The sequence below is a fragment of the Daphnia pulicaria genome, chromosome 3 (assembly GCF_021234035.1).
Source record: "Daphnia pulicaria isolate SC F1-1A chromosome 3, SC_F0-13Bv2, whole genome shotgun sequence".
NCBI lineage: Eukaryota > Metazoa > Arthropoda > Branchiopoda > Diplostraca > Daphniidae > Daphnia > Daphnia pulicaria.
This window is the reverse complement of record NC_060915.1, coordinates 7376708-7498695: the sequence shown is the minus strand read 5'-3', so window position 1 is coordinate 7498695 and position 121988 is coordinate 7376708. Positions and strand designations below refer to the sequence as shown.

Here is a 121988-nt window from a genome sequence, read left to right as displayed (position 1 = left end):
ATGAGATCGTTTCGTGCAAGTGCCCAGGGATCCATCCGTCCATCCGCATCTTGATTGCGAGAAGAAGGAAATAGGGTTACGTGCTGGCTGGCTGCTGCTGGAGAGCAAACGAGTTGAGAAGGCGACATCCGGTGACCAAACGCTGCGGCGCCAACTGAATGATGATCGATATCTCAGCCCATCAGAGCTGCAACGAGTGTCGACATGGCATTCACAGACCCACCGGATATGAAGTACTAACTACCATAGTAGTCGGCCCAAACTCATTTGATAGGGCCACCATCCAGATTCCTTTTAGGTCCTCGGGACAGCTGCATCACGCAGCCGCAATAATAATTTTTAATTGCTGCTGCCCTAGAAAAGATGGATGCACCATAAATCTTATCTCTCGCCTTTTTTTTTCAAAAATAAAAATGGGGAAATTCGTGACAGTTCAAATTCTTGGTAGTCATAGCACAGCAAGTCAAGGACAAGAAATATTAAAAAAGGTTCTTCTTTTGGTCGTCCGTAGAACGTTATCATGATTTGACAAGGTCATCCAAATAAATCTCATTCCTATGAGAAAACAAGTTTATAGTTTTTAATACCGAGGAGATATGGGGCGGGTTTTGTTTTTCCCCGAAAATGACACACGATAGACCCAAAGGACCTATGCGCCACCACATGTTATAATACCACTTTTATTTTCGTATTTTTTCGTTTAGCAAAGAGAAAGATGCTTATCAGCTTTGATCGAGCGGCTTCGAAAGTCTCTTTGACAGTCAGGCTATCTTATTTTTTAAAAAAAAGGAGATCTGACCGGCAATTGTGCCACATGGCGGCGGGGGATCTATCGGTTAAAAAAGGTCCTACCTAAAAGGGAGGAGACTCTGTATGCCTCACAGTATTAGTTCGATAGTCCCAACATCTCCCTGAACGATCATCAAAAGTCCGCGTCTGCGCGAGCAGCATACCATACCCCGATCTCTTGGAAGAGGGTCGGCCATTATTTTTGGGTTTCTCTTTTTATGGGGGATTTCCAACCCCCTCCTCCGCCGATCTATACGATATTCCACCCTAGGGTTATTTGATTATTCCCTCCTTTTTCACACACAGAGAACCCCCCCTTTGACAGAAAAGAGGGAGAGAAGGGGGGCGTTTTATAAAACTGCAGAATTTTCTCTAACCAACAGCAGACAACAGACTCTCTCTCTTCATGCGCTTGGCGCGCCCGCTCAGGCGCCCGTTGTGTGTTGTGGCCAACACACAGAGACACAAAAGTCCAGTGTCAGTATTTTTACAGGCTTCACTCAGAGAGGCTGTGCACAGTTTCAGTCGATCGAGATTATTACACACTTTTGATACGCCAATTTAATTTCGGATTTTTGTTGTGTGTCATCCATTTTGGTGAAACTATACTCGTGGTGAATATTCGTTGAAGACGAAAGAATTGGCTTTGTTTGACATTCGACACATTTGGATTATTGGCAGTCGTTTTCGAGCACGTGGTTTTTTTCAGCATCAAACGTGCAACATGATTCAAGTGATTTGCATATAGATCCGGATCGCAGTTGGTGGATTTCAGTGATGCAGTAGAGTCACGTACACTTAAACAACTGGTTTACTCTGCTTAATAAAAGGTAAAGACTTTCCTCCGTTAAACGTTTATTTCGTTAAGTTGATGCGTAGCTGAATTCGACTGTAAATGGTGGGCCGAGTATACTAGGAATATGGCGCGAAGGAAAGTTGAACGGATCGACGATTTTTCTGTTCACGGTATTAAGGCATGGCTAGCCAACGATTTCAAATCGCCGCATTAGTTCAACGGCATGCAAACGCCCGTCACCCAGAGAGGTAGGCACTAGGCAGCCAGGCAGCTGTTGTGTGTTTGAGCGTGTGGGTGCAGTAACAATGTTCATCGGACGGTGAATATACACCGACAGACACCAGGAAAGAAAATAAATAAAATAACCAAAAAATGCAACGTGTCTATCGAACAGTTAAGACAGGGATATATTATGGCTGTTGTTATTTTCTTTCGCTTTTTATACAGACTCCTCCAATAACATTTCTAGTCCCATCTGTCGTGGATAGAGTTTTATTTGTTTTAAGTTTGAAGCAACATCTTGTGGGATTATTCGAAAAACAAAGAACAATCGACTACTACTTTCTAAGTTGATTGTTTTTTATTTTTGTTTGGGTGATGCTAAAAGAAGTTAAACTATTTAGGGGAATTGTTCTTTCAGCACCCGGGACAATTTTAGGGAGGGAAAAAATAAAAAGTTTGTGGGGAGAGCAGCAGCAGCAAGAAAAAAGAAGCCATCTGTTTTTCGGAAAAATATCCCGTGCATGTTTTTGTCTAATTCCGTCCGTACGAGACTGTCGTTCCGGAACAACTGTCTGTCTCTCTTCCAGTTCCTTCCTATTCCCTTTTTCCCCCTTGAACTTTCCACCGATGACACATTTCCGCTTTCAAGTGACTTGTTATGCTGATAAATATCTGACAAGTCTTTGAGCAATCGTTTGAGAAGAGGGTGTGGGGGCGTGATGGACTCGTTTTGTTGTCACGAGAAAAATCTTTGAGACCAAGAAAAAGAGTCTTGTTTTATGGAAATGTGATTCTTTTTCTTCCTGGAAAAAGCGTCACATGTACTACATATATAACCATGCTTGATGCACCAAGTTTCTCCCTAGCTGCTTTTTCCCCCCTTCCCGCTTTAGATTCTGAGTCAGCGCAATGCGATCAATACCGGCCACCTTGTGCTGAATAGCAGCAAGGGCCGCCAACCCTCCGTTATGTAAGTTTGGGGGGGGGGGGGGTACCACTAGTAGAAGAAGAACAAACTTTGAGGTATCGGATGACGTCGGGGCGCCATCATGGAGCCATTGATGATTAACTAAAACAACAAACTTGTTCAAATAGAAATATCGCGTTTTATTTTATTTTGATTTTTTAATGTTTTTAAGGACAGATTCCGAGTGTTGAAAACATTTGACATGTCTGGCGACGTTCGTTAAAGAGTTTTTTACATTTTCGTTTGCACCATGACTTTTTTATTTTTTATTTAAAATGAAAATCGGTGTAATGCCAACAGCGACACCCACCAACGTGCAGAGGAAATAGTAAGGGGAGAAAGAAAAAAGGGCACAGTGTTCTCGGTGATTTCTTGACTTTTGGTCATAAAAGTGGCTCGTAAAAACAGTAAATAAATGAATAAAAGAAATGAAAAAGAACCTGTTCTTTTTTTTTTCGCAAATGAAATAAACCGGTTGCTGAATTAGCATAGGACCAGGCCCTGCTATTTTAGCTTTTTGGGTGGTTTGATGGACCCGCCGCCGTATGTTTACGACTCTAACGACGCCCTGCTTATTTTCTTTCATTTGATCCGGCTCGAGTTGGAAAAAAATAAATAAATAAGAAACACAAATCAAAATCCTATCTACCACCCGAAAAAAAAAAATGAAATCATCATTTGAAAATAAGATGGACCGAAAGATCCGGCTCGCATTTCGTTTTTATAATAAATGAAATAAGTTATTTCGATTTTTTTTTCCTCCTTTTTTTCACTGAAAATTGACTTGATGAGTCTCCAAAAAGGAGGTTGATCCCAATTTTGGGTGAAGCTGGCAACCAGCCTTTTTTCTAAATAACAAAAAGAAAAAAGTCTATTGAGAACATGGTGATGAGAGCCAAAAAGTGTGGGCAGAAAGCGTTGCGCCATTCACGACGCCAATGTGACGTCAGAATTTCGCGTTGGACGACGAGCACGAGCTAACAGCTCCTTCCTCTCCCCCCATAACATCCAGCAGGGAGTCCTTGCAATTATTAATGACTCATTTTTATATTCTCTGTCGAGCGTCTCGGACTTGTTGTTTTGTGTCGTAATAATGAAGAGGGAAAAGAAGAAAAGAACAATAATAATAAATACGTTTCCCCGTTTTTTATTTTATCTTTCAACAAATGTCTTCTCTACAGTCACTTTTTATTTCTTTTTTTTTGTTCGTGAGAATAATTTCACTGCACGCGGAAATGCTCATTACGGAGGTTGTAGAGTTGGCAGCTTGGTCAGTCCAGAGGATATTTTTTGGGGTTTTTACTTTTTTGGTTTTCAAGGGGGCGATTTAGCGGGTTTCTACCGTCACTTGTGAATGATACACCCTACACACAAAGTTGGGGGGATTGTCCAGCGTGAGAGAATTTCATTTTTTATTTCGGGAAGAATAGCGCGTGCGTGTAACCGCTGACGACAGATCGGCCGGAAGAACACTGGAGGAAAAAAGATAGAAACGATCGGCCCTGTTGTTGTGATGAAGTGGAGAATGATATGGGTGTCAAGGTTTTTATTATTTCTTCGGCCTGCATGGGGGTCGACTTTCGAGCGCGATCAAAATAAAATCACGAGGTGTAATTCGTTACGGTCGCGGGATTTTTCTTTTTTAAAAAATTTTGTTCAAATCCTATACGTGCGCAGTTTTCCCTTTGTTTTCTAACGCCTATTGGTGAGATAACGTTACTTGTACCTCTTCACCAGTTCACCTGTCATTTTGGCGAGTCGTGCAATCACGCACGCACTCACAGGGTCGTGATGTTTCCCCACCTCAAACGCTTTTTATGTGTGTGTGTATGTGTGGCGAAGTCTTGTTGCTTTTTTCTCGCTTCTGTTGTTGATGTTACACCACGTTTTCAAAAAATATATATATTTTCATTGTGGCTTTTTGGGTGGAGAGGAAGGAAGAATCGAAAAATGAACCGTTGGTTTCCCCCTTGGGTTAGTAGTAGCGGACGTTCGCCATGTTTCCGACGTTGGTTAGCTATTACACAGTGTTGTCCACTACACGGCCTTTGGGGGCTTAATCACGGACGTCACGACGACTATCGACGACTATCCCCTCATTCCTTTCGGCTTTGACCGAATCATTACCTTTTTTTCTTTCTCTCCTTTGGGGCTAACAGGCTAGTCTTGTTATATCAGTCGTTAATCCCTGTGACAATACTTAAGCCTCTTGGGGCTCTATTGTCTTTCCTATAAGCTAATCGATTGTATCTTTAGGATAGAGAGCAGGTGAAGCACGCGCAGCAATTTCTCCCTCAGAGCTTAACTACAGGATGCTACAGTTGATGGTGCTAAAAAAGAAAAAAACGGAGCTGATGACCCAACTGTTTTGATGGCTATAGGGCGAAAAAGAATTAGATGCACTCGTGGAAGAAACGAGAAAGGAATAGCACGTTCGTTCGTTGTCCTTTTTTTTTTTTTACTATTTTTTATTATTATATTATTTTCGGTAATACGATGGAAAAGGGGAAGAAGCCTTGCCACTGCTCGTTGCCACCGGCAAACTCTCAGGTGGGAAAAAGGCGACTGGAATTATTATTTTTGCTTTTTCTTCTTTTTCTTTTTCTTGTGTCCTGTGTACGGTAGCGAGGGAAAAGGGGAGAGAAGACCGTGTGTCTATTTATCTAGAAAAAAAGGCGAAAATTGTAAATCCGGGGCTTCACGTTCAGTTGGTCCCGAGCTGTCAACGGCATAGGATCATGTCCGCTTACACTACGTGTCGTTGAACGAATTTGTTTTTTCGTATTTTTTTTTTTCATCTGTTGTTGTACTTGTGTGGAATTTCATCCTGCGTCTCTTGTCTACCATCGCCGCCGCCGCCGCCGGTCTAAAGTTAAAAGAAGAAGAAAAATAAAATAATAAAAGGGGGAAAGATGGATTTCCGCTGGATTGACACGGTCCAAGAGGTAAGGTGTCATCATCCATCGATTGAAATAGGCGCACCCGGTGACTCTTTCGAAGAAATCGAAGCTTTATGGTTAGTTAAGTTGAGCCCAGCGTGATGGTGAATTGATTTCGTGCCAATCCAAGTCCCGATTGGGATATGAGCAATGGGAGAGAAGAAGAAACGCAAGTCTTTTTGGGTGTTATGAAACGGCTGTCTTCTTCTCTCTCCCACGGCAGGGAGGCCTCCTCTCATCTTTTGCTCATCTTTGTGGTGGTGTTGTTGTGTGTGTCTGCTCAAGGCGTTTCACCTTGAAGTAAACACAGAGAAGAAGAAGAAAAAAAGCCGTGTTACCTCTCTCTCTCTCTCTCTCTCCACCGTGTGTATATTTGACACGCATGGCGGGACAGCCAACATCGTCGTCTGGCTTAGCAAAGAAACAACAAGCCTAAAACCTACCTATACCTGAAACATTGCGCTGCTTAATGTGTAATCACGACACAACAGCTGCAGCGGCCTTCAACACCAGCGCAGAATCCGCAGGGCAATGTTTCTCATCCCAGAGTCTTTGATCTCTTTTTATGGACTAGCCAAAAGAGAGGAGAAAGAGTATTTTAAACATTCAAAAATGGTTGCCTCGCCTGCGCGCTGAACGTAAGGCTGCTCCAGTGGCTCCGGCATGTGATTTACTGTAATGACACACTACTACAACTACTAAGTTGCAGTCCGAGAATAGTTTTATTTTTTTGAATGCCACCGCCCCAAAAAAGAGATTTTTACCATCTAATTTGTTTTTGTTTTTTTATTGATTATGGCCGCCGTGGCGGAGACCGACCTGTGCAAGTCAGGTAGTATTTATAAATACGTACACGAGTTGCGCACGCGGAATGAATCGATTTGTATCCGATGGGTATAACATGCCGGTGCCAAGGTTTCTAAGACTCCGCGGGACAAGGTTGCATGTATAAATCAGAGCCTGTTTAGCGACATTGCGTCACGTCTTCTTTCGTTGGTCATGATGTGATGGCCCCCAACCGATTGGGTCTCGAGGTCGAATAATTATCGGATATTTTTTCCCCTCAGTCATCAATTCCGACTTGATTTCTTAACCGGAATTTCTCGAGAAATGGAGCTTGCGGTCATTTACGTCTGGTTGTTGTTGTTCTTCTTTCTTCAGGGAGAAAAATGATTAACGACAACCGCGACATTTTTTGAAGTGCGCATTTTTTCTTAGTTTCCAGGATTGCAGACTGTCAGACCTGTCTAGCAACAACCGTAATGAAGGAACAAGTTTCTTCTCTCTCTCTCCTTTGCGACTATTTACTTGGTACTACTCTAATATTATAGTAAAGATTGATAGAGGGATAGAGGAACGAGGTGGAATCTAGAGAGGTGCGGCCTTGCCATTCTCCGCAGGGGGAGAGGCCGAGTTCAAAGAAGAGAAGGATTCATCATCATCTTCCTAGCAATCGTATAAGTAGTGAGGGGAGGAAAAAGTTGGCTTGAAATCTTCTTCGAGTCTCTTTTTCCCAGACCCCTTCTACTTCTTGTTTTTTCTCTCTCTCTCTCTCTCTCTCTCTCTTCCCACCTTTTATTTTTGATTTATTTTTTGAAAATTCGTTTTAATTTATTTGATTTTCATAGACTGAACTGAAGATTCAGTCTCTTATGTCCATTTCTTTTTTTTTTAAATATTTTTTCAAACATTTTTAATAGTTGTGCCTATAATTAATGAGGTAATATCTCGTCCTTGTCGTTTTTGTTACTTCTTTATTTTTATTTTCTGGTTTTGGAAGTTCGTTCCTGTCTCGTCTGTGTGTTTTTCTTCTTTTTTACCTGTTTCTGAATCTCTTGTTTAATGGGCTGCCAACAAGAGGGCCCCCGACTCGTCTTTCGACCGACGATTTGGGTGGGTTTTTCGGGGTCGGGTTTGTACACAATTTTATATTTTTTCGGGAGTCATTGGAAATGCTCAAAACAAAAGGTAAAAGAAGAAGAAGAGAGACGTTGTGTGCTGCTGCCATGTCCAGTCCAAGGTCTGCATTAATTTGTTTCTTTTCCCTTCTCTTCCGACAAAACTCTTACAAAAAGGGAGGGGTGCCACTTTGATTTGAATCCAAAAAGGCAGCCAGCGCAAGGGTAAAAAACATGTCTTGCATTGTAATTCAAAAAGATTAAAAAAGAAAAAGGAAAATCACAACAACATCAAAAAAATCAAGTAAAAAAAGGGTCTTCTTCTTCTTCTTCTTGATTTCTTCCCAGACCGCAATCAAGCGGTTGTGTGCGCGCACGCTCGCTTCCCCTCTTACCGTGTTCGCACGCTCCCGCTGGGCTCGCGCCCAATTTCCATAAGCAAAAAAAAAAAGAGAGAAAAAACCCCGGTCGCTTTGGTTGTGTACCAACAAACTACAAACGCAAAAGAGCGCATCTTATCGATTTGTATCCCTAATCTACATATCTTGTGACCATTCCACCTAGAAAAAAAAAGAAAAAAAGATTTTGATCCGGTGATGGTTATGTATGAGTGGAACTTTCTCTTTCCTATTTTCGTCTCCTCCTGTCGACAACAACAACCTGGTGACACGTTCACAAGTTTTAACATCTTGATTACAAGTAGAGCCAGAAAAAGAAAGATTTTAGGTAAATAGAATATGCCCCTCGGGGCTGAAGAAGAGCTGTTTGGTCGTGTTACCATTTCGTGCGAAAGTAATCCGGTTTCTCCGTTTAAAATAATAATCTGAATATCATAAAAATGTCTTATCTTTAGATGAAATCTGGGTAACGACATGCAGCGATGCGACCGTAAAGTAACACGATTTTCTTTTAACAGTAGTTGGTTTTTTTATCCCTTTGCATAATTGAAACTCGAATATATAACAAAAAAAGATAAAGAAACGAACAATCGGGTGAATATTCTTTGTTTGGGGGGAAGACATTTTATGCAGCCAAACTTCTATTTAGCTTGAAAAAAAATCGGGTCGAGTTCCCGAAGGAACCGGAATCTTTTGGAATTTTGGAACACAAAAGAAAAATACGATTTAAATGTACCGTATTCTTAATGTCAGCCAACAAAACGACGTTCGTGTGATGAGCAAAAGTCATTCAGGTGAAAGATGGGTGGAAACGCGACCCGAAAGTAAAGCTGGGCCACGTATGCCATTGTAATTGAAGATTGGTTGTTGTTGTTGTTGTCGTCGTGTTCACTAAGTGGAACCTGTCGTAGATTCGAGTGCGGTACCGTTACACCACCGGCGTACAGCACATTTTATACCAACATTGGGGAGAAAGAGACATTTGCCAGTAGTGAAAGAGGAAGTGATCGGATGTCGCTGTTTTGTGTTTTGTCCTTGCGTCTTTGGTTTCCCAAGTGATTGCGGCCGGTTCGGGACATTTGACATATGCCAAAGTGTGTGTGTCCCCCTCCACCCAGTGTTTGTTGTTGTTGTCGTCGTCGTCTAACTGTTTTCCAACTTCCTTCACCGACTGTTGCTGCTGGAGCGCGTCAAAAGGAGTGAAGCAGCAGGGACTTTTTGGGTTTCCGTTTCAGAGTCGGAAGACGGCCAGTAGGCGGAGCTAGAGTCTCCGGGGCAAATCGTGAACGAAAAGAAGGAGGAGGTTAAGATAGAAGAAGAAGAAGGTCTTCTTACTCTACTAGGCTACTACTACACGGATGGTACTAAGACTGGGACTCTCTTTCGTCGAGTTGCAGTCACTATCCAGTAGCTCGCACTCAAAACAACACGTGCCATCGACTCCTGTGACTCTGACGAATTTCTCGATCCATCCTCCAGTGTTTCTTTGTGTATATCTCACCAGTGCTACTGTTTGTCTCACTGGTGTACTACTTTGGTTATGTCAACTTCTCCTTTAACACCGACGTGTCAGGTGTTGAACAAAGTCATTTTTTGACAACTCACGATCCCTCCCGCCCCGGATCGGTTGTTCGCTCTGTCAGGAAGACAATTGTGCGTCTTTCAAGTGTTTGGCGGAGGTGGGCGGAATTGTACACCAAACAGAAAAAAAGTAAATCCCCCAAAAATCCTTTCGGGGAATGGATACCACCGCCACCACCACACCCACCGCAAATAGTCAAGCCGAGCCTCGGTTCCGGTTCGCCAATTATTACTTAGCATCCGGCAGTCGGGTAAATGCAATTTTTCGTGAAACTTTTGAGCGACAAAGAGGAATGATTGGCGATTCAATATTTATTCCCGTCGTGTTGTTTGGTTTACTTTTTTTTTTTTTCTTTCGGTTTACTTGCCTTGTGATCCAACAACGGGGTTTGTTTGGTTTGTCTTTTTCCCTTCTAGTTCCACCTTCCCACATCATCAAGATTGTTGTTTTGTTTGGGTTTGGTTTCTTGCTTTTCTGTGTTATACGGCTCATTGGTTTACGAGCCGGTAGTCACGAGTGCACCGACTTTTGTCCCGAATTGTTTCCTATCTCCCCCACCACATCTTCTTCCTCTTTCTTGCAACTTTCACGAAAATTTCGCCGAAATGAGATAGAAAACCGAGTCGTTTACCCCCCCCCCCCCTTTGAAAAAAGAAAAAAAAAAAACCTGCCCTTCCCTCGCTTGTCTCTTTTTATTTTTCAATCGACGAAAGCGTCACACTCGTCACAATCTTCCTTTACGGCGTGCGCAAAAGGTGCTCTCAATAAGCCCCCACGACCCACTTCTCATTCTTCTCTTCAATTGATTTTCTCTCTTTTGTTGTTGTTGTTGTTGTGGTGGTTGTTTGGAGATTGAAAAGATGCGTCTCTAAAAGCATCGACAAGAGTTTTCTGGAGATTTATTTATTTCGACTTTTTTGTTTTTGTCTGGTTGAGGGAAATGTCTGGAGGCGACGTGAAGGTTTTCATATCCTTTCTGATGATCTACATAATGCATAGTCTCTCAATCTTGCATCTCGAACAGGTGGAATGGGCTGGGGGGAGAGCATACACAGACACGAGACCCTGTTTTTCTTTCCATCTGCTCTGTGAGGTCATGCAATGCTCTTGTGTGTGTGTTCAAACGTGTGTCGGTTGTTACCTTGGCCAGGACGGCCCTTGTTCTTCTTCCCTTTTAGCCATTTCGCGCGTTCCGCCGTCGTGACTTGTCGATTGCATTTTCCTTTTAACCCAGCCCTTCACACACATGATTAAAAAAATAAAAATATGTTTCCTGTGAAAGAAGAGAATCATCTCGGAGTCGGGAGTGTTTGAGCGGAAAGAAAACTAGAAAAAAAGATTTGATGAAAATCGTGAAGAAGATAAAAAAAAAAAAAAAAGTCGGTGAACCAAAACCGGAGACCTAACGTGAATTTTGTCATGTCTTTTTTTCTTTTCTTGTTGTGTTCCATTTGATTGGGTCATTTTCTCCGTAGGGGCCAACAACATTCACGAACCCCCCTCCCATCTTCTTGTCAGACACGCGCGACAACTTTTCTATCTCTCCCGATAGAGTCATTTTAGAAAATTGGCTTTTTTCGGGAGAAGAGGTCACAGCCAGTTCGCCACACGTCGCAACGGGTTTTCGTTCTTTCGTTCGAGTTGAAACGAGCTCCTTTTTCTCTTGGTGCATGTGCATAGTCTGCCGGAAACGGAGAGCCCGGCGCGACAAGACGAGACACACGAAAACATGTTTGGAATGATCACGAATGTCATGGGGCGAGTATTCAGCCTTTGTCTCTCGTCGTATGTGCTATGTTTAGCGGTCGGACATTGTTGTTCCAGAAAAGTTCTGAAGAAAATTGCTGGAGAAAAATAAAAACAAAAACAAAAAAACGGCGGGACGGATGTGGAATTTTCGATTTGCGCCGTGTCAGACGTCGTCGAAAGAATAGACGGCGTCAATGACTTGAGTACATGGGCGGAGTTTTACAAGACGAGTGGAAACCGGAAGCAGTTTGACAGTTGTATTCTTCTTCTTGTCTGTTTGCCGTGTCGGGAAAGAAGAAGAAGAAACACACAACAAGAAGAAAAGTAGGAAAATCCAATGTCAAAATGGAAATAGTAAGAGGAATAACAAATAAATATGCGAGAATGAAAAAGAGAAAAGAAAAGTGTGTGTGTGTTGTTTTTCTCTTTTCCGTGATCGGCGCCGCTAGTATGTATAGGAAGATGGGCACTAAGCCTGGGCTCCCTGTTGCGCGGGTCCGTATGGTCAATGTTTCATTTCTTCTTGATGTTCTTTGACTTTTGAAGGGGAGAGAGAGAAAGAGAAGATAATGTTGAATGGTTTTTCTCGTGCGATCACCGCATATTTGCCGCTCCTACCGACACCATTCTTTTCTTCGTGTGTTAGTTAGTTGGTTGGTTTTAACTTTGGCCAGAGAACCAAGCCAAATCCATCCAACGTGTCGTGCTGTACGGTAAAAAAAAAATACCCCCCATTAAAAGCAAACGAGAGCTACGGTGCTGGAACGACGGACCGAGAAAAAAAATCTCGTCGCTCACGTCATTTCCCTCCTCCTTGCGCTCCCCCCTCGTTTCCCCCCTCTAATTTTTTTTTTTTTCTTCCCGAGATCTAATTTTAACAAAATGTTCCAGAACGGTTGGGACTCAGCGACTCGTTCCAGGCACTATTTCTCATCTCAAAAATTTGGAGGAAAAAAAGCAAGATGAAAACAGATTTTCTTTTACCGTTTTTCATTTCCCCCCATTCGCTCGATTTATTTCTGAAAAAAATAATTAATTACAAAAACCGAAAGATTCCCTTTTGCGGCCAGAGTTGTGTGCCGTACAGTTTTTTTGTTGATGGAACTGGCACTCACCCCACCCTAAAAGACATCTGTGTTTTTGGTTTTAGACGTTTTCCGGAAGTCCCGTTTTTTTTTCTCTCTCTCTCTTTTCACTCGGGAGCCCGTCGCTATGTGGAGTATCAGGTATCACGACAGACAACTACGGTTCTCTATGGGGCTGTTGTTCTCTCGCCTCTCCAGACTTTTCTTTTAAAAAAAGAAAAAAAGTAAAACAAAAATAAAAAAGAGCATCTGGGTTTGAAAATTTTGTCCAGACTGGGCGAGACAATGAACCTCTACCGTCCCGAATCCCAATTGGTTCTAACGGTTGACCGTGAATAAATATCGGGACAATGGTGGGGGTCCCAGAGAAGAAACATTTTTTCTTCTCATAAGATGTCGTCTCTTGTCGCAGACATCCCTTCCGTGAGTCCAGTTGTTTTTTCGTTTTTCGTTTCTCTTAATTTTCTATTTCTTGAATCGCGTTTATCCATTAAGACACGATTTGTCTTTGTCCCGTTGCCGCAACTGGAAAGTGGCCGATCCGCAGGCGTTTTGACCAACTACTGGATGGAATGACCCAATCGCTCGTGACTGATTGACGTGAATCTTCCGATAAAGCCGGTGGCATCGGCATGGTTTGGGTTTTTGCGTCATTTTTCCATGTTCTTATCGGACTCTTATCGGAAGACATTTCTCTTGTTTTGGGGTTGGGTCAATCTGGCAGAGAAGTACTATATTACTTCCCTTCTTCTCTGGCCAATTTGATGCAGACAAATCGCGTACATCGATTAGCCATTGTCTGACATGACCGACAAGTTCTCTCTCACAAGAAGCCCTACGCACTCGAACTAAGTCCAGACGCTTAAAGGTCAAAGTCGGTGAAAGAAGAATGCAAGAAACTTATTACTGCCCGTTATTATTATTATTATTATTATTATTGTTACGACTAGTTTGGTTCCTGGGAGGGCAGAGCGTCTTTAATGATAGTAATAATAGATAATAAATGTAAGCCGATTGCACATTGAAAACGTGTTATGGTTTGTTTCGTGAGAAACTTATCCTCTATGCGCGATTATGTTGCTTACGTTTCAAAAGAAAAGCTCTGCCGATGGATGGTGTGTGTGTGCCCATTCTGTCATTGCCCTTGGATTCGTGATCTTCCACCACCCACCCACTCTTGCAACGTGAATCTCGTTCTTTATCTCCCATGCTGGCCGTCGGACGATAAGAAACAAAAGACCGTCCTCCGTGAAATCCATTTTCCGTCTAATGTTCACCACCACACAAGTTCATCTCTCTCGGGTTCTTTGCTGGGCGACGGCAGCAAGTCGTCCAGCCGCCCCAAAAATGTTTGGTTGTTTCTTTGGTTGGAGGTTTTATTTTCTTTCCCCTTTTTCTCATGGAAGGCGGGAGGCGTGGAATGTCGGGTCCATTGCATTCGCTACGGTGTTGGGTTCGTGCGCCGTAGCCCGGATGTTAGCGTCGTCTGCGTTATTTTCAATCACGAAAGAAGTGATGATGATGGCCCTCTTTTCTCGTGATTGAGGAAAATTATTCTTCGTGTGCCGTCCTCCTCACTTTTTTTTTCATTCATTTGATGTGAAATTTGAATATTGTTGTTGTTGATTGTTATTATCTGATTTACGGTTATGTTATTATTATTATCATTGTTTTTTAAATCGATTGGTTGGATTATTCATTTACGTATCTATCTATTAATAGGTGGTGTCGTCAGTGTCTTCTCGACTTCACCTGAACCGCCTGTCGCGACCGGACTTGTCATTGGCTGATTTGAGCGCCAACTGGCGCCGCCGAGTGCGAGTGCCGCGCCTGGCCGCTCCGCGCGTCGACTGGTCCCTAATCGGTTCCCGGCTGCGTCTTGGCCTCTCTCGGGTCAAAGTTGAAGTGCCCGCCATTAAAATGCCTCCCATCCGCAGCCGGCGAGGATGGTGCGGCTGCTTCCAGGTTAGTTGCAACATACTTTACACACGTATAATATAGTACTACCCACCCACCTACCTACCTACTTACCTGCCTACAGTTATTAATAATATATACAACGTGTACAGTGTACACATATATATACACCATTTGCCGGTTCTGCAGATGACACCATCATGCCGATTGCATGCTATCACACCATCGCATTTTCACGTTTAGTTTATTATCCTGACCATTTTCCATATTTTTCTTCCCATCAAACAGTAAAACTTTCTTCTTCTTCTTTCTATTTTTTCCCTGTTGGAAAAAACGAAAATAATGGGCAGACAAAGAGTGATGCCTTTCAATGTGTGTTCTTTGCCAGCGTACACGTTACAAGAGTTGTGTTGTGTGTGGAGCCCAGTAGGCGGGCAACCAGAAAAACTTGTAATGTCTCCTCTATTATTTACTCGTCATTTAACCTTTTGCTGATCCGGCCGTCTCTGTGATGGATGGATCCGGCCGGCATCTTTCCTTACTTGTTCTCACATTAGCGCTTCCTTCCATCGTTTGAATTTCTTTTAAATCTTCTCCATTTCTCTTTTTTCTTTCTTTTTTTTAAAACAAACAGAAAGACGAGCCGCCCGAAATCACTTACTGTGTCGTCAACCAGAACGGCATGATGCACCTACAGACCTTATCGCCAGCTCAACCCATGCCGGAAGAGTCGGAACTGGATGCCAAATTCACCGAATTACTGGTAATGCTTGGTTGCGAAATGTCTTCATTGATTAGATCTAGGAACGGATTCCATCTTAGTTCTCCTCCATTGATGATCGATGGCATTTTCATCATCATTGACTTTCGCCCGTTGCGGATGTGATTTTGTGTATACACCCCAGTCTTATCGCGTATGTTTATATACGAGGATGATGTGATGATGACTTTTGCCCCACCTTCTTTCGGCGTATGTAACGCGGAGCCTTCATTAGCTAATTTCTTCTTCTTCCTCCTCTTTTGTTGTTGAATCTCTTTTCTTCCTCGTATTTCGCCGACCAAAAATTGGTCCCGTTACGTTGCCGCTATCTTTTTTCCTTTACCGAAAAGATACGCTATCTACAGCCGTCTCATTCGCCCGTCATCACGTTATTATTATTATTAAATGTGAAATCTGATTAAGTTTTGTTGTGTTCATTTTTTTTTCTTATCATCTCCTCGTCTGGAATTGAGGCGTCGCAGACCTCCGCAGTTGTTTGAACTGTGCCAGCAGCTCGAATCATTTTGATGTTCCTTTTTCTTTTCATGGCGGTCATGTTGATGGTGCCGGACACTCGGCGCCGCCGGCCCATTCGCGCCGATTCTCGTTGGTTATTCACATGTATTATGTGCTGCGCACATATTATTTACTAGCTCGCCCTTATTATTTGATTTATTATGTCCTGGAATAATTAGGATTGAATAATATCGCATCTTTCGTGACTGGCGTGGCGGCTGGGATGATCCTTATTTAAATTGCGATGAATAAAACAAAGGGTAGAAGAAGAAGAAGAGGGGGAAAAAATACTTTTCACAACATTCTCTACCATTCTAGTTTTAGAGGTGCAGCGCCGAGGAAAATCACGACCGGCGCGGAGCAAACCATTTTTTCTTTCTTTCTTTCTTTCTTTCTTTCTTTCTTCTACGCAGTGAAACAGGAAACCAGTTGTTGTTGTTGTTGTTATTTTGGCTTCTTTGTTCTTTCTCTGATGCATTTTCTTTCTTTCTCTCTTTTTTTATTTGATTTCTTTAGGAAGAATTGGATTTGACTCCACCCAACCGGGCGGCGATGTTGGCTCTACCGGCGGAAAAGAAATGGCAGATCTACTGTAACCGGAAGAAGGTGAGCCGCCAGCTTTTATTGTTAACAGGGCGCATCACCATCTTGATGTCTTAAAAAAATTACTACGATGACGCCCTTCTTCATTTCATTTTCACATTTTCACCTAAGAATTAACCAACGTTCCATTTCCATCCGGTAGTCCCATCTTTTTTTTATTTTTTGTATCGACAGGGTTTTTTTTTTTTTCACGCCCGGTCGTTCAAACAAGGAACTAGGAAATTATTTATTTCCTTGCTTGGATGATTTTTGCGTTCCAGTCACTTCACTCGCCTTCCCATTTATTTTTATCCCATTTATTCGTCATTCTCGATTACTTTAAATTCAAAATAATTATATATGGTCGAAAAGAAAAGAAAAAAAAAAAGGAAATTCTTTCTCATGTTGCCATCGTCCTACTGGAATTTGGTATTGTTTTTTCGTGACTGGAAAAACAATTTAAAAATATTGACAGGCCGAAGATTCATGTGTATCTGTTCGTTTGTTGTTGCACGCAGCATTATTTGACTTTCTTTTTCCTGAGACTCTTTTCATGACACTGGCGATGAGGTCAAAGTTTTCTCTTTCTTTTCTGTCGACTCTCCTTTTTGTTGTCGTTGTTGTTGTTGGTTTGGCCAGCAAGCCAACGAACCCAACGAGGGACTCCCTGCCGCGGCCGAAAGGGCAAACAAGTGAATGATGACACGCGAGCGTACGGGAGTTTCTTCTATTTTAAGAATTTTGAAATCCTTCCCTCGGCTGCTGCTGCTGCTGCTGCTTCTGCCGCCTTCTTATTTATGTTTTTTGTAGGTTTCTAACTTATTCAACATTCCGTTTTCTTTGATAGGATCCTGGTCAGGAGTCTGACGTTTCTAATCCGCCTGAACACTACATCGCCAAAGTCAACACTATAGCCCAGGTATGTATTGACGCAAGGGGACGAGCGCGTTTAAAAATACATTGACGCTGCTAACGGCGACGCTTGACGTCCGACGCTTCCAAGTGACGGAACGTTTCCCCTTTTTCTCTTTCTCTTTTTTTCTCGTTTTATTTAATTTTTTATTTTTTTTATTTTTTTTTCCTATCCCCTTTTCATCACGTCCATTGACACAGTTGGCGTTCTCAGAAGACGATGCCGAAGAGATGAGAATTCGGACCAAGTTGGTGGATAGCCTCAAGACGGCGCTAAGGACGCAACCCCATTCGTTCGTCCAGCGCTTCATCGAGCTGGACGGATTGCCGTCGCTGTTGGGCGCCCTTGGCTCGATGGACGAACTGACGGCCCATTGCGGCCTTCACAATGCATATATTGGATGCGTCAAAGCTCTTATGAATAATTCAGTAAGACCGGCTCTTTGATTTTTCCATCTTCCACTCATCTTTTGTTAGATGGCTGATTTTCATCTCTCTTTCTTTCTTTTTACATTCTTTATTTTATTAACCTTTTTCCTTTTTTTGTTTAATATTAGACGGGTCGGGCTCACGTGCTTGCCCATCCGTCATCCATAAAAATCATCGCGCAAAGTTTGTCGGCTGACAATCCTAAAGTCAAAATGGCCGTTTTGGAGATCCTCGGCGCCGTTTGCTTGGTGCCGGGAGGCCACCGCAAGGTGCTCGAGGCCATGCTCCACTTTCAGGAGTATGCCGGAGAGCGGACACGATTTCAGGTACGGTACGCCGAAAAATTATAAAAGACCTTAACTGGACTATCAACGGTGCATCCAAAAAGTGGTTTTGGATGATGAATTCAACTTGCAAAACTTTTCTCATTTTCACATATATCATCTACACCATCCATACGACGTGTGGCGGGAACAGACGATAGTCAACGATCTCGATCGGAGCATCGGAGCCTATCGGGACGACGTTGGCTTGAAAACGGCTACCATGTCGTTTCTGAACGCGCTGCTCAATTACGGACCGGGCGAGGACAACCTCGAGTTTCGGCTTCACTTGCGCTACGAGTTACTCATGCTCGGCATCCAGCCAGCCATTGATAAATTGAGAGCTCATGAAAACCAAACCCTTGACAGACATTTAGATTTTTTCGATATGGTCCGAGCCGAAGATGAAAGGGAATTGGCTCGCAGATACGAAGAGGTAACTAAACTTTCGACGGACACGCATGAGAGGTCCCATATTTTCACGAGCAACCGACTGAATCCAAACACTTTCTCTTTTCATAATAGGTTCATGTGGACACTAAAAGTGCGACCAGCATGTTTGAGTGTCTGAGAAAGAAACTGACTCACACGCCAGCCTACCCACATTTCCTCTCTCTCCTCCATCATGCCTTACTTCTTCCGCGTAAGTTTCTATCAATTTATTTTCACCCTCGTTTGTCTTTGAAATAAAAATAGATTAAATGAATGTTTGTTTATCGCAGTCGATTACGGATCGCATCCGTATCATTGGCTCATGTTCGACCGCATCGTACAGCAGCTGGTCCTGCAGGGTGAGTCGAGCGAAGATATTGATGGCGCTCCATTGGAGATCAACGTGAAGGAAATTGTGCAATTGTGAGTCACTTGTACCTTTTTCTTATTACGTCAGATATAGTTAGCTAGACGAATCGTTGGATCAATACTTTTTTTTTCGATATTTTCTAGATTGGCCACTGAACAGGAATTGCTGGCTGCCCAAAACAAAGCCGAAGAATTTGAAAAAGAAAATTGTGATTTGGTCAACATGTTGACACTCAAGGAACAGGAACTTGATTTGCGACTCCAAGAGAAGGAGGATTGTGAAGCTGGACTGAATCGATTAAAAGAAAAGTTCGAGCGCGAGACTGTTGCCCACATGGAGGCCAAGCAGAAGATCGCCGACATGGAAACGTATCTTAACGAGCTCGGCCAGCAGTTACAGATGGTTCAAAAGGATAAGATGAAACTGGAGCACATCCTCAATCACTCCGGGACCAGCATTCCTGACGACGCTAAAAACGGGTTCAAAGACTTCAATTTCAGTCCACCGCCCGGCCTTGCTAATTTCATGAACGGGAGCAAGGGTTTCGAGAATTCGAAAATGCCTCCACCTCCGCCGCCACCGCCGCTTGGAGGTCCCCCGCCTCCACCTCCTCCGGGTTTTCCCAGTGCTATACAGCCACCGAAACCCGTCGCTAAGAAGGATGTCCCGCCTTCCTCTGTGCCTCTTAAGTGCTTTAATTGGACCAAAATCCCCGACACCAAAGTCGCCGGCACCATTTGGACAGAATTGGACGAAGCCAAATTGTACAAAGTTATCGATTTGGGAGAATTCGATAAGCTGTTTTCCGCTTATCAGAAGAACGGCCTGAATAACGTAAATAACGATGATTGCTCTTTTTAAATAACGTTGCCAATTAATTTGATTTATCCCTGTCCATTTTATTTAGCATGATGGCTCGACCGAAGATTTGCGCCAGATCACAACTGGTAAATCTAAACAGCGTAACTTATCGGTGGTTGATGGTCGCCGCGCTCAAAATTGCACCATTTTGCTGTCCAAATTGAAAATGTCCAACGAAGATATTATTCGGTAAGTTTGTCTTCCTGTTCTTTTTTAATCCGCCAGACACAATTTAACTTGATGGACTATGTCAGTGCGCTGTTGAGTATGGACAGCAAAGAAGAGTTGCCGATGGACATGGTCGAGCAGTTGTTGAAGTTCATCCCCACCAACGAGGAACGGGCACTACTGGATGAGCGGAGCAGTGATTTGGATTCCCTATCGCGTGCCGATCGCTTCTTATATGATGTCTCCAAGTATGTTGATTCGCCATGGCTTCTTTCTTTAGCTTTAGTTGTCTTTCATGGAAAATTGCATTGTGAATGGATTCAGGATAAGTCACTACGAGCAGCGTTTGAACACACTGTTTTACAAGAAAAAGTTCGCCCAGAGCGTCAGCGAAATGGAGCCCAAGGTTGTTGCCGTCATGGAAGCGTCAAAGGAAGTGGCTCGCAGCAAGAAGCTCAAAAAATTGCTTGAGATTATTCTTGCGCTCGGCAATTACATGAATCGTGGACAAAGGGGCAACGCCGTCGGTTTCCGCATTTCCAGTCTCAACAGGTTGGCCGATACGAAGTCATCGAAGAATACCACTTTGCTGCATTACCTCGTCGACATATTAGAAAGCAAGGTATTTTAGATTTTCATCAAGTTAATGCTAGAAGTAAACGTGTGTGACTTGACTTATGATTGTTACTTTTTCGCTTGCAGTTCAAAGACGTGTTAAAGTTGCACGAAGACTTGCCTCATCTGAAGCAAGCTTCGAAAGTCAGGTAAGAGTCTACAAGGAGTTTGGGTCGCATTGAATTTCCGTGTCTTCACCATTTGGTAATCATCGAAATATTGTGTTTAGTTTGGTTGAATTGGAGAAGGAGATGAATCAACTTCGCAGTGGACTGAAGGCTGTTGAAAAAGAATTGGAATATCACCGTACTCAGAGCCACGCCACAACTGCTGGCGATCGCTTTGTTCCAGCCGTGAAAGAATTTATGGCATCCGCAACTTGTCGCTTTTCTGATTTGGAGGACAAGTTTCAAGACATGAAAAATAGGGTAAGATATTTTAAATTATTGTCTTTAAATGTGTTACTAATCATCATGTCTTATTTCTTGTTACTTATGACTTAGTTTGAGAAAGTGATTGGAACTCTGGGAGATGATCCATCGACCGCACAACCCGATGAGGTCTTTGGTGTTTTTGGTGTGTTCCTCAGCTCGATGGAAGAAGCTCGACAAGAAAATCTGACAACCAAAAAACGCAAAGACGAGGAAGAAAAGCGACTGTTACAGGAAGCAGAGGTATATACTTTATTCATTGTGACAATTGGAGTATGTTTTACTGATTGATTTAATTGTACAGCTTCGTAAACGGACAATTGATCGAAAGTCCAGCAAAGAGGCCATGCTCAATAGAGTGTCGAAAGGTCTGACGATTGGAAACGGTCAGAACGGAGGATCTAACGGTTGCCACGTCAACGGCGATAAAGGAGAATTTGACGACCTGATTTCGGCGTTGAGAGCAGGAGACGTCTTCGGCGAGGACTTGGTTAAAATGCGTCGGAATCGTCGCCGTGCAAATGGTTCTCCTCACCGTATCAGTCAGACGAGCAATTCTTCAGTTAGAGATTCAAGAGAAAACAGCAGAGAAAGGGCTCTGAATAGGAAATGAAATGTGAATTGATCACAACTCGTTGGGGAGTTGAGGGTTGGCTGCCTAAGTCTCTGCTAACATGTACATTTGCGTTGATAAGGACATACTACGTATTCGTGACTTTTTCAGCAAACACATATCGCCCAATGCTAAGAGAAATCGGGAAAATTAATATTTTTGTATGCGGAGCGGAGCGCATCTTGAATGTCGCCTAATGTGTTGCGTTTATTCCCCTGAATATTTCAAATAGCACCGCGGTTTCAGTAGTCAACGAAAGAAAGCGTATCGATTGAGCTCATTATAATTAATGAAGTTAAGTTTGACAGTTTGGCTTTCTTTACTGCGTTTGTAAACGTTCTTCAATTTGACATTTACTTTTTAGAATGGTGTACTTCCCCTCCTAGTCAGTTGCTTTGTTTGTTTTCTTCTTTTGTTAAATCCGCATTAAACGGATTTTACGATTGGATTTTCAGAACCCCTTCTGAATAATTTAAAACCCGAGGACCACATTTTTGTTCAGACTTTTCTGAAAGTTCTGATTCATATCTCGCGTGTCGTGCCAAGACATTTGAGATGTTGTAATTCATCGTGCACATTATAATATTCTTGTTTGTTTTGTTTTCTTGTGAGGAAATGAAGATAAGGATCAACATTACTTTGCGCTTTGAATTTGTATATAATTGTAAAGAAAAATGGGATCGAGTCAATCGTCAATACACGAGTCTAATATTACAGAAATATTTAGTTTTAATGTAGCATTTGATTCATTTGTTAACTACATCGCTGTCTGAATTAACCAGCGAATGGATCGTTTGTTGGTAAAAATAGGAAAAAATTACGAAATATGGGGAGCAATATGTCAACAAATAAAAACACATCTTCGTGGTGTGAAAGCAACGATAGGGAAGTTGGGGGGATTCGATTTTCATATCTTAAAAGTAGTTGGGGTTTGTTATTCATTTTTGCTGACGTATATAAAGATATAAGCTTCATAACTTGTAACCATACCACCTATAAACCCAAAACCGTAATACTTGTATATCCATACGTAGGGAATGGATTTTAAAATTTGAATATTAAAATGGTGTGATGTTAGGGTTTTAAATGGTATATGGTTATAGGTTGTAAAGTACGTGATAAGAATATAAAAATAGTATAATGTTAAGTTTATAAGTAGTATGGTTATATATTAAGAACCATACCCAGACCATACCACCTATAAACCCACATATTACTTGTATATCCACATCTTATATTCCATAACCTGTAACCACAATCGGTTATAGATTATAGAGTATAAAATGTGTATAAACAAGTAATATTATGTTAGGAATATAAATGGTGTGGCTAATATCTTATAACCAAACCACTTATAACCTATTAAAAACACACGATCACGATCTCACTACCACTTCGTTATTTTTCAAATTTCAGTGATTTTAAGATATTTCTCAAGGACATATTAAATCGAATGTAAATTTGATGAGGATTACGAAAAGCAGGTTCATTTTTGCGTCAGATTAAGATTTACCAAGCTGGGAACTAAATTAGAAACCGGATTACCGGAAGTCAAGAAGAAACCTGCCATAAACATAAAATGGATCGGATTTTCGCAATTGTGAAAAATTAGCTGTTTTCCCAACTAATAATTATTCATTTCTAGGACAAACTTATTTTAAGATCTTGGTGTGAAGCTAATTACTAAATAGTAATTCGTAGCATCTTGCAAAGCTGGATGCACTGTGTTCTTGAAAGATTTCCTGAACAAACTGATTGAATGTATTTACTTTATTATTCTAAGTGACTGCAAGGAATCCTAAATAAACTGTTGTCTGTGTATTCACCTGGGTGTTTTGAAGAACTAATGAAGACTTGATGATGACGGCCAGCGCCCGGCAGAGCAGGTTCAGTGAATGCGAGTGTTTCCTTGCTTTTTCAAATTGTATCGTGGATGCAAACAAAAAATTTTGGCTATTTCAGTATTTCTAATGGCGAGGTTCCAATGCGGCATGTACATCCTTCACCGAATTTATCATCTCCAACAACAACCCAATTAACTCCTTTGGATCGAGCCGTTTTGGGTACAGCGCCAAATTTGTCTGTTTTTAACCTGCAACACAAAAACGATAATTTTTTTACCGTGTATTAGAATTATTAACAAGTTTCTTTGTTCATTTCTTCATTTTGAGAATGAATTGCAGTAATCCCACATAGCACACATCATCCGTCGGATGTCCGAGCGCGAGAGCCGCACATCCGACACTCATCATTAATCCCAACGCGGCTGTTATTTGGATGTCCGATGGATGAACTAGACGGACATCCGGTCTAGGACTCTAGCGTAGTAAGCGTACATCCCATTTATGTTTCCCCAACATCCGAATTGGACATCACATAACTCGAACTGAAAATATAAACCGAAGATTGTTGGTGGAAGTTTATTCCCTGCCATGTCAACCTTCATTTTGAATTTTTTTATTAACTCCCAGAAAAATACTTCTAACATCATGCAGAACGTATAGATTCGTGCATAAATCTGAGACTATAGTTCATATGTACGCGATGCGAAAATTAAAAAAATAATTTAATATCGAACTAAAAAATAAAAAAAGTTTGTGTACACTAGCCTCAAATGCGTTTATATCAGACCAAAGCTATCCATTTACACAACATGTCGTACATATCAATCACATGGATAAATCTGTTTACGAGACAAAGTAGCGAGCAAGGTAAGTGGTGAAGAATGAAATAGGATGGACTAAAACGGGGACTAAACAAATAAAGCAAATTATGTAATCATGAAAATCGACGTCAATCAAAGTGAATGAACAAATGTGACTGGGGAAGTTGTCCACCATTTGTAGCTCGTCGAGGCATCCAGACAACTGTCGAATTAATAGTACATCACACATCATCAGCATCATCATCAATTAACTTTATCTTGATTTCATACCGTCGGCGTAATTCGGGGCGAGATCTGCAGTTCACCCAATTCGACGGCTTCCTTCACTGAGATCTCGGTGATTCGGTCAGGATGAGGGTCGGGCTGGAGGCCTTGCGGGCACAAGCTCGGCTTACTGAACGTTGCTAAATGTCGACCTGCAAGAAGAATTGATTAATCAATCTGGAATCAATCATACAAACGAGACGCTGCATTGAACCATTGTAGGGCATGTTGGGACAGCAGCCTTGTCCGTTTTCTAGCGTGCAGGAAGTTCCGGGAATCGTACGAACGATATTGTACCACACGGCGCAATCTTTGGCCGGTCGGCACGCAATATTTGGCCGGTCGGCAATGCGATTCCAATCCGCCAACTTCGGGGCAATAGCTCAACGGGACATGGTAATCCTTGGCTGGGTATTTAGTGCTGTCATTATCACTTCCTCCGGCCGGATTGTTGTATTGGTTGTAGTTTCCTCCGGGAGAATTCGTGCCGTAGACAGGCTCGATGGCAGCCACAGGAAGATAGTCATCGTCTGTCGTCATAATGGGTCGGTCGGAATTGTATCTATTTGCCAGCGGGGCGCGTTCGTTAGGATAACTGGTCGACTTTGGCTGCGGATATTTCTGACTGGTGGTCACCGTAAGCAGTAAGCCCATAACGGACACTTCAATCAGCCAACGTAACTCCATATTTGACGAGCTGTGTCCCATGTTTTTTTTTTTACTATCAAACCTTGATGATGGAGAAGAAGATGATGAAAGTAAGGATGAAAAAGGCAAAACGCATAACAATGGCTCTTGAAGCATGACGATTCTAGGAAACGTGTAACTCAACTGCAAATAAGAGATCAAAAGTATTAGCACTCAAAGTAATTCAATGCAGAAATGGGAAAACCTACGATACGTTGAAAGGTTGAATGTGGTTCTTCACAAGGTTCTTGGCGGCTATTTCCACGACCGAGTGGCCCTTGACATTGAGGTAAATAAAATGCAATGTGTCTGGTAATCCGAGTTTCTGCATACGGAGTTTAGATTTCAATGTTGGATGCTGCTTCAGGAGGAATAATGCGAACAAGTATATTATTCGTTTGTGTTACTTTGATTTTCTTATTCTGATGCTTTTCTTACTTTGAATGATTTAATGCTGGAGACTCCACTATGTTCTCTTTGGTATTCAAATCCGCAAAAAGAGCTTTTGAGCTTGGATCCACCATGATAAACATCGAAAGTCTCTTCAACAGCAATTTTACCCCAATGGATGTGTCTAAGGAGATTGTCAACACTCGAAGACATTGTTCTCAAAATGAATAACATCCTCCTAAATAAACAAAACTATCATTACAAATTATATACATTTTTACTTTAAATTAAACTTGCTTCAGTCAAAGGAGCAATATTTTCATATGGTCCATAGGCAATCATTAAATCACTTTGTGAAGAGGGCTTAACTTTGGTGTAGCTTTCAACAAGTAGAATAATGCACTACCGCTGTACTGGACTTACTGCTTTTCTTTTTCCGTAATATCTGCTAAATGAGGTGTAAGATTGTGAGCGAACACTGTGTCAACAAGAACCTGAAGAAGACACATCATATAAATTATTTGAGAAAATAGGTATTTTGAAACAAAATTTCATTTACATCTTGAAAAATAAAAATAATTATGTATTATTTTTAGATACAACCACAAACATACCATCCATTTTGATGAAGGAGGAGGCGGGAGGCCCGAAGTATTAACTCAATTTACACTTTAGTTTCTTCAAAGCACTTGTTTTGCTTTATTTCAGTCTCGTTAGCGTAATTTAAACATTTGGTTATTTGAAAGAACCTAATACCTACAAGGAATATCGAATATGCGATCAGAATATTCAGTCACAGTCCAAAACAATGGCGTCGATGCCGAGATTAAGTTTCTCAATACAGAGTTGCCAGTAACTTAGCTCACTTTTACAAAATTATTTTAAATATAAATCAGACTTTATATTTGATGTTAAAATTTCAGTAATGTAATGGTATGAATAAATTGCTGTTTTGAATGAATTGAGTTAATTTGTATAAACAAAAACCAATAGTTACATTGAACATGACGGAATGTGTTTACGGACAGAACACATACCTGGTACTTCTCATCCTATTCAAGTATTCATCTTGACATCTTCTTCAGTTTTTCAGTTCTTCTTGTTCAGTCGGGTTGACTTATGCTGGTGTGAGTGGTGCTTGTGTTAGTGTATGGCCTTTGCTTTACGACTTTACTTTACCTTGCCTTTACGTTTACTTCTGTGTGAGCTTTGCTCTGTGCAAGTGGATTATACGCACACATGGAGCCCCAAACCGTAAGTTTTTCATTTACTTATGACTTCGGTGTTCATATCCTCGTTGTCTATCAAGTGTTATACATGTTTTCGTCGTCGTATTTTTCTATTGGCTTGACATTTAATGTGTGATACTCGTATTCATTTAGGTTGCCGTGTGCGACAACTAGTGGTGGCGTTGCGTATACTGGGAATTTTTCTTGTTTAAATTTTGGGATTAATTTAAATCTGCTTTGACATGTTTTTTCTGTACCGCCATAGTCGGCCATTTTGGTTCCAAATTTTAAATTTTAGTGTTACAGATTTGCATTGGGCCTAGTGGTGGCGTTGCGTACTCCTGACTTTTTTCTCGTTTATTTCATTTTTGGTTTAGTCGACGTTCCAGGCCATTGGTGAAGAAGATGACTCTCAAGAGCGGATTCAAGAATTAGAAAAAGAACTTGCTCGGCTTAAAGCTGACTGGGAAGAAAACGAACAGAAGGTATGATGCTACTCCGCGAGAATCACTCAGTGGCTAGTTTGGGTTTTTTCATAAGTTTCTTTTTAATCCATAGTTTTCTACGTTTCTTTTTTACTTAGGTTCGTGATGAATGTTGCAACGAATGGATAGAAATTGTCACTAAGATGGAAAAGTCGTGGAATCAGCGATATGAAGACACAAAGGCGCGCTACGAAGAGTTTTGCGAAAACCGAGTGAAAGCTGACTGGGAAGAAAACGAAAAGAAGGTATGATGCTACTCCGCGAGAATCACTCAGTGGCTAGTTTGGGTTTTTTCATAAGTTTCTTTTTAATCCATAGTTTTCTACGTTTCTTTTTTACTTAGGTTCGTGATGAATGTTGCAACGAATGGATAGAAATTGTCACTAAGATGGAAAAGTCGTGGAATCAGCGATATGAAGACACAAAGGCGCGCTACGAAGAGTTTTGCGAAAACCGAGTGAAAGCTGACTGGGAAGAAAACGAAAAGAAGGTATGATGCTACTCCGCGAGAATCACTCAGTGGCTAGTTTGGGTTTTTTCATAAGTTTCTTTTTAATCCATAGTTTTCTACGTTTCTTTTTTACTTAGGTTCGTGATGAATGTTGCAACGAATGGATAGAAATTGTCACTAAGATGGAAAAGTCGTGGAATCAGCGATATGAAGACACAAAGGCGCGCTACGAAGAGTTTTGCGAAAACCGAGTGGACGGGGAATACCGCAATAAATGTGAGGAGATGGCTATAGTTCAGCAAGAAAATGAACGTTTGTTGAAAGAACTCGAGCAGACTAAGGAAACGTTATCAGATGTCCAGGTATTTAACGTTTGAAATATCAAATTTCGTTTTCTAAATATCTCGTTACTATTTAATAGGCGGAATTGGAACAAAGCAATCTACTTTTGACTGATGCAAATGAGAGACTTGACGTCAAGGAAGAGGAACTCGTGAATCTAGAAGAAAAGTTAATGAAAGGTAATGGCCAGTTCGGGCATCTTAACACAGAATTACGTGAAGTTCAAAGTGGATTTTAAACTAATATCAAATTTATTATATTCACGTTTTGTTTTGGTACGCCTACAATGAAGCTGTCAAATTCCTGACGGAGTGATTTATGGGAACTAAGTGTGACTCTGTGAGATTGTAATTGTGTCAACTGCTGAAGAAATAAACCTTGTGAAAACTATTCCTAATGTCATCTTCTTTAATTTCACATTTTTTGTGTAATAATATTTCTTAATGGAAAGAATCACAGATGACCCAGGCACCCAGCCATTTAGACCATCCAATAATATAACTAATTTTATAATAATAACTTTTTTTATTTTTTAGTTCGATATTAAATTTTGTTGTTAATTTTCGCATCGCGTACATATGAACTATAGTCTCAGATTTATGCACGAATCCATACGTTCTGCATGATGTTAGAAGTATTTTTCTGGGAGTTAATAAAAAAATTTAAAATGAAGGCTGACATGGCAGGGAATAAACTTCCACCAACAATCTTCGGTTTATATTTTCAGTTCGAGTTATGTGATGTCCAATTCGGATGTTGGGGAAACATAAATGGGATGTACGCTAGAGTCCTAGACCGGATGTCCGTCTAGTTCATCCATCGGACATCCAAATAACAGCCGCGTTGGGATTAATGATGAGTGTCGGATGTGCGGCTCTCGCTCGGACATCCGACGGATGATGTGTGCTATGTGGGGTTACATTGCATCAGTCGTCTCATCCAGATCAAGTAATTTGCATATGGGAAGTGGGAAATCTGCATTTATATGAGGCTGCTGGATATTCGTTAAAACTGCTTCTAAAATCTCGAACTTGAACCTGGATAGGGTACGTTACATCACATATTAATCTGTGTTTAGATGACCGCTAAGCGAAACTTGTGATGGAGCATTCCGGTGGAGAGTTCATCGTTGCCTGCCCTGGACCTTGTCCGGCTATCCCGAAACCAATTTTGGCAGCTCCAGTTACTGCTCCCATGACATGTCCAACTTGCAGGCTCTATTTCCTTTGGGCTAAAAATAATCACAAATAATCACTTAACATGACAGTACACACTGTAGACAGTACAATCAGTCACAGCATTGTTGTTTTTAAAAAGTCCCCCTAGCGGTGCAGAAGCAAAAGCAGAGCGAAAGTTTTTTATTAAAAAAATGGGGTACGTGCAATAAATTTTTTCCTTATAGCAATAGCTAGCCTGTTAATTTTTAAATAAAAATTCCAAATAATTATGATTTCTAGAAGACCGAAACTTCACGTTTCATCGTTTGTGTACCGTAGGTATTTGTACTGGAGACATACATTACCCAACTTTCCACTTTACCGTAGACGACTAAACGCTTCAAATAAAAGCGTCTGCTGTCGTCGGTCGTGAAGTGGCCTGAGGAAAAAAGCCTCGCAGGGATGTTGAAAGTTGAATTCCTCAAAAAATAATTGTCGTCTTTCAGTTTATTTTCGTCTACGTAGTGTCTTTTCACTGCTTGCTTTGCAGTAGCTAATGTATCAGTGGCAGTGAAGTTTGGGCTTGTTTTCAATTTTAGCTTAGAAATGTTGTCACCAAGATCTGTCAACGTTAAGTCGTTTCGTTTCATTGTGTTTACCACACTTGTAATATTCTGTGTCATGTTGGGACTAAAACTCATGGGTAATACCAAGCTTACAGTTTTCTTTTTAATATTTAAAAAATAATCAAAATATGTTTGTTGACTATCCTCAATTACAGTTAATCTTCCAGAACCTAGTATTTATACTGTGTCAGATGAGAGCAAAGCTGTGTCCTCACAATCTCGACAACTCAGAGCTCAGGTATTACTACTGCAGATTGCAGAAGAATCAGTGATTGTATTTTGATAATATGGTGTTTATTTTTTTTTAGATTGGTAGACTTAAACTTCTACTGGCAAAAAACGGAATTGCCAATCCATACGAAAACCTTGAGAGTTTGCCGACTATTTACGCAATCACTCCTACCCATACTAGACCATTACAGAAAGCAGAGCTTACTAGGTTGATTGTATCACAGTGAATAATTGTGTTGTGTATATTTAACGAGACTATTTTTGTCTCTCTCTCTTACAGAATATCTCAGACATTTCTACTTGTTCCAAATTTTCACTGGATTGTTGTTGAAGATTCAGAAACAAAAACTCCTTTAGTTACTAATTTGTTGGCTCAATCTGGTCTGATGTATACACATCTTAATGCAGAAACTCCAAAAGAATGGAAATTGCTCTTAGATGTAAGTTGAATCAAGTTTTCATCAGCCAGGATGTGCTGCCACCTATTAGCTATGAATGAGCTATATTTCTTTTTATAGGATCCTCAATGGAAGAAACCCCGCGGAGTCAAGCAACGAAACGCGGCTCTGCAATGGCTTCGAAATCACGCGGATCCACGGAAACCCGCCGTCGTCTTTTTTGCCGATGATGACAATACCTACAGTCTGGAACTTTTTGAGGAGGTTTGTATGATTGACCTCTTGGCCAAGTCATAAGAACAGTTTTTTTTTTTTTTCTTGTCTCTTCAATTCACAGTTATATCATACATGGAAGTAACCATTGTTTTGTTTTTTGTTTTGTTTTACAGATGCGAACAACCAAGAAGGTGTCCGTTTGGCCAGTTGGTCTAGTAGGAAGTGTGCGATTCGAGAGGCCGATACTGGACGAGCATGGTAAAGTAGCTAATTGGTCAACAGGCTGGAGACCCGAACGTCCATTTGCCATTGATATGGCGGGTTTCGCCATCAATTTGAAGTAAGGTTTTACCGTGTATGCTTCTCAGGTTTCGTTATCTAATTTTTTTTTCTTTTAGATTATTGCTGGATAATCCTCAAGCTGAATTTTCATTTGACGCCCCTAGAGGCTACCAAGAATCCACTATCTTGGCCGCAGTTGTTACGAAAGATGAGCTGGAACCTAAAGCGAGCAAGTGCACTAAGGTAACCCTTGAATACGTCCATTTTTTCCCCAATTTACTTGTTTTCTCATTGCGCGACACGTTTTCTCATGCTAATTCTAGGTTTACGTGTGGCACACTCGTACTGAAAACCCAAAACTGGACGACCTTAAAGGAAAAGTTCCAGGCATGATCGTCGATTGGACAGTTGAAGTTTAAAGTCTAATTGATTGTTTGTACTTGTTGATCTTTGCCAATTCTGTATCCGCTTGGATTGCCTTTCCATGTTTTTTAACTCTAAAAATGTATTTTTTTTTAATTCACGAAAGTCTTATGAGAAGATATTCCATTAATAATAAAAACTAAGAAAAAGTGCAAAACTAAAGGTCTGTTAGATAATAAGAGGTGTATTTTTTTTATTCAAGAAATATTTTGGGAGAAATAAGAGAGAAAAGGATTACCATCGTTATATGAGACGACAAGTTGTGCACAGTGCTGTAAGAGTCATGTAATTAATCAGAGAAAAACAGGGTGAGGTACAAAATGAAAAATATGTGTTTTCAAATGCCATACTTGGAATAGGAAGATTCCTAGAATGTTAAGAGAGAAAAAATGTCCAAGTGCAGCAACTCTTATAGACATTCATAAATGAAAATTATATTTTTTTTAACGTGCGATTGATATTTTCGAATTTAAATAGCTTTCCGTTACTTTTTTTGCCATTTTCTTCTACTTAAAAAGGACCAGGTGGGCTATTTGGGATCTATCAACTTAGCTTCTCACTCGAGTGCTCCGATTGGGGGTAGTAGCAGTTAGATGGGGCTAGGGAGGAGCTAGCAACTATAAAAGTGTTGGTGAGATATTTGAGGAGTGTGACTAGGGATGACTCAGAGACAGAAGTGTGAGGTGGTTATGATGGAATATTGTCATTAAAAAGTATTGAAGAAAAGGAAAAACACACACGCACATACATACACAAGTACACGATGGTAACTACTAATTTGATGGATTGGAAACTTAAACAAAGTACGAAACAGACATACGATATATCGGCGAAAAAGGCAACATCATCATCAGATTGGGTGGGGGTGATATAGAATTCGAGTACGTTCGTGGGATATTATATGAATTCACGCAATTTTCTTAGAGTCGATCAAGATTTTAAGAATTTTCAAAGAACATCTGTCTACCATATGCGCCAAAAGAATTCTATAAATCATTGCATAAATAATGGAATGTTTTTTTTTTGTTTCCTTTCTTTTATCAACTTGTCTCTAGTGCTACAGTAAAAGTTTCTTTTTTAAGAGGCGTCTGGCACCTGCAAACAAACGAACGCGAAAGCATCGCAGTAACAGACACTGGAAAGTGTCACATTTTTCCGCCTCTTTCTTCCTACATCCAAGTCTCTCTCTCTCTCTCTCTCTTTTCTCCTATTCTTTCTGAATATTGCAGAGAAGAACTCGCGGGAGAACTGGCTAAAGTGATTCTCTGTGTTTGTTTTGTTTTTGTTTGTTCGTCTCCTTCTCTTAAGAAAGCTCAATAAGGAAATGACGTTGATATGACTCCGTTATATGATAAGAAAAGAAAAAGCAAGAAGGATAATATATGTGGCTTGCAAAAGGCAGCCGGCCAAGGCACAGGATTAGGGTTCTTGTTTGTTTTTGTTGTTTTAAAGTCAAATCTATCCATCGATCGTTCATTAATTAACGAAAGATTTGGGTTAAGGGGAAAAGAGGAGATTAGCCAAAGTTTTGGTTATGGGGATAGAGCCTTGGAACACGTTTTAAATGTGGATAAGGCTTTTTGGGTTGTTATGACAATGAAAGCGAGAAAAAAGTTGATGAAAAGGGCGGTCTTTTTTTTTGTTGTTTTGCTATTTTACTTTGTACAGATGCCAGCTAGTATAATATATGTAGTAGTTGTAAGCTAGTAGTAGTAGTATACGTAGTCAAGCAGAGTAGTTGCATGACTAGGTGTGATATTTTATTCACACAAAGACAGTCAAGAGACGAGCCTTTATCAAGTTTACTCCAAGTGCTCGAGGAAGTTTGGCGTCCGGAAGTATTCTGGAACTTGTTCGTCGAGACGGGCGATGATCTTGTAAATGGCTTTTTTCCAGCTAGGCTCAGAGTCTTTTCCTGCTTGGATAGCCTTGAAGAATTCACGCAATGTCTCCGAAACAACGAAAACAAAAGGCGCCGGAACCTGGAATGGTCAAGAAGAAAAAGAAACAAATGTAATTTTTGTAATAAATCGAACACACCGATTGAAATGTTGTGATAACAGGCTGAAATCCTTACCTCAATGTGGTTGTTGCGATTGTAATGGAGATTGAGGGCGCGGAAGAGTTCCGAGTCGGGCGACACATGGATGTCATCGGCGTTGACTACTCCCTCGCTTAATAATTGGCGGCTGTACTTCTCCATTTGGATGTAATAGAATTCCCTGTGGATATGCAAATGAGTAAAATTGCAATTATAATCGTGCAAATGGTCAAGTTCATAATAGGAAACGACAAATGGAAATTTCTCCCCACCTACTCAACACACACACACACAAAAAACAGGCCTCTAACTCAATTTCCCAAACTCTCAGCCCTGTCACTTAGCAATGCAAAGGAACAACAGAGAATTAGTGATGGAAAATCCGAAGAAGAAGGAGCAAAAAAAAAAGTGGCGCTCAGTAACGTGCCAGCTGTGCTAATTGATGCCACCCCTATACTACTTAGTTCTGTCCGCCTATGCGGAAAGGTAAACCCAATGCCGACGGGCTGTCCGTTGCATAATGCAAATGGCACTCTATTCCCTAGTCATGAGATGTATACACACCAATCCGCAGCTGCAGCACATGCTTCGCCTGGTTTTCCTATCCATTTTGCAAAGATTCGTTCATCCAACCATGGATCAAACAACCTCCAGTCCTCCCAACAAAAAAAAAAAACGACGCCAATGTAATGGCCAAGTTAGAATTGCGCGTCGAATTTCCACCTAACTCGGCCCCTCGTGTCTTTGCACAGCCACGACCATCTGACATTGTCTACACACGCATCTCGCTGATTTTATCAAATATTACAACCATCAATCTTTTCCCACTGCTATCACATTCTAACTAAAATTCATTAGGGACTCGCTTAAGTGCTGCAGTATCGCCGTTCCAAGTTTCTGCGCGTACGTAATGGACGCTCGATTCTTCTTATGTTTTTATGGGTTTTTTTTTTTTAGGAAGGAAGGAAGTAAGAGAGGGATCTATGGTTCTTTCGCATACTCTGCGGCACGGGATAGTCTAATTAGAATGGTTCCTCCTAACCACTCTATCCGTGAAGGCGGGCGTTTCTACAGCGAAGGAGGCATTTTAAGGTGGGCCCGCGCACACGCACTCGACTACTATTTGAAAACAAATGTAAAGAGTGGCCAAAAATTTATATGGTGGGGAGCCAGAATGGATTAATGATAACCCACTCTTTTCAGAATTTACGGTTGAAAGACGGGAGGGGTTACAATTTACAATCCCGAATCATTTTTTTGTTTTTTGTTTCAAATTTCCCATTCACGAATCAGGCGGAAGGAGGAGGAAGTTGCGGAACTCCGCCCTCGACTTGCAGACAGTGTGTGCATGTTTGCGCTTTATCGTCTGTTTATTATATTCTTGCTTGTCGAAAGGAGTTATAGTTTAAAGGAAGACGGAGCCAAAGCCAAAAGTTGGTGTTTTGAAGCTGCTCGATCGAGAAAAAAAGCGCAGAGGGAATATGCAGCAGGAGCGGTGGTGGTGGTGAATTCACGCCGGAGAATTCAGCTTTTCGCGTCTTTATGTGCATATGCAAGTGGCGGAGATGTGGCTGTGTCTGTTTTTGGCTCAGACGCTAGGTTAGACGCTCATGGCTTCGTCAAGTAGTGGTCCGAGATATTTGGCTGGTTGGATTGCTTTAAAGCTCAATTATGAAGTTGGGGATTCGCGACTTCTGGCAGTTTGTGCAGAGGGATCGAATAGAGAGAGAGCAAGAAGGGCTTGTCCATTAGCTCTAGGGGAAAATAAGAGAAGGGAGCAGCTTTCAACGGGGGTAGAGAGAGAGAGAGGAGAGAAAAGGAGCCACGAGACACGCTGCTTGACAGTGCATAATGTTCTAATGAACGTGCTGATTCCCCCCGAGATGTTGGCCAAGCACAGGGCAAGAGCCAAGAGGGATCCAGATCATATAGAGCAGCAGCGCTGCTGCAACTGTTGTACATATATGCTGCTGCTGCATACGTACAACATGTTGTAGCTATACATTCGTGCGAATTGGATCAATCTGCGCTGGTTGGCGAATGGGTTACGCGGTACGCTGTTTAACATGGACCACAACCATAGAGCGACCAAAAGGAGCCGCTGTCCCGGTCAAGCCAACAGCTTTGGCTGAACTCTGCTCTTTGTACCCGACGACGACTCCTTTCTGTTGCTTTTCATTAATTCTAGAAATGAATCGACTCTTGGCCAGCACCACGACGCTCTCTCACCCTTCGTCTCCTCCCCTTCCGTAATCATTTGCCTTCCTTGCCCTGCTGCACCCACCACCATCCATCCATCCTTGTCTTCCAATTCTCCTATTATATACACTTCTGCCCATCAAAGGCAAACAGAAGCAGCTGGCTCCGGTTACCCAATGCGATTCTTATCGCGACGCCCGCATGGACGCAACATCCGCTCAAGATTTTTACCGAACATCGTGCGAAAAAGAATAAAATTGTGAAAACTTCCAGCACAGAGAAAGAAAAAAATCGAAGGCTTTTTTCGACAGGAAATTTCATCGTAGACGGAAACCCCCCGAAACAGAAAAGAGAACAACAAAAAAAAAGAAGGAGGAGGAGAATAAGAAGAAACAGGGTGGAAAAAAGTTATATAATCGTCAAAAGGGAGGCGAGACTAACCGGAAGTTGGAGAACCACTTGACGAGCTGTGCGGTATTGTTCTTGTTGAAGTTGACATCGGGGAAGAACGTCTTGAGGACGGACGAGCTGGGATAGCGGCACCAAAAGAACATCAATTTGGCCTTGCGCAGATGCATGGGCGTCAGCGTCGACGATTGGTGGACGCTGCCGTAAGGGCTGGCTCCATCCGACGACTCAGAGTGACGGTCCGTGTTGTCGTGGTTGTGGTGGTGGTGTCCTCCGCTGTGGTGATGACTGCGATGGTGGTGGTGGCTGTGGTGGCTGGCCAACAGAGCCGGATGAAGAAGCGAGGCCGAGGTCGACGGAGAGGTCAGGTCCAGTTCGGCCAAACCGGGGCTCTTGCAGCTCCGCTGAGAGGACGATCCGGCGGCGGCGGCAGCGGCTTGGGCCTGTTGGGCTCCGGCGGCGGCGGCTGCGGCGGCGGCAGCGAAATATGCCGAGTAGTTGGAGAAAAGACTTGGATGGTGGAGCAGAGGTGGCGGGCCACCAGCGCCAGCCTGTGATGCGGGCTGAGATGATTGCACAGCGTAGCGCTGCTGCTGCTGTTGTTGTTGTTGTTGCTGTTGTTGGCTGGGAGGCGTCGGGCTGCGCGACGGTGGAGGCGAGTGAGCGCTAGAACTGTGATTGATCAATGAAATTTCTAGCGGCGAGAGACGCGTTTCGGCGTTGTCGCGATGTCCAGGCGCCGGACTCGAATTCCTCTCGGACGACGTCGTTTTGTTGTTGTTGTTGCTGGCGGCGGGGGTAAAGCGACGCTTCTTGGGCGAGACGACCAAGCTAAGGGCCTCGTTCTGTTCAGCGGCATCGGCGTCGATGGCGTCTTGTTCTTCCTGTTGCTGTTGCTGCTGCTGCTGCTGGGTGAACTGCTGGCCGATGTTGGCCAAACCGGCGGCAGCGGCGGCTGCGGCGGCGGCTGCGGCAGCCGGATGGATTCCAGCTCCAATGGAGTTGACGATGTGGTTGAGAGCGGAATTGGGAGACTGCTGTTGAGGGAAGAGATGATGCGGAAGTGGGCCGTAGGGCGTCCGCAAGAACGGAGTCGACGTCAAACCGAGGGCGGCCAAATCGCCGTTTCGCAGTCCGCGGTCGATAACGCGGCCTCGTTGCAATTTGCTCAATTCAGATTCTTCGCCGGCAACAGAGTTGGCCGACGATTTCTGGCTGTTGGCGATGACGTGATGACGGGAGCGCTGCTGTTGCTGCTGGGCGGCTGCAAAGCGGGACAGAGTGTTGTCCACCAACTGGGCCAAAGACGAGGCCAATTCCGATTTCAACATTTCAGCCAAACCTTCCAGTTCCGTGTTGTTGGGCGAGGAGACCGGTTCCTTTGGGGTGCTGGTCATTTGTTGAACGGGCTGCTGGGCCGTCGGCAATGGTTGCTGCTGCTGCTGCATCTGCTGGACGGCGGATTTGATAGGCGCTTGCTGGCGTTGCTGCTGTTGCTCCATGAGCATGCGACGGGTGGCGTCCAGGTAGGCCGCATGAGCCTGGGAGACGTGACTCAGATCGCTGTTTGACATATTGGAACGCATACCGAAATTGATGGGCTGATGGAGGGCGTTGCGGGAGCGGCCGGCGTCGTCTCGGACAGGCCGGCGGATTTGCTGCTGCTGCTGCTGCTGGGCCGGCTCGCTGCTGGATTTCTCGGCCCGTTGGTGCTGCTGCTGGAGTGCGGCGAAGCGCTGCTGGTGGAGCGAAGCGATGCGCTCCTGAAGGGATCGAATGGGATCGTGCTGCTGCTGTTGCTGCTGCATCTGCATCATGTCGCGCTGCTGTTGCTGCTGGGCAGAGCTGGAGCGAGAGGAAGCTTGGGCGCGGGCCATGCTGAGTTCGTGCTGCTCCTCTGAAAGTGAATCGTTGCGATCGTCCGTTGTCTCGTCGTCCTCCTCCTCTCCCTCGGAGGTGAATTTGTGTCCGTGCTGCTGGGGCTGGTAGAGTTTGCGCTTCTTGCAGCCGTTGATTGCAGCCGGGGTCGAGGTGCGCATCGTCGACACGATCGACTCGACGCGGGCCCGTTTGTTCTTCTCTTTTACTTCTTCTTCCTCGTCGTCGTCTTCCTCTTCCTCCTCGGGACCCGAATGGCCGGCCGATTCTTTTTTCAATTCCTCAATTTCGTCGTCGATGTCGTCGAGATCGACTTCGGCGGCGGCGGCTGCTTCGACGTCGGAAGAGCTGGAATCGTGTCGAGGTCGGCGGACGCCGCGAGCCGGCGATGTGGCGGGAGTCAACGGAGTGGCCGTGCCTTGGTGGTGGTCGGCACTTTGTTGTTGCTGTTGTTGTTGCTGCTGTTGCTGGAGAACGTGACGGAGGAACCAGGCAGAGTCCTCGTTGCCGCTGTCTGGGCTGTCCGGACTGCGCCGGATGACAGAGGTGGCAACGGCCACGGACTGTGCGCTACTGCCACCACCACCGGACGTCGACGACGATGATGAGGGGGAGTGGCTGAGCGCCACTTTACCCGTCACTTGAATGCTATCGTGTCCGACGACGTGCGACAGCTCAGAGCTGCTGCGCTGCTGATCTAACAGGTCGCCCACCATGGCCGACGATGGATTACTGGCAGCTTTGGCCAAGAACGACAGCGAATAACCTCCTTGCGAGGAGGGGTGCTCCAATAGCGCCATCAAAAATACCGGAATAGTCGAGTGGAAATGCAACTCACGTTTTGGGTTTGGTTTGTTTTTCTTCAGAATTCGGATCCTTATTGTTCCGCGCTGCCCGTCGAAGAATTCAGTTGTCGAATGTTGAACACGCAATTTTCACGCACGGTGGCAACTGACGAGAAATAGTCAACGTTCCTTGTTGAAGGAAGATCAAGAGATAAATCAAAGTCTGTCAATGCTTAGAGTTGTGTGTGTGATGTGAAATTTCGGCAGAGTCCAGTATGGAGCACGGAAATGACCAAAATCAAAAAGTACAAAGTCAGAGAGCGTTTGGGAGTCGGATCGTCTCGGCGACAGACCTCTCGAGACGAAGCCTTGGCAGTGACTGAAGTCGTTTGCCTTGAGTCGCTCTACTAAAAAGGGCTGCCCAGGATATAGGAGCAGGAGCAGGAGGAGGAGGAGGAGGAGGTGGTTGGTGGGGTGAGGCGGAGAGGGAAGAAAGGGAGGATTGAGATGGCCCCAGTATAATCAAGAGAGGGACGGACCAAGAGGGGAGGAGGGGTTCTACAATGAGCGAGCGAGAGAGAGAGAAACGGGCAGCTGGCGTCGCCAGGTGAAGGCAGAAAGGCTCGAGAGAGAGAGAGAGAGAGAGAGAAGGGATAGGAGCGCGCCAACGGGATGGCAAGGAAGGCGGCAACCGACTGAAGGTTTCAACTGCGTCTGTAGGAGAGTGGCTTATCTTATTGAGGATAGGATATATAAGGGGGGAGTCGCGCACGATGCCAAGCCAAGCGTCTCCAAGCCCAGCCTACTCCTATCCACCACCACCTACCACCGCCACCCTCTTACATGCAAGCTCCCATGTTTGTCTTTCGACTTGAACCGAACGGCCACCACCTTCTCCCCGCAAGACCACCCAACCCTACCACCACAAAAACATAATGAAATAAAGTTGGGAGAAAAGACAGCAGCAACAACACAAACAGAAACAGAAACAGAAAAATGGACAACATTTGAAATTGTCCAAAAAATTTCGACGGGCTCCGCCCGCGACAGGATGCCGCAAGACATTAGAACCGGCCCTGCCATTGGGTCTCGAAAGCTCGCAAGGAGGTGGGCAAAGTCACGCTCAGATGCTCACCGACCGCTGCGGCCAGCTCTGCTATAGTCGATAGGGCGGGAGTGTTGTTGAACTTGGCTGCATTTACTCAGCACTAGTCCCGCATGCATCCAACATGTGGCCGCGTCCGCACGTTTTTGGGCTTCGACCGAGTCGAATAAAAGATAAAGTCAAGACTTTGTCTACACGATTTCAATTTCGGGTCATTCATTGTTTGACATTGTCATTTCCCCCCCGCTCCCGCAGAGCTCCACCCACCTTACTATGCCATCAATGTCGGCTCTTGCATTGCCGATAGTCTATACTTTGTTGTTGTTCGGCTCATCGAAAATGAATGAACTTTCCTTGGCGTCTGACAGAAACGAAAGGACTTTGAGTCGACTCGTTCTCTTGGATTCCGTGAAACTCTACAGACAAAATAAAAACAACAACGACTCCAGCAGCCGAAGCGGCGATGCCATGAAATAAAGAGACCCTTGTTTTCCCGTTCGCAAGATCTCGTCCACTTTTCATCATCAATTCAAAGAGACGACTGCTCCAGCAACTCTCTGCCTTTTTTTTTTTAAAGGGCGCATCGTCTTTTTGTGGCCAGTAGTTCACTGAAGCGACCGTCCGTCGGCTCCTTCATTTTCCATTAACGAATGCGTCGCGACGAGTCTTGACAGGGGAATTGCACCTGAAGAAAACCAAGCGATAAGGGAGGGTTCAGTTGGGGGGAAAGAAGAAAAAAAAAATCCGGAGAAACGGAACAAAAAAAAATTAATCATGGCCGTAGTAAATCATTGATTAAGGTCCGGTCAGCGCTGAGTGGGTAACTGCCGTCGTCTACCTTTCGTGTCATCGCCTGTGCTGTACAGGTCGGGCTGGCGGGAGTCGCGGTGCCCAGTTCATTTTGCGCTCTGCTGATGGGAAATTGAATGACTAATGAAGTCAGATGGCGACCAAAACAATGCGCACACAGTCGCCGGCACGCGTCGCCGTCTTTGTCGGGGTGGGGGGCCACGGGCCATATAACTACTACCAGTAGTGGTGATATAAGCTCCTTCCAATAGACCGATCCATAAATCGACAGTCGGACAAAAGGGAGGAACCCATGCGACCACGCCAAAAATAGAGAGAGAGGAGAAGAATCACAAGAATCGGTGGAATGAGGGGGAATCTCGAATGAGTGGGGGGAAATAAGAAGAAAAAAAAAGAAGAAGAAGAAGATGAAGAAGAAGAAGGAGAGAAGAAATGAAAAAGTATGTTGCATTGAATAGAGTTGCGACTAGAGGAGAATCGAAGAGGACACACACAGACAGAGTGAGAGGGGTTATAGCGATGGATGGATAGATGGATGGATTGGGGGGAGAAAAAAGAGAACGAGGTTTTGAATGTCATGCGAAGAGTGAGGGCAGGGAATTTTCCATCTCGCAACGACGTCGAGCGACGTGTGCCAGAACGACGTCCAACCACCCTCACAATGCCCTCTCTCTCCCTCTATATATTCCACCCTACAAACAGCCCAGCCCAGGAGCCCGAAATCTTCCCTGTGACTGTATACATTTTGTATAAACGCATAGAGAGAGACTTTATACCTTTTTTTTCTACTTCTCATCGGCAGTGTTGTCCTTCTTATTCTTTCTCTCGTCATTCTTTGAGCCCTCCCACTCTTCTTTTTTTTTAGGGGTTTGACGACGACCAACGACACACGGTCAGATAGTGACACGTGCCACCATCCCAATGAGTTCCAGACTCTTTTCTTTGATACCATTTTCTTTTTCAAAAGTAGTATATTCTTCCCCCCCCATTTTTTATTCCTACTTGTAGAAGGACTCAAATTGTCGAAGAGCTGAACTCCTATCCGTTTGAAGGAGAGACAATTTAAATAGATTCGAAAAGAAATGGTTAGATTTAAATAATATTTCTTCTTGATGTTGTTGTTGTTGGTCGAGGGAGGACGGAACGAGCAAGTTTGTTGTATGCTGGCCCCGCCTCTCTTTCAGACGGTATTGTGTGTGTGTATATATCTAATCAAGTGGCGCACCCTGGGCGACTTTCTAGATGCTGACGGTGACTCATCGACGACTGTATCGAGAGAAAAAGAGAGAGGGTTGCGCAAAGTTGAAAGGACAAGGGGGAGTTGAGGGATGGAGAGCGTCGCGACGCCCCCCCCCCCTCCTATCTGGAAAAAAAAATTACTCACCCGACGATTTTCTCCTTTGAGAGAGAGAGACGGGAACCGTGTTCATTTTTTGTGTGTGTTTTTTTTTCATCAAATGTTTCCAGTTACCAAACGCCCAGCCGCCCCGAATAAAAGTCTCCAATGTTGCCACTTCAATAACCGACTTGTTACATAATATCACAGTTCCGTGATCTCAAATAATACAATGAAACGTAGCACACATCCTTCGTGCGTTCGACTGCGATTGGATCATAGCGCGGATATAATAGGGCGACGTAATACTCAATGGGAACCACTTGATCCGCCGGGCAATGAGAGTTGAATTTGAAAAAAAAAATAAAAAACAGTCTCAACATGTTACACAATCAAGAGGAACTCTACAAGATGATTTTTTCATTCCACTAGATGCAAAAGATTTTCGTCTTATTGTTGAAAAAAAACTTCCGATTCCCAGGGATTATTATTATTACCGTCATTTGTAGCGGCTTTGATTGTATTAGTGGAACCCCAAACTCTTTCCAAGTCGTCGAGCCCATTAATAATTTGTAATACACAAGACTTACTGCGCAACAAGCCAAAAATAGACAAAAGCTCAAATGTGCGGTAGTAGTAGCCTAGTAGTAGTAATAGTAGACTTGTTTATATGGGTTATGATTCCCTGCATCATCTGCCGGGCCCATTGTTGATTCGTATACACACACATCGTCGAGTGGCATTCATTTTTGGTGCACTAGACTTTCTTTGTGACCTATTTTGTGGCGATATATATATCTGCCGGTACGCTGAAGGCAGCGGAAACGGTGAAAAACATGATCTATAACGCTGCGCTGCACCCATGCAGCGCTTACGAAATGAAGTGGAATCGATACAATAATAGACAGCGGTGCATGGGGAGGGACAGTCCACCGTCTTTTTTTCTGTCTGCTCCTTGTCCACTTCTTATTTCTCTCCTCTGTCTGTTTTTGAGAGTGGAATGATTTGTCGAAAGGGGGGAAACAACACAAATAAATAATGCAACCAAAAAAGAGTTTGGCCAGAAAAAATTGTTGTCAATTTTTCTCAGGGATTTCGAGGAGATGCCGACAATGTAACAACATGCTGTATACAGTACTTTCGGGGCGCCCTTTATTCGATTTGTATTATGCGCATACAAGACGTGCAGACAAGGAAGGAAACTTGTACATTCTCTTCCAGCCGGCCGTATATTATGAGGGCTTTATAATAACCTCTGTGAGGCTATATCAGCATATTAACCAACAATAAGGGATTGTGTCTGTGTGTGTGTGTGTGTGTGCATAAAAGCCTTTTGTTCACCTGTCCCTCCGTCTTGGATTAGGAGGTCTTCCCCATCCCATAAACTGGCCGGCATGTTAACAAACACTTAACCTTTTCTCTTGGGCTATTTGAAATCAGATACTAGTAGAGCTGCTCACTAAAACTTCTTCAGGGGGGAGCACCCATCTAAAATCCCGGGCGTATAGTTCTACGGGACGGCTCAAAAGTCTTGATGTTGTGCCCTTTTGTTTCTTGCCTTTTACCCATTGCGACGTTAACTGGCTGGGTTAAAAAAAAATGTAAATTACGAGAGAATAGACCGAATATAGTGGGCTCTATTGCGCTATTCAGGTTCTTGACCTTTTAAAAATAAAAAAATACGAAAAACCACCGGCGTCTACAGCCGAGTTGTACCTTGTATAAAGGTTGGTATCATATTAGACGAATCCGCAGTTTACAATCAACACCTGGCCCCTCATGATGGGCGACTTATTCCATCTCCCGTTGATTCTTGATTCTTTTTTTCCATCTTTTGTCTTTTTATTTTTTTGTTTGTTTCAATTTCTAATCGAATTTCCCTGTTCGTACAATTTCAGTTTGTACAGTCATTGTTTCCAACTTGTACAAGTCGTTAGTCGCCTTCATCATCACGCAACTATAGCAAACTATCTCGACTAGTTTCGACCCCCCTCTCCTCTTGTTCGTACATATTCAAACCAATCAATAGAATCAATTAAAAATGCATGCAAGAAGGAAATAAGGGAGCTGCTGGGAGATGTTGGAGGGGCGATCCGGAGTACATAGAAGGGAAGGTTTCATGCATTGTTGATGAAAGATGCCGGACGCGCGTTTGTGAGAAACATTTCATTGATCCCGTGTTATATCTTTTCCTTCTCCTCCTGCTGGTCTTTTCCAAAAATCTAACAATAAAAGAAAACAAAGCAAAAAGTCGTCTCCGCAGCAGCACACACACATACACGCAATGCACAAGATTTCCACCGTGGATTTTTGTTTTGTTTTTTTATTTTCGTCGGTCAATATCCTCTCGGCTTTTCTCCACACTCTTCAGTTCAGGAAACAACCCGCATCTTGGCTTCTTCCTGTGTGTGTGTCTCTCGTTTCTCTTTTCTTTTCACCATGTGGTGGGGGTTCCTTATCTCTTTTTTTACAAGCACACGGAAGAAGACTGAATTAACAGAAGGAAAATTCTTGGCGCGCAACGCAGGATCGCCTGGAATACGTCAGAATTCGGCTGGTTCTTAAATGCCCATCAATATTCATTGCGCTTCAATCAATAGAGTTCGATACTTGATTCGGCTAGCTATGAATTATGTCTTCACCAATGCCAAGACGTCTGTAGTAGCTCGATGAAATTTTCATTCACTTTGCTCTTTTTCTATTCCCCCACCCCCTGTCGAATTAAACAGAGAGTCCCCGTGCAGAGGCCGAGAAACACACCCCTAGAGTTGATGGACAGCTCATTGAAAAAGGTGGACAGATCTAAAGAAGTAAAGAGTCTCCGATTTCTATTGATAGAGGCAGCAAACGCGAGCGGTGAAATTGTCCGTGTGCCGTTTCCTTGCGGATGAGGACATTGGAATCCATTTCCAATGCAGACGTGAATAGGCCAACCCACGCAAAAGGAAAGAAAAGAGCATCATCCAGCCCCTCCCACCCACCCACCTAGAGTTTCAATGTGCTCACATAGAGACATTTGGCCAAAAGAAGAGAGGAGACTTGTTGTTGCCGGAATAAACACAGACAGAGAAAGGACACTTCATATCCAGGTGCTTTCTCTGTCCCATGGCAGCCGCATATACTACATCTTCTTCTTCTTCTCTCTCTCTATTCCTTTTGTGCGCGGTTATTGTGTGTGACATGGTGTGGCCGAGGGAGAAAGAAAGAAGAAGAAGAAGCTGTTAACACGTCGCGGACCATTGAGTCCGAGAGGCAGCAGTCAATCGGCCACTCCTCGCTCTCTTTTCAGACTGGACTAGATGGTGGGGACTCACATGTGGGAGGTTATAATATATGTACAGGAGGACTAGATAGACGACGACGACACAAGGGGTAACGCACACGAAACAAAAAATCCTCCTTCTCCTCCCCCCTGCTACGCATATTGGAGGGCGACTCGCGCGCGCGCAATTCAAAGTCCCAAGATAAGCCCTCCCACGGAGGCGAGCGGCCACTGTCGTATCGGATCTTTTCCGTCGCCTATTGTGCGTCGTAACTCCTCCATGAAAACTAAAAGGGGAGAACAACAAAACAAAAATGTCGAGCCAAAATAAAGAAGAAAAAGAAGAGCTCGGAATATTGTCCCCGACACAATCAAGTGGTTGGGGGAGAGAGAGATATTTACCGGCCCATCGGTTTTAACAAAATAATGTACACAGCAGCAGCAGGGCCGGCTGTGTGCACTTCCTCGAGATGCTATCGCGCATTTTTCGGGAAGCAAGACACGAAAAGTGAAACCAACAACTTGACGGAAATCCAATTATGCGTCGCGCTGGGGAAAAAAAAAAGACAAAAGAACTCGATCCAGCACATCCGGAAGACAAGCGTCGATGGAAAAAGAAGGGGGGAGCCCGCATCGATTACAAAACTTGATTTCTTTTCTTGAATGATTATTTTTTAAAAGAAAGAAGATAATTTCGAGAAAAAAGAGCGCTTGCTTCCTCCCTCGCGAGGTGAAAAACTCGTTAAATCAAAAAACGAAAGAAAAATAGGAAAAAAGACGACGGCGTCAAACGGAGGCTTGTAGGAAGTCTGCGGAAGAATGAAAGAAAACGGCCTCGTCAGTGGAACCCGTAATCAAGGCGGAGTGACCAGCACGTCCTATACACCTATATTATAGGCTACTACTAGCCTACTATCTCCTCCACCTTATCTGAGTCATCGCCGAGCCAAAAGCTATAAGCGGTTCAAGAATAACAGCCCCGCTGCTATGGTTATTCGAGTAGGGCGCGGGCGGACTCTCGGCCAGAAAAAGCAAAGGCCACACTCTTTAACCGGGGCAGGTGTCCATTTCCTCTTTTTTTTTTTTTTTACCTTCCCCTCCTAACCACTGCTCACCTCACGGGCTCCTCACAAGTTCCCCGTGTAGTACTCACATCTGCTCATTTTCTCGTTCTCTCTCTCTCTCTTAGAGCACCAAATACACACACACACACACAAATACCATAACAACCGGTACGTTGACCGATAACCTTTTGAAAAACTTTGTGTGTGTGTTTTTCTTCTTTTCTCTCCGAACATGGGGTGGAAAGAAGAAAAATGGATTGGACCAATGATTGGAGTTGAAACTCGACCAGACGCGCCTCTTCCACACGTCCAACCCTTCCGCACAGTAGGCACAATAACTAGACTTTTTTATTTTTACACTCTGTTATGGCTCGCGAGCCCCTAGTTCCTATACACTTGGGGCAGCTAGAGAAACAGCAGGAAATGAAAGTTTGCCGCTTTTGGAAAACTCGGCGCGCATACCTTGAGGGTCGCATACGAATATAGATGCGCCGATCGCCTATCAGGCCAAATCAGATCCTTATACACATCCAAGTGTATCAGTTCCCCCGTCACACCGTAACCCTCCCACCGGCTCCTGCGGTCGTCCGCGTACACAATCACCGGAGGAATGGCGGGGCTAGCTCGTGCCATCTGCCACACAAAAGAAAAGAATATCCATTTTTTTCTTCTAACCACCACAACAACAACCACCAAAAAAAACAGCATACCAATTTTTTATTTTAATTCAATTGAATTCCACGGACGATTGGAGAACAATTTAGTTTTGAGTCGATTAACACCTTTACGATCGACTGGCTTTGATCAAAGGACTTGGCCAGTAGAAGAAGATGAAGACGATCAATCCCCTCCCCCCTCCTCTGATTTCTTGCGGTTCAACTTCTTCAGGAGGGGAGAAAGAGCTCCTTATGGAGTGAAGTAGAGTGTGTAAATGTGGTGGCATGTACGGGGGCTACCATATTCCCCTGCTGTTTCATCGCTCCAGATTTCTAACCGCAAGACAGCAGGTAGAAAGTAAAAAGAAGAAGAAAGAAATCGAGAATGGGGAGCGGGGGTAAGAAGAAGATGGCCCCATTTTACCCAGGTGTAAAAAGGGGGGATATCCGTCAGAGAGTCCATCAACACTGCTGCCTACGCGTATATCTGGTCTAAATATAAGTACAGACACTTTCTCTAGTTGACGGATGAATGAATTTTAAAGGGAAAGGGTCGCATATAGGAGGACCACTGGGTTTCAGGTGGAAGGTCACCATATAGTTTCAGGTGATTCTAGGTCAAAATAAAAATATGCATACGCGTATATAGGCAGCAGCGGGCAGCGGCCAGACCGGTGTGGCTGACGCCAGTCTCTATGATTGAGCGACATGCAAGCGGCAATGTGCACGTCATGAAAAGGAGTGCTGTTGTGTGTGTGGGGGGGGGGGGACGATAGAAAAAGGGCAGCAGCTGTTGCTATTGCAAAAATAAAAAAATAAAAAAAAATAAGTTTGATCACAACAACATTTGCACACGGCAGAAAGCGCACCTTTAGATTCATCGCCACATCACCCTTTTAACATGAGGGGGTCATTTCTTGTCTTGTGTGGATTTTGAATCGACGCCTGCACGTCGGCTCGTCTCTTATTACACCCAAAGGTAGGAAAAGAAATCCTCGACCCAGGGCGACTCAGAGGGTGGTCGACGCGGTTGATGCAAGGGGGGGGCAAACAAACAAGCGATCCGACACCTTTTTTGGCGAAATTATACACGACACTATTGCGCCTTGTAGTCTTTTGAGTCTCATTATGCAACGGTACATGAAAGGCGATCACATCACCAGTGATCCGTGTCAAATTGGAAGGGTAAAGTATCCGCAGGATTCATCTGGCATACACAAACAAGGAAGAAAAGGCTGCAGAATAATGGCATTTTTGCAGAGAAAATCTCTTCAGATTTTCTAGAAGCGATGCTCATAAGAACTTGGATAAAAAAAAGAAATCCTTTGCAAGTCTAAGGATTCGCAGCCCCAAAAGGAAACTATAGATGATTTTATAAGAGCGCAACTTGAGACTTTGGACTGGTGTATTAGGCTCCGCTGGGGTATCAAGTAGCTTCTACTCTGACTAGTTTTTGTATAGACTTGTGTTATAACGCATGGAGGATGGCTGATGGGCCAGCTTTATGGACGGACATGTGTGTAAGTTCATCTGCTAACGAGAGAGCGCTACTACACATCAGTCCATTTACGAGGAAGTAATCGCGGCAGGAAAAAAAAGTATTAAAACTCGTTACTTTTTCGTTACTATTCTCTTATTATTATTCTCTCGTCCTATATGCTCGATCCTCTTCGAGTTCGTCTCCCCCCTCTTCTTTTCTTTCTTTCCATTCAGATCAAGAGCTGCTACACATTCTGCTATGAAAAAGGGGAGAGAGTGGATGTAGTAGAGGGACTGGCCCTTTTCTTCTTTCTTTATTCCTTCCTTCCTTCCTTCGCTTTGCTCCTTCATCCCCACAAAAACTTATTGCTGCCACTGCTTCCACCACGTTAATAACGCGTCCATCTGCCACTTTTTAGAACCCCCCTTCTTCTTCCACTATGTGTTATACCAGTAGCCTCCGCAGCGACTCGGCGAGGGGGTTGAGGGCAAACAAGAGGAACAGCTTCTCTCATACGCCCTTTTATCTTTTATCTATTTCGGTTTTTCGTTTTTGTGATTTAATAACACAAGGGAAAATAAAAATAACAATTTTTCAAAAAATATACTGCTTTATCCCCTCCCAAATAGAAAGAAATGGGGAAAAAAATGACTTTTTATTGGGCAAGTCGAATTTTTATTCAGAGAGAGCAAAGACGGGAGAGTCTAATGATATGCACGCACGTTAAAACGATCGCTGAACAAGAGGATAAAAGCTCTCATTTTCACCTTTACTGTGATCACTCGGCTCCTTATCGTCGGATATCACAAGAGAGTGGAAATAATAATACGAGTGAAGTCGAGCGTCAATTATTCGCAGTCACAGCAGCTGCTGATAACTCTCGTCTTTTAAAAAAACCAGATTACAGATAGAGAGAGAGAGAGTCGCGAAGGGCTGGCAATAAAGCGACATTGGCGAAAGATATGGGCAAGATACTGCTGCCGTTATGGCAGGACGCCTGTAACAAGAAGCTCTCCGGAATGTTCCGTTCCAGCTTCCAGTGATTCTATCGACTGTCGACTGGTAGCTGGTACAGCACACTTCTTCTTAATTACCTTCCTGGCCTGATATGATTACGATATTCCTCCGCTCGTCTTTGTGTAGTAACCGTATGTACGTACTTAACACGCAGATAGATTCGCTTAACGATTGTATGTACGAATAGAGTGAGCCAGAGCGACATATATATACGTTAATTGAGCGTGTTATATTCTCCCTGGGCGTCGGTTAATTGGCCAGAGTGCTCGGCACCCCTTGTATATATATGTCGCTGGTTAAAGATCCTAGACTCTAACTCACCTCGGCATCAGATCCGATTCGACACGACGTATCCGCCAGTCTATTCGTTGATCAACCAAATTGAAGAGAAAAGGGGTGATGCAGAGATTCAATCAAGTCAACAGCTAGGTTCTTATGGGGATTAGCACCATACAGGGGGATAAGACTTGCGCAACGCCAATAAAGAGGAGGACCCCACACTACGTGATGCTGCTGAATCCATTTCAAATGATTTGGAATCTAAGATATTTAAAAGATTCAGCGCTAGTGGGGAAGGTTCGGAATTGAACCCCCCAAAAAAGAAAAAATCCCGCGATACATAATTATACGAATCGCATTACGCTTTTGTGATTTTTAAAGCAACAACAGCAGAGGGTGAGTAGCTACACTGCTACACTGCTACAGCTACACGCAGTTCTTCTGTCAAAAAAAAAAAACAAAGTTTGGAGTTCGTTGGCTTGAACAAAAGGTTCCAATTAGGTTTTCCAAGTCCGAAAGAGAGCTAGTCTTTCCGTTCGTGGCGATGATCCAATCAAACTATCCCATCCAACCCCCACACAAGTACATACACAGGAGGAGCAACAGCACACGCTACTCTTTCCGTTCTTTATCTTCCGGCTTCCGCCTTGGCTTCCCTATTTTTTTTTCTCCTGCCCCTCGAGAGAGAATCGGCGCAACAGGCACTTATATCCAGACAAGGACCAGCGCCAACTTTTCGGGACCGATTGTTTCATGTCTATTAAATTTCATGCCAACCTTTTGTCTATCTGAAATTTTCAAGCCGCTTTCCCCCCAATTGAAAACAAAAACCCAAACAAAAAAGTTTGTTAGAAAATATAAATTTTACTAAGAAACTTGGCGAGGGAAATAAGTTTTTTCCTGTAGAGCCCCACCACAAAAAAAAATAATTAAGAGCTGCGCTCCTGATACTTGGGCTGGCCGACTTGATGACGTTCGAGGAGAAGCTTTTTGCGGCTAATTAACCTGTGAGGTAGCGCTCATTACCGTTTGAAAACATTTGCAACTTTTCTCAATATTTCAAGCGAGAGAGAAGAGCGCAGCTCAGCCAAAACGCAGTGTGCACCGCTGCTGCTGCTGCTGCTGCTGTGTCGGTAGAGTTTGTTCTTCTCCGCATGTCTTATTTAGTTTTTGTTTAACGGATAAACGTCGGACGTCCGCATCCGGGGATATGCAACTCCCGTCAGTTTCTCGCTCGACTCCTCTTTTTCGTCCAAATGCATAATGAGTGAACCCTGAGCTAATTTAAAAGTTTATTTCGCTTCTCTCTTATTCCTTGTCGGCGGCTCTTCTTTCCACACATCTCATCTGCATAGGTCAAGTACCTCCGGTTCTCTCACCAAAAATCAACGCGCAAGAGAAAGAATGAATCAAAATAAAAAAGACAACTCATAATCGACCATATGTCTGCTAGCGGTCTGCGCTGTTTTCTTATTCAATTCATTCCTTTCCACAAAAAAAAAAAAAATAACTATTTTTTAAGGGGGGAACGAAAGGGGGAAGAAGAGAGGCGGATGTTTGTCACTTTATCCAAAAATGTGGTTATTTCTTAGTATGAAGAAACGGAACGTCTTTTCTCTAGGTGTATACATACGCAGGAGCTTGTTGAACCCAAGGTCAAGATCCTTTTTGTTATTGCCTATCGATGTGGTCGTGTGGGGCGCAGACCTAGACAGTCGATATACACACACAGATGGACACATGTGAAGTTGTGTCTCCCTGTGTCCCTGCACAATGTACCGACGAGAGGAGCAGATGGTTTCTGGTGACTTGTTATTTACCTGTGTGTACCCACCTCCCACCCATTATACCACCCCACATTTTTCTTGAAAAAAATCGCATCATATGAACGTGGACATGCAGTTATTCTGGGTCAGACGCATCCATTGCATTCGAATTCCGGGGCTTTAAAAAAGAAAACGAATAAATCATGTCGTCTTGTGACTTTCTGGTCAAGGGGTTTAATGTTCGCTCTTCTTAAGAAGCGGATCGATTTGCGGGCCGGCCAAACTACACGAACAATATCTACACAATCGAGTGAACAGGGAGCTCAAATAATTCTAGGAAACGACTAGGGGAAACATCTCGAGACAGAACAGAAAATAAAGGATCATGTGCCGAAGAAAAGACAAAGAAAAACAACGGCAGATTGTCTTGATGTTATGAACATATGGGCTAATAAGAGGTTGAACAATAACGGAACCTATAACATCAGAGAGAGAGGGGGGGAGGTCAGGTCGGATTACCCTGTAGCAACGCAGCATAGTCCGTACATGTACATACACCGAGCCGCTCCAATTATTTCTTAAGTGGCACCTGAAGATGTTGGTTTAAGTGCTGCGCAGCTCGTTGAAAAACTAGACCCCGCCGTCTCTCTTGCTCATCCTCAACCTTTCAAAATTTGTGCCTAGCAGATGATCGCTTGGTTGTTGTGGTGTAGCAATTTCCCCCATTTTGAAGCCCCCCACCCTCCCCCACCCATCTCGTCATCACATTTTCGCTCTGCTGTTTTACAAGAAGCGGGTGGTTGAATGACGGTGGATCATCATCAGTGGGGGGCTGCCGAATGTCACCGTCTTCTTCTTCTTCGCTATTCCGGTTAGAGTCGAAATTCGTTGACACAGAGACAAGTGAGTTGGAGAGGATGGACGCAAGGAGCTGAAAAGTCACTCGAGCTTCGAAATAATCGCCTCAAACTTCTTGCACAGTGGCCGTATCACGGGCAACTTGAGTGCTATCCCTTGCATGAAAAGGTTGCACAGCTGGCCATCAAATGTTTTCTCGTCGGGAGAAATGACCAGCAGCCCCGCGTCTGCTGCCCGTTCGTCCGTCGGCGCCCATGTACGAGTCACGCGATCAGCATCTGTCCGGCGCACTCAAATAACAGTGTCTCTCTCTCAGCTCTCAGAGAGCTGTCCTGTCCCCCCCCCCCCTCCGACGTCCCTCCGTCCCGTTTTTTTTTCACGCAGAAAATACACACACCCACAAACATATAAAACTGATGCGCGTAACCTTTTTGTTTCATGGCCCCAGAGTTTTAGTGTTAGTCTTTATATATGTCGTGTTTGTTACAGGTAAACACTCGAAACGAACAGAGCCAAAAACTCGGCGCCCGAGTCGTGTGTCCTCTCGCTCTTGTCGATCATCATCATAACGAGAGTTCAAAGTCTGCTCTATTGTTGGACTGTCCGAGCTGTCGTCTCGATTTTTACCTCTTCTGGGCCTTGAGGGTCGACGAGTCGAGGGGGGCAGCGGCAGCCCAGCGTGACAACGACTCCGAGTCACGAAGCTTCCTCAAGAGCGCGCTAATTTCATTAGATAAATGAATAACTTGTCGTTACTATCTCTAGATTAATCCGCAAAAAAGAGAGTAGCGACAGGCTGATGGTCAACCACGTTCGCATTGTACAGAGTGCAGCTCCTTGTGTCCGTTGCATAATAATAGCCTCGGGAGTCCATCGCTATAGGGGACATGAAGCCGACTTAGCCGGGATATTTATAGGCAAGTTGCTTTGTGCCATCATCAAATCTTAAATGACAGGATAACTGTCAATAAGAGACAATATCTTCCCCTCAAATACCTTTCTTCCCGTTCTTAAATAATAACAATAATCCCGCGACCAAAGTTGTAAAAGAGGAAATTAGAGCAAAGAGCTAACAAATGGGAGGAGGCTGCAGGCTGCTATTACAGTTCCCTCTCTTTGTTGCTTTCTAGAGACAAACAACGCTAAGCAGTTTTGAGATGGCAGCATAAAGATACTGGGTTAGTGAACGACTGAATAAAACAGGGGACACTGCCCTGTAATTTGTAACATTCGACGACGAGAGATAGCTGATGGGAGAGGGGAAAAAAAACGACTGGCGATTGCTTAGCAAAGATGATGCAGACTTTTTAGAACTCTTTTGAAACCATTCACAAGCGTCGGGCACGTGTCTCCGACTGGCATTCGAATTACTACTACCCCGCTGCCCCTCTTTTTTCCTTAGATGTATAGTTGAGTAGACTTGGGCTGGGCTCTACTACATTTTCCCTTTTTTTCGCTGTTGCTGTGTCGCTATCGCCCACCGAACACAACAAACACACCCTCAATGACGTCGAAAGAGAGAATAAGAGGGGGTTGAAAAACGACGCTAGGAGTTGGGCTCGTGCCTGGCGTGTGTATGTGTGGGGGGGTGTTTGGAATAGAAAGAACGAATAACATACGGACACATTACTGCATCTGCTCTCCAATGTTCTCTCTCTCTATGTACATGGAGGACAGCATCTGCATCCTGTATCCATCGGTGGTTGTACGAACAGTTCCATCTCAACCCATCCGCGAAATCAAGAGGGTTCCACCTTTTCTGGCCCTTCTCATTTCTCGCTGGCTTTTTCCTTTTTTCTATTCTTGTATCGACTGCTAAATGGAGAGGACTTTTGCATACATAGGCCTCACTATTCAGCATTCAAATCAACCCGGGGAGAGATAAAAAGGGAGAAAGAAATAAACCTGTCGCTAATGTTGTGGAAACATTGAACTCAGCCACAGCAGCTAGGGGAGCGATCCTCCCTTCATCATAGGCCTATTTATGTAGATAAGAAGCTGTTTGAATGAACGATTTGATTCATCCCATCATCGCCTATTATCCCGCAATCACAGCGATAGACGGAATAATAATAAGGCAATTGCTCCGATTGTGGGCTAGACCAAAAAACGGGGAAACCCCAAGCATCATTCAATTGCTACTAATACAAAATACAGGGATCGATGATTATTATTTTTTTAAAGTGCAAGTGCAACTCCATCGGAGTTGCGCCCATATTCCTCCTCCCATTTTCTTCGTTCTTGTACATAAAATTCATTAAATTGTTTCAACAAAACTGGAAAATGGGTAAAATGGGTAGTCGAGAAATCCAAGCTGCTCGGTTGTGATGTGGACTGTTCTCCCCTTTTTTCTGGGAGAGGGGGTGGTGAACAAAATGTAAGCCGAGCGATATCTTGCGCCTTTGAATGGAGGAGGCGGATTATAAATACGGTATTAGACCGCATCATGCCGGATCCTTTTTTGTTCAAGCCCAGGCCAATTTTTCTCCTTCGTGGCGTGGGCATATCAGTTCTGTGTTGCCGTTACGTAAATACACACAATACAAACACACACATCACCCGAGCGATGAAATCAATAGGCAACACGAAATAGAAAATAAATATTGAACTCTGGGGAAAGTCGATCCTCTAGTAGGGCCAACACAGTTCACATTTCTCTTCTTCTTCGGTGTATTATACGTATAATGCCCACGCAGAGAGACAGATATAAAACAGACTCTACATTTTCTATTGGGAGATCGTTGATGGCGCCGAAGGGTAGCGGCACAGACCCAGAAGTCTATTTCGTCTTTTTTTTATATCCATCATTGAAAAACAGAAATTTCCCAGTTGGATGTTAAGCCCTACCTGTAATTTCCCGGCACGCGTCTATGTGCGTAGCGTCCCCCCTCTCATCAACCCCCCCCCCCCCACGCCCTTATCTGATACGATAAAAGAAAATAACACACGGAGCGGCGTTTCACCTGGACTGGTCGGCCGACACAGACCACGCGCGTAAAAAAACCCCAACCCCTCCTGTTAAAAAGCTGATCAAATATGAATCGACAAGATTTTTGATAGTCCCGCGTAATAATTTTTGTAGAACTTTCACTTTTCACATGTACCAGACTCTGCCTATGTTGAACGCCTGGACTTTATTTCGCTTTTTTAACTCCACCCTCGACCTCCTAGCGTGCTGGGCAATGCATCATTCACAATGTATGAATATCGACTTGCTACCTCGAGTCGAATTCCTGGAAAATATAGCCAAACGATCGAAACTTAATAGCAAATTGTACTTGTGCGAATGCGATGTGTTGTCGTTAAACTCTGTTTAGGTATTCGTTTCTCTCGTTAAGGGGGCGATATAATATACCAATTAACATCGAAAGTTGGAGAATGGCGATCGTCATCCAAGGTAATAATAACTTCAAATTGTAGATTGACTGCCGTGCGGAGGAGTGACTTGGAAGTCGTCAGAATAAACCTTCAATCCTCCGCGTTTCCGGCGAGTTTTGAAGCGCTTTCAAAAGTTGCGCCCGTTAAGTTGAATTCAGCGACCGCGTTCTGTGCGAACCCGGTGATAATGTCTTTGTACTTTAGTAGGAATTATAGGACTTTGGGCAATTCATCATCCGTCAACCGGATGTGTGTTCATCAAAAGCAGAGACAGGCATCAGGAGATGTAAAGAAGAAGGAGAGTTTCGGGTCAGAGCAGCGGAGGACACTGGGCGGTGGCGGCGGCGGCAGTCAATGAGCCGAACCAACGATAAATAGCGGGGAGTTCACACAATACAATCAAGTCAACAGTCCTGCTGTGATGGCTGTATGTGTGTGTGTGTGCATATAGAATAGATATAGATGTCTATGCGTATCCTGGGCCATAATGTAAAGGATGTTGTGTATAGCTTAGAGGAAATGATCTGAATAATAAGGGCGTTGGTCAGTTTGACGAACGGGATTCGAGGAAACGCTCAAGGGAGAGGCAACCCGCCCGTTTTCCCGCGTGTCCCCCTTTCCTGAACATGTAAAACAAAAGTATAAAAAATGTATTAAAAAAAGAAGAGAGAGAGAAGGCTGCATTCTCTCTCTCTCTCTAGCAGTGTTTAATAGTGTCTCGTGTGTAGAGATATAGACACACACAGTGTTTTTGGTGTGCCGGCTAATAATGGAGTAGTAGAAGGGCGTGTGCTCAATCGGCCAATGCGTCCCCCCCCCCTTGCTAACAATGGAAAACCCCTTGGTACTACTTTCCTCCCGAAAAAAGAAAAAAAAAATTACCCGGAGAGAAAGAGAGCTTCGTGTATTTCCTCTTCCGACCTCGCAACTTCCACCGTAACCACCCTCCCCCCCCCCCCTTGTTCCTCTTCCGATTTAAAAAAAGAAAAAAGAAAAAAAAAGGAGGAGGTAGAAACTGGACGACGCTGACGAGGATGTGTCAGGGTTGGCTGAGCTGTTGTATACTATAAAACATTTGGAAAAGAGAGAGTTAGGAAAAAAAGAGGACAGAAAGATATGCTGTAATGATGTAGCGTCGGAAACAACTTCCGATTCGGAAACAGGAAGCAGCTTCCGCATGCTGTCACGCCACCAGTTCCCTTCTATATCCTACCCATCTATCCAACTATCTATCCCTGTGTCCACTTATATCATAGCACCTGAACCCACAACCCCCCAGTACGAATATTAAATGTCTCCAGCTATATATTTTCCTCTGTCCTTTCTCTCACAGCGCCACGAAGGCCAGGACGCCAGTCAGCCGACGCTATTAAATAATAGACGCACGACGATCAGGCACTCGCCAGGCCTTGCCATAACCTCCTGCCACTCCCCAGTAAGTCCAAACTTATGTGAACTATCGCTCAGACTTGCTGCGTTATGTGCAACACACCCAGAATAGTCGAAGCGAGCCGGGGAAGGTCACCTTCACCTATATTTCGCAGTTGTATAGATGTTTAGGAAAAATCGAAGCACACATATGCACCGGTTTTCGAATCAATGCCATATGACGCAAGATAGTGTATAGAATTCTTTGGGGATGCAGTCAGCTGGAGCTCAGCGGTCAACCGCGTTTGAATTCATATTCAATGAGGATTCGAGACGTAAGAAATTCTGAAATTAGAAAACTGCCGCCAGTAATTTCTATGATAGAAATTGTCTGTTTTTCTTTTATCAAATTTTTATTTTGGTAGGAGAAATGTTTTGGTTTAGAATGAGCTTATACGTGTCGCCGTGCTTATGGTCGTGCATCTGTGAGCGGGAATGAATAATTGGATCAGCCATGCAAATAAGGACACAACAGTGGGAGCAGATACGCGGGTGAACTGCCGGTGTCGTCGCCTTGGCTGTTGCCAGTCGCCGTGTGCGTCGTCACTGCCGCCCTTGTAGTGCGCAAGCTGTTCAAATGCGATTCAATAAATTACCTGAGTGTCACTCAGAGACGAACAGGTATAGAGTAATGAATAAGTGCTAAGGAATGGAGCGATAGGAGACCGCCCACTCCACACCAGACGATCATTTTCTCTTCCAATTTACATGCATGTAACACATGTATACCTGATCTCGATCAAATAATCGAAAAAGAGAAGGGAGGCAAAGAAAAAAGGCGGCAAGCAAATAGTAATCGACCAGCGAGTGGCTATAGATGACACAAGTGTACATCATTTAATGACACGACCGAGAGTGGCAATCCCGTGGCATTATTGACACATCTGCTGGACGATCCGACAGAAAGAGAGAGAGAGTCGGATAAATCTGTCTAACCGACCCGTTTGTTTTTGTTCTTTTCCATCAATTATCTGTAGCCAATCAGGTTTCGACAAAAAGCCCTAAACCGGTTGGGTCTAGGATCAGTTGAAACAGCTGTGGGCTCCCGAAATTGAACCGAAGTATTTCAGAGTTCATTGAGTAAATTCTACGTCAACCAAGTGCCGATTTTATCGACAACACGTCACGTGGATTACAGGAAAGCGTAGGACATGATGACGATACACGCCCTATTATGGCCGTTGACATTTTGGCCTATTGAATCATTCAGAGAATTTTTCTTTTAGTTTTTGCCCTAGTCAAAACAAGCACTAAGGAACAAATGAATTAAAATTGAAACATTAGAGAAATGAAAGAGTAGGACTAGCTACTACTTATATGTTTGGAAAACCCCTAGGGGAAATAAATGGCGATCCTTTATGATTTTACAGGAAACAACCGGAGATTGAACGAACTCCTCTCACATTTGCTCCGTTATCGTTCCGAAAACTCCCTCATATATTTTTTTGTCGTCCATTCGTTTTTTTTTTTTTTTTTTTTTTTTTGTTGGGCCGGAACGAGCCAACAAAAGTGACCACGCCCAATGTGTCTACATAGAGTGCCGTATAGTAGTAGCGCCGACTGCATGTACATACTGTAATAATATTCCCTAAGCTCATGTCCGTCCGTTCATGTGTGTCTTTATTCTTCGTGCAGACGAGAGAATGGCCGAGAGACAATGCACCGCGGGTCGTCATTACTCTCATTACCGTGCACGGCTTTTATGAGATATAATAATGAACTTCTCTGACGACGACAACGACGACTAGAACATTGCGGACTGGCATTTTCGTTTCACCGATCGTGACGACGATAAAAAACAGGAGAGGAGGGTGAAAAAATAAAAAGGTCGTCTACTAGTCCTCTCCTTTTTGTTTTCGGTCGTCTTCACCCTTTCGCATTTGGCTGGCCAGTTAGTTGTGGACTTGGGATTGATCAGTCACACAGCCCACTATAAAGCATTACCCAAATGAAAAAGAAAAGAAACCAAACAAAAAATTGATGTTACAGCAGCTCTCTCTCGGACTGTAGTACAATAAGAGTCATATTAAATAAATGAATGTGTGTTATCTCACACGCCACGCTGACGGTAGCGGCGGCGGCGGAGTAGTAGTAGTTGCACGTCGCGGAGACTCTTTGCCAAATGAAGAGGCTCGATGACCTAATTCAGAGTGCGGCTCATCATGATTGTTGGGGCAGAGTCGCGCGCCATTTCCCGCGGTCGCCCAAGCAACTTGCGTTGGTACACGATCAAGTGGAATTATTGATGACAACTTGCGAGTCATTCTATATGGTCCGGGTTGAAGGATAACACAAAAATACACACACACAAGGAACACAAAACCCTAAAGAGAGCGATACGGGGGGCGTATTCCACTTGGTGCAAAGCGTTTTGACCATCTTGCCGGGGCCGGGACAAGTTATAAAATGTATATCGCCATTCGATCCTCTTCTTCCCAGGGCAGACGCCCACCTGTGACGTCACCGTTGGGCTCCGTGTGTCGTGTCAAGAAACCATCACTTTCAAATGCAACGAATGGGGATTTAACGACTAAATGAAATTACTTTGAATTAGCCTATCTCGAAAAAACAAAAAATGGTTCGAGCGACAGTTGACGGCCATAAGGCTCGTGATAAGAAACAAGTCGAAGATTGCGACACGATAAGAAAAGTAAAACTTGCCCAAGTGACACAACATTGGCGTCGGGCAGCGGGTCAAAAATTCGAGGGGAAAAACGGGAGCAGATGAGACGTCGGTTTTATTATTTTGAGACGGGATTTCAATCATCGTCACTGCAGCTGCCCTTATGTCGGTTCATGTAGTCGAGGCTGTCGGAAACGGCCCTGGACTATCATAAAATGCGATGAAAATTAGGACGAGTCAAACAAACCCCAGTAGCTCCTCCTCGGCATCTACATAATAAACATCCAAATAAGGCAAGAGACCCACCGTACTGTCTCTCTGGACGCTATCATATAGTGTATAAAATATAATAACAATAATAAAGGTGAGTGACAAGAAAGGAGCTCAGAGACAGAGAGCATTGAGCAGCAGATTGCTCCAAGAAAATGGTCGCGTGCGTCCGAACCTACCACCCGGCCGAGGCTCATTCATTTCCGCCGGCCTCTCTAGCTCCGTCTCACTCCCCTGTATACTACTACGTATGTACACCACAAAACCAAACGACTGGTACTACACTCCTACAACTACTCTGCACAACCGTCTTTACTAAATAATGCGATGAGAGAGAGAGAGGGGGGGGGGGATTCGGGGGGTCGTATACAACACGAAAGTCGAAGATATAGACCCTAACTTCCTGGCCCCCTTTTACTCCGGGCCCCCAAAACTCAGACGACACAGATGGGGAGAAGAAGAACTGGAGAAAAAATATATAAAGTATCATGAAGAGATCTATATAGCTGGCAGCCATGGTGGGGAGATACACTATAACCTTGTCATTATATCAGAGAGACAGATACAGACGCAGTAGGCATTATACGTGCCATATAGTTCTGGCTGTTGACTAGTTGTACACATACGTGAGAGAGACGAGAGACTCACAGTGTTCACTGTACAAAACAAGGGAAGACTCGAATGAGGCTAACGAGGAGACGTAAAGGTGGGTTACCGGTACATTTTCTCTCCAGCCCACCATATGGCGCACAATTGCCTTCTGTTTTTTGTTTTCCTTTTTTGGAAAAGAAAAAATAACCTTCAAACAGACTAGAAAGAAAACAAACACACAAGAGTACATGTACAATCGGGTGTCGGATCTTGATCGTCAGACAACCCCTTTCATTCGCATCGTGCTTTTTTTTTCTAGAAAATTCAAAAAGACAGAAAAGAGTTTTGGAGCGACAGACGTGACATTCCCATCCGGACGGGATGTGTGGAGTCGCCAGATAAAAACATCATTGTGCAATAAAACGAAAATGTGCGCGTCTTTCTTTCCCATCTTGAAAACTGGATGTTGGGAAAACGCATGAAAGATTTCACATTTTGTTGGTTTTTATCGAACGGGAAGTGACTGCAACGTCGCAAGATCGGCGCGCAAATATTTGGTTTTCAATTTTTATCAATTGGGTTTCCAGTTTTAATTTTAGAAAATAAAAAAAGAAGGGGGGATGATTTCTGACGGAAATAACACGCCGGATGGTAAGGTTTAATTGCACAGTGACGAGACCGATGGTTACATTTGTGATATAATTGAATGCTATCCTATATCCCACACACCGACGGCCGATGATTATTAGTGCGGGTGTGTAATACAGCCGCTCTAGAGAAAAAAGGGCGCGCTCTTCAATTTTTATTTCATTGCTCGTCTATTTGATGGGGAGGAAGTGGACGTCTAACGTTTCAGGTAGAATAGACGCAAGCATTTCAATATAGAGTGAAAAACAAAACAGTGGGGGCTAGTACTACTACTCCTAGTAGCAGCTCTCTAAAGATAATGGAAGGAACAGACTACCTCCTCGGTAACGCCTCTTAACTTCCTCAGGTTCAATTGGGGTCACTCCGTTTTACAGGTGATTGATGAGCGCACCTTTCCCTCTGCCCCCCAACCACACACACACACTTTTCTTGAGCCCCAACTACTTCTTGTGTGATGTAGTGCGGAGAGAGACTTTGAAGACGCAAATAAAAAAACAAAACAACCCCCGTCCAATGCCTCGTAACTCTTCGACACACGTAGTATGTGTGTATACGAGTTGCGCGGTGAATGGGAATTTAATTGGTTGGAAACCGTTTGAACAAATAAAGACTCTCGGGCCGCATACAACGGCTGCTGGACGGATGGTCAATCAAGTTTTTCTGAAAGGCAAACGTCTTGCAGGCGGAGTTGCCCATTACCGGGATCCGCCTATGTGTGTGGATTCGAATAATGTTGCATTTCCCGTTTGATTTCTTATTCGTTTTTCAAAGACGTTGTTAGGCGAGATCTAACGACTGGCGACCGACAGTAGCCTCAGGGGCTAGGTCCAGGTATTCAGTTTGAGATTCGCTCGAGAGATATAATTTTTAGCGCGCGTTTCAAGTTATTAGTTCCGAGTTAATCTGTCCTGCGGTCGGCTGCTTATCCTGTCTCTACTACCCACCTCCATCTAGCTTCCTTTTTTTGTTGTTGTGTTGTTGACGACACACAGCCGGAAATCGGAAACGGCCAACATCCGCATGACAATTCCGGTTTGTCTTCGCCACTGTGTGTTACCTCTTTTTCTCTCTCTCTCTTTCCATGTACCGTTGCTCCTGCTGTTGTTGTAAAAAATAAAAGGGGAAAACAAAAAATGGCCCTTGTGTAGAGGCGAGTGGACTTTCTCTTGCTGGCCAACAACTTCCGAATGCTTTTCCGATGTTGACGACACGCCCGACATTCAAAAAACAAAGCACAGAGACAGACAGAGAAATCCCAATGGCTGCGCTACTTTACTACAACTTCGGCAGGAGCAATAGAGCTTCCTTATATTCCAGTGTTGTTGACGAAGGATCAATCCGATGAGATAGAGGCAGATACCGGCTTTCCTCATACGCTACAGTGGATCGCATTTAGCTCGGGCGGAAGAAGATAAAAAAAAGGCCAAAAACCAAAAAAAGAACGTCAGCGAGTTGCTATATAGCTTATCCCCTTATGAAACGTACCGGGACGTATATCTCTGAGTCCTTGGTCTTCTTGGGTCTATTTTTTGACGTGGCGACGGCACGTTAATTTCATTGTTTCCGCTTCATGGGAGCCACAGAGCTAAAACGAGCGCGTCGACTTTTTCCGCTTGCCATCGGAGAACAATGCAAACATTATTATTCCCATGCCCACATTTATTTTGCTTGTTGTTTTCTGAATTTTTGAACGTGTCAAAGTTGAATTGAAATCGACTCGGCGGATGCGTGATAGGGGTCGGCGGGGGAAAAAGAATCGGATGGAGTTTGGTGCGGTCATCGTCGAGTGACGATCGTGAGAAAGCGCATCGGAAGCCCAACACAATTGCGTCGCTACTTTTATTTGTGTGTTTCTGCGGCCGGGGGGGATTTCTATTGCCCTTTTTGCCTACGGTACATCCCCCGATGACCTTTTTCACGTTTCTTTCCAGATACTGGGAGGAGGGGATCATATCAAACGTGATCCATATGGGGAAAACAAAAAAACAGGGAAATTGGAAGCTCATGAACACAATGGACAGTTGGTTTGTCCGTCTGTTAAGTACACGTTACTTTTGTTTCTCATTCTAATCTGATTAGTCGCGGTCGTCGTCGTCGCTACAGGCCACCGACAGGGAGACGTCGTATAAATCATGTTCCACCGTCTCTATCTCCCGATCCTGTGCCCCCACACACACACGCGCGGGCTCCTATAATATTCTTTAATATCAAAACGACAATGTAGGTCTTCTGTATTTGTATAAATACAATAGCTGCTGAACAATAATAAAAATGCGAGACAGGGGGATGATCTACGAGACTGGGATTCGTTGTCTCCTTGTCACGTCCTCTATGCTACCACACCCAAAAACCCGATAGACGGCGACCTCTTCACTCACCTGATGACGTTCAAAACATTCGAGAGGATTCCTCTTTCATAAGGCGACAAATAAGGAAGTCGAATAGCATCGAATTTTCATCATTCGAATCAAATCAGACGGGATTAAAAAAATATCCCTCCTGTGGTCTGGTCTGCGTGTCGCAAAGAATCCGGTAGTTACCTGAGCCTTAGTTCCGGATTCCCGCAACGCCGCGCTTGGTATACATATATATCCGGCCTCACTACGGAAGGTCGTGTGTGTGTTTAGTTTCTTTCTATGAATCATCCGACATTTGACAGTAGAGGAAACAAACGGTAACGAGCCCAACGAATTTAGAAAAAAAAAGGGGGGTGATACCGCGAATGAATGATTCGTCGGTTGAACAAAATATGGAAAATGCGTGAGATGCGACCTCCGTGGATATGGAGCCAAAGTTCTTTTCCCACCCGTGGTGAGCTTCAACCTCAAAAGAGAAAAGAATAAGACGAAGTTTTTCGGAGAGATAAAAAGAAACAAAAGCCACAGCAGAGTAGAGTAGAGTAGAGTTGTTTTTTGTGTGTGAAGGGGGGGAGCGGAGCATTGAAGGGAAAACCCGCATTTCTCATGCTCCACGAGGCGCGCTTAGTCTGCGTTATAAGTAAGTCCACTCTCTTTTCAAACTGACCCGCCTCCTCCCCCCAGTCCAGTGCATCCCTCCTTCTCAATCCATCCACACAACCCAAAAAATGGTAATAATAATATGACGCGCGAGGTTCTGGTTTGTTTTTTAAGGGCGGACATAGGAAGTGCTCTTTTGTCAAGTCGGAAGGAAGCAAACATTTTCGGTAACCGAGGAAGGAAGGAAGGAAGGAAGGAAGCTCTTCCTTCCTTCCGCGTCCCTCTTTTATTATTTTTTCTCTACATGATAATACGTACGGCAACGCATCATGACACTGATTTTATTTATTTTTATTTTTCGGTCGGGAAACGAAAAGGGAGGAGGCTTTATATTGTTTGTTGTCGACTTGACGCGCGTCGCTTCTCAACCGTGAACGACAAACATTGCGGCAGCGACAGACGATCTGCGTGAGCAAGTTATAACATGTCCATTACCATCGAATGATTGAAACGGCTGGGAATTAAATCTAAACGAATTTTCGAGTGACTTTCCACGTGAATTCATTTCGTGGCTTCCTCCAGAGAAATCGTCAAGACAACCGAAATTGGATTCAAAACAAAAGAAATTGAATCATCATCTTTCTATCATTTTCCACGAAAGAAATGAAAGAGAAAAAACATGTACAACACAAAACGGTTCCCACAGACATCAGGAGAACGGCGGTGAAATAAAACCGGACGGTGCGTGTCTTCTCCAGTCTACACAAGAAGACGTTGGAGCTCCGTCAACTTGTCAAAAAAGAGACAACAACAACAACAACAACAAACAACAAACAAGTGGCGAAGGGAGTATATGAAGAAAATAGAAAGAAGCGAGCCGGAAGCGTTTAAAAGTCTCCCGAAGATTGTCGTGACCCTTTTATATTATTATCAAGATGAGGGGGAGACGACGATGATGGCGCGGCCCCCCCAGTCATCTACCCACCACCACCACCATTTTTCTCGTTAATATAAAAAAAAATGAACAAAGGTGAGAGGGAGGAAGACGAGCTTTTTTTTTTCTTCTTCGGTCGGGGGGAGAATAAGGAGGAGGGTTAAAGGGGGGCGTACGTATCTACGTCTTTTGTTCATTACCTCCAACAGGTTGTTGCTTTTGAGGTAGAACGGAAGGAAGTCTTCAGTCGTCAGTCAAATTTCTTTCTTTTTTTTTTGCTCCTTCATCTCTGTTTGTTTGTTATTTTACAAGAGGGGGGCAATCAGTCAGGGGGGAAAAGAAGGAAGGAAGGACATATAAGAAGACGAGGAAGAACATCTACCTGGTGATTTTCGTATCAAAGCTTGACCGTCTTGCTCGGTTATCCGTTTCCCTTTAGACAAATATATTACTGAGCTTTTTTTTTACTACTACCGGTTATCTGTTTCTTGTGTACACGTTTGATTGAATCTTTATGTAGGAGATGGGGTTGAACTTAATTTCTTGGCATTTCTCAATGTGAAAGAGAGAAATGCCCACTATCCGGTGAAAAAACAGCACGGCAAATACAATGGCGGTAGCAGTAAGAAAGAGTTTCAGTTGTATAATCTTCTCCATTAACAAGTTTTTGGAACGTAGACTATACTACCGATAATGGATAGGTCTCTTTTTTTCTTGTTGAATGCATTGGTAATGAACCAACAGCTCGGGGTCTGTCCATTTCCCCATTGACCACGGCGGTGGTGACGTTCCCATGTCAACAACAAATTGTTGCTGTCAACCTATTCGTCGGCTCTTTTTCTTCCTTTTCAACCCAAACAAAAACCCGAGTCCCCTTGATCCCTCCTCAAACACGGCCGACCTATTCTCGATCACTCAACTAGAGGAAAAAAAGACTTCGCTCTCTCAAGGGGATATACATATCTTGGCCGTTTTCTATGAATTTTCAAATTGGAATTGCTCTTCTCACTGGCGGGCTGAGAAATGGACAACACACGGCAGATGGAAATTTGACCAACAAAAGATTCGACCATTTTCATTAGCAAATAAAAGAAACGCCGAATGGAATAATCATCAAACATATCCATGAGAGATCGATCTGCTGCTGCTGTACTGGTATGTTTAAGTTGTGGCGCTGGTCAGATATCAGCAGACTATTGTGGACGTAACCATTTCCCGCGGCCGACAATTCCCACGGATAAGCTTTGACACCGGTCCCCCCCCCCTCCTCGATCGATCGATCCGTCTTGTTTGTACACTGAATAATTGATTAAGTCTCTTTCTCCAATCGGTTCGATGTCGCAACGTTTCCTAGTTCCCGTCGTTTTTACTTTTCCTTTTTACCTTCTGTCTGTCGCGTTAAAGTCTGGCCCGTTTCCCCTGCGATTGCTTAGCTATAGATCCAAGTAATCCATGATGCAATACGACGTAGTGGATGGATGGATATCTTGATCTTTTAGCCTCACGACAACAATAAAAACAGTGCGCAATGGTGGCGATCAATATAGAGCCCAGGCAAGTAGTAGTACGTCTAGTTGTTGTTGTTGTTGTTTGTTCGTGATCAATCTACTATACAATAGGAGACCCTGGGAGAGTTTGGAACTCGAGGGAACATTATTTGAACGCCAGACTTTTATATTAAGAAGAGATGAGTCTTTGATGAAATCGATTGGGCGACAAAAGGGGTCCATCACACGTCCGTCGTCGTCGTCATGTCCATTTGGCTGTTTATTTGTTCTCTTTGCTCTACTACAGTTAGTGACTAGTAGTGAGTGTTTAACCTCCCCCTCCTTCTGCTTCCTCGTGCCATGTTTATAATTCCTTGTTGGCTCTCGCTCCATCTCTCGCATATAGATGATCGGTTTAGAGAGAAACGGCAACGACGACGACGACGACGACGACGACCAACTTCTAGACGAACTAAGGACACAGAGTGCTCCAAGTTTTGACAAGAGCCAACGGTCATCACCGTGATCTATCGTCGGTGCGTTCGACTTGGGACGTTTTGCTGATAGACGGCGACCGGTTTCTGATTATTACTTACATCACATAACAAGCTTCAAATCCGTTGAAATGGAAATTGAATGGATCTCTTCCGAGCTCCGCTATTAAGAGAGAGACAAACATTTTGGCTCGAGAGAATGAGATACACGCTTGTGCAGCACAGATGATAAGAGGGAGAGAAAGAAAAAGGAGGGATTGTAACGAGTAACGACGTGAAGAGGGGGTGGAGGGGGGAGGAGGAGGATGGGAAGACAGGTGTGCAGCTGCCGGCTGCTGCGTCTGCTAGTTGTTGTATGTACAACATCCTCTCTCTCTCTCTACCATCGACCCCAGCTCTCGGAAAATACTGTACGACTAAATATTGCCTTTATATTTTTCTGCTTTCCTCCCGCATCGCAGGCCAAAGAGTCCGTCAGATCACCTTTGGGCATGACGCTGCTGAAACATGCATGCATGCACACACATATGTACGCTGTAAACCCTCCCTCTTCGATCTAACGGCTCCGAAATGGACAGCCGGATCGACTTCCTATTTCTATAACGGGTCAAATGAGAACACACCAACCAGAGGAAAGAAAACATTTGTCTAATACATCCGGTCTTCCAATGATTCTTCATTTCTTTGACAGTAGTCCAACATACCTGTGTTGTTTTTCTCTTTCTCTCTTATTTTATCTGGTGACAATGTGATCTGTAACGGTGACAAAAATAGAACTCATCCGGATGACGTCAGTTGGTTAGGTAATCCACTCAACAACGTAATATTTACTCATTAACATTTGACTGTTCCACATCTGCCCCTTAAAGAATTAAGCGTTAAGTGAAACAAAATTCCTTTTCAAATATTCAAGGTGTCTGAAAGCCGTTTTTTTGGTAAAGAATTACATTTAAAATAAATAACCATTCGGTAATAAGGGACGCGGAATAGAAAAACATGTGCAAGATGAGTGTGGCCGAGCGGCTAAGGGAATCCTTAGCGAGTCTCCGTTTAATGTTATTGTCCTACGTTATTTTGAGTCCTTTGCTCTCTCAAGATTGACACACGACGACGACGACGACGTCGCCGTTGCCGTCGCCATCACTATGACTATAGCGTCAAATGAATTACAACAATGCTGCTGGGAAACCCGAAAAGTTCAAAAGCTCGTTCTGCACTCGGCATTTTCTGTAATATTTTCTTATCATCCGGGAAATTTATTTCAGAATAATTCGGGACAAATGACTGGCGCTCTTATTTAAAAATGGGGGAGAAAAGAAATGAATTAAAAAAAAAAACCGTTGGGAAATAGTTGGTCGTGATAATGATGGGCGTCATTCTTCGATTGGGCACGCGTCTCAAGGTGGTGTGGCACGCGAACGGTCGAAGAAAGAAAAAGTCGGTTGGAATGAAGAAAATAAAAACACGGGGGTGAAAGAAGAAAGGACGAATCGTCTTGCAACTTCTCCATTTTTAAATAGACACGTCATAAAAAGACTCCATCTTTTACACACTGCAGTTAAGCAACACAAAAGGTTTAAAAGGACGACGACGACGACGTCTTGGGTGGAAAATAGACAGTCGCAGCCGTCACACCTTTATTTTCCTTGACATGACCGTTGCGCGATAGAGATCCGGCGTCGGTTACAGCCCGAGGGCCTTTAATTCTCCCCTCGGTAATATCTTCTTTCCAAACTTCTTTAGAAATTAAAAAGACGCCACGCGTCTTGAGAGACCAGCGTCGTCCCATATCTCTGAGGCGATGAAAAGAAAGAGAAGGACTTTTTCTTTTTTCCCTTTTAACAAAACCTTTTCATTTGCTGGGACGGACTTATAGACGTAAGAAGTCACAATAGAATACACACACACACACCCTCTTATAAGAAAAGGGAAAGAAAGAAAGAAGGGGGGTTCCTATTTTCACATTGTCCGTTCGATTTAAAGGTCCCGGATTGCGCGTTGACGTTGGGAAGAGACTCGACGATTCCTTCGTTTTCATTCATCCCCCCCCCCCTTCCTTAGCATTCCCCTCTTCGATGAAGAAGATGGGAACCACCACCTTGGAAGAGGGTGGAGGCTCCCATACGCAACTGCCGACGCAAGAGCGTCGGTTACCTCCTCGGGGGGTTATTCCTGGCGAGTAAAAAGGGAGGACAAGAAAGGGTCTCCACTTTTTCTTTTGATTCAGACACACTTATCCGATAAGAGAAAATGTCTAAAGAAGAAGAAGAAGAGGGGGGAATCTCTCTTTTCTTCGTTGCAAAAGTTTTTTTTAAAGAGACGGGTCACGCGTCCTTGGGTTTTCCCCCTTCCTTGGACGACGTCGTTTTTCTTCTTTAAAAGTAGAAGAAAAGGGACGTCGCGGCGTCACTGACGGTTACGTCCCTGTGGGCTATTGGGGGAATCCCTTTGCCCTCAAGAAAAGAAGAAGATGTTAAAGGTCCTTTTCATATCCCCCTTTTCCTTTGTGTTACATCGACGTCGTTCTCCTTGTAACACAAAATCAGAAACAACCAAAAAACGATAAGGGGTTCAGGGGAACAACCTACGGGAGACCTTTAAAAACGGTTTTTTCGACACCCCAAGGGCTTCTCTTTTCCAAAACAACGGACAAACTTCTTCTTCTTCTTTTTCCCAAGGAGGAGGCGTTGGGTGGCCGGAGCGTCGTGAGGAGGATCATCCCGACAAACTCCTTTTGCCCGAGACGTTTGATAGGATAGACGCAGGGAGGTGGGGGGCGGGAAAGAAAAAAAAGTAAATAGGAAAGACCCCGTGACTCTTAAGTCTCTTTCCTGAAAAAATTAAAGCAGATGGATATATTTGCCGGATAATCCCGACGTTTCGTGAGAGTTGCACACGGCATACATTCCCGAAGCCAAACAAAATTGGGTGTTTTCTTTGCTTTTTCCATAGACTCAGCATTTCCTCCAGTATGAGTGACGAGCTTATCTTTCCTACAAGCTGGTGCAGTGATGCTTGCATCTACACTAACTCGGTCGACTTTTTATTTAAAAAACAAAAAACAAGTTGAAGACCTTTTTCTCGTTGACACGACAACGGCCCAAAAATTCCAGAAAAAATCTGGCGGGTCGGCTCTTTTTCAAGATTCTTTTCTAGGGCGTCTTTATTTACGTCAACCGAAAAAATGTTTGTTTGTTGTTTGCGTTGCCGTAATAGAAAGACGAAATGAATAATCTTATCGCACGAAGGCAAATTGCAACCGATTAGACGCGTACGTCAGTTAGGAAAAAAGCGAATCGCGACTGGAACTTTGGGTTCAAGAACGCCAGATGCTTGTTAGAGTGTCTCTTTTTTTTTTTTATCTCGGGATGTTATTAGGAAGTTGTATCACCTGCGTTCAAGTCCGACTAAAGGCTAGTGGGGGGATGCTGCGTTTATTTCCTCGGCGTCGCCCCCCCATCGACGGAAAGGTGGTCCATGACATAATAGACGATGATTTCAATTGAGGGAGGATGATAAAAAGACGAAAAATAAAAAGAGAAAAGAGAGTCATAGTTTGAGCGTCGTTTCGGCTCCGGCTGCTGTACCGACTGACGGAGATGGCGTAACATCTGCCTGTAAAACGGCGTCGGTGGCTTCGAGCACACAAAAGGTGCGTGGGTTGAGATAAGAATGAAAAAGAGAGCTTCATCCTCCTCCTCCTCCACCCGAATAATTTTTTCTTTTCTTTTTTATTTTGTTGTTTCTCCCTCCCCCTCTTCTTTTTTGACTAGTAGACGAAGAAGAGAGTCGGTGTATACAAGCGAGCGCGTGGCGCTAGATATGCTATGGGGGTTGCTATGGTGACAAAGAGAGACCGAGCGACGCCAACTTTGTACGTTCGAGCAGCTGCTGCTCGTAGCGTCGGCGAGCGTCGCCAGCACCGAGAGGAGAAGAAGAAGGAGAGGGGGGGGGGGGTTTGTAGGGAGGAGGAAAAAAAGAAGAGGTTATATACCACCACCACTCCAGCCCCCTTCTCCCACGACATGGACATCTGCTCGCTTCTGGTCCTTTTGCCACACAGAGACACACACGCTAAATTCTACTGTGCGTTGCATTTATACAAAAGGGTGGGGGCTCTTTCTCCTCCCCATGCAGACCGAAGGAACGACCGAGGGTTGCCAAACAAGAGAGCTGCTCAAGAGAATAAAAGAAAAAGGGAGTTTTTCGAATCCGTAAAAAGAGGGGGGTTCAAGGGCTCATAGCTCTCTCTCTCTATGCGTGTGTGTGTGTATATATATAGAGACGCCGTTGAACGACGTCGACGACGACGACGACAACCATCATCATATATGGTTCTTCTACTCTCTCTCTCTCTCTCTCTAGTTGCTGTATGGATACATGTAGCCAAGACAACACACTATTGTTGTTTAAAAGGACGCCAGCAACACATTCAAAAAGCCCGGCAAAAAATAAAAACCCAACCCCTATAGTAAATCTTTATACTATTCGATCGATTTTCTCAATGTATATACGCCAATTGAATCGAAAAAAAAAAAAAAAATCCGCCCGTCCATATAAAAACCGGTCGAAACTGATGGCCGCTCTAGAGCAGAACCGATATCATCAATCAGAATAGAAGCTCGATCGAAGGCATTTTCCCATTTGATTTCTATTCCATTTAATCGGTGATGGAAGGAATTGTGTATAGACCGCTAAAGAAATCATCATGTAGACGCTTGTTGCGACCATCTTGATTGTTATCTCAGAAATGCGCGTGTGTGTCAGCGGTCGTCGTGGCAACCGACGTCACATGATGATTTAATACAACGGTCCACTGACGTACGTAAAAACAAGCGAAATGAAAGAAAAAGGCGAGAAGCTGTTGGGTGAACAATTGGCGATCATCATGTGTCGATTGTAACACACAAAAATAAGGGGGCACTCCGCAAGAGCTAGAGTGTTACTGTAATAAGAGTTCAAGGAAAAGACATTGGGCCGAGTCGGCATACATGTCATAAATCTATTCATTGTCGGCCAGTGCCCAGCTGCAAGAACAATCAAGGGAAACTGCTGGGCAAAGAATAAAAAGAAAAAAGAGAGAAAGAGGTGCAAGTCGATGTTAGCCCTTTTTGCGCCATTATTGAACAAGACGATTGCAATGACGACCGGCGGGAGTCTGAAAGGCTCCAGCTCCCGTCGAGAGAGTAAGTAAGTAAGTCGGACCCGACCACTCTCCCCTCTCTTTCATTGTGATGATATAGTTTTCGTCCGGCCCCAACACACACATCTCTCTCTCCGCAGACTCCACTCTGCCACCTGTGGATCAAACACATTTTCTTCCGGCAGTTGTCGTTCCCGTTCCGTCGTTATATTCTTCTATTTTCCCCCCCACCCAAGTACTACTCGGCTCCTTTCTCTATTCTTTCCCCATCCGACAATGTCGTCAATCCAATAAAGGCTCTTTTTTTATCATCGCCCATCTCTCCGAAAATGTTAGCAGCTTATATTTATGTGGAACTGTATCAAGTCAACAACAAACAACCGACACCAGGGCTCTTATTCCGTCTCATTCTTTCCAGTTGTTAGAGGCATCTCCGTCTCAATTTCACAAGGCTTTGACAGCGACATATCGAGACAGAAATGCGCTTTGATGGCAAAGCGATCAGAGGAATCTGACAAAATGGATTTTCGACGAAAAACCGCACGACGACTTTAAAAAGTAAAGTTTTTTTTTAAGTGAAACAGGGCACGACGCAATTTACAATTTAAAAAATAAGCAGCAGTTGGATAATGCCAGATGCGTCTGTTGCAACCAGACTGATCAGATATATATCTCGAGAGTCTATAGACGTTGTTGCATATTGTGACCACCTTTTGTGAGAGTAGAATATATTCCACTCACAAAAGGTTGATTCACTCGAGACACGCACACGAAAATGAAGGGAAAACGGGATGAATCAGAAAAATTCCCAATCTGCGGTGGCCACCATTATTTTATAGACAGTTTTAGTTTTAGTACTCGACAAACAATCGCAGTTTGTATCCTACGAATGCATGTGACAAACAAAAAAAGTCAAAAGTTAAGCTGATTTTACGTCAATTTAGTAGAGTGATACTCCAACTTATTCAATTCGTGGCTCAAAATTGCTTCGACAACTTGGGAATATTCACACAGGAATCAAAGGCAAGAGAAAGGAAAGAAAAGACTCACTTACCTTTTTGATGCCACGTGCTGACGAGCCATTTTCCAGGGTGTCTCGACGAAGCAGCCTCCCAGCATTTCTTTGCAAATCATGGGAGAATTCGATTCGTCTGAGGCGTGCAGTGAAGTCGAACACCATTTTCGTTTGATTTTGAAACGAACAAGACGAAACAAGTTATAATAAAACACAAAAATGTAAGCTCTTTCGTCACGAGTTTTTCTCGACACACACTTTAGGATGGGCACAGTTTCTTTCCCATATTCATAACACGGCAGTGCATGTTGCAGAATAATTGTAGTGTGGGTTTTGTTTGTTGGTCACAAAAGTGGCCAAACATATGGCAAGTATGGTGCGGGGAATAAAAATGTACGTTACAGATCGCACTCATTATTGCAGCAATGGCCACACGATGTGAACAACTGTGATGAATAATCGTTGTTGTCAGTTTTTATCATAAAGGTAACCTAAATATTCAGTGTCTTTTATTTTCCACATTAGAGAAAAATTGTATCATTATTATCTTTTTACTCTTTAAGGATTTTTTTTTATTCAAATACTTTCACCAAGAAAACTTTAAATTAATCCTAGGACGATCCAATTCCAAATCTGACTGTTCACACCCCCCTTCTCTCTTCTGTCTGAATTAGATGACGCTGTCCCACAACTTTGTGAGGTTTCGTGTTAATCCAAAGTTTCCCTCTATCCTTGATTATTAATTTATACAATTTTTTTTCCTCAGCAGGTTCAAACTCCACATTACGTACATTTTAGGCAATTAACTCATTGAAGACACCGTGCGAGAGGTGTCGAGAAAAAAAGCCGGGCCAACTGTGAAACCGAGTGTCGTGACGTTATAACCTTTTTTTTTTTTCCTTTTTTACAACTCTCAAAAGACCCAAAAGTTTTTCCCGACATTTTTTTTCCTTTCGTCGTCAGAAAAGCAAGGCAAGATTATTACATACTTTAGAAAAAAAAAGAAGGGCGCCACACTGAAAGTTCTTGGCACTGATGGATAGTTCAGGAGTTAGGAATATGGTAGCTATTGCGCAATATTAAACGTATGTAATACATGCCGGACTTGATGATGTCACGAACGTATAAGCGTCTGAATACTTTATAAGTTCCTTGCTTCCTTTGCCAACTGCTCTTCCCTAGAAACCGCCATCGCAACGAAATATCAACGTTCTCGTGACCAATACAAGCGATCAATGATCATTCTAAACCAAACTGACTGATAATAACTTCCAAGCAAGCGAAATCGACTGCAACCGCCAATCCGCTAATTCTAGGATCTAGGATGCATAAATATTTCAAGTTTCTAAGAATCGTCAAAATAGTTAAGTTGTCGTTAATCCTTACTAAAAGGATCAGGAGCACACGGATTTTGTGATGATTCAAACAGAAATAGTGTATTTTCATACGTGATTCGTCTTTCACTGCCACCTAGGGGTAGAAAACGAAATAAAGAAGAATAAAGAAAAAAGACCGAAAACAGACGAACGCAGTTCAGTATGTTTAAGGGAACACTCGATTCTTTTTATTTTTTATTATTATTTATAACTCTCATGTTTCCTTCTAGATTTGTAGAATGCAACTGAATCGGGAACTTTAAACTAGTGCTTCCTATAAATGATTCGCAATATATAAGGTCCCTTTCTATGAAAAGCTTATCTTAGATTGATAAGAGCAGAGTACGGGGGTCTTCGATTGTCTGCTTGATTTTGCGCAAGAAAGTCACAGCTTCCCTTCCGTCGATAAGCCGATGGTCGTAAGTCAAAGCTACGAACATCATGGGACGAATAACCACCTAAAGAAATCAATTTAAATATAATAACAACTCGCGATTGATATTTGTTTTTGATGAGTCTTTAGTTATTAATTTTAGTCTATCGTACCTGGCCATTGCGTGCGACGGGACGATCAAAAATTCCATGCATGCCCAAAATAGCAGATTGCGGAGGGTTGATGATTGGGGTACCGAATAATGAGCCAAAGACTCCACCGTTGGAGATGGTAAAAGTACCTCCATCCATATCTTCTACAGCCAATGCGTTGTTCTTTGCCTTCTCACCCATTGCGGCAATAGCCTTTTCAATGTCAGCATAGTTCATAGAATCTAGATTACGTAGAACGGGCACCACCAAACCCTTCAAATAAAAAAATAAAAAAAAATTAATTCAATAATTTAACTCTGAATGCTAAACTGTAGCAGAATTACTTTTGGTGTGGCAACCGCCACAGATATGTCGATGTAATCGCGATAGACGATTTCATTTCCGTCGATGACGGCATTGACAGTAGGTTGATCAGCAAGGGCGCAAGCAGCGGCCTTGACGAAAGCTGACATGAAACCCAACTTGATTTTGTGAACTTTCAAGAAGGCGTCACCGTGTGTTTTTCTCAGCTCCATGATGTTGCTGTGAATTTAAACGAAATATGTTAATTAACTTACGGCCTCAAGAGACAATGGTATACTACCTCACCTCATATCAATTTCGTTAAAAGTTGTCAACATAGCGTTGACATTTTGAGCTTCCTTCAGCCGCTGAGCAATACGCAACCGCATGCGGTTCATTTTCACGCGCTGTTCGGTTCTCGTGCCAGTAATTTCCTTGCTATAATCTGCAGGTGGAAGACGGGCTAGGGGAACAGCCTAGAGATGAAAAATATTAAGAAATAGGTTAAAATGATGGGGGAATGACATTTAATTCGTACTTGGGACGTCTGCGTAACGTTAACAGGAGCAGCAACCCGAGGTTGGATGCTTGCTGCTGGGATGGCAGAAATGGGGGTTGTCGGAGGGGATGGGCGAGGAGGAGGTGTTGATGGGATCGCACCAGAAACAGGTTGGGCGGCAGGGGTAGGCGGTGGAGGAGCAGGAGCAGCTGGTGAAGGTGTTGGAGGAGCAGCAGCAGCAGCAGCGGGAGCAGCAGCTTTGGCAGCACCTCCTAGATTAAAAAACGGTTTAAATTTATTTTTAAATGTAAAATTTTCTGGTAGCATAATAGTTACCTGCACTCATAATGAAGAGTTTAGCTCCGGGTTGAACAGTAGCACCATCACCAACGCACAACTCAGTAATGACCCCACTGCAAGGGGCTTTAACCGGGATCGATGTTTTGTCCGTTTCAATATGGCATACTTCTTCATCTTCTTGGACTGTATCACCAACAGCTACAGAAAACAAAAACATTCTATGAAAAACACCATAAGATCCACAGGTGCAAGTCTATCAAGTTGAAACAAAGAAAAGTAAGCAAAATGATTTGAAATCTTTGACTTAAAAATACTGAAATTAAGCTTCAAGATTGACATTTCCACTCAAAGATCATTTCTGTGCTACTAATACAGTTGTACCAATACTCTCTGGAAGAAGCATACCTTTATCCCATCTTACATCACCCTCACTGATGGAGTCTGCAAATGGTGGTACCATCACAGTTTTCGCATCTCCTAAAAAAAGTATTTTTTTATTATTATGACTATTTATTGCCATTTGGAACTAGTGAATTTCACCTAGTACTGCAGAAGTTCTGAATCCTCGACTGAAAACTGTGATTGGATTCCATTGGCACCTCACATCATTTCGCTGTTGGATGGACAGGTAGCTAGGCTCTTGAATACCAATTTCACATGTTTCCTGAGATTAAAAACCAATACGAAGAAATATCATTAAATTAATTGTAAGATGAAAGTAACCAACAGGATGTGGCAAAATCATTCAAGGTACAAGGAACTTCATTGACACATTTTTGTTTTATTATTTACTCTTATACAAACATGTATAACCTGATGTTTGAAACAAGCCGAAACTCTGAAATTGCCACGAAATACTTTGGCAATTTGCTTCGAAGAGCCTATGGAGAGACGTAGAGCAGCCATGATTTTTCTGTTCGACTTCGGCTGATCTTGATGTGAGTTGCGAATGAAATTTGACTTTGCTGGTTAACTTTAAAAACAATATAAAAACTCCCCTTCAAAATTTTACATTAAAATTTTAGAATTAAAAATGTTATTTAATCTTCGTGTATGAATAAACCGGGAATTAAGAATTTTATGACGAGTTTTTCAAAATAAAAGTAAAATGCAACTGTGGTTGTGCTTTTTTTCGTCTGATTTCGTTTCGTTTTCGTATTGTTACGTGATATTTCTATTAAACAATAACAATGTTTTATGCGGCATTAGTAAACCGATTAACAAGATTCCCATCACATATTTCGGCATTCTCATCTTTAAACAATGCTGTTCAAATGGATACCGTACAAGGATCAATAAAGATGACGGATAAGTGCGTCCAACGATTGAAGGAACTGCATAAAAAATCCCCAGAGAAAACGCTTCGGATATCGGTAGAAGGAGGAGGATGTTCGGGATTTCAGTACTTGTTTAATTTGGACACCACGGCAAATGAAGATGACTGGTTTGTACTTAAAAACTTAACAAAATCAACATAATTTTTGACGGTTTTCATTAAAACAGTGTGGTTGAAAGAGATGGTGCGAGAGTCTTTATTGACAAAGATTCCATGCAATACCTTGAAGGAGCCACAATTGATTTCCAGTCTGAGTTAATCCGCTCTGCCTTCCACATATTGAAGAACCCTAAAGCTGAAAGTGGTTGTTCATGTGGTGCTTCATTTTCTCTTAAAGTTTGATAAAAAAAATTTATTCAAAGCAGTGTTTTGTCAAATTGCTGTGTAATTAGTTGTACATAATATGGGGTGAATGTAACAACAACCAATTGCAAAATAGAGACCCAATTCAATCACCCCTTTTCACTTAGTCATGAGACCCAATTTTTTTGCTTCTAATTCATAGATCAATAAGCGCCACATCTTGACAACAAAGACCTCTGCTTCTTCATCAAGTACCTAATAAAAATAAAATGGTTAAAATAGGAATTGCATTTTAAAATTTAAAGAAATTAAGACCTTACCATCTGAACATCATTGATGATATTTTGTGGTTGGCTTCCTATCAATACTTTGGAACAAATGAATTCAACTAGAGTAGGCTCGGGCTCTCCGATGTACTCCACGATCTTTTTATTGACCCACGGTTTAATGCGCCGCTCCATTATCACCTATGGGGAAAATAAAACAAGAATTTAAGCGGTTATTCGACAACGCGAACTTATGCATTGTTTACATTGTCCACTAAGCTCCACTCAACAGGATGAGCAAAGAGGGATGCTTTATCCGTAGGAATTTTCTCGATAAGACTCTTGATATTTTTTCTCTTCTCCTCTGTGTTCTTGGGCTCTTTTTCCTTTTTAGCAAGTTCATCGCCATAGTCTATTGGAAAACGAATGAATTAAAACATAAATTTTATGAAAAGAAAATGTCTGATTATGTCACCAAGAGGTACAAGTTTCCGTTTCTTCTTGGTCGTGTCTGTGTCGTCTTCATCAGCATTGAAAACGGCTTTGATTTCCAGCTTTTTCCGCTTATTGAATACTAAACTGGGTCCCTGTGATCCTGTAATACAGAAAGAGAAACAATTAGTAATATGTTAGTTGGACAATCGATGGCCAATTATCGTACCTTGTTTGCTGTCACTTTCAGTTGGAAGAGGACTTAAGGAATTCGTTGTTGACATGGAATCCTCTTCCATGGCAATGACACTGCTCGCAACACTAGAGCTAATTGTTTTAGGTTCTGGTCCGGTTGGAGTGGATGGAGCTGATGAAACGGGCGTGGTGGAATTGACATCTTTCGTCAACTGGAAATCTTCCACGTCCGATGGTTGTGATGGTAGAGACACGTCCATGGGAGAGAAAGAGCGGGGGGCATCACTGACAGGAGGTGCTGGCACGAGTATCTGAGGCTTGTACTGTTGTTCCCTTTCGTAAAGAGCCTAGGAAAATTCCCAAAAGGTTTTACATCCAACGTTCGTGAAACTTTGAGCTTTCCCTCTCTTACCTGTTTAAGAGTTGCTGTTGGATCTGAGTGGCCCTCAGAGAAAATTTTCGTCTTGAGTTCCTCGAGCTCTTCCTTCTCCTTTTGACGGTCACGTGTGTCTGATTCCGTTTCTCTCTCGCGCTCTGTTCGCCGGCGCTCCATTTCACGGCCTCTGCGCAATTCCAAGAAAGAAACATTAGGCTGATTCAATAAAGAAAATGAGATGGAAGACAAAATTTACTTATAGTATTTTGCATCATCTCTTTCGTCGTCATAGTCTTCAAGGAACTGTTTGAGCCAAACGGCTTGTTTCTGTTGTTCTTCAATCCTTTCCTTTTCCTTGAGCTCGAGTTTGTCGTAATCACGGAGCTTCTTCCGTTCTCGGCTCTCCCAGTGACGCAACCGTTCCTGTTGAATCCACCCAAAAGGAAATGATAAAAAAAACAAAAACCAGCCACAAGAGAAATCAATTCCAACTTGGCATTATCACTGGAAATCCTTAAATCAAGAACGGAGGGACCTCACAACTATTGCCTCTTCTTATACTTTACGGTCACGGCACACGAGATCACAAGATAGAAAACAGGAAGGCAAAAAGGGCGCAATGGATTGATTAAACCGAGTTTTTTTTTGCCCAGTCTCGGTACTTGCGTGAGTAAAGAAACGCACGACAGCATAGCATCCCAAACGGTGAACAAGAAAAGGTTACGATGGTCATTCCAGACTAATCCACTCCAATGGAAACTATCAAAGTTATGATCAACGTATTCCCAGCCCTCTTTTTGTTGTTGTTATGCTGTTCTGGGCAATACACACGCGTCACGGCAGGTCGGGATCGATAGTGCAGACCAATCCGCTAAGGACCACTTGGACGACCGCCAAATGCAAGGTGAAATCTTTTACCTGATAAGCAACTTCTTTTTCTCGTGCCTTCTTCTCTGCTTTCTTCCTCTCCAGAGCTTCTTCTTCTTCTTCCTTCTCCCTTAAATAATCTTTTTCTGTTCGACGTGGCGGGCGAGCCTCCACTTCGGTTCGGTCTCGAGATCTACTTCTTCGGGGCGGTGTGCTTGGCTGAGCCGGTGGTCCAGGTGGGGTGCGTGATCTTTGCGGTGGAGTTCGTGACCGCCGATGATTTTCGTTCTCCTTATCACGTCTCCTGTCTCGGTCGCGATTCCTGTCTCGATCCGAAATTCTGTCTCGGTCGCGATCATTTCTATCATTACCACCGCGGTCCCTACCACTTGGTCTATCACGTTCTCTGTCCCTTTCCCTGTCTCGCCGCTCGCGATCACGCTCTTTTTCTTTCCTTTTCTTACGCTCAGCTTCCTTTTCTTCATCTTGCTTTTTGGCGATTTCGCGAAATTTTCCTATTTCACGGGTAATCAAGTCCTTTTTTCCTTCTTCAATTTCAGTTTCGAATTTCTGTGAAACAAAGCAATTAGTCAAATCAGCAGCACGTAGTAAAACAAAAACAAAAAGGCTAAATAAAGATTTTTACGTTCAAATCCAAACTATTGGCTTCTTCCTTTTTGGCCGCTCTAGCTTTTTCCTTATCTTGTTCTCTTCTTTCTTTTTCTTCAGCTGCAATGGGGTTGGAAAGAATCAATGAATTATAATAGAAAGTCGATTAAACTGCGTCAACGGACGGACTGCGGTACCTCTGGCTTGATTAGCTTGCATTTCCGATTCGTAGTCCTTGAGAGTCTGACCGATTCGTTCTTTAACCCATTTGTCTTGAACTCGTTGTTCCTGTGTAAGGAATTCGTCATCGCCATTGGTCGATCCTCCACCAGCAGCTTTGATTTTGTCAGCTATGAAAAAGAACACGAAGAGTCAACTACCGGTTAAATTTCGATAGTTGTTTTTATTTACCTTTGTAAGTGTCTAGAATTAATTTCGTTTTGGCATCGACTTTCACCACCAATTTCTTTTCACCAATTTCCAGTTCGTGCAGCAAGCGAATCGCTCTTAGAGCTGGGTCTGGATTGCTGAATTCACAGAAGCCGAAGGCTACAATAAAATAACGAATTTCAGTTTAGAGATCCAGTACTTCTTGAAACTATTTGTAAGACTTTCTGTACCTTGAAGAACACCAGATGCTCCTTGTACTCTTTTCCAGCTAACAACAGAACCACAGTGTTGAAGAATCTGCCTCATCATGTTGTCAGGGGCACGATCTGTGATGTTTCCCACAAAGACGGTGACTGATGGACCAGCACCTTCATTGGCAGGCCTGGGACCCCTAGAAATGACAGTGGGAGACTGCTGCATGGAGCCAGGTTGCATTTGATTTTGTGTCCTCGGACCTTGTGACATCTGAGGCTGGGGTGGTTGCATTTGAGGTTGCATTTGAGACTGCATCTGCGGTGGCATCTGTCCTGACATTTGGGAAGGATGACCCATAGGAGGGTACCCCATCATCATGCCTCCCTAAAACGTAAAATGAAGTGGAAAAGTTAGCTTACAAAAAATCTGGATGCTACGTGATGTCAATACTTACTGGTGGCATCCCAGCGGGCATCATGTGTCCTGTGAGTAAGAGAAATATGAGCGTTATGTCAAGAAGAAAAACGGCGAAATATAGCAACGTTTTACTGTTTTGAATGTAACCTGTCATGTATTGAGGTACCGGCATCTGGCCAGGCGTCAAGTTCATCCCGGGTGGACGAGGTGGGTAAGACATGGCTCACTTTAATCCCAAAATAACGTCAAATGCATAAACACCAGTGTAAAACAGCTAGTTTCTACGAATCGTATGGTTCATGTAAAATGGAAATTTGAGGTTCGACCAATAATATTTTCTCGTTAAATGTTAAAAAAATAACAAAAAAACACTCCTCAATTTGCGAAGGGAAAATTTTTTTTCCTATCCCCCTTTTTTTCACTCGCTTGCAATACAGGCAAGACGAAGACCTTTCTAACCCGGCGCGCGCGCGTTTTTTAATTCTCGCCTAAACCAACTCCTGGCGGGCGCCGCCCGTAATCGTAACCCGTGGGTGATGGACGTGGTTTCCATTTCAAAAAAACTTCCCAATCCCTAACTTTGAAATTATGAAAACTTGTGGACTGTTCCAAGTTTGCGAATGCCAAAATCAGCAGGGGGCGTAGATGTAAGACGGTCCAAGCCAAGTTGAGAATTTTCTCCCTGGTCCCTTCCAAGAAGTCTAGATTGTCATTTGCCCAATGAAAGGAATTTCTGTCAAGTACGGCAGCAGCATTTGGGGAGGAAGTGATCCGATTGTGATAATCTAATTCCAATCTGAATAAACTTGCGAGACATGCACCCAATTTTTAATGATCGATCAATTTTTCATGGAATAAAACGCGGGCAAAGAGTATACGTACAGCAGTCGCCAGGGACGGTTTGTCTACCATATATACCGAGAGAAAGATATAGAATAGAAACAAAATAGAAAAGAATGCTAGTGTGGTACTGGGGGGGGACGCAAGCGCTCTCTGCATTTCCTCCCCCCGCTCCTTTTTTTCTCCCTCTCTCAGCCCCACCCCCACCCCACTCCCCCATCTCCTTGTGTTGTTTGTTACGTTCGTGGCCGTGCCGCAGCGGAATCCACACGGGACGTCGTCGGGACTGGGTGGTTTTTTTTTTCTCCCCCCTCAAAGAAGGGGTCGGGAAAGGGGGGGAGGTGGTGCTCCCGTCGGGGCTGGATCGCCGAAGGTAGTATAGTAGTAGTAGTAGTCGTGGAGTACATGTATACCGCTAGTAGTAGGCTGGCTGGCTGGACTATAACGTGCGTAGAGAGAGAGCCGAGTGAGGATAGCATAAGCAGAGAGCGGCGGTCGGGCCACAGTTAGCCACGGGCGCGGAGAGAGTTAGGCGACCCCGAACATTTTTTACGTTCGGCCCCCTCCCAAACCCGAACGAACGAACGAAGAGGCTTCACACCATCTGACGTCTGTGCTCTCCTCACCCCTCGACGTCTGTGTTTGTGTGTGTGTTCTGTTTTTGTTACAATTAAACCCCGGACCGAACCAATTTAATCAGCCGTTCACGTTTTGAGTCGCTCGTTCCTACATTAAATCGGCAAAACATTTGAGCGAAACAAGAAACCAACGAAAATAGAAACAAACAGAAAAGGAAAAAGGATCAACGAAAGTGCAATTTTCGAACGTGTGTGCGTCAGAGCGATTCTCCTTTTTGTTTTTTAGTTTTTTTGTTTGTCCACCCCCGACAGTCGCAACGCTTCTTCTTCCTATTTTCTGCTGTTTACTGACAACTAAGGAAGAAGTCAAAGAGAGATTTCCGGACGTCAACCCCAACCTCATCAAGGTGCAAAATCGAAACCTCATTCTCTCCACCCCCGTTTGGCCGGAAGGAATCTTATTGGTGTTGCTGCAACAAGCGTGACGTTGCGACTGGGCGGTTGATAATCAACATCCGTCGCTAATAGCAACGTCATTCCATCATCGCAGTCTTGGTATTAAAAAAAACAGAAGAAAAACAAATCAAAAAGGGCGCGACGAGCAGAAGGAGCAGCAGCTATAGAAAAGTCGCCCAATGTTATAAAGTGTCCACTGACACTGTCTATCTAGTGGCGGCCAGCTTATTATTGATTATTCAATTGCCAGTTCACCGGCCCAACAGTGAGCGTGAACTCGTCGTCTCTTTTCTATTCACCCGAAGCCCGGCCAGCACCACCCCACCCCACCTGGACTAACAACGTCGCCCCTCTTCTTCCTAGAGTGTCTTGGTTGTAATCTTGTTTACTCGATGACTGTACGCTGGCCCGTGCTGCGGCTGGCACCCAACGGGCACTGAAAACATGCCTAGGCCAAACCAGCTGCTCCTCTCTGATGTGTGACGGAGTCGCAACCAACCAAACATCGCGGGCCAGTCGAAACAACAACAACAACAACGGCCGGGAAAAAATAGAGAAGAGCCAATCAATGCGGTGGTCGCCAACATTCAAAAGGAAATAGCAATCACGCAATTGCTGGAAATTACCACCTTTGGCAATCCCAAATCATCGAGAAACAATAATATCTCTCACCACCATCAGCCCACCAACGCCGGGCGCCCTTTTCCTGCCCGGGGTTATCCACAACACATCCTCCTGATTTTACTTAACGGCCGGAATCTAACCAAAAGGTCAGCCTCTTTTCGCCGGATGTCACATAAAGGAAACGTTTAGGAAAAGGGCATCCCCTTTTTTCTCCATCTGCCGTTCGATTCCAACAGTTGCCATTGACTTTTATTTCTGAATTGGAAATAAAAACCTACGAAGATTTCGATCAGCTCCAACCATGTCCGGCCGAGAAGAAGGTGTCGGCTAATGGACCTCAAGACATTTGGATTCGGTGCTGCACTTCATTTTCATTTCGAGTTGTTGTTGTTGTTGCTGCCGGTGTTGCTGATGCCCAGAAATCAAATCAATAAAATCCTTCGATAACATCCAGTCCAGTGTGCGTGTGTGTGTGTCTACAGTTCCGCTTTCGACGCTGCTTGGAGTTTGTTCGTCCGTGGTGCCCGCAAGTGTTTCTCTCTCTCTGCGTGCGTGTCTCGGAAGAAAAAAAAGTTCAACCGAATAGGAGGGAAATCGGCGAGCGGCAAAGTTTTTCGGGACCCCAACTGACTACTGGCCCGTCTATAATGGAGTGTTAATACTTACTTTGGCCCACCCTGTACTACTGCTCGACAGAGAGAGAGAGAGAGAGGGAAAACCCTATTGGCCGCAAGAAGAAGAAAAAGTTTCGAGTTGATACTCTTGGCGTTTACGTACGTCTAGACCACCCACCCAACCGCCGTTTCCTTATCTCTCAGTTTTTAGGGGTTGTGTTCCTTCCTGGTGCTACCATATTATTCATCCCTGCCTGGATTTGTTTCCCGCACTCTTCCTGTTTGGCCCAATCCGTTCAAGGCGACGACTGACCCATCAACGGATTTGATTATTTTTATTTTTGTTGTTGTTGTTGTTGTTGTTCAACGGGACACACCAGGATGGTGGCGTTTTGCTGATCGGAGCGGCTCAGTGTAACCACCAAAATTTCGAAAATCAACAGTATCAAAGTAGTGATGCCGGGAGGAAGGCGGGGCCTGGTGGCCCCGCAAAACACCTTCTTGGAGAACATCATCCGCCGTTGCAGTCAACAACGTGAGTACCGTACCACCACCACCACTACCACTACCACTACTCCATTTAACCTCGTAATAATCCGACAGTTACGTAATGGGAGGGGCCTGCTGGCAATCCTCCTCCTCCTACCGGGAGAAAACGACTTTGATGTGATGATCATTGCGCTCCCGCGACGATTCGTACGCTGGCCTGGCCAGCATAACCAGCAGCACTCGGCCCAGATTAAGTCGACATGTTTCTTCTTCCACCCTCCTCCTCCTCCATATACGTAGGCGCTTAAAAGCCAACAGACTATTACAGCCGACGTCAAATAGCACGTACACGGTGTAGCTAGGTCTTTTATTCACTGCGCAGTACATAAAATAGTCCCGTCGCTGAAATACAAGCGGACACGGTATACTAGTATACGACTGTACACGTCTACAAAAAAAAATATTATTAGCTCACGGCAAGTCATAATAACCCATGCTGCAGGCGACTGGATGTCAAATACTGACAAATATCAACCCACTGTTTGAATGCTATTCGTTTTATTGCCGTCCAGCATACATACAAGAAAATTGTTTCCGAATGTGTACCCGGGCGAATGTCGTCCGTCTTTCCCTTATTTCTGTTTCTTTTTTCTTTTTTGGGACGAGTTTCTTCCGTGCGTACTGTTCCAGCAACTGAGGTGGAGCTAACAGTGTACAAATGTCTCGGTGACCGTCACCGATGGCCGCACTGCCCGTCGTCGTCTTTAGACGTTGGTACGAGGGGGTCGTTTGGGTTGCGTGCCGGTTGGATGCCGGACGGACAAAGACTTGTCCCCAGATAGGAGCCAACAGAGATCCATACAAACATACAAAATGTATATCTTTAGTTATGGACGAATCAATTCGAACCACCCGCCACAATCGACCGGTGATATTCCTGTGCAGCTCGGCTAGGAACATATAGTCTGTTTTTGATATTTGTTTGTGTGCGCTGCTGCTGCTTGTCTCTTGCGTGTCAGTTCTCGGTTATCGACAGCCCAAAAAGACATTGAAGAATTCTTTTTTCGAGCAACAAGAGAGACTTTGTTGTTGTTTCGTTGATACAGAATATTATATATCGTCGTTGTCCTTCCGGTTAGGCAATACCTGATTATCGACTATCGACCAACGACATGAACGCCGCCCGGCCTGTACATAGACTCGACTTATTTAATGTACCGGAAAGAAGAAGAAGGAAGAACGGAAAATTTCCAAAAAAAAAAGGAGGTTTTGGCTGCTGGTAGTACAGTTTGTGCCGTGTACATTATTTCAGTTGAGAAACATTTTAGAGTGTGCGGGGCTTAATTCAGTTAAAAGCCCAACTCTCTCTCTATACCCAACGTACATGCAAAGACGAGAGAGTCTCTCTCTTTCAGCTTGTTTTCTCCCCCTATTTTCTTCGTTTTATTTTTTGCAACTGCCGGGAAATGTAACGATTCAAAAGAGACACGCAATAAAAGAAAAACTCGTCGGTCGCGGACGCACTGCTGGGATGTGCACCCCCCCCCCCTCTTTTCTCTTTCTCATCCGGTGCCTGGGATTCTTTTTTCTCTATAGCTCACTGCTCTTGCTCCGGCTGCTCTCTGCTGCCGTCTTGTGTTTTATTTCGATGGGGGCTACATCATTCGGTTTCGCTCGTGTGGGTGTGCAGCGGTCGTAACTGTTTCGTTGCACGCCAGTCCCGCGCGCCGCCAGCCGCAGCTTCCCGTCTCTCCCATCCCATAGTGCGCGCCCACATTCAAACACACACACACAAGAGAGAGAGAGAGGCAGAGCAACAGAGCAAATAGAAGAGAGAAGTGAGACGGAAAAAAATAGAACAGGAGAGAATAGCTCAGCCGGCAGCAGCAGCGGCAGCAGCAGCAGCCGACTGGGGAGCGGCGGACCGACCGTCTGGGACGAGTTACAAGGAAATATGTCGACGTGACGGCGGGTGTAGTATACACAGCACAAATGCCACTGCACTATACGGCCAGCGCTAGCTGCTAAACGTCGACGTACACTATACAATTGAAGTCGTTTAGACGTTCAACTCCAAGCCTGTACTACACATGCACACGCTCATGAAGCGCGGCAATATAAATTTTCAACCGTACGCTGGTGTGTGTGTGTGTGTGTGTGTGTGTGTGCAAACGACGGCGACGTAAAGTGGCAACTTATTGTGTCGAGTGCCAACGGCAGCGCCCCAGCAGCGGTCGGAGCGGGGCTCTGTGGCACCAGGTTTGCACACCCACACCCACCCACACTGGGCGCTATGGGTCTCACTCCTCCACCTACAGTCCTATATAGTCCCAGCAGGACCCGGCCAGCCGAGACGACGACGACGGCGACGTTATATATACATACAATATACCCACGACCAATATACAGCTGAGAGACTCTAACACATGAGCTCGACTCTATGGATATGTTGTTGGCCGTCGCGTGCTGCTGTGTTGACTCCTGGGCACTTCTCTCACTGGGCGAGGGGTATTGATTTTCCCGGTGCTGGCCACCAGAGAATTTCGACAGTTTGTGGGGGGGCCACTTGGTTATTTGGCGGGGAAATTCGACGGACAGCGCAGGAAGGTAATCAGGGATCTAAACAACAGTTTAGCGCATTCCTGACTGACCGAAAGGAATGGCGATTGAATTTTCGACCCAGGCGAAGTCGGTTAAGGCGCTCCGGCCAATAAATCACGGGCCGAGAGGTGCAGAGTCAGTCGCCAAAGAAGAAAAAAAGAATTAAAAGAAAAACGGCAGCAGGTTATAAGAAAGAAAGAAAAAATAAAATGCGCTCTGGAGTATTTTCTCGATTGAGTTGGATGGGGTAAAAAAAAAAAAAAGGGAGGGGCATGTCAATCCGGGAGACATGTGCGCCCGAGCAACGTCAAACCGGAACGAGCAAGCGCAAGCAAACATAAGCGGACGTAATATAATGGAAGGTTTTCTTCCCCCTCTCCAAACGCAAGAGGAATCTATTTCTTCCTGCTGCCATCACGCCACCACCACCATTCCTCCTGTCACCCATCCCTTCATTCTATACACCCTTTGCATTTTTAAAAAGAATTTTCTTCTTCATTTGAAATTCTTTTGTCTCCATTTGAAATTTGATGGGGCTGCAGCTCGCCCAGGGGTCCGCGTTTATTTAACCAAGTATTTAACTTTATTTCGATGGCTGTCAGCCTGTCACCGACCGCAGAAATTTTTTTAAATTTTTGATCATGGCGAACCTCTTCAAAATCGGAGCTGTCCGCTTTTTCTTTGCGCCAGGCACCGGCCAGGAAAATGGGCTCCTGATGGATTCCGCATGGAAATAATATGCCCACCCCTTTTTTATAAGGTGCTTACAAAGATTCGACGGTTAAAAATGGGGTATATTTTCTATATTTCCCAGGGTCTTGTGGATCCTGTCAAATCCATCCATCCTCCAACAACGTCATTCAATCTTCTTCTTCTTCCATCGACCGCAACCCCCTCGGGTCCCTTGTTTCTGGCCGTCGGTATATAACGACGTCTGCGACGCTATACGTGCATTGGTTTTCCACAATGAGGAAAAAGAAAAGAAGAAGAATTTATCATTTTGGGTTGGGTGGGCCAACCACAAAAGAAACGGGGTGGGAATTAGAGAGACGAAAATTGCAATTCAGAATTGAATAAATTTAGACATCCGATGAAGAAAAGAGAATAAGAAAGACGTCGGTCTCATTTCTAAACGTGTACACGGCGGTTTCTAATGTCGAGATTAGCGCTGTCTATATACAATGGAAATAAGATCTCTCTCGCTATACGTAGCTCCAACCAGGAATTAACAAACGTGTGTGGCAGCAGCTGTATGCAGGGAGATAGGAGTTAGATCCGTCGCATGGGACGACGTTCCCGGCGCTCTCCCGTGTACCTCGAAATCCTTTGCGATCTTCTTAGTCGTCCTCAACATTTTTCAGACTGATAAAAATTTCCGGGAATCGGCTCCCAAGGCAACGGATGAAATAGAAACCAGGAAGTTTAAGAAAATCAAAATTTCGTTTTTTTTTTTTTTTTCTTGATCAAGTATAATATTGGATATTTCTTGATTTTACCATCGTGAATAAAACATTGTCTCCCCTAGAGACGACAGCAGTCTAATTTCATTTGCTCGTTTGATCCGGTGAGTTTGCATATTTCATCAGTTCAGTATAGATATGGCTTATTTCATGACGAGCCTGTGACGAGCGTATCTGCATTTTTCGGTGGAGGAGGGGGTCGCCCATCTTTCTCAATCTGTCAGTCCAGTCCGTCCGTTCGTCCGAATCTGGGAGAAACGGAGCGACAGCTGGGCGGTAGCAGCAGACATGTCCGCGCCTCGAGCGTTGACACACAGACCCCGAGATCGTCTCCGCGTTGACTCATATGCCAGTAGTGAAAACGAGGAGAGTTTGTCTCTCTCTCTCGAGCAACAGTGGCAGAAAGAGAGAATCTAAACTTAATAATCAAAGAACCAACAAGCGCATCAGCTGGATGGGAGACAGAGTGGAGAGGATAAGGACCTGCCGGGCTCGGCCAGCAACAGCCAAACAAAAACAACGGACGTCTGTCTGTATAAATAGACAGAAATGGCGACTTGTTTTTTCCTTCTTCTCTGAACCAAAAGAAAGTCAAAAAAGAAGAAACTGCCGCCTGGCTCGTCGCGTTGCCAAGCAACGGCGTGATAAAAAAACACACAAAAAACAAAAACAAAAATCAAATAATCAAAAAGGCGAATCTTTTTTGGCGTGTGATCCGGTTGTTGGCGGTTGGTGAGAGGAGCGCATATCGAAGTGACGGAAGCAACTGCTTCTCTCCACCCTGGCGTAATATAACGAGACCAGTTGAACTTTGACGGCGCCGATTGAATCGCATCAGGGAAATTGGGCGCCCAATTTGATTCGATGACTCTGATGCGAGTGATGTTGTTGATGTTGTTGATGTTGTATACATATAGTATAGTATACCCCGGTAAAATGCTCTCTGACGTCTATGATAATTAGCCGGGATTGTGTCATTGTGCGGAATCAGATCAATGGCTAACGGGAAGAAAAGGAGCCCCAAAGTTTAGACAACAGGCTCTAGCTCTCTCTCTCTCTCTACTATACTCTATAGAAGCGCAAAGTATGCGATGCATGAATGAACAATATTAGACACAAAAGGAGTTATTATATACACACACATACTGTGTATAGAGTGTGTGTATGTGTGGGATATGTAACTCGGGTCGCCATGGAGTCGGAGTCACGGGGGTTGTTGCCTTTTCAAGCGAAAAAGGCCGAAACTTGATCAATTCAAGGGTGTGTCCGCCGGTGAATGAAAACGGAAACTCAAACTATTATGCAGTCGGATATCGCACAACTGTTTTCTATCGTGACGTATGAGAGCAGAGCCCCAACACCAATTAGCCCTTGCGGCCGTGCTGCACCGTTACGTAATAACACTCGCGGCACAGCACGGAGTCAGTCGAGTATAATAATAATAATAATACACAACGCTATCGTTCACCCCCCTATTGAATTGACGCCTTTAACTAATTCGATTTTTGTTCTCTTTTATGTACCCAATTCCGCTGCTGCTATGCTACGTGACACTGATGGATTGGATTTTCAATTTTGGGGCTCATCAACGTGGACTGGCAGCCGACAGCAGTTTCCTCCTGGCTAACGCTCAAATCGTCGACTATCCCATCGTCTATTGCAACGAATCCTTCTGCAAGATCTCTGGCTACAACCGAGCAGAAGTGAGTTCCGCTGTCTGTCCAATTCTTATTCAATCGTGTGTATATAAGATGCACCAGATAGATTGCTGCCGCGCTTGTAGACTGCTATCCGTCTAATAAGATACAACAGCGCTTGTTATACTACACCCGTAGATTTCCACTTGCCAAAAATAGGCTAGCTAGAGAGAGAAAGAGAGAGAGACAAATTGAGAGGGGCGAGTTCTTTTGACTCTCTATCGATTATCGAAGAAGCCTAACAAATAATAAAAGAGCTATACACAGTACTAATGCATGTACCGGTAGTGGCATATAGCGCACAAGCTATACTGCTGCCATACTGGAAGATGAAGCACATCAGCAAATGCTAATGATTTTTGTATGTGCTCTCTCTCTCTCTCTCTCTCTCTCTCTGCTTTCGATCGATGCATCGATCCAGAGCTTGTTGGAAATGTTCTTGTTTGGTTCACACACAAAAAGAAATGAAATCCCCTCCAAAAAAAAACAATTTCTGAATGTGCACAGGTGATGCAGAAATCGTGTCGCTGTTCGTTCATGTGCGGCGAGATGACGGACAAGGAGACGATCCAGCGGGTGGACGAGTGCCTGGAGCAGTACACTCAAGACCAGTTCGAGATTTTGCTCTACAAGAAGAATCGTACGATCTTTTTGATTATTTCCATTTTTCAGATCTCCACCACTACACAAACATTTGAAGACTTTTGATGTATAGATTTTCCCTTTTGTAGTTGGTTTGGGGGAGGACATTATCAACCTCTGGGTTTTGCGTCCTCTGTCAACATTTTTTGAAGGCCATGAATTAAATATAGGGTGGCATGGATGGGGGAATATATACTATACAAGGAAATGAAAAATAATGCCTCGGCGTAGTATATTTCAGTCCCTACACAACAGGAAAAACTTGGTCTTTTCTTTTTGGAAAGGCAAAAGAAAAGAATAAAATAGCCGCCGTCCAAATTGGATGGTTGTATCATTTCCCTCGGGGTGCGGACTTGTTTGTTTTGATTAGCCAACGGAGAATCAATTTTTTTGTTTTTTTTCTTTTCTTATATTCGACAAATTCCATAGTACATTTGCCCTCATCTTTGAATAATCATCTACTAGTCGTAGTATATATATACCTTTATAGTTTTCTACAGAGGGAAATATCATTTTGTTTTTCGGGCTGTGTATATAATTGGTCGTTATCGGGGCTGCAGGTTCTCCGCTGTGGCTGCTGTTGCAGATAGCGCCCATTAAAAACGAGCGGGACGTCGTCGTTCTCTTCTTGTGCACTTTCCGTGACATCACCGCCCTCAAGCAGCCGCTCGAGAGTGAAGAATCCAAAGGTAATGCCAGCCATCTTCTTCTTTTTCTTCTTTTCTGCCAAATTTTCGTTTTTTATTTCTTCTCTCTTGCCTCAAGGGGGGTTTCTTCTTTCAGCCTATTATATTTAGAATGCTATCCATAATATAAGGCCGTCTACTAATAAATATTACATATATATATATATACCTGTGGAAAGAAAAGAGGGGCAGACAGACAAGTACATAAGCAGAAAGCAACAGCCCAAATCAGCCTCATGCAACGTATGAGCAAAAATTAAATCTGAAAGAAGAAGAATAAAAAAAGCCTTGGGAAATCGATATAGGCCGTCTGATGTATATGTGCCTCGTGCTCCATATACCAGTAAGAACAACAAGAAAGTCTTGGTTATATAGAATATAATAGATGAAATACTAGACGACATCACGTAAGTATCGAATGCCCAATACGTCGGGCTATAAAAACATAGATAGACTGCACAGATGATGATTATGTATTGCACCGTGTAATACAAGATCCTAGCATGGAGATCCTATTTATAGCCGTATATCCAACATCAAATAAGTTGAAATCAATGTCACATCCAATCATCAGGGAGCCGTATATATCATAAATATCCCAATTTAATTCCCAATTTCTTTTCTTATTTTTTGGTTTCCTTTTGATTTTATCCGTGGGCTGCTGCTCGTGATTTACGAACTCCGGAATTGTGTGGGCGTTAAAAAAAAATAAAAACCACAAGGTCTGAGCAAGTTCGCCAAACTGGCCCGTTCGGTGACACGGAGCCGGACCGTTTTGGTCTCGCAATTCTCCTCGCACATCCCGGCCGCCGCCAACACCAAGGAAGTGGCTGCCATCAATAAGCAGTCCAACTTTGCTCACGTAAGTTCCTCATTTTCCTTTTTTTTTTTAAATAAAGGGGGGAAAAAAAATAAACAACCGGGCCATCAGGGGCCGCATCAACAGAAAAGTGGTAGTACAACAAACAACCATAAACACGTCTCGACAACATATCAATACCGTGTAACTATGGCAAACAAACAAGATTAGAAGAGTGGTTGAGTGGCGGGGGGGGGGGGGTATATATAATAGTCTATAGTATAGGAGAGAGAGAGAAGAGTGACAGGAGAGAGCCAGCAACACAGCCATAATACATCAACCGACCACCGAACCCCCCAACCAGGCATATTCGCATATAAGATTGCCTGGCTCGTATAATCGATGATTTATATAGTGTTGCACGCGTTCAGCTGAACAAGAAGCATTCACTCCTCACCTCCTTTATATGTGGTGGTGGTGGTGGGCGCTGGCCTACATAACGTGCCGGTGCATTAGTGGCAGGCGCGATACTACTACCTGAGATGAGATATTCTCCTTTGTAGATTTGCCCTTTCCGGTTCGGCGTGAATTCCCAACAGACACGGAATCTATCTTACACACACACCACCTCCAGTCCGGGCATCAGTGTCTGGGTTGCATAGCGTCGTAGCCCTTAATTGCGTATACATGCAGAAAAGTCTACACACACACAGACACACATATCTTACATGGAAAGGGGGGGGGGGGGATCATTAGTGTTGTGTGCTACCGCCCGCTGCTGCCACGACGCCCTTTCGTCGTCTCGTTAACGAACGTGTAGCCTCTAACGAGCTCGACTGTACACGGGATTATATAGCCAGCGGCACTAAATGTAGAGTAGACATTAGAGAAAGGGGTTACGTAACAACAGTCGTGAAACTCACACGCGCACGCAGCGGAAGAAGAAGAAGAAGAAGAAGGGAGGGGAAGGGGGAATTAATTATTCAATTCAAACCCCCCTCCACCTCTCTCTCAGAAAATATAAGGGAAGGAAAGAAGAAGAACCCATTTGATCATCAGAGTCTTGAGAGGGAGAGAAAGATGTTCATGGTTTATTCAAGAACCGCGAACTTTAAACTTTACGCTCCTTTTTTTTTTTAACCTCCCCACCGAAATGCTTTTGCGAGGGATTTTCGGCTGTTGCTTGAGATGATATTTCTTCTTTTTAACGATGGCCGCACACAAAACAGACGGAGAGAGAGAGATATAAAACGGAATGAGGGAAAATGACCCCCCCCCCCCCCGCCTTTGTGCTCATTTACGCAAGTCCATCAAACACAAAAGAAAAACAGACACACACAACAACCAAAAGAAGAAGAAGAAGAAGAAGAAAATAAAGGAATGAACGCGATGGAATAGAAAAAGAGCCGCCAACCGTTTCTTTTTTTCTTTCTCTTGTGTTTGGCATGAAGAGATAACGAGGTCGATTGTTTCGGCTGCTCACGCCGAGTCACGTCTGTTGTAAATGCAACGTAACATCCGCCGCCTATACAACTGTTCTCTTTCTCTATTCTGTTTCCGTCGCCCAACTACGGAATCATTTCGCTTCTAGACTCAATTTCCTTCTTTGATATTCGCGTCGCTGATGGGCATCAGGCAGCTGGATTCATTCGCTCCTACCGACGGCTAATAGACTTGTCACACGACGACATTAAACGCGGACAACTATTTGTCTTGATCTCGTCGTCGTTGTCGTCAGCCCAGACGGCCACCTTCCATCGGACTCCTATATACTGTCCGTTCTCGTTAGCCGGACCTAGTCACCACGGGCTTGGCATCACCTCCGCAGGGAAATGGGCGACGCGGGGATCAAGTTCAGGCGGAGCTAGAAAACATCAGCGTCAATCGTCTGATGTTTAGACGTCTGGCCGGGGGGGCTATTCAATATGGACGATATGCCGGCCTCTGGATGTGTGTATGCCTGACGTGATGACCTTTGGGGGGGGGGAGAAGCTGTCCCAGCACATGAATGTCGAACTTTTTATGTTTTTTTTTTACGTCGCCTTTATTTTGTGTCTTAATTGATGGTGAAAACAGATGATGAGCCTGAATGCGGACGTCCTGCCGCAGTACCGCCAGGAGGCCCCCAAAACGCCGCCGCACATCCTGCTGCACTACTGCGCCTTTAAGGCCCTGTGGGACTGGATCATCCTCTGCCTCACCTTCTACACGGCCATCATGGTGCCCTACAACGTGGCCTTCAAGAACAAGACGTCGGAGGACGTCAGTTTGCTGGTCGTCGACTCGATCGTCGACGTCATCTTCTTCATCGACATCGTTCTCAATTTCCACACGACCTTCGTCGGACCCAACGGCGAAGTCGTCTCCGACCCCAAAGTCATCCGCATGAACTACCTCAAGAGCTGGTTCATCATCGACCTGCTCTCCTGTCTGCCTTACGACGTCTTCAACGCGTTCGACCACGACGAAGACGTGAGTCGATTCAAACTTCTTTTTAACTATTTTTTAAAATCTTTTATGATTCAATTGATTAGCGGAAAAAATTGATTCTGTTTTTAAAAGACCCGATCATCTCGTCGATCGTCGATCTGATTTCTTTTTTTTTTCCGGATCGGTGCGGGATAATAATAATATCAACCCAGTAGTGAAAACGGATCTATTTCGAGATTTGCTGGTGGCCTCTTATTCTTCTTCTCCTCTGAGATTCCGCTCGTTGACAGTGTGCTAAATGAAGACGGAGCAATCACGCAGCGTCGTTCACGATAGGGATAGAGGACGGGGGGACGGGGGACTCATTCCTCAGCTCTCCCGCCGACTTTATTCTATTTTTTTTTTATTTCTCTTTTGTTTGTTGCTCTCGTCAAAGAATGAGAAAATCAGGCGTGACACTGTGTTGTAGAGCGCCCAGTCACGGGCCAGAAAAGAGTCAAAAGGAGGATCAAATTGTTGGCCGACGTCCCGACCGAAATAGCCCGCGCCAGCAAGGCCAGCAAGCGCATCCAGAATGACGAGCCGACCGACCGACTGTGTGCGCGCAAACCCCCATAATAATGGGTTGCTCATCTCGATTCATCCGCGTCGCTCGTCCATCATCTTAAAAGATTCTTTCTCTTTTCTTCTTTCTCTTTTCTTCTTTTTTCCTGTCCCCGGCTGCCTGTCCGTTTCGGTTGCACGAAAGTTATACGACGGCGACGACTTTTGCATACTCGGCTATTTACTCCTTTATATTATTATTATGATATAGTCTTGCGCTGCAGCTGAGATGCTGTGGGCGCCTCTCTCTCTCATCGCCCAATCTCTTTTCCTTTTCTGTCGTTTGTTTTTATTGTTTTCACTTTTTCTTTTTTCTTCTGTTTTGCCGCGTGACACAAAACAACGGAGGCGACCGTTGGCGGGTATAGGTCGTGCACTCCCAGGGTGAGTTGGTGAGTTCATCCACTTTTAATGAGATCAGCAATCACGGATGCAGGATGCGACACATTGCGCTAGACGGCTAGACGGCCGCCCCAGCATCAGCAGCAGGGTGGACGACACATACAATAAAAACTGCACTGGTCAGCCCGTTTTTATTATGTCCGTCTCCAGTGATATTTTTCTCCGCTTTCTTTTCTTTCTTTTTCGGAAGGAAGGATCTGCGCTTGATTTGATTTTGGAGTCAATTGTATCATATGACTGAGGGTCGTATTTTTCATAAACTGTTATAATTCGATTGAAAGTTAACAAGGCAGACGGATATAGTATAAGGGAGCAAGTTGCATTTAATGGGTCTTGATTGTCAAGCGCTGGCAGCAGTTTCCATTAAGGGTCCCAGGGTGGGAGATAAAGAACAACCAATTACAATTAGGTTCAATAACCGCCTTGACAATCCTCTTCCAGCGCAGCAGAAACCGAAAAATAAGAAGAAGGAAAAGAGTCACTTCTTCTTCTTTTCCGTTTCAGTCGCTAATAGCTCTCTGCGACTCTCTCACTCAACTTGGGAGATCCTCCTTGACGGATCGAACTCGAGTCCCTTGTGTCATTCCGCTTCTATGCGGCGCAGCAGCAGCTTCGTTCCTCTCTTCTTCCAATTCCCAAACGTTGTGATCCATTCCGGAGAGAGAAAGAAAAAAAAAATATCCGTGTGAGATCCTATAGTCCGTTTCTATTGTACACAACAAACTCTCGTCTGTGCTGGAGTAACAGATGCGCCATAAAATTCCCTAGAAAATTGATCAGGAATGTTTTTTTGTTTTTTGTTTTTTCCTTGTCGAAACTTTTCTTTTTCCCAAAGTGAAAAGTCAATTAATCAAAAGATTGGCCCGGCTCTATACTCCGTGCCATTTATTTGTGGCTCTGGTAGCTGGATTGATGGTGCCATCTGCCCCTCCTCTTATTAAAAAAAGAAGAAGAAGAAGTAGGATGGGAGAGAAGCTATATTATGTAACACCGGGGTCGTCTCTAGATAACTGGCCGTCCCGTTACAGTATACATGTCCTACACCACAGGGACCAAGCGATGTGTGTGTGTGTCTTTATCAAGGACTGGTTAAATATCAATAGAGCGGTTTATCCCGCTAGACCACTTTTGGGTCGTCTTCTTCTTTCTCACTCGTCTGAACGACGCTGGCCCTTTTCTTATTTACTACTGGCTCGTAAAACATGTATAGCAGCTAGGAATCCGGCTGGAAAACGATGAGAGCAGCAACAACAACAACAACAACAACAACAAGAAAAAGGAGAAGAAGAAGAAGAAGCAGCGCATTTCATGGTCCAGCAGCAAAGGAAAATAGGACCCATCTTCCATATATATATATATAACGTGGTATATAGAGCCGGCAGGCCGGCGGTTCTCTCCTATTCGACACAAACGCGCCCGTTGTGCAACCGAGAAGTTCTTTGAATCGATTTTTTTTTTCCGGCTAGCTCTCTCAGCGTGGAATGGCCCAGCTTGGCAGCTCCACACTCGTGTGTGTAAAAAGGGAGAGTAGTATAGAATTTAGCATTGTCCGTCCAGCATATCCAGTCGCCTCCTCCTATATATGCCATAAGTTTTGAGATACTACGCACTCAGCAACTACACAAATCTAACGCAAACAAATAATTGAGAGCCGCAGCAGCAGAGTATATAGGAACTAACAGCCGGACCAGTTTCCGCCCCTCGATCCCTTTGCAACATCAAACAACAAAATGGGCGGCCATGAAAAATTCAATGAGAGATAATATTGTACACATTGTACTACACAGCAGAGCTCGGTGCTCCTGATGCCAGTGTATAATAACTCTGGCCGCCATGTCTAGCATAGCAGCAGCAGCAGTTAACAAAAGAATAGTACTATATAATTCTTATTTTTTTTTTCAGACTGGGAATTGCATCAGTATAATATCCAGCAGGTCCCGTTTTATCGGCTCCCGACGAAAGCTCTCTCATTGTTTAGGACGGCCATATAGTGTTACACCCTTTACTTGAAAGTGGCCCATGTCCGTCACGTTGGACAAAAGAGGCCCGACGAGAACTATCCAAGCGTGTGCCGCTCCAGTCGTCTAACGTCTAATGTTACTCGCTCCTCTATTCTACGACTCTAAATATATGAGCGGTATACCTACACCTGCTGCTATGGCTGTTCGATCGCTTATTACAAGAGCAGCGCTCGTCTGTCTAGACGCAACAACCGCACCCCTGCTATACATGCACCTACTATACTCTACTATATACAACGACGGTTGCGGTTATTATTCGGCTGTCAGAGAGAGGCGCCCAGCCTTGGATATGTGCGGATGTTATAACTGCGTGTTGGTTTTGGTAATCATCTGCCGATGGATCTGTAGGAGCAGCGCAGCTCTCTACCAGGAACTGTATTCATAATCATAATAATAGCGGGCGCGCTGTGTTGAATGATGAACGCTCATGCTCGCCCTGCTGCGTTATTCCCTTCTGGCTGTATAAATAGAGAGACCAACGTCGGTGGAGGGAACGTGATCAATGTTTCCTGGCGGAGATGAAGGAATGGGGAAAAACTCGAAATATCTCCAAGACGATATAGTTGCGCGCATATAATGTTGAGCTGCTGTACAATGGGGAAGAATAAGAGCCCAGCGGAGTTGATGGATGCGCAACAAATTCTCCCGCTCGTTTTCTACTTTTTCTTTTTTTCGAAGTGGGGAGGCGAATGAGTAAGTAGATTTTCACGCACCAGAGACAAGATGGACCCGATGCCAAAATAGGACAACAGGTTATTCTCCTTCTCTGTCTACGTTGAGTCTTTTTTTTTTCTTTTTCTTCTTATTTCTTTCTTTCTCCCATTTCCTTTTTTTATTTTATTCTCAACAACTTTGACTGCAACGAAAATATCGAGCGGGAGTTCGCTAGGTACGCGCTTGTAACAAATGTTTCGACTCCCGCGTTCGGTATACTACTACTCTGTTGTTGTTGTGTACAAACACGGACACTCGTTACAGCTGTATATAGCCAGTTTGGAGCCGACCCAATTAGATTCTCGGCTGCTGTTATTGTCAGACTGCCATTTGCAATTAAAATGTCGGCTGTTGCTGCTGTGTGCGAAATGAAATTAAATTTCCGGTTTCCACGTCTTTTACGCTTCGTCATGTCCAGGGTATCGGGAGTTTGTTCAGCGCTCTGAAGGTGGTGCGATTGCTGCGACTGGGCCGCGTGGTGCGCAAGCTGGACCGCTATTTGGAGTACGGGGCGGCCATGCTGATCCTGCTGCTCTGCTTCTACATGCTGGTGGCCCACTGGCTGGCCTGCATCTGGTACTCGATCGGCCGCTCGGACGCCGACAACGGCGTCCAGTACAGCTGGCTCTGGAAGCTGGCCAACGTGACTCAGTCGCCGTACGCCTACGTCTGGTCCAACCAGAGCAATTCGCCCGAGCTGGTCAACGGGCCGGCCCGCAAGACCATGTACGTCACGGCCCTCTACTTCACCATGACCTGCATGACCAGCGTCGGTTTCGGCAACGTCGCCGCCGAAACGGACAACGAGAAAATATTCACCACCTGCATGATGATCATCGGATGTGAGTAAAAACGCCACCATAATAAAACCAATAATAACTCATTTCACTCAGTTCATTGACAATTTCTTTTAGCCATGTATAAAAATGCCAAGTTTCTTCTTATTTATTATTCCTCACCACTTACTGTATATCTCTACGAGTATGGATAAGATCAGTGTTGGTAGTTTGTATCCGGCATCCGGCTCAAGTTGAAGATATTTAAGACCGTGAGAATAAGAAAATCTAGCTGCTAATGCGGTTTCTGCATGCGGAATCTTTACGGTTCCTTAAGATTCGATTACTTATATGGGAAGCCGGACACGGAGAAAGAAGGTTAGACATGGAACGTCGACGTCGTTCTCACTCCGCACCACCAAGACTCGAATCAAAAGTTGCTCGGATTCGCCCCCCTTTTTCAATTTCTTATAATTTCTCATAATATAATATATAAAATTATAAACGACGGCGGGAGCATTGATTTCAATCCCGCAACATGTACCCCTTCAATCTCTCTTTTCAATCCCCCCCCCCCTTCTCCCCGTGGAAACATCGGCTGATGCCTTCTTCAAAGAATCCGTACAAGTGAATACAAAGCAAGCATTCTTTCCTTCACTATATACCAATTTTGAAATCATTCTACTAATTATTAATGAGCTGCTATCATAGCATCAATATACATGATGTTTCATCATATCTAACATAATTCCTGCCTTTGTCGACCAGTCTTACCTGTTGACATGTAAGCCGATACACTTCATAGTTTAGGGGTGGAAAGTAATTTTTATTATGGATGGAATTTCCATTTCATTACGAGATCTAGGCGCTCGTCATTGTTGACGTCCTTATCCAATTGAAAACACAGTATCGTGCATAACAGCCGAAACATGTAATGTTTTTCGGTGCTGTTTTCACTTATGGGTTTTTTGGGCTTAAGGGCGAAATTAGAGCGCCAGATTACCAATAATTAGAATTTTAAGTGAATAAGTAGGTTGAAATAGCCCGTATTAGGATGACTAATATGCGTTACTTCTAACAATTAATTTCCCTCTCCTATAGACTACAATAACGAATAATGAAACTCGTATCGATGCAGTGTCCTGTAATTGATATAGTTCACTTACAAAATAAGAATTATCGACTTGAATCCTGTTATCAGCGCTAGCAAAATGATTGATGACTCAAAATATAAGCCTCTATCAACAAGTATATGCTGGGGTAGGCTGATAAATTAGACAGTATCCTTGGTATAGTGGCTATAGTTTTGGCTTCGTAAATTAAGGTCAGGTAGATTGAGCCCACCTTCAGCCTTAATCGTATATCGAATTAACATGATCATTTGCATGGAAGTGAATGGGAATGAGAGTAAATGCGCGGTACGGACGAACTATCGTGTTACAACGTGACACAAGCATAATTTCAATTGAATAATATTGATTTCAATAACGGAATAATGGTATAGTGGTTACAGCACTGACATGACGAGTGACAGAATCGTGGTTCAATATCCTTTTTCATAAGAATCATAAATATTATTTCGACTCATGTTGTAATAGCCATGACTGAGACAAGTCAAATTTCGCGAAATTTTTTTTTACAAAACATACAAGTAAAATCAGAAAATTAATAGAAAGTGTGGATAAAAGATGTGTGCTCGAAGTTTGTATCCGAAATTCGGTTGAAGATCTTTAAGACCGTGAGAATAAGGAAATCCAGCAGCTGATGCGGCTTCTACATGTGGAATCTATACGGTGCCAAGATAGTTAACATTCGATTACTTAGATGGAAAGCCGAACGTCGAAAACGAAGAAAGAAAGAAAAGGTAGAGAGATATAACATCGAAGTCGTTCTCACCCCGCACCACCAAGACTCGAATCAAAAGTTGCCCGGATTTGCATTGCATTTTTGAATTTCTTATAATAATATAATATATTATATTATAAACGACGGCGGGAGCATTGATTTCAATTCCGCAGTATGTCTCCCTTCAATTCTCTCTTTTCAATCCCCCATTCTTCCCGTGGAAATATCGGCTGATGCTTTCTTCACGTACCCGGAAGGAGAATTCGTACAAGTTAATACTATTCAGGCATTTCTTCCTTCCATTTATTATATACCCGTTATGAAATTATTCTACTATTACTAATGAGCTTCTATCATCGCAGCAATTTACATTAAATTACATGATATCATAATAATCAAGGTCTTTTTCGACCAGTCATACCTGTTGACATGTATACCAATACACTTCGCAGATTAGGGGTTAATAATTATTTATATTTTGGATGATATATCCATTTATGCTTATGCTCAGAGCGTTTCGCTTGGGTACATGCAATCATTACTTATTGCTGAAGTTTTGTTGTAAGGTCTTCCGTCCTTACACCCAAATCTCGCCAATTAGAAATAATTGCCACGTACTTTTCCAAACGAGCGCCAGAATACTTCATAAAAGAATTTCAAGTACTATTAGTAGGTCGAAATATCTTGCATAAGGGTGACTCTTGTTCGATCCTTATAACAACTGGTTTTCCTCGCCGAGATATGAAACAAAGGTATAATGCCACTCGTATCGATGCAGCGTTCTGTAATTGATAAGTTCACTTTCAAAAAATAGGATTTTCGAATTGAATCCTGCTATCAGCGCAAGCGAAAGAAATGATGACTAAAAATAAAAATAAGTCTCTACACAAGTACATTTTGGTATGGGTAGTATCCTTGTTATAGTGGCTATAGTTTTGGCTTCGTAAATTAAGGTCGGGTAAATCGAGCCCAACTCCAGCCTTGATCGTTTACCGTGATCATTTGCATGAAAGTGAATGGGAATGTGTAGAAAATGCTCGGTACGGACGAACTATCGTGACATAGAAATTTTCCACGCAACAACACGACACTGACGCACAACAATCATTTCAATTGAAAAAATGGTATGATAACAAACACAAAAATGGCATAATATCATCGTTAACCGTAAATCGTAGTTTGTATCTTGCATCCGGTCCAAAATGATATTTATGACCGCGAGAATGATGAAATCCAGCAGCTGATGCGGCTTCTGCATGTCGAATCTATACAGTCCCAAGATAGTTAAGATTCGATTATATATGGGGAGCCGAACACAGAGAAAGAGAAAAGGTTAGAAAGAGAGAGAGAACGTCGATGTCGTTCTCACTCCGCACCACCAAGACTCAATCGAAAGTTGTCCCGGATTTGCCCCCCCCCCCTTTTTTAAATTTCTTGTATTATATAATGTAGTGATATTAAAAACGACGGCGGGAGCATTGATTTTGAATCCTCAGCGTGGGTCTCCCCTACAAATCTCTCTTTTAATCCTCCGTTCTCCCCGTGTAAATATCGGCTGATGCCTTCTTCATATACCCGGAAGGAGAATCCGTGCAAGTGTTTATAAAGCATTTTTCCTTCTCTGTACACCCTTTTTTAATTCATTCTACTAATTACTAATGAGCATACATCAGAGCAGCAACTTTCTTTAAGATACATCATTTAAAACACATGTTTTTAAAACACATGTTTGGTCGATGTCTACCATTTACATTCGTTTACATGAAATCCAATACGCTCTTCAGATTAACAGTTTATGCTAATTCATATATGGATGGATTGTTCTTCAAAGATAAGGTCAGCTGAGTGCTCGTTGAATTCTTTAAAATTTCAGTCAGAGGATGAATTTCAAAGAGATATCCATTTCTGAATCATGATCAAATGAATGTGATGGAAAAGCATCACACGAGCATCATGTTAACTTCTAATATGATATCCAGCGAATAAGTAAGTCGCAATATCCTGCAATAGGGTGACTAATGTGTGATCTTAGCAACAAGTAAAATCCTTCGCCTGGATATTAGAATTAAATAAATGACACTCGTATCGTTGCAGCGTCATGTTATTGATATAGTTCACTTTCAAAAATGGAATTATCGAAGTGGAGTTAGCGAAATTTCAAGCATTGTTTCCTTCCCTTAATATACCCATTATGAATTCATTTTACTTTTAACTAATGAGCTTTAATCAGTGCAGCAATTTTCGTTAAGTTACTTCATGTTAAACATATTTTCGGTTTGTTTACGACGGTTCATACTTATTGGCATGCAAGCAGTTACACCTTACCGTTTAAGTGTCCAAATCTTTTCTTCTTAAGGGTGGAATGCCCATTGTCTTAACCTAAGCGTTCGTCCATTTGCATTCACATTCAAAATAAGAGAATGGAGCAGTTACACATCCTGCGTTGCGCATTCTCCGCAAATGCGAAAATCTCATTTGTGTCCAAGCTGGTGTGTGTCGCCTACAGCGTCTTATGGGAAAACCAACTTCTTCCCGTTAAAACAGCTGTTTTCTTACCTATAACTTTGATTTCCCTCCTTTTCTTCCTAACAGTGAATACTTTATTCATTTCTCTATTACCTAATTTTTATTTCTATCCCCAATTCCATCTGGTTAATTTTTAATTAATTTTTGTTTGTGACTGGTTTTTTTGTTGTCTCCTGTAGCAGAAGAATTTCGTTCGTAGCGTGGTCGATTCTGTCTAGAAACGTCTAGAAACGTCTGCTACAGGAGACGAACAAAAAAACCAGTCACAAACAAAAATTAATTAAAAATTAACCAGATTGAATTGGGGATAGAAATAAAAATTAGGTAATAGAGAAATGAATAAAGTATTCACTGTTAGGAAGAAAAGGAGGGAAATCAGAGTCATAGATAAGAAAACAATTTTTTTACCGAGGAGAAGTTGGTGTTCCCATAAGACGCTGTAGGCGACACACACCAGCTTGGACACAAATGAGATTTTCGCATTTGCGGAGAATGGGCAACGCAGCATGTGTAACTGCTCCATAGAAGGTAATTCACTTCAGAGCCTATCCACTATAAATTTTTAGAAATGGTCACATGACGAACGTCAGCAATAGGCTTGTAAAATTTAAAGTTAATAACTAGATCATATCCTGCTATGCTGGATGACTAATGTGCGGTCTTTGCATTGCAACAGGTAAATTCTCTCGCCTGGATGTTAGAATAAAGAACAATGACACTCGTATCGATGCAGCGTCATGTTATTGATATTGTTCACATTCAAAAATGGAAATATCAAAGTCCCCCCCCTTTTTTAAATTTCTTAATTCTTATGTTATATAATATTAAAAACGACAGCGGGAGCATTGATTTTGAACCCTCAGCGTGGGTCTCCTCTCCCATCCAAATCTCTCTTTCAATCCTCCGTTCTCCCCGTGTAAATATCGGATGATGACCTTCTTCACATACCCGAAAGAAGAATCCGTGCAAGTGAATACAAAGCAAGCATTTTTCCTTCTCTGTACACCCTTTTTTAATTAATTTTACTAACAACTAATGAGCATGTATCAGCGCAGCAATTTCCTTTGAGTTATATCATTGAAAACATGTTTTCGGACATTGACGAGCGATTATAGTTGTTGACATAAAAACCGATACACTTTTCAGATTGGCGGTTTTTACTAATTTATATTTGGATGAATTATTCAGAAAGGTTAGATTACAAGGGTGCTCATCCGGCACGGTATATGTAATCAAACACCGGCAGAGGAAGAATTTTTCAACAGAAAAACGTTCCACTTCTGCCATGTGATTACATGAAGCCGGTGAAGGAAGAGCACCTTACTAACTTTTAATGGAATTAAGCGTATAAGTAGGTCGGAATGCCCTGTATTAGGATGACTAATGTGCGACCTTTAACAATTAAAATCCTTCGCCTGGATATTGGAATTTAAAAAATGACACTCGTATCGTTGCAACGTCATGTAATTGATACAGTTCACTTTCAAAAATGGAATTAATAATATAATATAATCCTGCTATTAGCGCTAGCGAAATGTCAGACGACTAAATATAATAATAAGCCTCTATTAACAAATACATGCTGGGGTAGGCTGGTAATAGGGGTAGCTTTGGCTTCGTAAATTAAGGTAAAGGTAGATCGAGCCCATCTAAACGAAAAATAAAAAAATTAATAGAAAAGAGTATGTGGATAAAAGATGTGTGCAGGTAGTTTGTATCCGGTTCAAGTTGAAGTTGAAGATATTTAAGATCGTGAGAATAAGGAAATCTAGCTGCTAATGTGGTTTCTGCCGTTTCTGCATGCGGAATCTTTACGGTTCCTTAAGATTCGATTACTTATATGGGAAGCCGGACACGGAGAAAGAAGGTTAGACATGGAACGTCGACGTCGTTCTCACTCCGCACCACCAAGACTTGAATCAAAAGTTGATCGGATTCGCCCCCCCCCCTTTTTGAATTTCTTGTAATATATAATATTATAAACGACGGCGGGAGCATTTTTCAATCCCGCAACATGTCCCCCTTCAATCTCTCTTTTCAATCCCCCCTTCTTCCCGTGGAAATATCGGCTGATGCCTTCTTCACTTCTTCATTCACATACCCGGAAGGAGAATCCGTGCAAGTGAATACAAATTACAAAGCATGCATATTTTCCTTACCTCACCTTACCTGCACCCATTTAGAGTTCAAACTACTAATTATTAATGAGCTTCTATCTGCGCAATGTTTTACAATATGTTACTTCAATTCTAAATTACTTCCGCACTTTTGTCAACCAGTCATACCTGTTGAAATGTCAGACGATCCTCAGTCCAGTTTAGAAGAGAAATGAATTCATATTATGGATGAATTTCCATTTATATTACGAGTTCTAGATGATCGTCTACTGAGCCGTTCAGATATCATTTGAAGCTAGCATTCCACATTTGTTGCCGTAATGTGGTAATATACTTTAAAGAATGATTCTTCGAACCAGCCAGTTGTCGAGCATTAGAATAACTTCAATGAGAATTTCAAGTGAATAAGTAGGTCGAAATATCCCGCTCTGGGATGACCAATGTGCGATCCTCATACCAATTAATATCCCTCCTAGATTTTAGAATAAAGAATAATGGCACTGGTATCGATGCAGCGTCCTGAAATTGATATAGTTCACTTTCAAAAACGGAATCATTGAAGTGAATCCTGCTATCAACGCTAGCAAAATGATTGATGACTCAAAATATAAGCCTCTATTAACAAGTATATGCCGGGGTAGGCTGATGTATTATCCTTGGTATAGTGGCTTCAGTTTTGGCTTCGTAAATTAAGGTCTGGTAGATTAAGCCCACGTCCAGCCTTAATCGTTTATCGTGATCATTTGCATGAAAGTGAACGAGTATGTGTAGTAAATGCTCGGTATGGACGAGCTATCGTGATAAATAAATTTTTCACGCAACAAGACTACACTGACGCACAACAATTATTTCAAGACAAAAATGGTTTAGTAGTTATAGCGCTGACATGATGAGTGAGAGATTCGTGGTTCAATATATCCCATATTATAAGAATCCTTACTTAAGAGTAAACTTTTGTTTTAACGTATGTTTTAGTAGCCATGACTGAGACAAGTCAAATTTCGCGAAATTCTTTATTTTTACAATACTTACAACACAAGCCAAATCAGAAAATTATTAGAAAAGAGTGTGGATAAAAGATGTGTTTAAGTTGAAGATCTTTAAGAGCGTGAGAATAAGGAAATCCAGCAGCTGATGAGGCTTCTACATGTGGAATCTATTCGTTCCTAAGATAGTTAAGATTCGATTATCGATTACTCCGTTATTGTTACAGTTCACTTTTCAAAATTGAATTATCGAAGTGAATCCTGCAATCAGCGCTAGCGAAATGTCAGACGACTAAAAATAATAATAGGCCTCTATTAAAAAATACATGCTGGGTAATAGGAGTATTCTTGATATAGTGACTAGAGCTTTAGTTTCGTAAATTAAGGTTAGATAGATCGAGCCCATCTAACCGAAAAGTAAAAAAATTAATATAACAGAGAATGGAAAAAAAGATGAGTGCTGGTAGTTTGTATCCGGCATCCGGTTCAAGTTGAAAATATTTAAGACCGTGAGAATAAGGCCGGAATAAGGAAATCCAGCAGCTGATGCGGTTTCTGCATGTGGAATCTATACGGTCCCAAGGTAGTTAAGATTCCATTATATAGGGAGCCGAACACGGAGAAAGAGAGAAAAGGTTAGAGAGAGAGAGAGAGAACTTCGTTGCCGTTCTCTCTCCGCACCGGCGCACCACCAAGACTCAATCGAAAGGTGTCACGGATTTCCCTCCCCCCCCCCCCCCTTTTTTAATTTCTTATATTATATAATATTAAAAACGACGGCGGGAGTATTGATTTTGAACCCTCAGCGTGGATCTCCCCTCCAAATCTCTCTTTCAATCCTCCGTTCTCCCCGTGTAAATATTGGCTGATGCCTTCTTCACATACCTGGAAGGAGAATCCGTGCAAAGTGAATTCAAAGCAAGCATTTTTTCCTTCTCTGTACACCCCTTTTAAATTCATTCTACTAACTACTAATGAGCATGTATCAGCGCAGCAATTTCCTTTGAGTTATATCATTCAGAAACACGTGTTCGGATATTGGCACCCCATTATTTATGTTGACATGAAGACTGCTACGCTTTTACAGTTTGCGGATTTAACTAATTCATATTTGGATGGAATATCCATAACAGTTAGGCTTTCAGGGTACTCGTCCAAAATGGCGAGTTCGTTGATATCAAGATGAATTATTTATTTATCAATGATGAAAGAATTCACTCCTGAACCAAGATCAATCAATTTTGTTTAAAATGGTCATGCCGAGTACCATGCTAACTTTAATTAAAATTTCAAGCTAATAAGTAGGTTGATATATACTGCATTAGGTTGACTAATGTGCAATCCATGCAACAAGTAAAGTCCTTCGCCTGGGTATTAGAATTTTAAAAAATGACATTCGTATCGTTGCAGCGTCATGTTATTGATATAGTTCACTTTAAAAAATGGAATTATCGAAGTGAATTCTGCTATCAGCGCTAGCGAAATTTCAGACGACTAAATATAATAATAAGCCTCAATTAACAAATACATGCTGGGGTAGGTTGGTGATTTTGCTTCGTAAATTAAGGTTGTTAGGTCGATCGAGCCCGAAAAATCCAAAAATTAATAGAAAAGAGTATGGATAAAAGTTGAAGTCCGGCATCCGGTTCAAGTTGAAGATATTTAAGACCGTGAGAATGAGGAAATCCAGCAGCTGATGCGGCTTCTACATGTAGAATCTATACGGTCCCAAGATAGTTAAGATTCGATTATATATGGGGAGCCGAACACAGAGAAAGAGGAAAGGTTAGAAAGAGAGAGAGAACGTCGATGTCGTTCTCACTCCGCACCATCAAGACTCAATCAAAAGTTGTCCCGGATTTGCCTCTCCTTTTGATTTTCTTATAATATATAATATTATAGATACTAGCAGGGAACGGACGACGGCAGGCGCATTGATTTCGATCCTGCATCAGTGGCGGCGTGTCTCCCTCCAAATCTATCTTTTCAATCTCGTGTCTCTCCTGCCGCCACATATTGCACGTGGAGCTAATCACCGGACGTCCCCCCTTCCACCACCCCGCCCAGTTTCTACCGTGCGAGTCCAGATGCTCGGCGGCGGCGGCGGCGGCGGCGTCAGTTTCTTAATGCGATATTAGCAACAGCCGCGCGGGAGCGGAAATTTGACGCGCCCCGACGCCCCCAAACCAGAAAACGGAGAAGGAGATGATTCTGTCACTATATATTTGTGTTCTATATACACATATACTACATCCGTCTGAATCGATGTGATATTTGTTTTTATTTTTCCTTTCGAAAAGAAACTAAATAATAATATTATTTGACGTCAGGAATTATTATTAAAAATAATTTTAATGAAATTTCGCCGCGTGAATTCATCGAGGCGTTTTGAGTTCTCAAAAGTTGATTGCATCCGCACCTAACCGAGAAGTTGTCGTGTCTGTTTAATTTTAGAGTTTACCCCTTATGAAACTTGGAAGAAAAAATTTTTTTTTAAAGTTATGTGGAATATAGTATGCGCCGCTGCTGCGGGGAGAGTTTGGTGTTTGTGCGAGGCGTTAGTGAGGATGGCGTGACTCGGTTGGCAATGGCGTGATGGCGGTCAACATCTGATTTTCTTTTTATATACTTCGGTGGAGTGAAACGGGGGAAAAAACAAGGGGGAGGAAAAAAAAAGAAAACAGAAAGTGACGCCGAACTTTTGATGACGTGACAGATTTACAGAAAAAGGGCGTTCCCTCACGGTAAATCATTTCGTGAGTCCCGGTATACGAAAATAAGAAAAAAAAGGGAGTTAAACAAATCCATCATCACTAATCATAATTACGTCATCCGTTTTGATCTCCCGCAGTTTTGTTTAATCCCCCCATACACACTATCGCTCAATTTTGAAGTTGTTTGGCGCAACTTGACTTTAATGACGTAATATCATTTTTAACGATTTTTGTGTTTTGTTTGTTTTTTTAATTTGAATTATCACGCAGCTTTGCTGTACGCGACCATCTTCGGTCACGTGACGACCATCATCCAGCAGATGACATCGGCGACGGCCAAATACCACGAGATGCTCAACAACGTGCGGGAGTTTATGAAATTGAACGAGGTGCCGCGGGCGCTGTCGGAACGGGTCATGGACTATGTCGTCTCCACCTGGGCCATGTCCAAAGGGCTCGATACGTGCATGGTAAGAACTAAGAAGAGCGAGAAGACGACACAATTTATTGCGTTGCGTCATTTCAAACTCTATTTTTATATATAATGTACACACCAAAGAGCGGAGGGTGGCGCGTCGGTTATTTTCGTTGTTACGAAATAACAGCGACCACCAGTAAATAACGATTCGCGCGGGTCATTTGAAAGATAGAGTCGACGTAATCCCGCGCGCGCAATTTGACTCGACCTCGAAAAAACCAAATTTATATCCCGAGCGACCTCGACATTTGTTTTCTTCTTCGTCTGTTTCTATTTCACGTCGGGGTTTAGAAATAACAAGACAATTCAATCGACGGCGTCCTTTATTTCTTTTGTTTTTTTCTGTTGTTGTTGTTGTTGTTCTTTGGGTGAGATGCCGGACGCCCCCACGGGGCATTTAAATTGGAGGAGAAACGACGTTTTCCGCGGAAGTGCGCATTGTTTTGCATAGACGACGTCGGTGCTGATGGCGTCTCTCTCGTAGTGTAGTGGAGGAGTTGAAAAGGAGCGAGCGACGCCCAAGTGGCTGTCGCGTAGCAGGCGCGTGTTTGCATACGAAATGTCTCTAATGTCCGTGGCTCTTTGCGGGGCTTGCCTGGGTTCTCTCTCCTGGCTGATGGTGGTCGTGGATTTTATCTTCCATCGATCGACAAACCGAGCCGTGCCGTGCCGGCCACCACCGCCATAGTTTCCCCGTGAATATTCTCAGCTGGAAACCCTCAACTTTAGATTCCCCGCTCGTGTATGTCTAATACAGGAGCTATAGTAGGTTATATAGCCGCCGCTGGTGGACGGATTACCCTGGCGCTGGCACGCATTGGCACCTGCTAATGGCCGCTGCTGCCCCCGGGAACAAAAAAAAAAAAAGAAAAAAGAAAAAAGGCAAATAGCGTTGACCCATTTCGATCACGGCGTGTCGTGTCGGCGACGTCTCCAAACTCGTCTACTAGCAGTGCCAGGTATATATGGCATATAGGTACAGAAGTATATAAATAGGCCGCGACTAAATATAGTGTCGTGTTCCGGACGATGGATCACCGACACGAACACACATGGCCCGTCGACCGTCGTGCAGATGCCACCGCACTCGCTCTGCTGCTCTCTGCTCCTTTTTGATTAAATATAACCGTCAAGCCGGAACAGAAAAACCCCCCAAAAAAGTTAGCCTTTTCGCTGGCTGGCTGGCTGGGGGAGGGAGTTTTGTATTTGTGATGACAACCTGGCGCAAGGTGAACCCATTGAGTCGTTGTAATGGCCGCAGGAGCGGGTGACTCGGTACGGTCATAATAATAGCCGGCCCGTGAGACGAGCGCGTTCCATTTTTGCGTGTCGAACAACAAAAGGTTTTGGTCCTCGGCTGTGCGACCAATCATTGCCGTACGTGTGTAACCCACATGATATCTATGCAATATTAATGTTCTCTCTCTCTCTCTCTTTTCTCTTTGGCTTTATCCCTTCTGTTTGGGCGACATCAATAACTTGACACGACTGCGACGACGGACAATAAAAACACCAACCCACCAACGGCGTCACAAACACAAAACCCCCTCCCCACGACGCTGGCGTCGGTTGACAAATAGGTGCTGAATTATTGCCCGAAAGACATGAAGGCCGACATTTGCGTCCATCTCAATCGCAAGGTGTTCAACGAGCATCCGGCCTTCCGGCTGGCCAGCGATGGATGCCTCAGGGCCCTGGCCATGCACTTCACTATGGCCCACTCGGCTCCCGGCGACCTTCTCTACCACACGGGCGAATCCATCGACACGCTCTGCTTCATCGTCACGGGATCGCTAGAGGTCATCCAGGACGACGAGGTCGTCGCCATTTTGGGTAATATTCCATTCAGCCATTATCTTGTTGTTGTTGTTGTTGTTGCTGTTGTTGCTGTACAGTTGAGCTGGCCACACCTTCCAGTTGAGCGGCGGTGGTGGGGAGCTCCTGGGGGGGAAACGGATCGATGCCGTCGATGCTCTTCTAACCGGCCGAGATGCGTTCATCGCATGACGTCCATTGCGTCCGCTCTCTCTCCCTAGAATTTGTTGCCGTCCCTTTTTTTTCTCTTGATATTTGACAAAATCTAAAAATAGACGCAAATTCAATGGTCGGAAACGAGCGGAGAGACGTCGTCGTCGTCGGGGCTATAGTGAAATCGATTCGACAAAGACGAAGAGACACAAGTCAGTCAATGTTAAACACAAAGGGAGGCGGACACAACATAGAAACGGGCCGGGCTGGGCCAACGATCGCTATATAGACAAAAAAAAAGCCGGGCGGCTCTCCTGATATACTTTGTGTGTGCGTGCCGCTCCCAAGTTTTCCTATCGCAGCCGCAAAAAAAGACCCCAGCATCGACGATGGTCTGACAACTTTGAGACTCTACCGCGGCCGGCCGCAGTTTCTGTTCGACCGTGTGGCTCCGTAATTAGCTGGCCGTCTCTATATACCTCTTTCTGCCCTTTTTTCCCCTATGGGTATATACCGTATAGTATACCACCGGAGCCCCATCTAGGTCGTTAAATTCCCATTAGAAAATAAAGAACCCCAGCGGCCAGGGATGGGACCTTAACTGCCCTGCAGATATATATGTGTGCAGCTTTTCAGTCCGCTCTGCCGTGCCGTGCGCCGGACGAACTTTTTTTGTTTCGTTTTGTCCGGCGGAGTTTAACAACCAACACATACATCGTCACGAATTTTAAGCTCTTTCTGCTTTCTAATCATCTACTATTATGTTAACCGACGTGCCGTGACGGCTATACACTCACACACTCACACACTGGCGTCCAAGTCGCTTTCACGACGAGTACAAGTCACTCAGGAGCTCGCCAATTAGTCAACGACACGCCCCATTAGGAATCGCCAGTTGATCTTCACCGTGGAGCTGGTTCTCTCCAACGCCTATATCGTCATTATAATCTCCTTAAATTGAGTCTATATTGTCATAACATTAATTGCATTTCAAAAAAAAAAGGAAAGAAGAAAAAAGTTGGCGAATTTCCATGTGCAGCACTAGAACTGCCTCTTATCAAAATGTATTGAAAGAGAAAGTTATAAGCGGCCAGATGGGAATTTTCTCGGTGGTTCAAGATTGTTTGGGCCGTTGGCGCACCAGCGTACCAGTGTACTGGAAAGATACTGTACAGTGCACAGCCTCGTCACACTACAGAGGAGTCTAAGACGTCGGGGAGGGCAAAAGAGATTGGAAGAATAAAGAGATAGGCATTTTCACTCGCTTCTTTGCTCGCTGGTTCGTACTGGGGAAATAACAGTTTCGAAGTGAAGAAGAAAAACCTGGCGGAGCGCAGCTAACATTTCAGACTTGTAGGTGAGTGTAGATCGGCGTGAAAAAGAAGGAGAAAGACCAAGGGGAAAATCGATGGGCATGAAAGAAAACAACGGAGAATTCCTCTCGTCGCTTTTATTTATTTCCTACTCCAAACTTTCAGATGTGCACAGCGCAATGCACACAAATAATATATAATGCTTGTGTATAGCCTTTAATGTAGGCGGTGTTATATCAGAAGAGACGATCGACTTGGTTTGTCTATACACATTTTCATATTCGACGTCGGGAGCGATATTATAGGGTTGAAACTATGTCTAGGGAAACATCAAAGAGCTCCTACTTTTATGTAGTATGTACAATCCACACACGCAGAGCGCGGGAGATATTGGCGGCGACTGTACATGTAGGGATTGTGGCACACAATCCCTGTCAGCAGGTGATCGATAAAACATTAAATATTAGATAAAAAGAAAGGAAAAAAGTTCTTGTTGATGTTGTTTTTTCGGATGGCAGAGGGAATCTCTTCTGTGCAGGGAAGAGAAAAACAAAACTTTTATTGTGCAGTTAAAACTATATCCCGAGTTATTATTATCATTTCGATTGAAACTTGCGTTGCTGGACTGCCATGGACAGCGTACTTATATGTGTATACTCTCGGGTATTTGCCATCTCATCGTCTCGAAAAGTCAACTTTATACACGATCGATTTACAACCACCCTCCGTGTACAGCCCATCGGGAAGTTTAGCTGGGACGTTCTAACGACCGTGGAGACTATTAAACTTTTCTGATTAAGTGATGAAAAATGTTGTGTTATTTCGATTACCTAATAATTTATAATAATTGATCCCAAAACGAAATTTTTGGTGTTGTGACGGGTCACATACAATTAGGTAAGGGTGACGTCTTCGGTGACACCTTCTGGAAGGAAGGGACGGTGGGCCAATCGGCGGCCAACGTCCGAGCCTTGACCTACTGCGACTTGCACGCCATCAAACGGGACAAGCTCATTGAGGTCCTCGACTTCTACCACGCCTTCGCCAACTCGTTCGCCCGCAATCTCATCCTCACCTACAATCTCCGTCATCGGGTTAGTATGTATATAATAGAACAGAGAGATGAAACATTGATTATCTCCTTTTCAATTCAAATCGCCCGCCCTTTCTCTTCTCTCGATAAACATTTCCCAACGATTCAGCTGTTTTCCCTCCCGTTGCTGTTTTTCTTTTTCTTTATTTTGAGGTTGTCTTTATTTATTGGCACGCCCTTTCAGTTTCCCTTGTCCCCCGACCCTTTGATAATTTCACCCAAGAATCCCCCCCCCCCGTGATGGCAACAGCCGAAAATTCGGGAAAGAGATCGCCTTACGTTGTTTGTTGTCTCTCTCTCTCTCTCTCTGTCCTTCATTATCGAGTTGGGCTTCTCGTCTGACTCGGCGCTCAGTCGTCGCCCCCTCGTAATCCAATATATGCATATCGATTATTTGACTTTTTTTGTCTCCTTTGCCTATATAGCTCTCTGCTCGTTTTCGTCCCTCCGTGGGTATAGACTAGACTAACCGCGCAAGAAAAAACAGGCCCCCCCCCCCCAACCTAAATAAAGGAATTGCGTCTACCTTTAACGACTCGTCATATAGTTCTTCTTCCACACAACCGCCGAGTACCCTTGTTTCCCCCCCCCCCCCCCCACTCTCTTATCCACCTTATGTGCTGTGTGTCTTTTTCTTCATTCTCTCGCCCACGTACACACTCAATTGTAAAATGTACGAAAAGCGGCCGAGGTGGGAGTTGAAAGAGAAACTGCCAGCAGCCCCACCCATCCGGCGGACCCTTATTATTATCACAGCCTTTTTTTATTTTATTTTATTTTTCATTTATTATGCGCCGGCCTTTGACGTAGGTTGCACAATGCACACACACATGTAGGCGGCGGCACACTGCATATTATATGGGTCGAAAGCTGCTTTTTTTTTTATATATTACAAGTTGCGCAGAGAGAGAGAGAGTCTAATCCTCCATTATTGCTATTAAATTGAAAACCGGCCGAATGACGAGGGCCCCGGCGCGGCATATTAAATGTACACACACACATCATTTGAATGCTATACAGGACAGAGGTTCTTTGTACGGGTGAGCTGCACGGCGCACTACATTTACTGTACATACAACGGACACTGTACAATAATATAGAGACGGCTTCACGTTTGCCTGTGACGTTCGCCGGATGACCGTTACAAAAGCCTATCGGGTTTCGACAATCAACTTTTCTCGATTCCGGGGCGAACGTGTCAGTCCTGTCTCGGCGTATCCGTTGACGCGTATTTGTAATATAGCCGGCCTTCCCCCCCCCTCCTCCTCCTCCTCTGCTGCTCTGTCGTATGTAGGCTCTGCTCCTATGTGTGTACACACACATACACACCAGCCGGGCCCTTGTCGTCCCCTTCTTCTTCTTTTCTTTTCTTTCCCTGGAAAAGAGACATTTCACGCAAAGTCCTCGTGACTGTCGAGGAAAAATGAGAAAAGAGTAATCCGAGTGCTTGTTGGTGACATTTTGGATTGTCCAAATAACGAAACGGGAAAGAAACGAAAAAGGAAAAAGGAAAAAGAAAAAGAAGACGAACTGTGTGTATTTTTGTTGTTGTCTGACACGGACGGCTAATAATAATTGATTGATCTGGTCTTCTCTCTCTGTTGTGTCTGTGCGTGTGTGTGTCGTTTGACAGTTGATCTTTCGAAAAGTCTCGGACATGAAGCGGGAAAAGGAGCTGGCCGAGAGGAGGAAAAACGAGCCGAAATTGGACCAGAGTCAGGATCATTTGGTGCGCAAGATTTTCTCCCGATTCCGCAAAGGGGGATCAACTTCCTCGGGCAACCTCTTGTCCGGCGTCGCCATGCCGGCCGCCGGATCGGCTCTGGGCGTCACCACCAACAGCAACGGACCGTGCGGCTCGCAGGGCGGGACGCCGAGCCACAGCTCCCGCGACATCGAGCGAGGTGAACTCCTCCAGCATCAACTGTCGGCCGAGTTCGACCTGTCGGCAGGTGGCGGCCAGCAGATTCGGTCCGGCAGCTCCAGTCCCCGCAAGGAGAAGGTGACACTGATCAAGGCCGTCAAGGAGGACGAGACGGCGTCGGCCAGCTCACGGGCCAGCTCGGCCAAAAGCAAATGGGGCCGGATGATGCGTGGAGGGAGTTCCGGCTCCAGCGACGTGGCCCAGGACGGTGAGCAGCAGCAGCAACCACTGGCCGGCCTTCAGACGTTGTTGCCCGTTCTGGCGACCACCAGTGCGGCGGCAGCGTCGACCGCAACAACAACAGCAGCCACAACGACAACAACGACGGCGGCCGGTCGAGTGCAGTCGGCCGGCTCGGGCAACAAAATCCACCCGAAACTGAGTCGGGTGCCCGAGCGGCAGGAAACGAGCGTGGACGAAGCCCTTCCGCTGGATCGGAGCCGGCTTACAGCCAGCCAAGCGTTCAGCACAACCGTGTCGGCGGATTACAGTCCGCCCGTCGCTGCCGGCCATTGTCACCAGCAGATGTCGCGATCCGACTCCTCGTCCATCATCGATTCGTTCACAGAGCTCAAACAAGAAGTGCGCAGCGAAGTCCAGCGAATCAACCACAAAATGTCGCGACTGGAGGACATCCTGGGCGAGATCCTTGTCCGTCTGACGCCGGCCAGTGTGGCGGCGGCGGCACAGCCCGCCAAACCACCACCACCTCCTCTGCCGAGCGCTCGATCGCCCGGTGGCCGCATCCGTCACGCTCAAGTTGCGCCAGCTCCTTCGTCAGACAACCCAACGGCCTCGTCAGCCGCAAGTTCCCAGCAACCGTTTCTGCTCGTGCCAGGCAACACTGCCGACCCAACGGCGGCCACCCCTGTGCCGGTCGACGTCGACAGCGGAGCAGCTCCCGCCACCCGTCCGACCGGCCGCAGTAGCGGGAAATCGCTGTCCGGCGGCACCAGAAGTCGAAGCCGGCCCAGGTCGGCCGGCACGAGCGACAAGCTGACGACACAATTTCAAGAGTACGTCTGACATTAGATGGGATGACATCAGACAACAACAAATAATTCAATTACTTTCAATGATATTACGATTTGAATAATAATAAATAAACAAATAAATAAATGATAATGACGTCATATGGAAGTCCAACGTGATGATGTAAAAGGGAAGCGGCCTATTTGTTTTCCTTTTGGAATTTGGATTCACACACAATTATACTATATCTCTCAATTGAGACACGATGTAAATATTATTAATTATTGCGCGCCATCACAAAAAGTCAGAATGCAATTGAAAAAAAAAAGATTCAAAAACAACTTCCTTTCTTCATCATTTGACTGTTACGTGTATAACTTATTTAAATATCATTTCAACCCCCCCGGCTCCCTCCACAACAACTTCCCGAGGATTTTTTTTTCTTCAATTTACCGATTGATTTTTCCCCCTTTTTGATTATATTACATGTGCAATTTTTATTATTATGTGTGTTGTTATCGGTTCCTATTCTCTCTCTCTCTTTCTCCTCTTGATCATTCACTCACTCATCTTGTGTTATGATACTATTCCCAGTTTTAATTATTCAAAAAAAATACGGTATACATAATAGTGAGAGCTCAACTTCGAGTCTTTTTTGTCCCCGTTGGTTTGATTACATTACAATTTAACGAGTCCATTTATTCTCTCTAGGCATCATTTGATTTATAGCGGCTATAATAGCGCCTACTTTTTCGGTACTTTATACTCGTCGTTATTCGCCTCTGTCAAAATCACCCGCCCACCTTAATTCACCTCTCTATCCCTCAAAAAAAAAAAGAAACAAACCAAAAAAAAAAAAAAGAAAAGCCAAAAACGAATTTGAAATCACAGAATAAATAAAACAAAATGAATAAAAAAAAACAACAACATCTTTATATTATACATCCTTTTATATGCAAGATATGAGCCTCTGTTGGTACTTAAAAAAATGAAAATTAGCCTAACTGGGGGTGTATATAGTGTCAGCTGTGTGTATAATTTGATTCGTGTCCTGTATACGCGTGAAACGAGCGCTGCTGAGCTTTTCTAGTGTAAGCTCGTGATTCTGACGTAGGCAGGCAGTTCATGGTGTACATATTATCTAAACTCTCATACTCCCTCTTAATCTATTAAAAAAAGGGGGCGAATAGTATATAGAGCAAACTTTTCTTTTTTCTATTTCAATATCACATTTGCTCTTTTTAACTCGTTTATACTCGGCGCCTTTTTAGCTGGTTTTTTTCTTTTTCTGGCCGACATTAGCCTCCTCATTGGCCTTGCCGAATAATTCCAACCAACAGAATATAAAAGGAGAAGCCATCACCGATGTTGGAGATAGCAAAGAGAGAGAGAAGAAGAAGAAAACATAAGAGGAAGGAAACCGATAAAGAAGTTTTCAGTTGGTCTAGATAGTACAGAAGCGAGGGAATCTAGTGCATCAACTTGGGCGCTCTCTTCAACTAAGTAAAAATAAAAGAAAACGGGGCGTTTTCAAACAAAAGAAAAGAGGCACCATCGATCCGTCCACTCTCTCTCTGTTCTGCTCTCTCTTCTATAAAATTAAAACAAAAACAAAACACACGGGGCTCCTATACTTTTATGGGCATGTACACACACACACACACACACACATGCGGGGCAGCACACACACACAAGCAAGCAGCAAACTCTTTTTCTACTCTCCCCGACAAACTACTGGATGGATGCTGCTATTGTGTAAATCTACACACAGACAGACACACACGCACGCAGAGTTCAATTGCGCAGCGTCTCGGAAGTGTCACATTTCCGGACGAGTGAGGCGCTTTTTTTGACTGAGGTGACAAGAACAAAGACGAAAGTGGACGAGTGATGGAAAAGAAGTGACAACTCAGCAGCAGATGCGGGACCGTTCGAGTTTGTTTCTGATGTCTTACGTAACTTTACATTTCAGCCCAAAGACAAAAATAGATACATCAAAATCGCCATATCTTTGATTGAATACTATACATCGTCCCATTTGAACCTCATCGCTTTCCTTCTTTTTATTGAATAGCGATTGGAAATTGCGTTTGTGTCTGGCTCTCTTTTGTACATCACGTTTGAATTCATTTGATTTTTTTTTTTCTTAAATCGATCATAACAAAATCATCGGCCCATTTCCCGTCCTTTTTTCGATTCGATTTCTTTCAATTCGATATTTGAATATGGGTGTTTATTGTGTATAGGCTAAGTCTGAGCTCTGCTGGTGAATGCTATTTTATACCTATATATAATTCCCTATATCACGGCATTTGTACTTTACAATTTGATATGTACATATGTAAAGTGCATCATACACAATCGTTCGATCTGGATTGAGTTATTGCAATTTGTGAGCATATGAATATGGTACGCACCGACGAACAAATAACTACCATCATCTTGTTTTTTTTTTCTTTTTTCTTTCTCTTTGTTTCCTCTTGTTGACTCGACATGAACCGGCCCGGGCCGCATCAATGTAGTATATATATAGGAGACTTGAGTGTTCGCGTGATGTCACGGTCACGCGTGCCCCGCTGCCCCCCGTGTAAATATCGGCTAATACCTTCTTCACATACCCGGAAGGCGAATCTGTACAAATCAATTCAAAGCAAGCATTTTTTCCTTCCCTGTATACCTATTTTGAATTAATTCTACTAATTACTAATGAGCATTTGTGAGCGCAATTATTTCCATTAGGTTTCTTAATTACAATTATGTTTTCGCCAAATGTCGACCGATCATACCTGCTGACATGATTCCCGAAACACTTTTCAGTTTATGGGTTGTAACTTATTCATATTATAGATGGATTTTCTATTTCTTTACATTCTGCAAGCACTCGATCATTCGTTGATAATGTTTTCGAGACAACGGTCAAACACCTTGTCGTAGAAGAGCGAAGCCATTTGTTGTCTGCGAAATCTTTATCATAACGATTATCAAGGCAAATGCGATAATAACGTCAAGTGAATAAGAAGGTCGGAATATTCTACATATGATGACTGTTGTGCGAACTTTGTAACAAGTAAATTCCCTCGTCAGGATAATTGAATATAACATAATGACACTCGTATCGATGCAGCGCCCTGCAAATACTATTGTTCACTTTAAGAAATGGAATTATCGAATAAATCCTCTTATCAGCGCTAGCGAAATGACTGTTTACTAAAAATAATAATAGGCCTCTATTAACACATAGTACATGATGCGGAAGGCTAACATTATATCAATTTAGTATTTCAACATTACTGTAGTGGCTACAGCGCTAACTTCCAGAGTCAAAGTATAATTGTTCAAGACTAACTTCAGCCTTCATCGTTTATCGTGATCGGTAATATGGCGTAAATATCGGCGGATATCGTGTAAATATCGGCCGATGCCCTCTTCACATACCCGGAAGAAAGGAGAATCAGCAGTACAAGTCAGTATACAAGCAAGGATTGTTTTCCCTTCCCTATTTACCCCATTTTGAATGTTCATTCTAATTAATACAATATAATTACAATAATTCTGATTTTATTACAAATGAACATTTATCAGCGCATTTATTTTCATTTAATTACATCATATCAAATAATATTTCGGCCATTACTAACCATTCATATTTGTTGACGGAAACAGTGATACGCTTTGCCGTTTAGGGATTAAAATTAAATCATATCGTGGATGATTTTTCATCTTCATTTGAGATCCCTGGGCGTTCGTTCAGGTGTGTCGTTCTTGGGAAATATTGTGACGAACCTAGGTCGTGTCTGCCGTTCATGGTTAAGTATCAGCGTCACAATTATTCCTTACCCTTCATCATAATTGATAGAGGGTATGATCAGATCCCGAACGCCAGAATAACTCTTGTCGCAAAATCAAGTGAGTAAGTAGGTCAAAATATCCCGCATTGGATGACTAGTGTGCGATCCTTGAAACAAGTAAATTCCGTCGCCTGGATAATAAAATAACGAAAAGTGTTACTCGTATCGATGCATCACCCTTTAATTAATATTGTTCACTTACAAAAATAGAATTGTCAATGTGAATCCTGTTATTAGCGAGCGCTAGGCCGCTGACTTATTACTAAAAATA

The 121988-nt window shown here is 43.6% G+C and overlaps 9 protein-coding genes and 3 long non-coding RNA genes across 17 annotated transcripts; 7 read left to right on the top strand and 5 right to left on the bottom strand.

The window, feature by feature from the left end:
- The first annotated feature begins 1190 nt into the window (after positions 1 to 1190).
- Positions 1191 to 22076, top strand: LOC124329357 (disheveled-associated activator of morphogenesis 1-like). Of its 3 annotated transcripts, none has more exons than XM_046788411.1 (18): positions 1191 to 1619; positions 14148 to 14390; positions 14977 to 15105; positions 16135 to 16224; positions 17048 to 17119; positions 17314 to 17541; positions 17670 to 17867; positions 18019 to 18300; positions 18390 to 18507; positions 18587 to 18719; positions 18810 to 19500; positions 19574 to 19716; positions 19782 to 19943; positions 20020 to 20317; positions 20398 to 20459; positions 20540 to 20738; positions 20814 to 20984; positions 21046 to 22076. In XM_046788411.1, exons 2-18 carry the CDS (start codon positions 14346 to 14348, stop codon positions 21352 to 21354), a joined length of 3330 nt encoding a protein of 1109 aa, XP_046644367.1. In that variant the 5' UTR covers positions 1191 to 1619; positions 14148 to 14345; the 3' UTR covers positions 21355 to 22076. The 3 variants fall into 3 exon arrangements, with proteins under 3 accessions (XP_046644367.1, XP_046644366.1, XP_046644365.1); XM_046788410.1 differs by lacking the exon at positions 1191 to 1619 and adding an exon at positions 5470 to 5719; XM_046788409.1 differs by lacking the exon at positions 1191 to 1619 and adding an exon at positions 9331 to 9841.
- A 1956-nt stretch (positions 22077 to 24032) lies between these two features.
- Positions 24033 to 25780, bottom strand: LOC124328306. The gene is made up of 6 exons (XM_046787032.1): positions 25767 to 25780; positions 25409 to 25598; positions 25185 to 25331; positions 24498 to 25114; positions 24290 to 24435; positions 24033 to 24221 (listed from the first exon to the last, which is right to left on the bottom strand). Exons 2-5 carry the CDS (start codon positions 25592 to 25594, stop codon positions 24411 to 24413), a joined length of 975 nt encoding a protein of 324 aa, XP_046642988.1. The 5' UTR covers positions 25595 to 25598; positions 25767 to 25780; the 3' UTR covers positions 24033 to 24221; positions 24290 to 24410.
- Positions 25781 to 26482: 702 nt separating this feature from the next.
- On the top strand, positions 26483 to 27670 carry LOC124328832. The gene is made up of 5 exons (XM_046787642.1): positions 26483 to 26614; positions 26967 to 27074; positions 27173 to 27319; positions 27418 to 27564; positions 27638 to 27670. The coding sequence occupies exons 1-5, from the start codon at positions 26600 to 26602 to the stop codon at positions 27668 to 27670; spliced, it is 450 nt and encodes a 149-aa protein (XP_046643598.1). The 5' UTR covers positions 26483 to 26599.
- Positions 27671 to 27793: 123 nt separating this feature from the next.
- On the top strand, positions 27794 to 28257 carry LOC124328328. Its single transcript, XR_006916265.1, has 2 exons — positions 27794 to 27887; positions 27947 to 28257. It is a non-coding gene; the product is annotated as an uncharacterized LOC124328328 (long non-coding RNA).
- A 525-nt stretch (positions 28258 to 28782) lies between these two features.
- On the bottom strand, positions 28783 to 29447 carry LOC124328408. Of its 3 annotated transcripts, none has more exons than XR_006916287.1 (2): positions 29390 to 29447; positions 28783 to 29098 (listed from the first exon to the last, which is right to left on the bottom strand). It is a non-coding gene; the product is annotated as an uncharacterized LOC124328408 (long non-coding RNA). The 3 variants fall into 3 exon arrangements; XR_006916288.1 differs by having other exon boundaries at positions 29385 to 29421; XR_006916286.1 differs by having other exon boundaries at positions 29359 to 29406.
- A 10-nt stretch (positions 29448 to 29457) lies between these two features.
- LOC124328406 (galactosylgalactosylxylosylprotein 3-beta-glucuronosyltransferase I-like) lies at positions 29458 to 31357 on the top strand. The gene is made up of 8 exons (XM_046787174.1): positions 29458 to 29727; positions 29806 to 29888; positions 29959 to 30089; positions 30162 to 30321; positions 30400 to 30543; positions 30669 to 30835; positions 30894 to 31020; positions 31101 to 31357. The coding sequence occupies exons 1-8, from the start codon at positions 29631 to 29633 to the stop codon at positions 31194 to 31196; spliced, it is 1005 nt and encodes a 334-aa protein (XP_046643130.1). The 5' UTR covers positions 29458 to 29630; the 3' UTR covers positions 31197 to 31357.
- A 15-nt stretch (positions 31358 to 31372) lies between these two features.
- Positions 31373 to 41708, bottom strand: LOC124328402 (homeobox protein prospero-like). The gene is made up of 3 exons (XM_046787170.1): positions 35882 to 41708; positions 33278 to 33422; positions 31373 to 33182 (listed from the first exon to the last, which is right to left on the bottom strand). Exons 1-3 carry the CDS (start codon positions 38524 to 38526, stop codon positions 33003 to 33005), a joined length of 2970 nt encoding a protein of 989 aa, XP_046643126.1. The 5' UTR covers positions 38527 to 41708; the 3' UTR covers positions 31373 to 33002.
- A 31447-nt stretch (positions 41709 to 73155) lies between these two features.
- Positions 73156 to 74624, top strand: LOC124328409. The gene is made up of 3 exons (XR_006916289.1): positions 73156 to 73598; positions 73728 to 73812; positions 73882 to 74624. It is a non-coding gene; the product is annotated as an uncharacterized LOC124328409 (long non-coding RNA).
- Positions 74533 to 77088, bottom strand: LOC124328405 (dihydrolipoyllysine-residue succinyltransferase component of 2-oxoglutarate dehydrogenase complex, mitochondrial-like). The gene is made up of 9 exons (XM_046787173.1): positions 76929 to 77088; positions 76656 to 76779; positions 76521 to 76592; positions 76152 to 76313; positions 75855 to 76087; positions 75623 to 75792; positions 75358 to 75556; positions 75035 to 75286; positions 74533 to 74946 (listed from the first exon to the last, which is right to left on the bottom strand). Exons 1-9 carry the CDS (start codon positions 77019 to 77021, stop codon positions 74812 to 74814), a joined length of 1440 nt encoding a protein of 479 aa, XP_046643129.1. The 5' UTR covers positions 77022 to 77088; the 3' UTR covers positions 74533 to 74811.
- A 147-nt stretch (positions 77089 to 77235) lies between these two features.
- On the top strand, positions 77236 to 77906 carry LOC124328407 (iron-sulfur cluster assembly 2 homolog, mitochondrial-like). The gene is made up of 2 exons (XM_046787175.1): positions 77236 to 77559; positions 77619 to 77906. The coding sequence occupies exons 1-2, from the start codon at positions 77306 to 77308 to the stop codon at positions 77791 to 77793; spliced, it is 429 nt and encodes a 142-aa protein (XP_046643131.1). The 5' UTR covers positions 77236 to 77305; the 3' UTR covers positions 77794 to 77906.
- Positions 77820 to 81945, bottom strand: LOC124328403 (RNA-binding protein 25-like). Of its 2 annotated transcripts, none has more exons than XM_046787171.1 (14): positions 81634 to 81945; positions 81539 to 81567; positions 81120 to 81468; positions 80911 to 81048; positions 80697 to 80849; positions 80537 to 80619; positions 79942 to 80460; positions 79280 to 79446; positions 79060 to 79210; positions 78682 to 78994; positions 78496 to 78615; positions 78287 to 78432; positions 78075 to 78221; positions 77820 to 78009 (listed from the first exon to the last, which is right to left on the bottom strand). In XM_046787171.1, exons 1-14 carry the CDS (start codon positions 81719 to 81721, stop codon positions 77914 to 77916), a joined length of 2499 nt encoding a protein of 832 aa, XP_046643127.1. In that variant the 5' UTR covers positions 81722 to 81945; the 3' UTR covers positions 77820 to 77913. The 2 variants fall into 2 exon arrangements, with proteins under 2 accessions (XP_046643127.1, XP_046643128.1); XM_046787172.1 differs by having other exon boundaries at positions 81649 to 81944.
- A 796-nt stretch (positions 81946 to 82741) lies between these two features.
- Positions 82742 to 118754, top strand: LOC124329502 (potassium voltage-gated channel protein eag-like). Its single transcript, XM_046788575.1, has 11 exons — positions 82742 to 85148; positions 90766 to 90866; positions 91368 to 91500; positions 92063 to 92191; positions 92911 to 93050; positions 95064 to 95459; positions 99576 to 99999; positions 110392 to 110591; positions 112180 to 112432; positions 114778 to 114974; positions 116607 to 118754. The coding sequence occupies exons 1-11, from the start codon at positions 85070 to 85072 to the stop codon at positions 117921 to 117923; spliced, it is 3369 nt and encodes a 1122-aa protein (XP_046644531.1). The 5' UTR covers positions 82742 to 85069; the 3' UTR covers positions 117924 to 118754.
- Positions 118755 to 121988: the final 3234 nt, after the last annotated feature.

Bases quoted from the DNA above. Each gene is read 5' to 3' on its own strand.
- LOC124328306 (XM_046787032.1), bottom strand. From the start codon at position 25,594: ATGTTATTCATTTTGAGAACAATGTCTTCGAGTGTTGACAATCTCCTT. The intron at 25,332-25,408 runs GTAAGAAAAGCA...TTCCTCCTGAAG, and splicing joins CCAGCATTAAATCATTCAAA to CAGCATCCAACATTGAAATC. The intron at 24,436-24,497 runs GTTCAATGCAGC...TTCTTCTTGCAG, and splicing joins TCCCAACATGCCCTACAATG to GTCGACATTTAGCAACGTTC.
- LOC124328402 (XM_046787170.1), bottom strand. From the start codon at position 38,526: ATGGCGCTATTGGAGCACCCCTCCTCGCAAGGAGGTTATTCGCTGTCG. The intron at 33,423-35,881 runs GTTAGTCTCGCC...GCATATCCACAG, and splicing joins AAGTGGTTCTCCAACTTCCG to GGAATTCTATTACATCCAAA. The intron at 33,183-33,277 runs GTAAGGATTTCA...TGACCATTCCAG, and splicing joins ATCGCAACAACCACATTGAG to GTTCCGGCGCCTTTTGTTTT.
- LOC124329357 (XM_046788409.1), top strand. From the start codon at position 9,749: ATGGATACCACCGCCACCACCACACCCACCGCAAATAGTCAAGCCGAG. The intron at 18,508-18,586 runs GTAAGTTTCTAT...TGTTTATCGCAG, and splicing joins TCATGCCTTACTTCTTCCGC to TCGATTACGGATCGCATCCG. The intron at 19,944-20,019 runs GTATGTTGATTC...GAATGGATTCAG, and splicing joins TTCTTATATGATGTCTCCAA to GATAAGTCACTACGAGCAGC.
- LOC124329502 (XM_046788575.1), top strand. From the start codon at position 85,070: ATGCCGGGAGGAAGGCGGGGCCTGGTGGCCCCGCAAAACACCTTCTTG. The intron at 92,192-92,910 runs GTAATGCCAGCC...AAAAACCACAAG, and splicing joins CGAGAGTGAAGAATCCAAAG to GTCTGAGCAAGTTCGCCAAA. The intron at 95,460-99,575 runs GTGAGTCGATTC...CGTCATGTCCAG, and splicing joins CGTTCGACCACGACGAAGAC to GGTATCGGGAGTTTGTTCAG.
- LOC124328407 (XM_046787175.1), top strand. From the start codon at position 77,306: ATGTTTTATGCGGCATTAGTAAACCGATTAACAAGATTCCCATCACAT. The intron at 77,560-77,618 runs GTTTGTACTTAA...TCATTAAAACAG, and splicing joins ACGGCAAATGAAGATGACTG to TGTGGTTGAAAGAGATGGTG.
- LOC124328406 (XM_046787174.1), top strand. From the start codon at position 29,631: ATGTTGTCACCAAGATCTGTCAACGTTAAGTCGTTTCGTTTCATTGTG. The intron at 29,728-29,805 runs GTAATACCAAGC...CCTCAATTACAG, and splicing joins GTTGGGACTAAAACTCATGG to TTAATCTTCCAGAACCTAGT. The intron at 30,090-30,161 runs GTTGATTGTATC...TCTCTCTTACAG, and splicing joins CAGAAAGCAGAGCTTACTAG to AATATCTCAGACATTTCTAC.
- LOC124328405 (XM_046787173.1), bottom strand. From the start codon at position 77,021: ATGGCTGCTCTACGTCTCTCCATAGGCTCTTCGAAGCAAATTGCCAAA. The intron at 76,780-76,928 runs GTTATACATGTT...TTTTAATCTCAG, and splicing joins CGGCTTGTTTCAAACATCAG to GAAACATGTGAAATTGGTAT. The intron at 75,287-75,357 runs GTAATTCTGCTA...TTTTATTTGAAG, and splicing joins TGGCGGTTGCCACACCAAAA to GGTTTGGTGGTGCCCGTTCT.
- LOC124328403 (XM_046787171.1), bottom strand. From the start codon at position 81,721: ATGTCTTACCCACCTCGTCCACCCGGGATGAACTTGACGCCTGGCCAG. The intron at 80,620-80,696 runs GTACCGCAGTCC...ACCCCATTGCAG, and splicing joins GCAAGCTAATCAAGCCAGAG to CTGAAGAAAAAGAAAGAAGA. The intron at 79,447-79,941 runs GTAAAAGATTTC...TGGATTCAACAG, and splicing joins AAAAAGAAGTTGCTTATCAG to GAACGGTTGCGTCACTGGGA.
- LOC124328832 (XM_046787642.1), top strand. The intron at 27,075-27,172 runs GTATGATGCTAC...TTTTTTACTTAG, and splicing joins GGGAAGAAAACGAACAGAAG to GTTCGTGATGAATGTTGCAA. The intron at 27,320-27,417 runs GTATGATGCTAC...TTTTTTACTTAG, and splicing joins GGGAAGAAAACGAAAAGAAG to GTTCGTGATGAATGTTGCAA.